This window comes from Lycium ferocissimum, chromosome 7 (genome assembly GCF_029784015.1).
Source record: "Lycium ferocissimum isolate CSIRO_LF1 chromosome 7, AGI_CSIRO_Lferr_CH_V1, whole genome shotgun sequence".
Taxonomy (NCBI): domain Eukaryota; kingdom Viridiplantae; phylum Streptophyta; class Magnoliopsida; order Solanales; family Solanaceae; genus Lycium; species Lycium ferocissimum.
The window spans coordinates 22964660-23097341 of NC_081348.1; the positions used below are offsets into that span (position 1 = coordinate 22964660).

Consider the following 132682-nt stretch of genomic DNA (forward strand, 5'->3'; position numbering starts at 1 on the left):
GCGTGCTAACAAAGTTTTCATTTCTAAAATGTTTACAGGGAAATGGAAAAATGAGCAGACACTCCATTAGATTCCCACCTGCTGCCAGGAGAATGGATACCCTTAATGATTTACTTGCTGCAAGTGACCTTATATCATTACACTGTGCTCTAACAAATGAAACAGTTCAAATTATCAATGCAGATTGCTTGCAGCACTTAAAGCCTGGTATCTTTTTCTACTGGATATTTATCTGAAGTAGTCCCCTGTTGCCCCAATCCCACATTTTCCCTCTCAAGGGGATGACTTGTTGATCATTTTATGCAGGGGCATTTCTTGTTAACACCGGTAGCTGCCAACTGTTAGATGATTGTGCTGTGAAACAACTTCTAATAGAGGGAAGCATTGCCGGCTGTGCTTTGGATGGTGCTGAAGGGCCACAATGGATGGAAGCATGGGTATGATGAATAGTCTTAGGGTATGATTGAATGATAGGAGTATATTTGGATAAACAGCTTTCTTTTAGATGAATTTCTCTCATTAATGGCATGCTTTCTAGTAAATAATGGTGGGACTGAGTTTTCCGTCTTTGAAATTTGAATTCTGCTGTTTCTTCAAAATGTCTTCCTTTTGTGGAAGAGACAGTGAGAGCAGGTAATAATTGAAGTTCTTATACAAATGATTTGCCCAGTTGAAATTCATATACCTATGAGGGATAGGGTACTGGTTTTGGAAATTATGGAGAAAGTTGGTGAATTGCCTTACTGTGAGAGCTTGCTTGTTTGATAGAGATTGTGCTGTAGTTTAGAGATTGAAAATTGGGTCGCACGTATTAAAATGAATTAATTTTGGAGCACGGAGAATGAGTTCTATTCCAAGGTGTTATAGCCCTAAGTCCAATGCATGCTAGTTATTCCAAGGTGTTATAGCCCTAAGTCCAATGCATGCTAGTGATTCTTATCCTTAGCTATTAGACCCAACTCCACCTGATGCATATACAATGAGGAACTAAAATATGTATGGTGTAGTCTAGCAGGCATCCTTAATCTCCTACCCTTGTCAAGGTGTTTGCCCTCCAGAACAATTGTTTTGGTTAGAGAAGGGATCCAGGATGCTTTTCAAATGCTTAGTTCTGAACTTTTCGTTACACCTTTCTCTTGTTATGCTCCATAAGTTTAGTTGGGGCAGAGAGCTGGCATGTCATCTTCTCTTATGGATGACTACGTTATGACCCAAGTCAAGCCCAACAACCTGGATGTTGTTGTTTTCGATTTTCGTTTCTTCTTTTGTTATTTCTTTTACTATTGCAATATTTTCTATTGTTGCCTTTAAAGTAGTTAGGGTTGTGCCTTATTGTGACTTTTTTGCAATGTCTGCTCTACTTTCTTGGAATCTACAACAACAAGAACATACCCAGAATAATACGGGGTCCGAGAATAGAGTGTCGCAGACGCCCTCTACTATCCCACAAAGCGGGGTCCGGAGAGGCTCAAAACATGTTGAGAGTGTCATCATCAAGGCTCTAAGACATACTTTTCTTTGCCAATGAGCCTCTCTGGAGAGGTGACACTAGAGGATTGATATTTCACTTTATCGTAATATTTTTACAATTTCTTTGTCCATATATTTGTTATTCATGCTTATTATTTTCAATCTTGGACTAAACATATATATATATTTGTATTTTTGCACCATTGCTTTTTTTTTCATTAAAACTATCAGTTCTGGGATAACACTGCCTACTATCTACTCGTCCAAACCTAATCACTGGTTCTGATAATTCACTGGACTTTTGTAAAAATCTATTTTTTCTTATAACTTTCTTACATTTTTCCTTTTACAAATTTAAGCTGATTGAAAGGAAAACTCTGGACAACTTATCATTGTAGAGCTGTCTTGATGATATCAAACCTTTTCCCTAGTAATCACTAACCAAAAGTAGTTTCGTCTAAATTTAGTATAGTCATGTAGGATAAATACTAATATATGGCATTTTTCTTGAGAAACTACTAGTATGTGGTATTTAATTATGTTGCTTGTAAGAAGCTGTCTCGACTATGAGACACAGTGAACTCATATATTTCTGATATTTGGGTGGGCCTGGTTAGACATGTGTGGAGTTCTTAGTAAGATTTATTTTTTTGTATTTTTTCTATACCCTTGGACTTTGAGGAGCGTGAAGTCCTTTTTTAATTTTGCACCACTTTGTTTCCAATTAAGGCAGAATTGGGGATTATTAGCTGGAGATTGCCAATGTTTGTTGGTGGTATCTATTTGTCACATTTGGATTCTTGGATTTATGTTAATTTGATATCAGCAATTTGCGATGTTAAAAATTGTATTTCATTAGTTTCTTTTAATTGACGGAGGTGGATGTATCTTTGGATTAGGTAAGGGAGATGCCCAATGTCCTGATACTGCCACGCAGCGCAGATTATAGTGAAGAAGTGTGGATGGAAATAAGGGAGAAAGCTATTTCTATGCTGCAGTCATTCTTCTTGGATGGTGTTGCTCCGAAGGATTCTGTGTCTGATGAAGAAGAGGAAAGCGAGATAGGGTATGAAAATGAAGTACACCAAATACAAGATGTTGAAAGCACGTTGCAGGGTTCTCTTATTCAGCAGCCCAATGAAGATGTTGCAGACAGCTCTCAGAAAAGATTAGTTAGTATTTCGAGGGAATCACCTAGTCAGCTCCAAGGCTCCGTGGTATCTCAAAATAGTTCTGGTAGATCTGAAGTAAAGAGAAGTCGATCAGGTAAAAAGGCTAAAAAGCGGCATGGACGCCAAAAATCACAACACAAAGTGGATGATCATTTGACCTTTGAAAAGGAGAGTACGTCACACCATGAAGATGGGGCTACAATGAGCGGAACAGATCAAGGTGTGAGTTCCAGTTCACGTTTTGCTTCTCCAGAAGATTTAAGAGGTAGGAAGACATCAATTGAATCAATACAGGAATCATCAGTGGAGAAGCTCTCAAAAAAAGGTGCGGATCTCAGCAGAAAATCTGCGGAACTGCTGAAGGATGGTTATGTAATAGCTTTACATGCTAGACATCATCCCGCTTTGCATGTCTCCAGACAAAGAGTTAAAGGGGGTGGTTGGTTCCTCGACACAATGTCAGATGTTACAAAGAGGGACCCAGCAGCACAGTTCCTTGTGGTTTCTAGAAGCAAGGTATTCTCATAAGAAATTTGCTTTTCCTGTTGCAGCGTGGCTGCCCTCCACCTTCAGTTAGTGGTTAACTATCAGCATAGTGTTTTGGGTTCTATTGAGGGTGTCGGTTAGGAGAATTAGGAGCCATTTGGACAACTTCTGGAAAATGTTTTAGAAAAAAAAGTTGTGCAAAAAGAAATCTGGATTTTGTAGCTTTTTTTTTTTGTGTGTATTCTGTGAGTAGAAGAACTCGTTTACAACTTCCTCAAGCGGTAAAGCCACTTAAGAAGTATAGATTTTCTTAAAAACTATTTGCAGAAACTTCTTGGAAAATTTTGAACATACATGTTTTTTGGAAAGAGTTATCTTAACATTGTCAAAAAAAAAAAAACATCTTTTTTGGAAAGAGTCTGTACAAGATTTCAACAAAGTTTCCTCAAACAAATGCCTTGTGAACACATATAATGACTCTGAGGTTCTCTTTCAGGATACAATTGGGTTGAGATCATTTACTGCTGGCGGGAAGTTATTACAGGTATGGTTTATCACTGTAATTTTTGTTATAAAACATCCTTGATCTACACTGCCTCTTGGTGCAGTATTTTGGGGTTTTATTGTGCTTTATGAACCATTAGGGAACTGCAAAAGCTTTGTTGCTTCTACACATGCTAGGAAGTAGGAACTTTTAGTTTGAGATACATTTATGTGTTAATTCACTTAGATAAACATAAAACTGTGGACGAGCCAGAGGTCTGGAGTTCGAGCCTGGGACATGGAAAAAATCCTGTTAGGGAGCGCTTCCCTATTAAATGGGCCTTACGCGGCGCGAATCCAGATTAATCGGGGCCCCAATTTGGGTATCTGACACCGGGTAGGAAACCCCAAAAAAAAATTCTTGTTTTATCTGTAGAAACTTTTGACCCCTCTCCTGGAAGATGCCGTAGCTTTTGAAGTGCTCTTTGTTCTACATCCTTAATTTTGGGAGTATATCAAATACTTTCTCCATGTTCAGTTAGCATCAATAGTTGAGATAATAGAAATTCATTTCCTTACGCCTAGACCTCGCTATTAAGAAGTTATTCCCTACAAAAGTTGAAGGAAGTTTATTTTGGGAAGGTTCTAATCGTCAATACAAGATGTTGACATATACATATATCAATGGGAATCAGAGATACTATTTTTGTTGTGCCATTCTTTTGTGGATTTCTACCTTGCTTGATTTTATTGGTATCATATAGAAGCTGTGATTTCACCCCCGACCCTGATATTGCAGATAAATAGGAGAATGGAATTTGTATTTGCAAGTCACAGTTTTGATGTTTGGGAGAGTTGGACATTTGAAGGTACTATGGAAGAATGTCGACTAGTAAATTGTAGGAATCCTCTGGTAAGTTCTTGTTCTGCTTCTGACATTTAAAACTCTAGGCCCCATCTCATGGTAGTTGCATACTGTAACCATTTTGTTAATATGTCCCAGAACATCTCTTTTCCCTTTTCCAAAACTCTCTCCAATTATCTCTACCTGACCCCCTTTCCATCCTTTGAACTGGGGAATTTGCTTGAGTGGATTACGTCCATTATGAGATCAGTTATTTAGGAAGGCGTATCTATCATCCACTTATAACCCACATTTTGATGTTGCCATCACTCGTACGTGCAGGCTGTTTTGGATGTACGCGTTGAAGTACTTGCAGCTGTTGGAGAAGATGGTATCACTCGATGGCTTGACTAGGCAGTGTCTTTGAACCATTGCGCATGATTTTTTAACATATGCCGTGCTGATTTGTTTGGAAAATTTACCACAAGTAGTTTTGTAAAGAATTGAGTCTCCCTCAAAGCAATAGTTGTAAGTTTTTTAATGTTAACTTTCATTATTGCCTCCTGTCAGGGTTCTTTCTTTCCACGACAATGGCTTATTGTATTTTGAGGATTCGAAGTAGCTTGCTTTTTGTTTTGACTGTTGCGTTTTAATGGAAGTTTACATGCTTTGCGAGTGAAGACTAATGCTTTATAGCTGCTAACTTAATAGCTTCAATCCCCTTAGCACCAAAGTCTATACTCACTTACTCAGCATAAGCAAAAGATTATTACTAGGTAATTTTTTGTTATTTGACTAATAGCCTGTTTGGTCAAGCTTCTAAAATTAGCTTATTTTAAAAAGTACTTTTGGCGAAAAATAATTTGTGTTTGGCCAATTAATTTAAAAATCATTTTTGAGCAGCAATTAGTGTTTGGCTAAGCTTTTAAAAGGTGCTTCTATGTGTATTTTTTTCAAAAGTACTTTTCAAAAAAGTCTTTTTGGGCAAAAGTTATTTTTTTACGAAAAATCGTCTAATCTCTCAGGAAGCATTTATTTTCTCTCAAAAGTTTTTAAACACCTAACTTTTTTTCAAATAAGCACTTATTGAATAAGCACTTATCGAAAAAATAAGTACTTTTGGGGGAAAAATAAGCTTGGCCAAACAGGCTATAAGCCTTGATGGATAATTCGTGTTTGAACATTGTGAACAGTCTGCTTTTACTAATAGCATCTACATGATTGTATTAGTATATGGTTTATTGAAAATACTAGAAAATTTAACAAAACTGTATTCGTTCTATATTACATTTTTTTCAAATGCGGAGTGCCTTCTTTTGGGACAAAGCCCAGTCTTTAAAACAAAATTATTTGTGATCTTTAAATTATCCTCATATTGCCGGTCTTTAATTTTGTTGCCCTTACCGTTAAGTCCTTCTTCTCTCTCTCTCCTCCCCAAACCTTAGAGCTTTAACCGCCATGGAAATCCTTCTCGAGTTCCCCAAAACCCTAGATCTAGTTCGTGGCGTTGGCCAAAATGCCTAAGAAAAAGATCTATTAAAAAAAGATCTATTCGCAAGATGTTGTGTTTGGTCCGTTGTCGTTTACCTGAGACGGGATAGCGGCGCGGCGCGTTGTGATTGTTGTATATGGATGTATAATATCGTATATGGGCGTACAATATTGTATATGTGTATAATGTTGTATAATATTATGGGTGTATAATATTGTATAACATTGTATAGGATTGTATATGGGTGTATATAGATATATGTTATAATATTGTATATGGTTGTATATGGATATATGTTATAATATTGTATATGGGTGTATATGGATATATTTTATAATATTATATATGGGTATATATGGATATATGTTATAATATTGTATATGGGTGTATATACGTGTATATGTATATAAGTGTGTGTGTTAAAACTTCGCATACTAAGTTTTTGACTATTTTTTTACAATATAAATCAAGCCGGTGCATATTTATGAAATTTCCCCTTCTTGATTTGCCTCCTAGTAGCTGGCAATGTTGGGTGACAACCATATCCTAATCTAAGTGGAACTTTAGCTTATCCAAAAGCGAGGAAACAGTATATACGTGAGTTTTTAATATATATAGTATTGAGATTAGACACTTCACACTTCAGCACCTAACTTTCCTAAATTGGATGACCAGAAATAACAAAAGTAGGCGTGTACTGCTTATAGCTGAAATTTAAACTTGCCTTGCGAATTTTTTTAAAAATTTCAAATCGGCCTTTTTTACGGGTGTTCACGAACAGTAGTAATTTTCCGTTAGGCAAGTACATTAAATTAGAAAACAAGTCAATTTTAAAATTTCAATAGTTATATAGACAATTGTAATAGAAACTAAAAATTTAAACTAACCAGAAATAATAATGGGCGTATACTGCTTATGAGCTGAAGGTTTTCTATATTATTCTTGATTGGTATAATTACACTCGAGGGTGTATCTGTTCAATAGTAATTTTCCGTTAGGCAAGAAATTACATTAAATAGAAAACAAGTCAATTTGAAAATTAAATTGCAATATTTAAATTTTGCTAGAAACTAAATATTGTACACACTATTATGCGTTGCAATTTGCAAATAAAACCATATATACTTGTCAAAAAATGTATGCGGTCTTCTCTCCCTTCTCCCTTTTTTTCTACATTAACTATTGCCACCCACCCGACCTGGAAAAAAAAAGAAGTTTTTTCTCTCGCTCTCTCTCTTCTAGATCTAGCTCGCGGCGGTGGCCACTACATTAAATCGCGCCAAATCATGGAAATCCTTCTCTCTCTCGCTTCTCTTTCCTCCCAGCTATAAAAACCCTAGATCTAGTTAGCGGCGGTGGCCAAAAATGCCGACGAAACCCTAGATCTAGTTCACCTCTCTCTCTGCCCCACCTCCTAAAATTTAACGAAATCCTAGATCTATTCTAGTAGCTGGCAATGTTGTGTTTGGTCCGAGTTGTTTGGTCGGAGATGGAGATTGAGATTGGACGGCGGCGTTGTGGTTGTTGTATATGGATGTATAATATTGTATATGGGCGTACAATATTGTATATGAGTGTATAATGTTGTATAATATTATGGGTGTATAATATTGTATAACATTGTATAGGATTGTATATGGGTGTATATAGATATATGTTATAATATTGTATATGGTTGTGATATATGTTATAATATTGTATATGGGTGTATATGGATATATTTTATAATATTATATATGGGTCAATATATGGATATATATTATAATATTGTATATGGGTGTATATACGTGTATATGTATATAAGTGTGGTTAAAGCTTTGCAATGTAAGTTTTGGACTATTTTTTTACAATGTAAGTGAGCAAATTATATATTTATGAAATTTCCCCTCCTTGAGTTGCCTCCTAGTAGCTGGCAATTTGGGTGACAACCATACCCTAATCTAAGTGGAACTTTAGCTTATCCAAAAGCGAGGAAACAGTATATACGTGAGTTTTTAATATATAGTATTGAGATTGGACACTTCACACTTCAGCCCCTAACATTCCTAAATTGGATGACCAGAAATAACAATAGGCGTATACTGCTTATGAGCTGAAGTTTTAGTAGCCAGGTAAATACAATTTTCAATTTAAAATTTCAAATCAGCCTTTTTTACGGGGTGTTCACTGTTCAGTAGTAATTTTCCGTTAGGCAAGATATTACATTAAATTAGAAAACAAGTCAATTTATGAAAATTAAATTGCAATAGTTATATAGACAATTGTAATAGAAACTAAATATTGTACACACTAACCAGAAATAATAATGGGCGTATACTGCTTATGAGCTGAAGGTTTGGTAGCAAGGTAAATAGAATTTTCGATTTAAAATTTCAAATAAGCCTTTTTTACGAGGGTGTTCACTGTTCAATAGTAATTTTCCGTTAGGCAAGAAATTACATTAAATTAGAAAACAAGTCAATTTATGAAAATTAAATTGCAATAGTTATGTAGAAAATTGTAATAGAAACTAAATATTGTACACACTATTATGCTGCAATTTGCAAATAAAAAGTTACCATATATAGTATTACTAAGTGAAATTTTATATTTGATTGTATGCGGTCAATCCGTGATCCCTTTGTTCTACCGACCTTTTTTTTCCGGACCTTAGTTCTAACTTCTACCGATTAACTATATGTTGAAAAATAGGAGGTTTCGGGTTCAAGCATTGTAATGGAAAAAAAAATATTGGGAGCATTGCATTAAAATGGATCCTGCGATGAAGCAATTTGCTAAAAAATCTTTCAAATATAAATATATATATATATATTTAGTTGAACTCACCCCAACTTACGAATGCGCAAAATATGATAAGGAGTCATTTGGACATGGTCTGAAACCATGATTTCAAATCATAGTTTGAAATCATATTTGGACATGTAATTTGGATATCTTAAATTGTGTTTAATCTTATAAACATAAAAACCCACAAGTTGTGAAAACTATCAAAACATTCTCAATTTTTGTATAATCTTACCAAATAAGTGATCATAGTTCATAATAAAATTAATGTCGTTCAAATTTTTAGAAGTTTTAAAGAATACAACATCAATTGGTCAAAATTTAGTTGAATAAAAACGAAAATTTAACATGAATAGTAATATAACTACTATAATTCTCTCACATGATAGATATAAATAAAGGTTGGTGGAGATTAATAAGGTTGGTAAATGACTGATGAGAGTAATTGTTAAAAATATTTATCAATTTATGAATATTTTTTTATAAAATATAAACTTATGAGTCAAATTTTATATTTAAAATTTTTAAAATCACAATTTAAAACTATGAAATGAAATATATGTCAAAACGCTGACTTTATTTCAAATTATCATTTCAAACTGCATGTCGAAACGCCTACCAAATAAAAAAAAAAAACATACGTGGAAAAGAAACAAAGGAATATGCCAATTCAAAGACAAACCACAAAAATTGAAAAAAAAAAAAAAAAAAAAAAGAAGAGAGAGAAATCCTTTCAACGGCCAAGGAGATTTCTGGAACCTGCCATTTGTCCAAAGGATGCTGACCCATTTCCACCTTCCAATTAATTACACGTGGACGTCCATGATCACAATTTGCAATAATGTCGGCCACATCACCTTCTCTCTCCTCTCTCTCTATATATACAGCTTTCACTGTATCTCCAATTTTCCATTTCAGAACGAAAAACAGATCAGTCATCACACAGCACACACAAAAAAGCTTAAGTTTTCCGTATACATGATATATACTACTCCTATATGGTGTCTGTATATCCAACACAACCACCGGGTCAAGATATCCACTACATGGGGGATCCGATGAAAACGGGTCTGATGGGTTTGCATTCGGGTACTAATGGAGCGGGTATACATGGGAATACGGGTTTAGTGGTACCCGATGATCATAACAAGAAGACAAGGAAGCCATATACAATTACAAAGTCTAGAGAGAGTTGGACTGAGCAAGAGCATGACAAGTTTCTTGAAGCTCTTCAACTGTTAGTTTATCTCCTTTTTTCTCTCACAATACTTGTTTGTGTTTGTTTTGTGTGTGTGTGTTTGGATAATACTTGTTCTTGGTGTTGTTGATAAAGTTGAGCAGGACTAGCTAGGTAAAATGGGAAGCTTTGCACTTTTTTTGGGTTATATATTGTGTTTGACTGTTTGTTGATGAAATGATGTCCAGGCAGCTTGTGCTACTGGTTAATCTACTACAATCCAACCACAGATGAAACGGAATTTTTGATTTTTGCTTTAATTTGAATGGTCTCCCATTGTGCATTCCAGCTTAATTGATCTTCTTAGTTGATGAGCACAAGCCTGAGATGATTTAAAATGCTTTCATTTTTAATTTTAGGAATTCATTATTGTAGAGTGGGAAATGGATTATTCGTCATTCTAATTGAAGGACTTTATGCAAGTATCATTGTCTCTGTAATTGGGAGGTGTAACAGGCTGGAGTCTAGAATTTTCATTGGAGTCTTAACATTGTTTTGATGTTTCTATGCAGAGAATTGGGATACTGACATATACAGTATTGCTCTCGATAATTTAAGAAAAATGTATAAAATCGACAATTTTTTTTAAAATCACTATCTTTTCTTGATTCTTTTCGGAATTAGTTCATGTAACCAGTTAAGCCCCAATGGACATAGAGGAACTACAAGAAAGTCGGATACTTCCTGGTATTGATATTTGATACGCTTTCCATAGTGGTCTAAATTCACTTTTTGAGTGATACTATAGCATATTGCATCCAGGAAAGAAGTCACAGGAAAATTTTGGGTAATCTGAAGCTTTATTGTCTAATGTAGTACTAGCACATGGATCGGTTTTGTGCTTAGTTCTAGTCCTCTAGAGCTTAGCATATAATAATTTTCGCTTAAATGGGCATATTGGAGGGGAGTCAGGTAGACAGAGCGATCTAAACGTAACAGAGAAGTTGAAATTCTGTTAAGGTTCTAGAAATAGGAGAGAACAGAGAGAGCAGATGAGCTATTTTCAAAGAGAAAGTAAAATTAATAGAATGTAAACAAGCAAATGAGATAATTTAGAAAGAAAGATGGAACCGCAGCTGCAAATCATCCGCGGATGACTTGGGACTCCTGACATTTGCATAGGAAATTAAGTCAGATGAAATCCACTTCGGAATAGACAAGGGGCGTATTTGGATGCAGGAGCCCTTAATTAGGGAACAAGGATCAAATTTTAAGTGATAATATCTGATGCAAAGTCGTCATGAGGCGTAACATGTTCAGTGAGGATTCATATAGCCGAACCAACCTACTTGATATTGAGGCGTGGTAGTTGTTGTTATATCTGATGTAAAGTTGTCCTGGAAGCACTGGTTGTAAGCAGGCTGGCTGGCAAAATCTACTCTTAACCATATACTAGATCAGAACCATCTCCTGACCAGCTTCAGTGGATGGAGAAGTAGGAACTAGGAAGCAAAAACCCAAAGAAGCGAGGCGCTGAACTATTGATTAACGTCCTTCAAAGAAAAGAGCGTATTGTATTCCTTGTATGAAGAGTTTGAACTCATTGCCCATTTTTTATAAAGCTCGCTCTCCCAAATTGTCATTGATGGTACGTGCTTATTAAAATCAAAGCTACATATTAGAGTCAAGGAGAAACATTGCTACAGAGATGAATATGGTTTTCAGCACAACCTATGTTCTGGTTTAGTCTATACTTACAACTGTTACCTTCTCAAAAAAAAAAAAAACAAGTTCTGAAATGGGGGACACGACTCCAATATGCGCGACATTATAAATGCAAAGTCTAGTCATGGTGCACTGACTTTAAGTAGGCTCTCAAAGCCTACCTACTATTAAAAAGAAAAACAAATTAGTCTATACTCGTTGAAACAATCTCTTGGCCAAGCTTCAATGGAGGGAAAAGTGGGAGCTGAGAAGAAAAGTTCCTCATATGTTATTGTCATTGGTATTATGCAACAACAACAACAACAACAACATACCCGGAGTAATCCCACAGGTGGGGTTTGGGGAGGGTAGAGTGCACGCAGACCTTACCCCTACCTCGTAGAGATAGTGTCATTGGTGTTATGAAGTTACTAAAATTAAACCTTAATATCAGATGTAAGGAAGAGTATTTCAAGTGATTATTCTGTCGTAGACTATATTCAATTTTGCTAGTCTTCCAGTGGCAGGTTAGATTTTAACATAATTTGAACAAGTTAGTAAGAAATCGGCGCTGGGATAGTTTTCAAAGTCTAGTTGTATGATCATGGAATAGTATCATTCTGAAATCTCAGTTCGATAGTCTTTGAGAATGCATATCCTAACAATTTTGTGCCTATTGTTCTTTCAGCTTTGACCGTGATTGGAAAAAGATTGAAGCATTTGTTGGGTCGAAGACTGTTATCCAGGTAAATTGTTAAGCTGCTGGTTTTTCTTTGTGTATTTATTTATTCATTTTTGGTGGACTGAGAGAATTCTGACATCTGATGTTTTCTTTAGAAAAGAAAGAAAGTTTATCTCAAGTATCTGGCTAAAATTTACCTTCAGATTGAGAGAATCGTTTGATTTCTAAGAGAAGTAGATCCTAGTTGTGCAACTTTTACTTTTCTAGAACTGACTGTGTTCTACTTAATTATGCAGTTGATGATTTAGGGTAGATTGTGCTTTTCCTTTCATCCCCTTACCTTTTCAATTTGTATCAACCTATGCACAAAGAAATGTGTACATAAGAAACAAAAAAACTACAAAGAAAAGTAAGGATGGGAGAGGGCATGGAGCGGGTGGTAGTCAGAGTGTTATGTAAAACAACGAAAGCAAGTAAAATCTAGGTACGAAAATGTTGTGAAGGAAGATACAAAATTTTGTATCTTTGGCGGTACTTTTTCTTGGATACTAAGTGGAGCGACCTTGGAGAGTTCCATTTTTGAATAATTTCTTTTTTAAAATCAGTCAGGGTGTCCCACGTAGTTTGTTGTTCTTCGATTTCTGTTACATATATTGTTTCTTGTACTTAGGTTTTCAAATTTTTGGCTGTTGTTACTGTTTCTTTCTTCCAGAATGCTGTGTTAGGTTTTTCATTTATTTGTCATGGTTTCTTCACTTTCGTATTTTCTGGGTCCAATACTGCTTTGAAATGCTTTCTTTTTCTTTATTTGAGCCAAGGGTCTATCAGAAACCCATTTGTGGGACTATACGGGGTATGTTGTTGTTGTTGTTGTTGAGGGTCTATAGAAACAACCTCTCTATCTCCACGAGGTAGGGGTAAGGTCTGCGTACACACTACCCTTCCCAGATCCCACTTGTGGGATTACACTGGGTTTGTTGTTGTTGTAGTCATGGTGTCCCAGAATGCGATTTTAATATCTCTCATGTGGACACAGATAGAATATCATATTTCTTCATCTCCTACCTCTCTGTTTAACACTTTAACTACTGAGGCATGCAGGAATAGGATATTTTATGTGGGAACGTCCGATAAATTTCTAATGTCAATAAAGATTTTTATTCGCCCAAATTTTTTTTTTTTTTAATACGTATGTGTGTGTAGACATACATATAAGCAAGTTTCTTATCACTGTTCGATAAAATATTCTCAAATTCTTTCTTGCTCATTGGCATTTGACATGATACTTGTGTTCGAGTCTGCTTTAGTTAAGAGAATCATCAAAGTATTTGCTCCTTATCTTTTGTTTATCTTATGCTGGCGCAAGACAATCTGCTTAGAAGTGTGCTTAGTTAAAAAGCTTGCCATTTTCTATAACTTATTACACATTTACAAAAGGTCTTGGTAGTTTATACAACATGTAATTGCTGAGGAGCAATACTTTCACATTATGCTTTATGTTTTTATATGTGTCAATATACTAAAGAGCAAGCTATACAGATACGGAGCCATGCACAGAAATACTTTCTGAAGGTCCAGAAGAGTGGAGCAAGTGAGCATTTACCTCCCCCACGCCCAAAGAGAAAGGCAGCTCATCCTTATCCACAAAAAGCTCCTAAAAAGGGTAGGGACAATGTCATCATCTGTTTTGTTTTTTACAAGATACTGGATGGAAACTAATTGTAGCTTACGTTGTTGCATCTGCCTGCAACAGTTATATCCCAAGTTGGCAGCATCCAATTTCAACCTCCAGGAGTTTTGCCTGAACCAGGATTTAGTATCGGGCCTGATTCTTTATCATTGCCTGGAAATACGATTAACTTTTCTCCCTGGACTTACGACAATGTGCCTGCTATCAGCACGACACAGATGAGAAAAGGTACGCGTCTGCTGATTAAGGAGATTTATTTATCTGAAAAGCATTTTTCAAGGAAAACTACAAGTTGAATTTTGTTATTATCAGATGATGCACAATTATCCAGTGGAGGAGTCATGCGAAATTGCAGCAGTAGTAGTAATGAGAGCATGCCTAGGATTTGTATGACTAAAGAGGGGAACGACCAAAAGGACTGCGGGAAGCAAATGAAAGGTGAGCATTCTCCTTGGGTTAAAAAAGATTCTCATTCTTGTTGCTCAGGATGCGCCGTGACCTGGCCCAGTGTAAGCTGATGAAATATTTGTAAAATAATGTACGTCTTAGGTCATATCAAAATATAAATCTGTACGGAACATGCATAGGCTTATTAAAGAAATTGTCAGTTTGTGCTAGCGCCCACTAACATGATGTGAAATGCTCGGTAGAACTGTATGTTATAGCAGAAGCAACCTCTTCTGCCCCTGTTGGTTTTAGTAATCATTTTCCCTTCTAATCTGAGTAGTGTATGGCATCCAGGGCCAAACTGTGTCTTAGTCAATTACTGGGTGCTTAAGATGGACTGTTGAATGCGTGTAGAGATGTCGAAGTAGTTGTTTTTGGATCGATGCTTGTTTCAGTCATTATTTAGAGCTACTTACTGGTGGAAAAAGATTATCTGACCAACTAGGGCAGAACTCCGAGGCACTTTGTAGGATGCACATGCAGAGGAAAGAATGTTTATTGGAAAACTGAAGTGCCACCTGAATGTTGTCTTCAAAAAAAAAAAAAAAAAAAAATGTGATCAGGTTGTTACTTCAGGTGCATTTAGTAATTAAAGAAAATATAGTTGAAAATGCTGGGGATCACATTATTGTGTTCAGAATGTCTCCTAGAAGTTGCCAAAGATTGATGTTTGAATGTCAGTTACACAGTCGAGTATTCTGGTTGACAAATGCAATTTATGAAAAGAGGTACCTAGACATGCATGCTCTGATGATTTGCAGTTTGTACCGAAAAATAAAAGTTATCATCAGTTTGTAAGCTATTTACTTTGTCATCAATTAAGCACATATAAGATCTAAAAAAAATCTTTATTAGCTTCTATATGGTGTCTTTTCATTATATGCTGTTATAGAGGTATCATCATCGTGCTATCTTTCTTAGTTCCTTTTTGCATGTTTTCCTACTCTTTCAAATGCATGATACCAACTTTCATTGTTAAAAGAGAGACCAAGTTGACTTCCCTACGGGTCTGTTCTTGATATGCTGGCTGTACTATAGGTATAATATCATGCTATTTTTTAGTTTCCTTTTCCCATCTCTTCCTACTTTTAACTTTTTAAGACACAAAGTTGCTATGCCTCTCTTTTCCTCGACTCAGCGGCCAGTGCTGCCTCTTTCCGGGGAAGTCTTTTATATTCTAGCTTTCTCATGCTGTGCCTTGTAGGTAACTCTAGGACTAGATGTGATTTTAGCACCTGTGATCTTAGCTTGAATCTACCTGATCAGATAACACATTAAAGCTGGTGACATTATGAAGAACCTGATACATTCCATGCTGATTTTTGTGGTAGTTTAGAGACAGCTTAGCTCTATGAAAATCTTCAGTGAACTTATCAGAGTAATCAGACAGAATATGTTGAACCAACATCCAACAAGATTTTTCTGTAGTGTTCTCAGTAACATTTCTTTTACGTAATAGTGGTATTTATGCAAAAGAATTGTTTATGGGATAAAAATCAGGGACTAGCAGGGAAACGGAAAAGAAAGTGGAAAGTATTAGGATCTAGGGGAAGCCAGGGAGATATTCCCGGTAAAGAGGGTTACTAGGACGAGATTGAGAAAATGTATTATCACATGACATTTGTATTGTGCATTGCACATGATCACTGTACTTTATGCAGCTGTAGGTACGCTTACAAAATCTAAGAGTAGTTGGGTAGCATTCACGAGTAAAGGGAGCAAATTTGAGTATCTTTGATGCTTTTATTTGTCCTATATGACATGTAAGCAGATGAAAAAAAGGCTACATTCTGTTTTCCCTATGCCCCCTTCATTTTATCCTCATTTAGTTCATGTAACTGAAAGGATATGGTGCAGTACCAAGGAAGAGGTTACTGCTACTTCTCTCTTTGCAGTTGTTTTTATCTGCACCAAGCTTTATTGATTCAACATATTGATTTATTCTCCTTTGCTTTGTCAATTGCAGTTATGCCAGACTTTTCTCAAGTTTACAGCTTCATTGGCAGTGTCTTTGACCCAAGTACGAGGGACCACTTGCAGAGGCTAAAAAAGATGGACCCCATAGACATTCAGACGGTATGTTGGAATAAATTTAGGACACACATATATTGATGTTAGTTCCAGTTTGCATTTCACTGATGTAAACTTGTGAACAAGGAGAGGTGTATAGACACTTATGTTGCTTGTTATAACTCTGTACATGAGGTGTATATCCTAGCTTGGGATTGGGGCGTATTTGTGTCCCTCGTATATGAGATGTAAATCTGACACTCATCTGATCCCAAATGGAATGACCTTCTTTGACTGCCATGGTGATAGAGAACTTGAATGGTTCGTTCTATAGGTTAACAGGTGAAACGTGTGACGCGGGGCAGGTTAAACAAAGATGAGATACCATTCAAAATTTTCAAAATGGACTTTTTATTTGGAATCGAGTCAGGGGGTTTAGATGTGCGTATTAGACATTACTATTGGCCAACAAATGAATGTTTCCGACTAGTATTAGATCCTTGGCCGTTATGTGCTTCATACTAGTGGCCTAGTGGGAGTGTATAAAACCTATCAAATTTTAGTTCAACATTGCACAAACTTGAAGAGAAAAAAAAAAGTATCCTTATCTATTTCTACTTTTGACATGCATGTTCTGGAACAAAAAGAATTCAACAGTTATGTAAGGCAATAATTGCACGCTTTTTAGGCTGCTAAAGTTCGGAAATTTGTGCTTGGGTATACAACTTAGTATGCTCAATTTCGTGAGTACCTAAGCGCCTCCCTTAGTGTTAGTAGAGTCGGTATCTGAAGTGTCAGAATTAGTCCTTGTACAGCTTCTTTGGATTTGACATTTAGACGGTCACAGTGTACTACTGACATGATCATTTTAAACTTTTCTTTTGGGGGTCTTCTTTTTTTTGCTTTCCCTTTTTTTTCTTATGGTAGCTAGGCCTGATAGCATGTTTGGTAGGCTGATAGGAATTGAGACTTTCAATGGTCCGGTCTTCTTTGCTTGTGATTGGTCAGGCTCCTTCCTATGTTCTTTTTGATATACACTAAACTGAGTCTTGTTTTAATGACTCCCCAAGCCATGACCTAATTCCTTAAATAAAATTGTCCATTTTCAAAATTCCTTCTTCTTACCCTAGAGCGGGCAAACAGATGTCTTACCCTAGATTCCCTTTTCAGATTGGTAAATCTTATCCTCTCCTATCATTATTTGCAACTCAGCCTGCAAATTAGACAACAGGAATTTTTCTCTCTTTTCATCTGCAAATTGTAAGTAAAGCCTTGGTTCCTGGAGTATTAGATTCTTCAGATGATTGTTGTGGGGTTTTGTTTTGGTGGTGGGGGGGGGGGGGGGGGGTGTGTGTGTTGGGGTTTACTTCCTTTAATCAGACCTCAGTTATCCATGCTGCATGTTGACATGTCAGTCTATGAATTGCTTCATCTCACTTGACTGAAAAATATTGTTTTGTTGGTTTACAGACACTGATGTTGATGAAGAATCTATCCTTCAATTTATCGAGCCCTGAATTCGAGGATCATGTAAGTCTCAATCTGTCAATTACAACTTATCTCAATTAGTAAAGGCCTATGTGTTGTGATCTAATTAGAACCTCAACGACTCTTAAATGGTGATAGAGTTGGAGGAGTTACACTTTGTCTTTTTGGGAGGGATTATTTTTCTGTTTTATTATGGTTTCTGATACTTGTTAAGTCTTATATTCTTTGTAGTATCTTCTTGTATCCGTGATTGCAATACTTTGTAGTGTTAAGAAACCAAGTCCAACTCTACAAAAGTTCTCTCTTAGGGATCCTCATAAGCTGACTCGGACGAGAGCTCAGGTTCAGTGTCTACCTTGCTGGGATCACAACGTAGACGTAAATAAGCGTTCTCAAATTGTTTAGTTGGAAGTTACACTTACGGCCAATTTGGATTTACTATACGAGCACTAAATATCTTTCCTTGATACATCTCATTTTTTCTCTCTTCGCGCAACTAGCCGCATGCCATCCTTTCGGTGGCTCTCTCTGTATTCACAACCAAGGACCCTTTGTTTGCAATGACAACCTTTGGTTATCATAGCATGCTCACAAATTCTATCTTCTTCTACATTTTACCATTCTTTTGTTTGGCCAACGGCATCACATCTTCTTACCACCCTATATATAAACTTGACTTTGGTTTAATTTCTGTTCTGAAAGGTCTATGGTGTACTTATAAAGCAAGTTTTGAGTTTGAAAATGAGTTTTGGGAAACATTTGTGTTAAATTTTTCTGTGAGAAGTTGCATCTCTGGATAGTTTTTGGCTTGTGAAGAACATCTTGGTTCAGCTTTTCCGAAATATCTGTTTTTAAAATAAGCTGCTCAATTTTTGTTTAAATCAGGTTCTTTCTAAAACAGACTGGTCCCCGTGAAAGCTCTAACGAATACGAGAAGCTTCACGTAATAGAAAAGAAAATATCATTTACCAATGGTAGCCGTTCGTGTTGGTCTAATGAGTTGCAAATCTCTATCCTTCTGTTGAGATTTAATGTTCTCCTCTCTTTCTTCTTGAAGTGGGAAGTTTTTTCAGCTCAAAAACTACTTTAGTGTGTTGTTGTTAATCAAGTTCAAAAGATAATAAATAGTGGTGGTAGATACAAATTGACGAAGTCTTTGTAGATGCGTGAGATGAATAATTACACGTGGTGTCCCCAGAATGTTCTTTGAAATTGCTTTTCAGAAGTTGTGGTTGGGTAATTTGGCTGAAGTTGTATGAGGTGAGAACTTGTTCTATATAAGAGGCCAGCTACTAGCAAGTGGAGGCAAGAAGCGGAAAGAGTCTATAAAGACGAGCATGATTAATTGAGGTTTGAATTTGACATGGGTTTTGCTCAGCTTTGCTCAGCGCATAGCGATCTGATTTTTCTCTCTTCTTTAAGCAAATTTAACGAATTAATGTTGAGAGAGAGAGAGTGTAATTTAACATGTATTGGGATCTGGAGTTCCACTCTTGTGAATCTTAACAACGTTCGGCCTATTTCAAGATCCTGTATCTTTCTACTAGGATAAACATTGCATAACATGAAAGCTAATTTAGTCAGTCAATTATCCATTGTTACCCATTGCTTATCTTATTCGTTTTCTCATGCTTGGTGCAGAAGAGGTTGCTTTCATCATATGGTTGGGGCACTGAAACAGATAAAATGGACCTTCCTATAAAAGCTGATATCCGAGAGAATGCAATCCAAGCTGTCTAGGAAGCTGGAGGAAGGTTCAGATGATCCATAGAGCTGGTGGAGACGACGGTAAAAAGAGAAAATGGGTAATGAAAAGATGCGCGGCTTGTGCATCTTAGTATGTTCATATGCTTTGAACTGGCAAGGTGCTCGTAGTGTTGCCATCTCCATGCTGTATATACTTTTGGGAGAGCAATGCGGGAGTAGTGTATGCTCTGAGATGTTGTATATACTTGTGGAGAGCAGATCGTGTAGGGCTTGTGCTGTACTATAGGTTAGATCATGCAGTGCTTGTGTTGTATATTGTGGAGGGTTGTGCCCTCATGGGTTTTGTCCTAAAAACGTGTAATAGGTCAAAGACACTTTGTAGCAGTGTGTTTGGCATACTGTTTGACATGTTGAGAAGAAACGAAACGAACTTTTGTGGTTTTGAGTAAATGGATCGGTGACCTGAATGATAAAAATTGTGAAGGTGGAAAGGAAGCAAGAGGCTTAAAAGCGTTATAATGGTTCAGTATATAGCCAACATATCCAAGTTAATATTGTAAATTGTAAGATATAAATGCATCTTTGTTTTACGACCATTCACTCTCTTTAGCTTGTAAGAATGAGGATATTACATTGTCATAATTGGAGAAAGTAATGCTTGCAGCAGTCAACTTGCTAAATCATTTGTATTTTAACGAGGAAATGAGGACTATTAACCTGAGAGTACATACCATGATGTATAGTTTATTCTGAAACACACTTGTGCCTCTGCTGGGGAATGTAGTGGCAGGGAAAAGGATGGATCGACTTTAATCTCTCTAAAGAAAAACTGTCGTCAATAAAACGAATATAAAATGGATTAGGGCCTAAACATTTGAAGAACAGGGGGAAAGGGACATGGAAAGCAGGGGGGCTAATGTTGGTCTGATGTTAGTCTGCTTAAAGATTGAGGAAAAAAAAAAAAAAACGAAAGACATTATTCTCGCTTGCCAAATTGCCATTACAATCGTGCAGTTGTTGCTAGGAAAAAAATACTACGTAGCATTGAAGTGTGTGATCTAATGGTTAACGGGGTGGGAGAAGAATCATAAAGTATCATATCGCATATCACGTAGTCTCATGCTTAAATTTCAGCCGAGGCAAAAAAATACTAGGTGACTTCTTTCACTTGTTTAAACCTCGGTAAATTAAGTTAACCTGAACTTTGTTTAAACCTCGGTAAATTAAGTTACCCTGAACTTGTATTGGTGGGAGGTAACACCTATTCAATAGAATAGTCGAGTTGCGCGCAAGCTGGTGAAAAATCACAATCATCATAGGCCATTTCATCGTGGTAATATGACCGAGTTAGTGTTGCCAAAAAACCCAGTGTAGCTCACACGGTGTAAGCCCCTCAATCCTTCACAATGAAATAACTGTGAACAAATTGGGCTGCCTACGCATAAATCTGGGTCCCAAACTTTAAGTTCAGCCAAACAAATAGCAGGAAATTAATCAATACATTTTTCAACTATCTGATCAAACTGGAAAATCTCCTTTAGATAACATTTTCTTGAACAACAAAACATCACATTCACGAATTTGTTTTCCTTTTTTTGTTTTCCATTTGCATAATACACCAGCAAAAATGATACCACAATTGCTCAGAAAGCTTCTTTTCTTTTTTTGAGGTAAAGGTAACTACAATTGCTCAGAAACTTCTTTTTTTTTTTTTGAGGTAAAAGTAACTACAATTGCTCAGAAACTTCCTTTTTTTTTTTTTTTAAGGTAAAGGTAACTACAATTGCTCAGAAACTTCACTTTGTAATTGTATCTTTCACCACTAAAAACTGCATCAATGGGGAGCTAATCAAACACTAATATCCCGACCCCTCTAAAGAGCAAAAAAGAATAAAAGACCTACTGCATCTTTTATCCAAGTGACTTCTTCTATATCAGTGAAGTATGAGAGTTAAAAGAATTCACTAATGTACCTAAGTATATTCAGTTCAAGGCTAAACCTATATTATGGCAATCCAAGATCTTCATCCTTTGAACTCGAAATAATCCCATTTATTCTATCAACCACTTTCTTCTTCATCTCCATCAATGCAACATTCAACTCCTCTACCTCCTCCATACTCATATCTTTAAGTTGCACCTCAAACGACCGCGTCTCTTCATCATCCTTTGTCTCAATGGCTGCATCTTTTCCTTTCTTCACCGTCTCTTCATGAACCGTGACTTCATCAATATCCGGTGCAGACGTGGCAGCAATATAACGGTTCACAACATCATCAACGGAAGGATGGCCAAAGGCAAAGATATTGCCAGCCAAAGAAAACGTGATCACAGCTGCTTGAGCATCACATCTTTTGGTCAACTCCTTGGCTTTCTTAAAAAGACCTTGTCTACGTTTTGTAAAAGTGGTATGCCTTTTAGCTTTATCCTCTATTCTCTTGATTTCAACCTTTGTACGTACCATCGTTGCAAATAGTAACCTGTAATATTGAAAGGGTTTAAATCTAGGGTTTAACTTTAAAGGTACGTAGTAACTACGTGTAAACTTGAACCCCTTGATATTCTGAATCTACTGGCCTAAATTGGTTACAATTTTTCTGGTACATACTGGTCCAAGAATGGTAGGGTTCTTGAATATTTAACCTTTTTTTTTCTTTATGAAATCAAATTTGCATATGCCAGAACTATATAGAAAGCTACTACTACTAGAGACCACAATTTTATAAAGTTAAAAGCAATTTTAAAAGAATCATAGACAGAAACTAGTATTAGAAACCTGATGATACAAGTCAAATGGATACACAAATTATTAAGACGAAAGTAAAATCAAGAAAGAGAGAGAGAATGACCAATGTGGCTTGCTATTCAACAGGGAGAACTTTGCTTTGCCGCCAAAGTAACAGACGCGCCCTTTTTGTTGATGCTAGAGGAGGCAGGGGATGAAGGTAATGTCTATTTATAGGGTAAATACATTTAGTAGGCGTTTGGCACATTTCAAATATTTTTCAAGTTAGTTAGTAGGCGTTTCCCCGCAAAAATCAGATATTTTTCACTTTATATGGAATTTTGAAGGAAGAGTTGAAGATGGAGTTGCGTTTGGTTATAGTTTTTATAAGTAATATTTGGTTGTTTGAATGTGTTGAAAGTGAAAAATGTGAAGAAAAGATTTCCGGAAAAAAATGAAAAATTCTCATGGCCAAACGGGTTTAGAATTTATGAAGCTGGATTGAAGATAGAGTTGTATTTGGTTATACTTTTTGCATAGGATAAAAAGGTTAATACTATGTGTCGCTTCATTTGTTTTGTATCTTGATTGTTTTTGTTGTCTTATTTTTCTTGCAATCCTGCATTGACTACGTTTCTTTCGAGCGGAGAGTTAAGATTTGCGTACATCCTATCCTCCCCGGACTCCACTTATGAGATTACAGTGGGTATATTGCCGTTTGTATAAAAGAGAACACTTCTTTTTGAAATTTACGAAGTTGGTTTTGAAAAACAGGTTTGGAGCCTTTTTTTCAAGTTGGATTTTGAATTTTTTAACCAAACACTAATTTTGAAATAAAGTAAAGATTATTCCGAATAAATAAATAATTTTCATGGTCAAATGGCTTTTAAATAATATTGCAATACGATTAGCATATCAAGAAAGCAAGTACATCACATTTTTCAACTTATTTATTTGTTTCAAAAACTCACTAGTTGTTCTTTCGCACTGTGTTACTGTTAGTGTTATACTGGAAATAGGAGTTGAATAGGATCCACCACTTAAGAATGTGATTATTGCACTAGATATTATACTCTTGGGTAATTAGTTGTATTTGCGAAACCAGGATAGTAAATCCCTTTCACATCCAGCCCACACCACAAAGTCTATTTTATTTTAAGTCTCAAATAGGAAAACAGGAATCCACATAGCGGCATGAGTGAGTTCAAGTAGGATTTTTCTTATGCATTACAAACGAGTTGAACTTGTAGGTAACAACACTTGAGATATAAGATGTAAGCCCCTCATAGACCAGCTAGTTTGGTAAATTGCACCGTCCTCCTTTCGTAGTATATTCCTTGCAACAACCATGTACATTCAAGAAACTCGAGTATTATATGCACTTGGAAACCAGAAAGCTTCTTTAGCACCATCGATGTCCATTTTGCTACTCTGCCTCCATATCTGAGATAGGAATAGCCTGAATCGTGGTGCTATACCACACAGTTCTTTCCAAAAAATAAAAGACATGTCCAAGAAAAGGGAAGGGGTAGGGGAGCGGCCTACAATCAGATAAGGAACATAAGGAAGATCAAGAAGAACTGACAAGAATTTGCACAACCATGTTTACACAATATAGTAAGAGATGTTGATACAGAGGACCTTTCCTGCCACTCCTCACTGGCGTATGTAAGATGACAGACAAGCAACCCTAAACCCCACCTAGTAGCAGAAAGTAGAATCTAAGGATTACGTCATTTCACCTGATACTAACCAAATACTTGCCCATAAGTGATGGTCTATCAGTACCACATGAAAAACGTTAACCTCACATGGCCAACTATCTATGTCGCAGTCCCATGTCAAGCTCGTGGCCATACATCCCCTGTCCACGCCCAGCAGGAAAAGGGTGAATCTGCTTAGAAGCCCTAAGCTCCATCTCAATAAGTCTTTGCAGAGCATCAGGATGATTGTTTCTGCTGTTGATATCTGGCCCTGAGGACAAAAAGAATATGATGTAAGCCCACATAGATAAACATCGATAGAGTATTCATCCTCAATCAGAAAGTGGCACCAATTAAGAACTAAGGGTGCAAGACCTTTTTTACAACACATGATATGTGCACAATATTCTACTTTGTTCTAGATTTTCAGGGTTCAATAATATTCAGCACGGCATATATCTCAACATATAGCATCCAGAAGTAGGCATTGGAATAGCAATTTACTAGTTCAAGCCTCAAAAGCCTACATGCTTTGCAAACAGAGCAGAATAGTAACACCAAGAACAGCTAATGTTTTTACTTGTAAGCAGCTAGAAAGCAACTGCGAAAAGGAAAGAAAAAAGAATGAGCAGTTTGATCAAAAAGGGAAAAGAATGAGCAGATACCTACTTCCTTTGAGGAGAAGGGATTTAGACCTAGAGGTTTTTAAAGGCAAACTAAGGCTGATGACAGAAAGCATACAACTTGGTCATGTGAATCCTCAATTTTGACTTACTAAAAACTCAAAGCCGAATAGGAAAGAGAGTCTTGGAAAGATGAATAAGTTCTGCGTAAATACAAGAGAGAATTTAACAATAAGGTGGATGGTGGCAGTAACCAATGGAGTAAAACTCCTAACAAACTGCAATTCAAGTGCATGTCTTTGCCATCAGTAAACAATGTGGGTAAGATGGTGCAGGCAGGAGATAGCAGGAAAGCAATATCAACATTTTTTTTTTTTTTTTTTGATGAAGCAAGGAAAAGGAATATCAACATTGCGACAGTAGAACTGAGAAATAAACAGAAGGTGTTGCAAAGATTAAGAAACTCTTTGCTTCAATTTTAGCAAGACCTGAGAAGAACAACTTAGTATTGAGGTGTAATCCAAAGAAGAACAAGAGACCGACGGAGTTGTAGAAACGGCACATCAAGGTTTTACCTGGCATTTGCATCCCAAGCCCATTAACATTGACTTGGTGAGGCTTAAAAGGGAACCCTTGCATCGGGTTAGCTTCATGCACAAAGCCAGCTGCCTGATTACTGGAATGTGAAGGAACTGGACCACCACTTAGACGGTCATGTAGCAGATGAGGGGGGTGAGGTCCAGACATTTGCATCTGCTGCTGCAGCATAGGATGATGAGCAGGAAGATCAAACCCCGTCACCCTAGCATTAGGGTGGTGAAAAGGAGGTCTCATCATATTTCCAGCAAATTGATGACCCGGAAGAGCATCGTGTTGAGTCATGCCCTCTGGACCAGAGAAAATCTGAGAGTTCAAATGAGCAGGACGAGAATCCAATGGATGAAGTAATGGCTTCCCTTGGTTCATTTGCAAAGGATGAAACTGAGAAGATGATGGTTGAGCATGACGATGGTGAAACAGCATCTCAGACTCTATCTGGTCATGAGAAACCCGTGGAAAGGGCAGTGCTCCTGGACCCACCAAAGACCTCTGATCACTGCCAACTGAATTAACAGTCACCAGGTCACCTTTACTCATATTTCCTGCTGGCATAAACGTTGAGACCTGAGGTACTGAATTATCACCAACACTAAATATGCTCTCACCAGCCCGATAATCACCATTTCTGGAGACCGCTTCAGTCTGGCTCTTTAAGGAGTTGACTTCAAACAGAGAATCATTGAATCCCAACCAGTTTTCTGCCTTATCCTGCTTTGTGTGATCTCTGCCATTTGAAGGTAAGACAATATTCTCCTTTGTTGCTCCTCTGAGTCCAATATCATCAATTATGGACGAAGAAAGGGTATCATCAGAACCAGGGAAGGATGACTTTTGAGCTTCCAGAAAAACATTCAGTCCAGATCCAACGGAAATCCTCTGAACTGAAACTGGAGCTTGTGCAGATTGTAATTCCGTCATAAAAGCAGTTCCAAAGAGCGATTCAAGTGTGAGTGTATCCTTGTTATCTTCCTTCTTAGAACTGTCTTGCACGGTAATATCACCATGTGCCTCCAAGGATTCAATGCCAGCAATGGACTTCTGTGTCACATTTCCATGATCTGGCCTCTTCTGTAATAACGAAAGGAGGTGTTGAGATGCCTGGCTATCCACAATTACAGGTTCTTTAGGCTTTGGGTGATTAGCACTCCAGCCTTGTGGCTGTGAATTAGACTTCTTTTCGCTGAACTCTGATAACATTGTATGCTCAAGGTCTTCACAAGTAAGAATGGTGGGTGCTGCCTCCTTTTCACTGGACTTGTATGCAGGGTCAGGCCCCCCAAGCGGCGAAGAAGGTAAATTCGAGACAAACTTACTTATAGGATCAGGACTATTATAGGAGAATTCTGATGGCAATTGATCTGAAGCATTAGCCTCAAAAGGTTGTGTTCTGTTTTTATCGCCACCAACAATTAACGCAAACAGATCACTAGGCCTATTTGATGAAGGATCAGCTTCCTGCTTCCTCTCTGCAATGACATAATTGAGATAAGACCTATACATAAGATTTCAAGAGATTTTGATAGAAATCAGTAAGAAACGCAGGGGGAAAACAAAAAAAGAAATGGATATACCTTCTTCAGAAAACCAATGAGCAAATTTCGATGATTGAACAGCTTTGGAATTTAATGTGTCACTGGGTTTACTACCTTCATTCTGGGAAACATGGTCGAGCCAAAAAAAAAAAAAATTAGCAGGGATGATAGAGAGCCATATGAGAAGTTTCAACTACTGTAAGTCCAGAATATTTCTTAATATTCTTGGATGATAAAGGAGGAAAAGGAACAGACAAGTTGATCCCTAGCATTTATGCAGATCATGGAATTAAAAATAAAAGAACATGTTTCCTATTTGATTGTATATGTCCTGCACCAATACCAGTCATAACAGATGGTCTTGTAAAATTGTTTTTCTATGTTAAGGATACTGTTGTAATCTTTGGTGTGGATCAAATAAAAGTGTTACCACACTCATGATTCATGAAAACAATCACAGATCCAACGATGAATTACTCATGAATCAATGTACAAGATTATGGTCATCCTAAATAATAAATCATTTCAATCTACGCGGATTGAAAAGTGTGAAGAAATTTGAGGTCAACCGCAAAAGGACTTCATAGGATCGCATTAGGAATCAAAAATTGAAATTCAAATAGCACAGAGGCTCATAAAGCGTGCATAACATTTACCATAACTGGAGCAACAGGGTCGGTGAGATTTGCAATGGCACTTCCAAAAATCTTATCCAGGATGGAAGTTGAATGGTTGATATTGAGCTCCTCAACAAATTTCCCCCCTGAATTCTGGGCACTGATTTCCACAATTGAAGGCTCCTTCAAAGCTTCATGTCCCTCTGGAATTGACGTCCGGCGTGAATGATCTCCCGTGATATGCTTCCTGTCGGAATCATCTGAACCCACTGACAAGTTCATAATTTGGTCATTCTTCTTCAGAACTGAAGTATGCAAACTCTTGTGTTCAAGTTGATCACTCAAACTAATTTCTCGGGAGCTTTTTCTTTCCAAGCTCTGAAGGATACCATTTTGGGTGTCGGCTTTGGCTTCCAATAGAATTTCTTCAGATTCATGCTTTCCTACCTGTGATATGAAAGAAAATATAAATGAGATTCATGAAGACCTATTGATATCAATTGTTTTTTTCGGACCAAGGCCTATTGATTTCAATTCTAAATGTACCATGTGATTGGATACAATTCAAACTCCATAAACATGGACCCAGTAACATGCGCACAATCACATGGCTATTGCTCCCTATGTTCAATCTTTCGGCTTTTATGCAGTTTTTAAAGTCATAACATCAACCTAGAGTAAATTACTGAGGTGGAATAATCAAGTAGGGAATTATGGGGTAGCCAATCAGTTTTTTTTGGACTATTCTGACATTGAGAATGTGAGACAATCCATCTCAAATGTGGTCACAATTCTTGCATGGCCTATCATAGAATCAATGAAATATTTGCAACAGAGAGATCTCGAGAGCTCTACATTCTTTAAGTAATATATCTTTGTGTATCAACGGGAATGGGAATATCCACCACAAGAATATAGAAAGGAAATCTCCACTTCCACATGCCATGCTCCTTTTTTGGAAAATCAAGCTGTGTAAAAGAACTTGAGAATACGAAACAGAAAAGAACACTTCTTCTTCTTTTATAAGGTAAAAGTTTCATTAATAAAGTACCAAGAAGGTAGAAAAAAGTACAACTAAGAAAAAGCCCCTATAATAGATTATGGAAAAAGACCCTTCTTTCCTGATCCTTTTATCTCATTCACTCTATTTTCCGTTTCATACTGTTTTCTTTCTTGGCATCACTCTCTAGTCCAGTTAAGTTCTTGTCAAAGATTCAGTGCCAAGTCCAGTTACACTTACACGAGCATGTGCAAACTGAAAACCATAAACCAAGCCAACACACATAAATTGTGCCAATTACTGGGTGTTTCGGTTTGCCTTCAGTCCCAAATTATTTAAATCAACAATTTCGGAAGCTGGAATCTCAGGAAGTGCATCCCATTTCACTACGCAAGATCCTGTTTCTTTGATAAAGGAATAAGATTTTATTGAAATATTTGGGCAAAAGTGCCTGTATACAAGTGGTATACCAAATTATAGAAAACCTACAAAGAAAATATGATTTTCTACCGAAGTCACCCAATTTTCTATACAAGCAAGATTAACAGTTCCTTTTCGAAGCATGCCAAGAATCTAAGCACCTCAGCCACTTATATAGTAAAACACACACATTCATACATATGTATGTGTGTGTGTGTGTGTGTGTGTGTGTGCGCGCGCGCGCGTGCTATGTGTGTATGTATGCGTGCTATGTGTGTATAGGAATCAGACTAAGCTACTAAACATTATTAAGGATCAGGCTGCTTAACAGCATTGTATCACCTTGCTGCTGAAGACAGCCCCAAATGGTAGAATTCCCTTGGATCCTTTTCCTAAAGCCCATCATTACGAAGGGAGGGAGGAAAAGAACACTAAAAACCAGGCCGGCCATAAATGCACAATGCAGAGTGGTTTACTCCCTCTAGAATAATGATGCACCTGTGGCGAGGTTCACGTGTAACTATATTCTACAGAAGATAAACTAAGAGAAAGTACAGGTAAGTACCTCTGTCAAATATGAATGGTTCAAAGTTGTTGAGCCAGAAGTCTTATCCGAAACAGTGGTTTTGAAGCCCGGGGGCACAAGCGGTCTAGATGGGAGATTCTGTGAAGAGGAAGATGATCTTCCGAAATCCTTGTTTGTGATAGGCTGGCTGGCCATTATATCTACTTCATTATTCTTGTCCAGAAGCCCCCGATCCTTTTTATCATCTTCCAGCAGTACCGAGATTTCTGAGTCATATTCAGTTGTATGCTTCTCTGCATATGGTTTCTTCTTCTCTTGAAGAGCCTTCTGCTGTTCCTTCCTCATCAACTCAAAAGAAGCTGTAAGAAATCCATTCAAAACTCAATCGTCCACAAACTCATCAAAATTGCATACATACATACATACATACATACATATATATATATATATATATTGCTTTAGTAGTGCACCCGTGGTGTTCTAGAAATCCTAGATTAGCCTCTACATGGGAACAAATTGTCCCAAAATTATAGTGACGAATTATAATACGAGAATTAAATAATAATAGATTATTTGTTTGAATTTATTTATTGATTTAATATTGATTTTTTGGACTAAAAATGAGATATATGGAGTATATGTAATATGCGTTTGATTTAAACTGGATAATTTGAGAGAAGCTTTTATTTCTAATTCTAAATTTTTTTTCTTGAAGACGTTTGGCAGAAAAGTTTTGAAAAACGACAAATATATCATTTTCTTATTTTTGGAATAAGTAATCCAACAATTATTATCCCATATAAAATGGTATAAAAATAATATCATAACTAAGATATAAATAGTTTCGAAATTACTAATCACAATATGTGTGTGTGTGTGCGCGCGTGCACGCGCAGCACCATAAGAACCATGCATGATACTGAAAGAGGTAATACCTCTTCTCCTCCTTTCCTCTTCCACTCTGTCCTCACTTGCACACTCACTTGAACCAAAGGTCTCATCATTGCATGCATCAGTTCTTGTACGAGAATGAGGTACTGCCTGAAGGTATTGCAAAAATAAAATTAATGTAAGTTAAATTCCCCTTAAAGATCTTCAAAGCATAATCTGAAATGATGGGACAAGTCATGCGGCAGACCAAGCAAGTAGTCACTATGTTGGACAACAATGATCAACTGAAAATTCACCTTATAGGGGCGAGGAGGATGGTATGGCTCATTGCTCCTGTTAAGTTGATAGTTATCACTTGCTCGGACCTTAGCTGCAGCTGTCCCAGATGCATACGCAGCTGGCCTGGGAAATGAGCCACTTCCAAGAAGCCCATCATGCTCAGTACTCTGCCAAGTGCGCCGAGCTTGGTTACCATAGCGTCTGCCAGGATCTGTATAAAATGTCGCTTAATAAATCTCTCTTAAGGAAAAATTACCATTTAGTACCCACATGCACATGCGCATAAGATGAAAGATAGTGGAAGAAGCATGGTAAGCAGGATCAAGGTCAAATGCCCTATAGTTCTTAAATGCAAGAGGAACACTATTTCTGCAAACCAGCCCATCTAATCATGAGAATTGCAAGAAGTTGGAGCTAAAAAACCTAATATACTGTACAAAGACTTTTTCAGAACTCAAGAGACTAACGACTTGACACAACTATAACCTGCATCCCAATTCTTGTTATGGAGATGAATTTAAATGCAACAAGACCTATAGTAAGCATTCCCCAGACACTATTTATAGAGAACACAGATGGAACGAGTATAGCACTCAAAGAAGGAATAAGCATATTAAAGGCACTTTCGCAGCAGTGACGAAAAACAACCAACAAAAAGGATATGAAAAACTTACCCCAAAATGTGATACTTGACAGGAGGAAATTACATTGATTTGAATTACCCAAATACATCTATCTGAGTTAGATTTTGAATGTTTTCAACACTTTCCAACCGACTACATTGGTTTTTCAGTTAAACAATCAAAAAACAAAAGAAGAAAAAAACTACATTGGTTTTTGAAGGAAAGAAGGTAAGGTTGCAAAGTTGATTGAGAATGATGTTTACTTAGAAGGAGCACACCGCCGCAGAATTACACAAGTTGCCTAACCGGCATCGGATAAATGAAGCACAAAAACGAAAAAGACAGCTGCTTCAGCATTGTGGATTAGCAGGTATATTTTTTTTTTTGATGACAAAAAAATATCGTAATTTTGCAGCTGTCTTTTTCGTTTTTTATCCGATGCCGGTTAGGCAACTTGTGTAATTCTGCGGCGGTTTATAATTGTCCAGATGCCCCAATAGTAGTATAAAAACCCAAATGCAAAGAAAAAGAAGATGGAAAAAGAAGTTAAACTCCATGAGAAGTCAGTCTCTTTGAGAGGAGAATTCTGAAAGGAAAAAGATTCATCTGGTAAAGTAGCAGGAGGTTATAAAGGGTAAGCAAGGTGGAGATTTGGGAGTAAAAGATTTGAAACTCCACAAAAAGTATTTGTAGTTCAAATGGTTGTGAAGATACAATGAAAATGGAAAGGAACCCTGGAAGAAGCTTATTTACACCAGAGAAGGCTTCTGGACACCCTGTATAGTATCTACGCCTTCAAAAACTGGATTACGGGAGCAGATAGGTAGATTATGGTCAGAATTTCAGAAATACATCTCATTGAAAGTTGGTGATGGGAGAAGAATCAGGAATTGGATAGATGTTTGGCTGGGAGAAGAAAAGCTGATGAACAAATATCCTACATTGCAGAGTTTAACCAGGAACAGTGTACAGCTGCAGAATGATATACAGGAGAGGAAAGTCAACTTCAGGAGAAATTTTAATGATTGAGAAGATGATGAAATTGGTCAATTTCTACATTTTTTGGAACCTAGAATCGATTCTTAGATTTGTATAGCTGAAAAGGACAGCAAGTTCTCAGTAGAAAGTTGTTATTGTCTTTTGCAGAAATAAGTAGGTCACTGGGATTCGACTTGGCTATGGAAGCTGTTGTGAAATCACAAGCACCTCTTAAAGCAGCTTGTTTTGGCTGGATTGCAGCTAGGAATGCATGCTTAACACCGGAGAAGAGTGCAGTAGATGTTTTTTTCCGTTAAAATTCTCAGGAATCTGCAGAGCATTTGTTTCTGCCTTTTAGTCACGCAAAGCAGCTATGGGATCTCTTCCTAAACATGAGTGGTGTGCAATGGGTGATGCAAAAGAATGTGAAAGACCTTTTGGTTCTGGCAGAATCAGCAAGTTAGGAAAAAACTGAAGAGACTCTGGAAGGTCATACCTCTTTGCATCTTTTGGACCATTTGGTTGGAAGAAATAGGAGATGTTTTTAGAATCAAGAGAATCACTAAGCATCGGTTTTGGTAAAGTCAATTAAAACATTATTCTTCGTTGATATATCTCTCAAGTCTTAACACTGTCTCATTTCCATTTCGAGTTTGCATACAAGATTTTAATTGTTCATAATAGTTTGTAGATCTTGATCTTTATACCTAAATCTATTTCTCAAATAACAAATATTGAAAGATTGTCTTGGTAGTATATATAGCATAATCCTCTTTCATTTCCTTCTTAAAATATCGTGTATATAATTTAATCCCCATACGACAGTTTCTCAACAATGTACTACTTGTCCGGTTAATGTGCGTGTTAAAATGTTCAGATCTCATCAATACTCCTGAAGTACTGTTACCCTCTAACAACTCATTCCACAGAACTATCCTGTATCAGCAAGCTCGGTAAATGCTCCCGTTGTAATGACCCCTCTAGTTACTCAGACTCACACCTTGTCCTGATTCGCTATCTTTTAATGCAAATCCATGTAACACGAAGATAATAGGACATCCATGTCAATAAGCTAAGATGCGATGTTAAGGGGCATTTAACTGTCTCAAGTTTTCCCCCGGAAAAAAAAAAAACGCATCTTAGCTTAAGACATTAGTTGGTTACGAAGATTAATCCCAGCTATTCACATTTGTGGCCTTTGTTGTTTCAATATTATTCAGGGAGAGCACCACTTACTTACATCAGCTTTACTTTATGAGCTCATCAATAGTTAAAGAACCCATTATTACTTACTTCACCAAAAAAAATTAGTTAAAGAACCCATTAATTGAAGGAAAAGGCCTCATCAATGGTTATAGCATCCAGAGAAGCACCAGCAAATCAAAAGGACAGAACCTCTGGTCATCTGCTTCCAACTGAACACAAATTTTGACTTTTCCAGATGTTTGCTAACTCAAAAATTGAGAAACTTGAAGAAAGATCTTTCCAAGTGGAATAAGGAGGTTTATGGCAGATTTGAAACAAGGAGATGCAAGGCTCTTGAAGAACTAGCTATCTTAGAGCAGGCAACAGAAACCAGGGTTCCATCTCAGCTAGAAAAACAAAAGTTTATTAGCCTGAAACTTGAGTTGGAAGTGATTGCCAAAGCTGAAGAAACCTGCTGGAGACAAAAATCAAGATGCCGGTTGAAAGATAGGGACAAAAATACCAAATATTTCCACTCTCTGGCCAACTCCCATAGGAGGTTCAATTCTATTGATAAGCTCAAAATTGGCGAGGTTATTACAGAGGACAAAGATTTGATCAAGGGGGAAATACTGAACTATTACCAAGAGCTATACAAAGAAACTGAAGAATGGAGGCCAACCACCAACTTTGAGGACGTTGCTAAACTTTCTGTGGAAGTCAGTGAGGGACTAGAAGTTGCCTTTGAGGAAGAAGAAGTTCATGCAGTCATTCAGTCTTTTGCACCAGATAAAGCCCCAGGGCCAGGTGGCTGCACAATGGCATTCTTTCAAAAATCCTAGGAGATAAAGCCAGAAATCATGGGTGCCATCAGTCACTTTCACGAACACAATTATATGGTGAGATCATGCAATGCCACATTCATCTCCTTGATCCCTAAAAAGACTGGTGCTATGGAAATGAGGGACTTTAGGCCAATAAGTCTCATTGGTAGTATTTATAAAATAGTAGCCAAACTTTTAGCAGAAAGGTTGAAGAAGGTAATTGGGAAGCTGGTTTCCAGTCACCAAAATGCCTTCATCAAGGGAAGACAGATAACTGATGCAGCCTTAATTGCTAATGGAGTTTTGGATTGGAGGATTAAAACATGAACCCCTGGGATCATATGCAAACTTGATTTACAGAAGGCTTTTGACAAGATTAATTGGTCTTACCTGACCTCTATTATGAAGAAAATGGAATTTGGGGCAAATGGCTTAAATGGATCAAATATTGCATCTCCACAGTCAAATATTCAATCCTGCTAAACCAAGGGCCTGTGGGTTTTTTCTCTCCACAGAAAAGAATCAGGCAAGGAGATCCACTCTCAACTTTCTTGTTCATCTTGGCTATGGAAGGACTAAGCAAGATGCTGGAAAAAGCTAGACAGCTGCAATGGATACAGGGATTTAGTGTGGCCACAAATACAGGAAACAAATGACTATCTCACATTTACTGTATACTGATGACACACTGATATTTTATGAAGCAGCGAATCTCAAATCCTTTATCTGAATCTTACACTGATGCTTTTTGAAGCATTATCAGGATTGCACATCAACATGTTGAAAAGTATAATTTATCCAGTTAATGATGTTCTTAACATAGAGGAGCTGGCAGGTATTTTGGGGTGTACTATAGGATCATTTCCTGGCACTTATTTGGGCCTACCTTTGGGTGCCAAATTCAAGTGTCGTGATATATGGAATGGGGTGGTGGAGAAATTTGAAAAAAGGTTATCCAGATGGCAAATTCAATATCTCTCATTGGGTGGAAGACTCACACTTATCAGTAGTGTGCTTGATAGTATACCAACCTACCTCATGTCCTTATTCCCCATTCCCAAGAAGGTGCTAGATAAGATGGACAAGATCAGGAGAAATTTTCTATGGGAAGGGAATAGCAGCACTCACAAATTTCATTTGGTAAAATGGGACAAAGTATTGCTCCCAAAGTGCAAAGGAGTTAAAGATCTGGCAATTCATAACAATTCTTTACTCATGAAATGGCTTTGGAGGTTTGGCTCAGATGATGAAAGTCTCTGGAAGAAGGTGATCATAGCTAAACATGGTAAAAAAGACAACCGGAGCTCTAATACTGTACTTTTACCATATGGAGTTGGACCATGGAAGTATATCAGTAAGCTGGGTTCTGAGTTTTCTCATGGAATCCACTTCAAACCTGGTGATGCTGTTCATATTAAGTTTTGGAAGGATAGATGGCTCAACAATACATCTCTCATGGAGGAATACCCTAGCCTCTTCAACATTGCCAGAGACAAGGATTCCTCAATTGCTCAAAACAGGAACAACAACAATTGGGATGTGCATTTCAGAAGGTTTGTACAGGATTGGGAACTTGGGAGTTTGATGGAAATGTTAGCAAAGGTGGAAGCTCACAACATTGATGAAAGTGCACCAGACAAGTTGAGATGGGGAAACAAAGGCACATTCACAATGAAAGAATGCTATAGGCAACTATGTTCTCATAATCAATTCCCTGATATATGGCCATGGAAGCTAGTATGGAAGACTAAACTGCCTATGAAGATTAAATGTTTCAGCTGGGTTATACTAAAGAATGCATGTCTTACTCTGGATAATCTGAATAGAAAATGCTTCCAGTTGGACAACATTTCTGCGAGAGCACCCAGGGAGACAGTTAACCACCTCTTTCTGCATTGCCCATTAGCTTATGACCTTTGGAACATGTTTCTATGTATTTTTCAGTTAAGCTGGGTGATGCCATAAAGTTTGAGAGAAGCCCACATGTCTTGCAGTTTATGGATAGTTGATAAGACCATCAGAAAGGTCTGGAATATGATTCCTGCTGCAATTTTTGGAGTATTTGGACTGAGAGGAACAAGAGATGTTTTGATGATACCTCAACTCCTATTCAACCTCTTAAAGCCAAATGCTTAGTTAACCAAATGCTTAGTTAATCTTTTTTGCTGGACAATGTTGTCCCCAGTATCCAATTCTGATCAGTTTTTAGATTTTATTAGTACTCTTAACTTTAGAAGGAATCAATGTATAGGGGCCTGCAATTCTCTTTTGTATTTTTACATATCTGTAATTACGCCCCTGTAATTAGGCATCTACTTGATGCTTTTCTAATGAAACATCTTACTTCATCAAAAAAATTAACCAATTAGAATATCTTCCAACCATTCAATACCTATTAAATAGCCAAAGGCGCTGAATATCTTAATATTAGCTCCATCACATGTCCCCCTCAAGACTCCGGGCTAATTGATCCATGCAGGTAACATAAGCATATAATTTGTCAGATTTCAACTTTCCAAGAGCTTCTGGATACATCAACGAAGAAGACAGAGTAGTCTTCTGGAAGTGGCAGTTCTTTCTCAGGGTGGTTTCTCCTATATAATTGTATCTCATAATATCATTAGATGTTATGGTTAGGCACGAAGTGTATTTGATCCCATAGTTCAGACAACCAGATCCCAGGTTAGTGTACTATGCCAGCCAAGGACCATGCAAAGGAGCAATTTTGCACAGGAAAAATCAAGTCTACTACAAAGTGGACAGGGCATGCTGTGAATCTCTAGCTCGTGGTCTCACGGCAGTAAATTGTACAAATCATGGACTACAAATATGTATTCAGAGTTGAAACAATCAAGCATAGCATAGACAACAGCTATAGATGAAAGAATATCAACTCAACCTGAATCTTTATCTGATTGTGAATCACTATCTCGATCACTACGCCCAGAGGAACGGCTTTCCCATCTTCCATAAATGCCTCTGGAATTGCCATCAGAATCCCCACGAGTAGGTGGAGACGAACTATAATCGTTGCGTCTTAAACCTTGAGAGGGCAAGCTTCCAGGTATTTTTTGCCGGTCTTGCATGCCACGTGAGGTGTCCTCAAGCTCACTGTTTAAATAATAAAAGCAAATCACTAATCCTTTCCATGATGTCCAAAACAAAACTGCCTAATAGAGAAATACCAATAAAAACTAATTGCTCCTAGATTTCAAGCAAATGGCAAGCTTTGCAAACATTCTTACCTCAGGATCAACTGATCAAACCCAGATGGCAGCTTCTTGCAAATCTCCAGTTCACTGAGTGACATAAGAAACTCTCTTGTATATGATACTTTTGGATGCCTGAGTCATTGCAAAGAGCACTCACATTAAAAAGCTTACTAAATAAAAATTATTACAATATCTGCAACTGGCCCTGTTACAAACTCAACAAGAAAGTTAAATCATTACTTTCGAACTTCATCACCAATTCCAGAAACGTCATTGGTGGCGATTCCATCTTCATTCTCCAAGCTCATTTTGCAATACCACGCAAAACAACTCGCGCAACCAGCTAAACTCACTCACGACGAATAAGTAACACCACTATCAAATCTTCTTCACCCACAAAAACTTGATACAACAAATCAACAACAACAATAAACAAGATTCAACTCATCTTCTACAAACTTCTTCCAAATCAACCGATCCAATAAGATTCCAACTATCCAAATTAATTTATAACATGATCAAAACATCCCAAAATCCCTAAAACGTCAATTTCCAAGGTCAACATAAATCTAAATTCCAGAAACTTCCATTCAGATGAATTATACACAGCTATCCAACAGTAATTCCAGCTTCGATCTATTCAAAAACAGCTCAACTATTTTCAATTCGCAAATGCAAATCCTAATATCGCCTACAACCTCTTCATTTCATTTCTCTCAGAACTTTATACAAACAGGTAATGCGCAATACGATTCACACAACTGCAGATATATTCGAGGGTTTCATTCGTAATTTTAGGTTGAGATTAAACTTTATTTTGAGAATCTAGGGTTTCGATGCTTGCAAAATCAAAGTCGTTCAATTGATTGGCGATAGATACATATATATATCTATACGTATCTGTTTGTATAGGTAGACATATGTATGTATATATGGATGTATATAGTCGTATATGTGGAAAGGAGGAGGAGATGCTTGTGGGTTCTCTGTTCGTTTATCAGAAACATAACAAAAGGAGATGATATTTTTTGGTTAAAGGAAAAAACTTTTAGGTGTTTTTGGTGTACTGTAAAATATTTTGTAGCCTTATGTAATAGTTTATCTTGAATTTTTTTTGTTTTGCAAATGCTTTTTTCAATTTATTTTGCCAACAAATTAGAAAGTTTTTTTTTTTTTAATTAAGGTAGATCTAGCCATATTTAACAATTTATTACTCTCTCTATTTTGGTCTAAAGGTAAATTTTACAGGGTGGTTAGACCGATCTTGTTGTATGGGGCAGAGGGTTGAGCAGTCGACAACGCCCACGTCCAGAAGATGAGTGTAACGGAGATGAGGATGCTCAGATGGATGTGTGGGCATATTAGAAGGGATATGATTAGGAACGAAGCTACATGGGGCAAGGTGGATGTTACACCCCGTATCTTCGAAGAGCACTTATCAAATTTAAAACATATAAGTACGTTGAGTTAGGGTTAAGTAAAACCACTTTGGAATATAAGGAGTAAACATTATTAAGTATATTTAATGAGTGAAGGATGTATATAAGGTATACCGGAAGGTTTTATAAGGAAATGAGTGGAAGAAATGAAGTAGTACGACTTTGGAGAAAGGATGGGTAATGTTTTGTGTGAAAATTTTGGTCCAACTTGGGGGACGAATATCTTTTAGCATATGAAGTGTTTTAAGGTGAAACAAAAGCTTAAAATGAAGTTCTTCGAGTCTAGTTTCCAACGCAATAAACCGCTCGTCGATAGGACATCGGAGTAGAGAATTATGGACGTTACAAGTTCAGTTGATAGAGGGTAATAACCCGACCCGTGAATCCGACCCGAATTTGACCCCTATATAAAGGGTAATAACCCCCTTTTTCCATCAGATTTTGCTAGAAAATTCCAGAAATTGAAGAGAGAGAGTGAGGAAAACAAAAAGTGAGCAATTTTCAAAATACGGAGTAGTAGTTTAGGTCCGGTAACACATGGTTGTGATTCTAGTGTTGTTTTGCGGTGGATTTTAGCGTGGATATTGAGGATATTGCTGTCTTAACAAGAAAGAAGGTATGAATCTTTCTCTTTTGGTATTATTTAAGACTTAATTACGGAGATAAAGTCGTTAAATGATTGTGTAGTAAGTTGGTTAGTTATGGAAGTTACGGAAGCCGGCGTGGTTACCGTTTTATGGTACATATTGGAGTTGGAAATGACGTTATTGATGCTGGTATTGTTGTTGTTGTTGTTGTTGGTTGCCGAATTGAGATTCCGACTAGGCATATAAACGGAGGCCGCCCGATTTTTAGCAAGATATAAAATAGTCGACTTGAGAGCTTAGCACGAATATACTACGATGATTCTAACGATGTGTGAATCCTCTTAAATAGACTTGCGAGCTCGAACGAATGTCAGAGATAATTGGAGGCCGAATTGTGTATGCTAAGGCTCGTCCCTTTCTTTCAAAGGCATGATTCCGATGTTATGACTTCATAAATGTTTCCATATCTTCCTGGTTTTCAAAAGTTAGATGTTTATGACTCCAAGACATAATTCCTTTCCTAATAATTCATAAATGTTTTTCAAAATGTTCGTATTTTCTAAATTAGAGATTTATGGCTCCGTGAGCTCTTATGATAACAACGATGAATCTGTTTTCACAATCATAATGATGATGTCAAAGAAGGGAATATTTTCCTACGATAATTATGATGATGATGATTCCGTGTTTAAAGGTTTCAAGTTTACGATTTCAATAACGATATGAGAATGTTGAGCTATTTCTTGATTTCTCAATTTTATTCATGGATGATGACTATTTTTAGAGATTCCAAAGTATATGAATTGATGCTTATGAGATTTATGATCCTATTCTATGTAGATGCTTATGAGATTTATGATCCTATTCTATGTTTTCTCTTGATGTTATTCTTCATTGATAGTCCCACCTTATAATAATTGTTCCTTCAAGGTGAGACAAAGCAACCATGATTATTCCATAATATAATCGGAGGTTACCGACCTTACGTCACTCCGATAGAGACATAACTTTTCTTGGGCTCTCCCCGTACGCCGCTTATATGATATATGCATATGATATATATATATATATATATATATATATATATATATATATGGGGAATATGGGAAAAAGGGCGAGGCGCTATAGACGCATGGCCACCTGATCAGCTGGTATAATATGACATGATATCATCCCGGACGCAGGACATATGTGGTTAAATGGATCGGAGTCGACGCCTCGGTAACATGATATGTTCTATTTTATGTATACATGAACAAGAAATGTTTTTCAAAGAAAGCTAAGCATGCATGGCATCCGCCCTAAGAGGCACTCATATGTATGGGTGTTACTCTTTTTATCTTACGATATGCTCTATATTTCCATTCTGTTATTATTCATACTTTACATCCCTTACTATGTTATTATTCATACCTTACATACTCGGTACATTACTCGTACTGACGTCCCTTCTTGTGGACGCTGCGTTCATGCCCGCAGGATCAGATAGCCAGCCCGACGATTCACAGCAGTAGGACCTCCCCTCAGCGGCAGTCAGTACGCTCCATTGATCCGGAGCTACAGCCCTTTTGGTATGCTATTCTGTTATGTACATATATGGGCGCGGGCGGGGCCTTGTCCCCGTCCTTCTACGCTTGTACTCTATAGAGGTCCGTACGTGATATGTAGTCGTGATGTTATGCGCCTTGTCGGCAGCGTTTATTTTGTTGTACAGTATATATGTGTCGGCCAAATCGGCTCGCGTCGTTACTCTCAGTGCTTATGTTTATATGTATGTGTTGGCCGTGAGTTCCGGTGCAGTGTCTCTTATGTTGATTGTTCGGGAAACGGACGGCTCGATTCAAATTGTGTATGGGCCGGGATAGTCAGTGAGCAGTAAATGCAAGTATAGGAGTGCTTGGCCAGTAGTGGTCGAGCACTTGTTACGGCCCATCAGTTTGAGTCGTGACAGTGGAAGTGGCTCCCGTGGCGGATAAGATGAGGGAAGCGAGACTTAGATGGTTCGGGCATGTGAAGAGAAGGTGTGTGGATGCGCCAGTAAGGAAGTTGAGAGGTTGACTATAAGAGGAGTTATGAGAGGTAGAGGTAGGCCGGGAAAAAAAACAACAGGGGAGGTGATTAGACAGGGCATGACACAGCTTTAGCTTACTGGGGACATAGCCCTAGATAGAAAGGTGTGGAAGTCGAGTATTAGGCTAGAAGGTTAGCAGGTCACCGAGCGTCTCCTTATTAGTATTATTAGTTAGTAATTGCGTATTTTCTCATCTTCGATGTGTATTATTATATGTTGCCTTGTTTGTTTTTTATCTTGCTATTTTGTTGTCATATTTTTTTTTTTGATACCATGCATCACATCCCATAAATAGGGTCTATTGGAAACAACCTCTCCACCCATAAAGATAGGAGTAAGATATGCGCACATCCTACCCTCCTCAGGCCCTATTTATGGGACTACACTGAATTTGTTGTTGTTGTTATTACTCTCTCAATTTTAATTTATGTGATAAAATTTGAATAACTACAAAATTTAAAATTGAAACATAACTTTTGAAATTTGTAATGTAACCCTTCAGTAACATTTGTATGGTAATAAAGTTTCTCATTAAATGTATAATAAGAAGTTTAAGTTAAATTATTTTAAATTTAGAAAGTTATCATTTGTCTAGCGAACTAAATAAATATCGGTACACAAAGTGGAACGAAGGGAGTAATTTGAAAAGGTTTAATAACGACCGAAGGATGGGATGGTGTAGAAAGAGAAATGAATAAGCTATACGGGGACAAGTTAGATAAGACTAAAATGAAAAATAGGATGAGGACATTGAAGAAAACATATGCTACTATGAAGAGAATGATACAACATAGTGGATTTGGGTGGAATGAGGAAACTCGAAAAGTTGATGCTGAAGATGATGTCTGGGAGCAAACATTTGCAGTGAGTCATATATTCTTTTTCTTTTTTTTTCAATAGATGAGTTTGAATTTAAGTTATTCGTTTTTCTGATTTAAGACTATTGATTATATAATAGGCTCACCCAAAAGATGCTCAATATAGAACGAAGAAGCTGCCAGATTATAGTACTTTGGCTTTGATTTTTGGAGATACCGTTCCGATGGTAGGAATGGGTGTGAAATTAATGATCTCGAGGATTTTCAAAATGAGTTTTCCGATGATGATATAGCTAGCTCGAAAAAGTTACTACACACTTCGAAGATGTACAATTTGTGGACAATGACCATGGATGTTTTGATCGAATATAAACTTTACGAGTAATGAAGTAACTCAATCATCTAGTCAAGATAAGAGAGCAGAAAACGACGTTTAGCCGAGCAACCAACTTTGACATCACGTCCAAAAAGAATTAGAAACTCTATTGGAAGACGGCTTGGCTAAATCATTGATAGATAGACATCAATAGCTGAGGAACAAATAAGGCTACAACATGAACCAAAAAACACGTCTGCGGAGAAATTAATGCCTTTGATATTGGAACTAGGCTTGTGTGATGAATGGAATATACAAATTATTGACCTCCTAACAAATGAGAGAAATCTTTGAATTCTTTCGCTATGGCTCCCTTAACTTCGGAAGAAATGGGCCATGAGCAAACTTGCTTTATTTGAGTGATGTCGTTAAAAGCATGTTTTGTTGTTTGAGCAATGTTATGGGCTAATATCTTGTTCTCTTTTGGATTATATATTCCTAAGTGTTTTGCTGGCAACTTATCATATGTTTTGTTAAAGTTTGACATGAAATTATTATGTTATCTCTTTTTTGTTTTGAATTTCTGCTACATTTTGTTCCAAGTTGACATTATAAGAGTATTATGCTTTTTCTTATGCCATTACAGTTGGAAAATTAATTCTTTTCTATGTCAAATAGGATGGCAATTGAAGATCAATTCATGATGTTTCTTGCAAAATGTGTACTTTTAGTTAGCATTATTGGAAAATATTTAGGTGTTGGACCAAAAGAAAGAGTGCACTGGTCAATTTTAACTGGAGCAGATTTTATTAAAGATTTGACTGAAGGACATCCTCGTGGATGCTATGACCTACTACGTATGAGTGTTGGATGTTTCTTACAACTTGTAGATGAGATGAAAACAAGAGGTCTATTAACTGATTCAAGAACAGTTAGAGTTGAGGAACAGTTGGCTATATTTCTATTTACGTTAGCTTATAATGAGAGGAATAGAGTTGTGCAAAATCGTTTTCAACATTCAGGAGAAACAATTAGTCGGTATTTTAACAAGTGCTTGAAAGCTTGTCTACGTTTAGGAAAACACTATGTCAAGCAGGTAGGAAGAAGTATCCCGCAAGAAATATCCTCTAATCCACTTTTCTATCCTTGGTTCAAGGTTAGTTTTTAGCATTACATTTTACTTTTACTAACTAAAAGTTATTAATTGTTCTGTCCTATATCTTAAAATCATTGTAAGCTTTTTGAAGGATTGTTTTGGAGCTATAGATGGAACTCACATTCCTGCATTAATTCGTGGAAGAGCAACCAAGATATAGAAATCGTAAAGGAGTTCTTTCTCAAAATGTCCTTGCTGTGGTAGATTTTGATATGAACTTTCAATACGTGCTTGTTGGTTGGGAAGGCTCTGCTTCAGATTCTAGAGTTTTAAGAAATGCTGTTTGGGAGAGATCAGAAAATAAGTTGAAAATTCAAAATGGTAATTTAGCGTTAATTCAGACATCCATTATTTATTTATTTACTTTTCTAAAATATTTAAGTTGGTGCCTGTAATTTTGTAGGAAGATATTACATAGTTGATGCAGGCTATGCAAATACAAAGGGATTTCTAGCACCTTATCGTGGTGTACGATATCATTTGAGAGAATGGAGCCAAACATAAGCACCACAAAATGCTCGTGAACTCTTTAACTTGAGACATTCAAAGCTTCGAAATGTCATGGAGAGGACATTTCTTCGTTTTGAAAAAAAGATTCCTATATTAACGACTCCTCCTCCATATTCCATCAAAAAACAAGGTTGGATTGTGCTATCATGTTGTATACTTCATAATTTTATTCGTAAGTGGAACCGGGGGACGATTCATATTTTGAAGAACACGTGGAAGAGGAAATAGAAGATTCCCACAATTTGGATGATATTGATTGATTCGGATGAAGAAGAACTTGGACGAGGACCGACGGAGGATGTTGACAAACAATATATGTGCAATCTAAGAGATGGGATAGCTCAACAGATATGGAATGCTAGAGCAATAAGGTAGAATAGCATATGTTGAAAGGGACAGAGTAGGTCATTGTCACTTGAAGCAAGGGTATAGCCACCAGTCTATTTTGTAAAATAGGTAGATGTAAGAGGTTGGCCAGAAAGAAATTTAGAATTGGAAACTAATTAGTGCTTAAAGGTAGAGTAATTAAAGGCTGCAAGGTTTATCGTGTAAAACTTCATTGTATATCCTTTTCTACGATCTTTGGTAACTCAGATATTAGTCTATCATAATTGAATATTAGGAACTTGGGGTTAGCTTGCTGTGAATCTTGCTGTAATTTTCTCTTCTTGCTTCTTTTTTGTTTTTTTTGTTGGTAAAAGTCGCTCTATATGGTTTGTGTGAATCACCTTGTTTTTCATGGACTTGAACTTTTACTCTTCATGGTCGCTTAAATTTTTCTGATAAAAGTTCTTTGGTGCATAAGTATCGTGATATTAATAGGAGGGTGGATTTGTAGTGAAATGGAAGTGGATTTCCATCTCTGTTTAGAAGTATCTTTACAGGTTTAAGTCATCTAAGAAGTGTCCAACAAGTGGTTCATTGACTTCATTACTGTAAAGTTTCTATTCATTTTGTAATAGATATTGTCAACCCAATGTTGTGGCATTTTAACTGCACGAGATGTTTTGATACATATAGTAACTTCCGTGGCTATAATGCAATATTGATTGATAGCTGAAAAAAATATTGGTTTTTTATTGGGTGTTAGATGCTTGCATTAGAGCCCGGCTAATTCGGCTAAGTAATAATATTATTTATAGTTATTTAATATAATTTTGCAGAAAAATATTTATTTTAAATACCTCACAATATTTATATATATACAAGAAAACTTATTTATATGTTAATCTGTTTTTTTTTTTAGCTTAGCCGTGTAATTATATTTGTTCAACCAAACAGGACAGAGGGAATTACACTGTAATTACGCTCTGAGCCTCTGACAAACAAACAAGTCATTGTAATTACTATGCTGTGTAATAACCAGGCTGTGTAATTACCACCCTAGTAATTACACCAATTCCAATTACCAGGTGGCTTTCCAAACAGACTCCTAATGATTGTGGATGTCTTTAGGAATTTATGAATGTCTTCTCTTCAATTATGAATGTTAATAGAGTTAGGTAACGCCCCTATTTATAGTTGTAGCGGTAGACAGTCCCGTTGCATATGAACTCTCTTGCTTGCTTTTGATTGGCTCATGTGAGTCATCAAGTCTATACTAAAACTATGTGATAAGGCATGTAATTGGCCAAGACACATCATTTTGGATACTTAGCGATTTTTAATTGGTTCTTGTTTAGACTAGAGTTGTCATGTCATTTGAACACGTGATGTCATCTCGCAGGCCTTGAATTTGACTAGACATGCCATGTCAATTGCCACACGACATGAGTTGGGCCTTCACATAAAGTGGACCTTAGGCTTATTAATAAATGAACTTATTTAATTTATACAGTCCAAATTAATTGTCTAACTCAATTGAATTTAAGCTAAAATTTGCATGAAAAACTCAATAAACTTTATGTATGTACAAGTTTTCCTACTTTAAGACTTGTCGCGATATAGACTTACTGAGTCGTAGTAACGAGGCTTGAAGTACAGTAGAGCAAGAATCTTGTATAAAAGAACCTTTGCTCGATTCTATTTTTCATTGAAATTAATTCGCACGTTTTATATACAAATAATTGACATTTTATGTTGTGTGTCTTTAAAAAATAATACTTAAATTTCACTCGTTTTGATTTTGGGCCAGATCATGCACATGACTACCGATTTGGTAGTCTTTTAATTCCCTGAAGTTTGTATCCTTGTTTATATAAGGACTAGTGAAATTGCCGCGCTTCGCGCTGTTTAAGAGACGTCAGACGATTTATGAAAAAATATTTAATCGAGATAAAAGATTTTTTTTTATATGTATATGCGTACAAAATATAATTTTATAAGTAAATTAAATCACAATTTCTTTTATCGGAATTATAGCTAAGAGTGTGAGTCCTGAAAGACAAAAAATAGTCTGAAATATTTCTTAAAATAGATTAAAAAAAATCAATTAAATATGCATTCCAATTAAAATTTCTAAGCAAAGATGTGGTTGAAGAGTAGATACGCATCAAACTTTTCTCTCTGTTTATGCAATATCATATTTCCAATTAAGATACCCCAAGCCTATTTGTTTCAATAACATAGAATAATCAATATTCATTTACCGTAATTGCAAAAAGTTTAGTTATCGTCATAAAATAATTAAAAAGAAAATCACGAATAAAGGAGGAGAGTGACAATACCATTTGTATACTTAGCCTCTATACAAAATTTTATTGTTTGTTAGTTCCGGTCAGTTGTTAATCCCTCATATATTGTATCCAATTGATAATTTACCTGGACTTGTTCCCGTTATTCACACTACTCAAATGCTTATCACCACTTGTAAATCAAAGAAAATGGAGAAATTTTTCACTTTCAAATATGTCAAGATTTGGAAAGAGAAAAATATCAAAGAGTATATATATACACACACATACCAAAAGCATTTTTGTATAAATTTAATTGATATCTTTATCCTTGCCTTTAGGCCTCTACTCAAATCTTCATTGATGCTAGCAATTGTTCACCAAACAACTCTTCAAAAAGACACCGAAAGGATAACTTTTTATAATACCAAAAACAAAAGGCAAATACACTAAAATAGAAGGAAAATAAGAAAAAATTGATAATACGAAAACAAAGACAAAAATTCAGAAATTAATTAGAGAAGCAATAACAATAATTGTCCATACATAAGAAAAACTTTGAGAAAAGATCATAAGATCCTCTAGAACTATGTATAACCATGAAGTACTCTTGAGTAAATCGAATTACTTTGATTCACGTACGAAAATTTGTCAATAAAACTATACACTAAAAAATTTAAAATTACCTGATAAAAAGTAATATGTGAGTTTTCACCAAGCTTAGTAAGTAAGTTGTTGGAGCCTTGTGTCTAAACCTATATCATTGAATTAAGTGCCAGAATTTGAAGAAGTCAGCAGGCGAGGAGGCCGTTTTAGGCTTCAAACTCTAAAATATAAAAGCATGACCACACAAATGCATAAAATAAGAAAGGGAAAATTGGGTGAAGAAAGTAGAAAGTACATACAGAGAAGGAGGAGTAAGTGGTTAAAGTTGAGAAAGGCATTGATGAAAAATAAAATGAACATACGTGTTCATGCTTTTTTCTTGAACAAAATGGTTATAAAAAGACCATACATGTAAACGGAGGGATTGAAATGAGAGCCCTAAATTAGGAGGACAACAATTCAACCAAAGTTGAACCATGCTCAATTATGAGCATTACCATTTTCTTGGCTCCATTTGTATAGTCACTGTTGAATTTGTATGTATTGACTATTCAATAGTCACGTCGCAAATGCAAGTAAGCTTTAGCTAAAAGTTAAAACGGTTGGTTCTTGTGTGAAGAGGTGCAATATTAATACCACAACATTAATAGCTATTAATAAATGTTAATTATGGCGAAGGGGAAGAGATAATTGAAATGAGTTTTTGGTAGGAAAAATTTCAAGTCGTACAACATCAATGTATATTAATGAAATATTAACATTAATTATAGGGAAAGGGGAGAGATAATGTAGTCTTTTAGCCCTTTTTAACATAAGTTGAAGGAAGATAATGAAGGAGAAATTGCCAAAAAAGGAGAAAAAAGATAAATAGGTTTCTTGGAGAGGTGTAATATGCTCCGTTTACTGCTCAACATGGATATAGATTTTAAGAATATTTTTTTTGGGAATTTAATTGCAATCAATGTTGTCTTTCATAACCTTCAGGCCCACGACTTGGTATTTGTGTTTAACTCGAGGATTAATTTACCTTTCATTTTCTTGGTCTAATTCTCTAACTCGGAGAATTCAATTCAATAACAAATTGTCGCGGTTTTCTTCTCTAAATTTGACTTGCATACCTTGAGTTCTCCATAATCTCATTAGCTATGACCTCTCTTTGAAGGGCAGCTACGAATACTTCTATGATTCCAAGAGACCGCATCAACACATGGTAAGATCTTTGACTTTTTTTTTTTTTTTTGATAATTATATTTACTTTTGATTTAAATCTAAAGGGAATTTATAGTTGAAAGCATCAACGTAGCTTGAGTGAAAAAGACCATTAAGAATGAATATCCACCATAACGACTTGAAGCGTAATTGACCCTCATGCTGACTTGAAGTGTCGTGGCATGTGCAGTCCATCATGCTGAAATGAAGTGTCGTGTTGTTGGCATCGATATCATTAGTTGGGTCATAGCATTTCATGCAAAAATGGCGTGTTGTCTAGCCTCCAAAATCGTTTCCCTTTTTAGGTTTTCAAGATAGCTCAAATGGGGAAAATTTTAAAATGTGCTTTATACAACTGACATGAGTTGTGCTAGGCTCTTTTTTGTGGACTCAAAATTTGTGGACCCAAAAATGTAAGATATGGGTCCACTTCTTTATCTCACAAAAAAGAGTCTCACACAACTAATATCAGTTGTGTGGGGCACATAGTAAAACTTTTCGCTCAAATGGTATCAATGTCACCAAGAAAATGCAAGTGTGTCCACATGGTTGGTGAGGAAACACTTGGTGCATTCCTCACTGTGGCTCGACAAGAAAGATATTAAAAGTACTTTTGTTTTTGCAGTCTTGACGAGAGTACCTTATAAAGCATTATCCTCTTGTTGTTTGAAGAGTAAAACACATGGAACATCCTGGTTTGTAGTTGCTCGAAAACATACATGGCGAATTCTCCATCCCAACTTTGGTGAAGAAGTAAATGAAACACTTCTTCTTGCAGTTTGACACAAAAGAACTAAGATGAAACGTCTCCTCCCCGCGGCTCAACTCAAAGGCTTGACCGCTATACAATATAAAAATTAGTACTAGATTTTATGTGTCGAATTTCATCTACATAAATCCAAAACCAAATGGCTCCTAAGCAAAGTAGAATATGCAGTCCGCTTCACTAGTTGCAATCTTGTCTGTTATTTTTTTTTAATGATTATTATTATGGTGTTCGGGATGAGTTTGTGTATACCTTGACTAATTTTATGGAGTACCTGCTACTAGATGGAAAAAATCACCAAATATTTTTTTCGCCTTTACTGAGAATTAAACTCAAGGCATCATTATTCTCCACCACTTCATTGACTAAGATAAATAGTATCTTGATTATTTAGATCACTAATCAACTAAATAGAAATTAAGCGATTAACCTATCAGACTAACGTAAACAAAAAAAACTGTTAACAAGATTACACATGTATTAAAGTAAGTTACAAAATAACTAAAAATTTAGTTTCAAATGAAATGAAGTGGGATATAAGGAGTATATATATGTGAGTGAAACATTTATAGGGAAGTAATTTTACAAAGAGTGATGTTATTGTTATAGGTAAATGATATTATAGAGAGGTAGAATACAATAAAAAATAAATTTCAATTTTTTAATCTATCATATTGAAATGCTATTGTATTATAATTTTTTTTAAAAAGAGTTTAAGTTATATGCACTTTCAGCGTAAGAAATTTGTGTATCATAAAGTTATCTTTGTATGTTATACCAAATAATATATCTTATTTTTAAGATTATAAATTTCGTATTTATAGAAGGCTTACATGTAGATTCTGATAGTGTAAAACAATCAAAATTGCCCCTGCTTACGGCAAGGAAATTTTTGAGCATGAAACATAACAGAGTAAAAAAATAATCCATTTCTAATAGTTTGTATATTTGACCCTGTTCCCTTTAAAATAACAAAAACAATACATATACTAGAGCTCGTTTGGATTGGCTTATAAGTTGCTGAAAACAGTTTATAAGTTGTTTTTAGCTTTTTTGAGTGTTTGGTTGGCCAGCTTATGCCTATTTTGTGCTTAGTAAGTCCAAAAAAATAATTGGACCTTTTAACTTAGCTTATCTAAAGTAGCTTATAAACTGAAAACAGCTTATAAGCCAAAAAAAAAAAAGTTGGCCAAATAAATTGAGCTACTCTAATTTTTTTTTTTTGATTTATAAGCTATTTTCAGCTTATAAGCTGCTTTTTTTAAGTTCATCCAAATAGGCTGTTAGTGCCAACAAAAACGCTCAATCTGAGCAACGGGTTGTAATTGTTATTGAGTAATGCCCAATGAGTCCAAAAGAGATCCCATCGGACAACCTTTTCCTATCATTGAAACATCACATTTCTTGTGAAATGCTCTTTCATTTGCCCAAAGGGAAAAACAAAACAAAATAAGTTTTGCCAACAAAAGGACGCAACACACAGGTACTGGATTAGGATTCAAAAAGTCCAATACTAGTACACATTATTCAAATACAAGTAATTACGCAACTCAACAAATAAGCCCCCTATTTTTATTTGTTCAACATTCAAAGCACTCCATTGATCACCTTTTTAATCTCACTTTCACTGCTTTATCCTTATCAAAAACATCCAAGCCCCACATAGAAAGGTGTGCCGTAATCAGTGTATAACTATATAAAAATTTATTAGCCGTAGAATGATTATATATCAAGGTGTAGTAGTAGGAGTTGCAATGGGGAGAAATCCATCATTAATCAGAGCAGAACAACAGCCTCCTATGCCATCAGATCTCACCACTATACTCCGCAGCGGCACCGCCTCCCTTCGCCGCCGTGACCTTGTCTTCGTCGTCAATCCCCGAGGTTTTGTTCCTTTTCCAATTTTTCTATTTTTTTTTTTTTGGATAAGGGAGAAATAATGAGTTTGTTCCCTCTTCTATTCTCCATTTAAATACTCTTTCCGTCCCAATTTAACTGTCTTAGTTTGACTGCGCACGGAGTTTAATAAACAAAAATAGACTTTTGAACGTTCTGGTCTTAAATAGAATAGGTGTGTAGTCCTTTAAATGTTGTGATCATAAACTTGCAAGTAGAATGTTGGAATTGGATAACTTACTCTTTTTAGGAAAGACCAAAAAGGAAAGTAATACACTTCAATTGGGACAGAGTAGTTGACAAGTCAGGTTTTCAACTTGTGACGTGTGCCTACTTACTACACAATTCGCATTGAATCCCCAAATCTCTTTTTCATAGTTAGATCATAAGTGGTCTCTTTATTTTATATTGGAATGAAATAGGCCGAGGTATTTGGGATTTAAGGTGTTGATTGACATATGCTTAATGAGCTTGAATAGAACTGAATTTGTTTAAAGGAATTGTTGATTGATATTTTTCTTGGTTTTATTGGAGCAGGAGCTAATGGAACTACGGGTCAGCAATGGAAGAAGCTACTTCCTTATGTTAGGTCTCGCTTGGGTAATGACTGTAACGTGAGTTTTCCCAACTTATGTTTTTCTTTGCTATTTCAATATTAAAGTTTCTAAATTTTGATAGAAACTTTGCAATGTTTATTTTATTGGTTTTATGAATGTATGGCATTTTCTTATGAATTTGATGTTTCATTGTTTTGTCCAATATGTTAAGGCAGATTTTCTGAAGTTATAACTTTGTAATTGCTCACAAGGCAGAGCTTTTCTTTATTGTCTACCCTTTTTGAAAGTGAATTCCCTCATTTCGTGTCATCCATGGTTGCTTTTGGCGGAATTTCATTGTTATGATGCTGAGAGATCCTTCCATTTAATCGATGAATTGAGAATGTTCATATGAAGTCAACTTTAACATACAGTAGTGGTCAATACTCACAAACGGACAAAAGTTTTTACCAAAAGTCAAGGCTTTAAAAATGAATACAATGGGGGAAGCACATTTGGTAACATCTCACATTTGCATGTACGAGCATCCAAAAGATCCTCAAATTCTCAGGAATTCCATTCTAGGTATCATAATATTTGTGCCATGATATTCTGCAACAGCTTCTTTAACTACTCCCTTATAATTTGCTGGAATCAAAATTTATTTTTGTCGTCTGGTAAGCTGATGAGTTTTGCCCATACTCAGCCAAACTAAATGCCGTTTGAATTTGTTTTTTTCTTTTGGTAAGTGTAGGTGCTGTTTGAAGTTATAATTGCGATAGTCTGTTATAAGAGCTACATGGGCCTTCTCCAGTATAGAGGACCATATAAACAAACCATAAGTTTTCTGATGAAATGTATGTAAATTTCTAGTCAAGTTTCATAAACAATGATACCCATCTTTTCTATTAAGTTGTTAGGATCAGAAAGTGAAAATAGCTAGTGGGTGCAAATTACTGCCTTCCACCCCAAAGATATTATGTTATTGCCCTTTTCGCTGTCCCAAAATTGTGTTCGCTATCTGTATCAACATAAGACTGTGTATTCTCCCAGTAAATAACCTAACATTTGTCAGCCTGTACTTATTCTCAATGCTGAATTGAATATGGTGGGAGTATTGTATAAGTTGATTTCTGCAAAAAAATTCAACTGGTAGGATAATATACCCATCCTACATGGAATAGATCCACGTGCTGTAACTTGAATTGGAAAAATGTCTAATGCGATGACGCTGCTCTTGTAGATGTTACTGTAGTTCTTTGTTAATGATTGTTTAGGTGAAAAGTTCTCTCTATTTTTGACCAGATATGCGAATCTTTAACTTCAGGTCCTTCTCATGCCATTGACATAACAAGAGAGGTAAACACCTAAACATCTCTGATTTAAGCTAGTATCAGGTGGAATGCAGAAACTTTTATCTCAATTGTACTGTCAGGCTATCCGTGAAGGAGCTGATGCTGTAATTGCAGTTGGTGGGGATGGAACTCTTCATGAGGTGCATCCTGTTTCTTTCTTGAAATCTTAAATCTCTTCTTTCTGCTTTCACACATCTCCATAAGTACATGTAGGTAGCACAAAAAAGGAAAAGGAGTGGGCGGGGCTCGTGTTTGGATATCGGTTAAATTTCTATATTTGTTTTTCCTTATTTGCCTCTGAGCCTCTCTAGGGCTTTGTACAAAGGTTGAGCCAACCTAAAGACACTCAGATAAGAAGAAAAATTAATAACTCGCATTTCTTCTAGTAGCCTTGAACTGCTACCTAGTTAAAATATGCTAAGATAACAATTAAAGAGCAAGTGAAATAGTGCTCATGTAAGGTTTTCTCTGTTTAAAGGTAGACTCATCTGCCATTATGGGTGGCTGGTCGTAAATCATCATTTTGGCATAGTCATAAAATTTCCTTAGTACTTTTTCCTTGAAATTGATCTTACTGTTGGCTTTTCCTTGTTGCAACTTCCGTGGCAACCAGCAGATACTATAGCTCAAACAGGATTCATGTTTTCTTTTCTGTTGGCACATGATATCCATGCTTGCTGTTAAGTTTTGGCTCAATTGATTAACACTCGTGATTTTCAGGTTGTTAATGGCTTCTTCTGCAGTGGAAAACCTGTTTGTAATCATGATATGGACTCCAGCCATTCAACTGCTCTTGGCGTGAGTCATCATTGTTTACATCAAATTGAAAACATTGTCTTGAGATATTGTGAAGTTCATTTTGTGTGTTAATTGCATTGCAAACTGCCTGGTATCAATTACCACGTGAAGATACCTTAATGGTGTCCTTTCTTAACAGATAATCCCCTTAGGTACCGGATCTGACTTTGCCAGGACGCTTGGCTGGTAACTGGAACTTCTGCTGTTTTTGTAGCTTCATTTTTTGTCATTCCTTACATAGATTATCAATATTTATAGACGGTCTTGCTTTTCATCAGGAAAAATGATCCTCATGACGCCATAGAACGCATTGCTAAAGGTACTTGGCACAAGGACTCCATCTCTTGTTGCAAAAAAGTCTGATTTGAAACATTCCTTCTTAACCCAAAAAAGCGGATAAAAGGAGATATCCTACTCTATAATAACGGCTTCAGTATTTCTATCCTTCGTCCTTCTCCTTCCTTTGCTGAAGAAAGTCTGATTTAGGTGTTTTGTAGGGCTGAAATCCAAAATTGATGCTGGATGCATAGCTGGAGAAATTGGAGAACCCCATTATTTCATCAATGTTGCTGATATTCATCTGTAAGGACAGTTTCTGGAAATTCCTAAGTCTAAGGTTATGTTTGACATTTGGTGATGGGATGGGAAGGGAATCCGCAATCCTGGCTCCGTTCCCGCTCCACTATTATTAGGATTGGTAATTCCTAATTCCATTGCTCCCAAACCCTCATAAAATCGCGATTCTTGTTAAGGTGCAAGTGAGGTGCTAATTCCTAGGAAAATTATACAGGTTAGTCGTGTCCCTATTTTCCCCTTGTGTTTACCCCTTCAAAGCATTGAGTCTTCACCAAAATTAGGCATTGAATGAAAAGATTAGACAGGCTCGTCACGTCCTCTACGTTCTCTGAATCTAGTCCGTTCTGTCCCCTTGTATTTACCCCTTCAAGGCATTGAGTCTTCACCAGAATTAGGCATTGTATGAAAGGGGAACTGATTCTAGCATCTAGCAAATTATAGGGAAGAAACTAAAATTACTCACTTTGTTGCCTTCATTCCATTCTCATTGAGTAGTCTTATTCTTGTTTGCCGCTTCTGATCAGGAAATACATTTGATTGAACCTCATAATTCACTTAATGTTTTGCAGAAGTGCAAAAGCAGGTTATTATGCATCAAGGTACAAGAAATTTGGAAACTTATGTTATGTTATTGGTGCTTTGCAAGCTTTCTTTCGGCACCATAACCAAGATCTAAGGATCAAGGTGAGTTTGGTTTACCTACTGGGATTGGGTATCTCCCAACTATTCTAAGGATAACGAGGGGGCGGTTCATTTTGCTATGCATAGTCGATATATTAGTCAGTCTTTCTGCTTTGTTTGTCCTTACTTACAGTAGAAAAACATGATGGTCATCTAGGTTGATGAGGGTGAATGGGAAGTATGTTCCCAAGTAACTGCTCTTTGCATTGGGAATGCAAAATATTTTGGTGGCGGAATGAAGATTACACCAAATGCCAATCCCTCAAGCGGGGATTATGAGGTGGAATAAAATTTCACTTTCCCTGTTCTTGGTCATTATTTTCAACATCACTGTTTTCCAGGAACTGCTTAGGTATGACTTACTATGACTCATTACTCTATGTGCAGGTCGTCATTCTGCAGGACTTCAAGTGGTATGATTTCGTTCTCAAAGGGCATAAGCTGTACAAAGGGACACACTTATCAGTGAAAAATGTATCTTCACGAAGGTATACCACCATTGCTTCAGAAAGAAAAAAAATCAGTTTTCATCTCTTCAAATTCATATTGTAAATTCCAAGTTGCCCCATTTCCGAAACTACATTAGTGCAACGATGCATGTTGTATCTTCAAAAGAAGTCAGTTTAGACATAGTTGCTGATTTTTGTTTCAGCTATTCAAAAAGTAATGCATTTATGATCTTTGTTTTTCTAATAATACCTCTAGTGTTGGAGGTTTCCCAGGTCGATCATACTGCAATATCCATTAGAACCTCAAAGATCTCACTTTAAGGGTTATGTGTGTGTTTGGACTTGTATCACGACTCTCATCTGTGACTGGGCTGCTTTTTCTTCTCTTCATCTATGTTTTCCTGTGAAGCACTCCATGCAAAAAAAATTCTTTGTCAAAGCATAAAAGCCAAGGAGTATAAATTCGGCCTCTTTTCTTAATTTGTACATGATTCGTTTGACATGTGAGACACTTGAAATGAACTGCTTATAATCTACTTAGCTTAGTTTTTGTTTATGAGATTCCTCATCAGTTTTTATTTGTCGTTGCAGGGCGCGTTCAATTGAAATTGAAGAGATTGGCAGCAGTGGCTCCATATATGTGCAGTCTGATGGAGAATTCTTAGGATTCCTACCTAGGAAGTTTTCCATACTACCTGGTGTTATTGAATTGATTTGTTAATCCCTAGTCTTTTTTCTTTTTAGACATGATTTTGGAAATTCTTATATTAATTGGTTTCTGTACTTCATTTTGGAGGCAAAGTGGTAATTTTCATTTTCTAAGCCCATAGTTGCGCAAGATTGAACCCACTGGAAATGCTAGATTTGAACTTGCCTTGTTAGTACTTCATTGTCCTTTTCTGCACGACTTCAAGTTATAACAATTCGGGCCGCAAATTGTAGAAGAACTTCAAATTAGAGCTTTAAATTTTGGGCATGATATTGTATGTCTAAAACGTAAATCAAGATTTTATGAACTCTTCTGACATGCTCTTAGGGGTCGTTCGGTTACCCGAATTATTACAAATCGTTTTGGTATTAAATTTTGCATTATTGTGAAGTTTTTATGGCTTTTTATTGCTTTCGTATATTAATAATACTCCGTATACATATTTGTCCTACGAACTTAGTATTATTTTTCATAAACTTTAATGTGGAATGACAATACACATCAGTAATACCTGCTTAACACAAATGAAAAGGGGAGTCCTTTATATGGTAACTTGTTTTTTTTTTTTTTTTAAAAGGTCACTAGGCTTTTTGTCACCTAGTGACTATTTTATTAATAATCAAAAAGGAACTAAACAAAACCAGATAGTGTCTGCAAATAAGAAAGAGAAAAGCAAAATAAGAAAGACAAAAGCAAAATAAGAAAGCTAGCTAAATCTACTATTTTTTTGAGTGCAAACGTCGAGATGACCCATTGTTTCCGTTTGTGATTATCACGCTAGGTGATTCGAGACGTGGATCCGTAACGCCTTGCGGTGAATCAATCAAGGTTTGTTTCTTGTTCTTCACTTTTGCTATTGTTGATTGCACTTTTCTTCCGCATTTGTTTGATTGACAATGTGTAGCTTCAAAAATCGCTTTATCCATCCGCTTATTGCTTTGTATTTTCGGTATTGACCATCATCCGTGTTCTTCATTTGAATCGCTTGTGAATTGTTGACATTTATTCCAAAGTACCCTTTGTGAGATACTTGCAATTTGCGATATTTGTATTTCGGGTTTCTAAATATGCAATGTTGAGAGTCTTGTTCGCCCTTTCTTTATTCCTTGAAAATGTGTTGTGAGGTTTTTCCATCATTTTCTCGTCCAACGTAATGAACACCCTGTGTGCCGATACCACACAATGAACAAACAATAGGGGAAAAACCATAGAGATGAAACCCGCAAAACGAACACACATATTAGATTAAAATGGACCTCCATTCCCTTATTCATTTTGAGAACTTTGATCCCGTTTCTGTTCTCCTCCCTTTATCCTTCCTCTTGAAACTTTGTATTCTCGTCCGTACATTATCTCTTTTCGATAGGTAAGGAATACTACTCTTTAGCTTCTTCCCAAGCCCATCTCATGAAGTTATTTCAGCAATGTACTTCCTCTATCCGCAGCCAAGTTAGCTCGCAAGTTTGTTATGAGTGATCACAATTGTTCTTCTTTACGATTCTCCATATTTCCTCCATTATACTAATGATTTAGGACAATTCCATTATATTCTTCATCTGTAGAGTCGGCCTCCACAACCATTTGAGGAATATCCATCCTATCCATACACTTAAGAGCTTGACGGAATAAATGCCATCCTTCATTCTAAGCTTGAGCATCAGTTTCCCTCGAATTTCTTATACAATAACTCCATGAACTTTTGCACGGATTTCCTCTAGATGCCCATCAATGTTGCACTTTATCCACCCTGTGTCTGGAGGTTTCCATTGAATTTGAATCATCTTTATATGTGGGGAATATGCATGCAAGGCCTTAATCAGATCAAACCAGCTATAAGGAGAATACCTAAAGTTTTTCCTTGTAGTTTTCATGAACAAGGTTAAAGTATGCATAATCCGGTATTTCGTACTTATAAAAAGACACTTTTCCTCCTTATTTTGTTCCTCCTCTTCCATAATTCCCACACTATAATTCACGGGTACAATTTGGTATATTTTCCGATATGTTGATTCGCTCTTGCATGGATATCACTTGAGATAATTGTACCCGTTATATTGAAACTAGCGAGGACCAGTAAAAGTATTTAGATTGCTTGAGCCATATTCGAATTTAAGAATATGTGCTATAGTCTCTCTGGGCTATCTCACAACAACCGCATCCGGACGCAAATTGGAAACCCCACTTTTTCAAAGTATCATGTGGCAACTTGGATTTAGAGCTTCCATAAAAGAAACCTATCTTTATAGGTAACCTTTGATCCACATATAATCATATAGTTTATTAGATCTCTTCTTTGTCTTACCACTTGATACGCAACTACAGAAAGTACCTCTTGTGTCCCATGCTTTATCTACTTGCTCCTCTAGGGTGGTCGTTCGTAAAATGTGAGTTTCATTAGGTACCAATTCCCTTAGCTTCTCCTCCTTCCATCTTCCTCCCTCCGTACTTCTTTAACTAATACTACAAAGAAAATCACAAGGGTAATTAGGAGGCATATTATGAACTAAGGCTCCTTTTATTAAAAAGAAATAGAATTGCCACCAAATATCCGATCAATAGCATCCCTACACTGTAGCATTTTTTTCCACACATATGTTCCTCCTTTCCATGGTGCTAAGACTGCATTATTCGTCTTCAAGTATTTGTTACTCATGTAAGTTCTCCATAGAGATTGCTTTGTTCTAAAGTTCCACCATAGCTTGGCAAACAAAGCTTTAGACAAATCCTGTAAGCACTTAAATCCCATTCCACCCTGTCTTACATATTTGTTTGCTTCGAACTTCCCACAGAATTACTCCGTGTTAAAGCAAATAGCCTATGTATTTGAGCAAAAACCCCTGAAGGAGGATCACAATGATAGTAAGTCGAAGAACGTGATTAATAAGAGTAGTTCTTCCCCAATTGACAATAGTTTCCCGGTCCAAGAATTTAACCTATTCGGATCTTTCAATTATCTCCTTAAATCAATTCTCCTCCTCCCATGATAAATAGGTACTCCAAGATAAATAAAAGGGAACTCGTACAAAATGATGCAAATACACAACACTCTTTTCTTTGTTAATCTTTTTTTCACTAATCTTTTCATATTCTGCCAAGGTGTGACAAGCTTCAAAGTTTGGGGTTGTGTAGAAGTGAAAATAATAGTATCATTTATGCCAAATGATTAAGATATGGACTCCATTTTGGCATTCCATATCCTACATACCCTTCCTTCAAGACTATTTAATGCTCTTGTCATCGCTAAGATGAATAAAGTAGAGATAGTAGGATCCCCCTTGCTTCCTCTCGAGGATTTAAAGAAACCCCGGGCTCGTCCATTGATCAAAATTGAGTACCAATTATTTGAGAGAATCGTATACCATGTCTATCAACATTTCTCCAAACCCCATTTTCCTAAGCACTTTTGTTAGAAAAAGCGGGACACTTATCATATGCCTTTGCCATATCCGGTTTAATACCGTATTTGTTTACCTTTATTCTTATCTCATGAACTATTTCTTGTACAAGAATGGTCGAGGTGAAATTAGTTGTGGAAGTAATTTCACCAATCTCTCATGAATAATTTACCCGAGAACACTTTATTGATAAAATTACTAAGGCTAATTGGTCTTAGATCGGAACAAAAAAAGAATACCGGTGTTAGTGCTAGTAACATATTTGGAAGCTCATGCCTACAGAAGAATGAATGCATTGATATCCTTAGCAATAATATTCCATGTCGCCCGAAAGAATTTTCCGGTATACCCGTCCGGACCCCCCGCACCGTTAGCATTTAAACCAAATACCGCATTTTTTATCTCATTCTCTCCAGAAACTCATGAATCTCTTTTGGTCTTCGTTATCATTTTTGGAATATCTTCGAAGTTTTTATTGAACCGATTCTCGAAAGAAATTAATAGCTTATATCTCTTCTCTATCCAACCACACTCCATTCTGGTTTTGAATTCTAGTAATTTGCAATTTCTTATCTTTCCTTACGCTCGTCTCCATCCATAAACAAGATTTTGTTTATTTTAATGAGATTTGTCCTTTTAACCTTTCCCTAGTAGGACTCTCTTCAAACTCTTGTTCATAAACTTTAACCCACTTTTCCAACGTAGCTATCCATTTAAAAATATCCCCAAATGTATCTCTACTCCATTTAGACAATACTTTACTCAATTTTTTTTGCTATGAAAAATATAGAAAGGATCGTAACCATGATACCCTGTCCAATTATTTCTCACAACATCTAGGAAAGAAGGATGCTCAGTCCAGAAATTTAAAAATCTGAAAGATTTCTTAATTACTCTACTATCCTCCTTACAAGTGATTAGTAAAGGAGAATGGTCAGATCCTTGCTCGATAAGGTGTTCAACTTCACAATTAGGATATAACTCCCGAAAACCCTTGAGTAAACAAGTATAAACGAAAAGTGACATATATTAATACATTGATTGAAGTCTTTACTTCCACAATGGGACTTCAAGCCCTCCAAATTTCTCACATTCATCTACTATCACATTAAAATCCTCTCCAACAAGCCAAGGCGATTAATGTTACAAGATATATGGTATAAATCATTCCACAATGTCATCCTTGTTGCTCTGTCTGTGCTAGATGGTTATAGTGACGGATCATCTAACCTCCTGTATCCTCTTCTACAAATAACCATATCTTTCCATTAATATTATGCCATACCATTGCCATTCCCACCCATAATTTGTACATCTCAATATGCTCGATATGCGAAAAGGTTCCGTTAATGCAATAAAAATTGAACTTTCTGCATGTAACATCACCACTCTTTCAAAAGAGTGTTACCGTATCTAATATTCCATACGAGTGCACTATTCATTGAGAACATTTACGATTTTCCTTGTTTTGTACACCCCATATTTGTTGAGGGCACACTTTTTCCTTGTCCGTTTTTGTTTGCCTCTTTTTTGTTTTTTAATAGGTGCCTTGGTGATATGTTCTCAATTGTTCCGACATGATCTTCTACCTCATCATCATCACCAATGTCAATGTTGTTGTTGCAAGCGAAGTTTACGGGATTTTTGGATATTACCAGTTGATTTATCTCCTTTGTACCTTCCACTTTGCCTAATTGTTCCTCGTTGTTGTTGTGTTCAGTGGCAGTCTGCAGTAAGTTCTCCACCATTTCTTCATTTGATGACAACCTTTCTGTTTTCTTTTCAGGTGGTGCATGATTATTTTCACTTATATTTTCAACACCCTTTTCGCCCATCACAACTATCATCAGGGGGTTTGTCCGGAACTTTATTCAGATCAACATCGTGTATTACTTTCTCCTTCTCGTGGTTATTTTCTACTATCATTGTTTCCATTGCATCTTTAGGTGGAGCACTGATCCTTTCTTTCTGAATATGTTGTGTCTGAGAATTATCCTTGTCATTGTTCTTCCTCTTATCATCATTTTGGAATTTACGCCCATATTCTCCACCCCGTTGTATCTTAAAACGCTAATTTCCTCATTGATTTCTTTGTTCGATTGTCTCATTGGTGCCTCTGCCTTCCTCGTTGTCCTCTTTGCTACCCTTTTTACTATTTGAACTAGATCGATCAATCGGCATTCTTGGGTCTTACCAAACGAGGCTTCCACCCATTGTTTCTAGCTCGTCCTCTTTTCTTCTTGTCAGAACTATTTCAATGGATTGAATAGGTGATGATTGTTTTGTTGATTATTAAAGACCTCCTCCTTATTCAAGATTTTCTTCTTCTTGTTTTGTACCACATTCCATTCCATCTAGCATTGTTTGAATATGGAACAATCTTAACAGTTTTATCATGCTCCTTTTTGTGCTCCTTATTTTGCTTATGATTAGTCTCCTTATGCTCATTGTTTTGCTTTTGAAACACCGAGAACATTTGTAGTATGCCTTTGGATCTTCTTTTTTGGGCCTAAATGCTGGATGAACAACCCTGAACAACCATTCACATCATGTCCTTGTAATTTACAATTTTGTAATATTTGGGAAGATAATCGTATTGTATTCTTTGCCATTTCGACTTTATCTCCCCGGTTCCTCATCTACACAACTTATATGTATTCTCTTTGGCAACTCCTTTAATAAATTAACTTCTCCACTTTCACACGAGCACAACTTGGTCTAGTTTGGTTTTTGGTAGCTTTATCAACCACCAATGGTGTGCCCTTTTGCCCGAGCCATTGAGAACATCGATTCTTTATCAAAGAGATTGGTAGGTAATCCAGGAAAGAGATCCATAGCAATTGTTGTTTCCTCCTCCATTAAACCATGGATCCTATATAAGAAACCGTAATGTGGATATACTATTCCTCTGAGTTGTAATTCAAAAGCACCTGATGTAAGTGCTGCATAGTCCTCCATTAATGATAACCGAACCAATATGTGCCTCTCTTCTAATAATCCAATAGTGCATCGACCTTTTATCCCTCAATTGAATTGGAAGGATATTTTGCAATTCGTGTAAATTAGGACGACCATATGAGAATTTGCTATTATATTTTAAATTTTGACGTCGCGCGAATTCATCAAACTCCTTCTTTGTCCACGCAATCGTAGGTTAATGCAAATACGTGATTGGTTTAAGATTGAAATCTTCTACTATTTTAGAAGGTTGTATATGATCTGGTGTAGTGTTTGGTAAAGTAAAGGGCAAACCGACCATAGGTGGAGGTGTTTGGCTGTGATGGCCATGAATCGTTTAGTTTTTGTGGTTTTTATTTGATTGTTTTGGAAGAGAGAGAAAGAGAGCCCCTTTTGAGGTGTTATTAGAACTTCCTTTATTCACTTTTGGTAACTTGTTTAGGGAAGTATCTTAGGGAAGTATCTTATTGTTATATCTCATATATTTCTAGCAACATTTGTAGTATAGATTTAAAAGTTATATTGTAGTGCTTTAGAATATTTTTTTTAATCCAATATGTATTTGTATATCTCATACTCTCGCATGTCTCATTTCAAATTCTCTTAAATTTTTTATTTGAGATAATTAAAAAAAAAAATGATATAATTGATTTATTTTGATTACTGATTAGGGATAATTCTTTTCTAGTCGCATAATAAGATTGCATCATAAAAGTAATAAATAATCCATCAACGTAAAATGAACAGCAATTTTTTTTTCTAAAGTCCATTCATTTTGTGGCCTCCTTTAATTTTTTTGGCCAAACCCATCGACAACCTCTTGTGGTCGTCAAGATTTTTCACTTAGACACTTCAACTAAATCTTGTTCCATTAAGTAGGGTTCGACTTAATCATTTAGATACTTTTTGACTCGACAACTTGGGTGAATTGCACACTAAACAGGCGCATGAAGACCTTAAATTTTACGATTTTTTATTTTTTTAATCTTTTCTTCTTCCTTCTCTCCTTACAACAAGTTTTATTTTAGATTTTTTAAATTACTTTTCTTTTCTTCTTCTTTTTCATTTTTTTTCAAATAATTTTTATTTCTCTATCATAGATATCACCATTTTGTTAGAGTAAAAAACCTATTTCCCTATTTTCAATGGAGTCAAACAAGATGGTGAATCAAATTCTTTGCTACACGAAAGAGGTGATGAAGAAGAAAGAATCATGGCTGTATTGAAGAAGTTCTTAGAATTTGTTCTTTGGATCCTGTTGGAAATAATAATTCAAAATTATATGAAATCAAAATTAGTTAGGATTTGATATTTTAATTCATATCTAGTTAGGATTTATACTCAAATTAATATAGGAATACGTAGGTTTCTTACTATTATAAATAGGGATGCTACTAGCTATTTTCATAACGAAAGATATAATAAGAGAAAACAAGAGAGACTGTGGAGATTGCAGAGAGCGTTTAGACATTCATAAAGTTTATCAATAAAATATTCTCCTTCAGACCCAAATATGAAAGAACTTTGTAAAGTATTAATTGTAACCAAAGAAATCTTCATGATTCATAAAGTTATGCTCTCTTTTATAATTATTTTTGGTATATATGCCACATGTCTTCATTAAATTTACCGTTTGATACGTTATAGGCGGATGTGTTACACTCACTCCATATATTTGACTAATCATATAAAAAGTATCTCCATCATATAGTTTAAGGTTGTCTAAATGGAACAAGATTTAATAGAGCGTTCACGTGAATTATCTTGACCATGGGTTTGGCCAAATTTTTTTTTCTGAGGTCAGTATTTAGTGAGAACAGAGATATTTTCTAAGGCAAACCGTGAGACGAACAATTTTTTAATTTCAAGTTCCAGCTACCAACTTTTCTTTGCTATGGCGACTTTTACTTCTTTTGCTTCCATTAGAATTCCCAATCTCCAACCCGGCAACCAACATTCAATTTTCGGGCCAAATGGTAGTAAGAAAATACATAGTAAATTGTTACGATGCAATGTTGAAAACTCAACAAGTAACTCATCCAACAATACTAGTACTAGCACTAGCAGCCAAGATTCTGAGTCTGAAAATTTGCTGCTCAAAATGGCTTGGTATAGTTCTGAGTTCCTTGGTATTGCTGCATCATTTTTCCGTTCTCCGAAGGGTACTGAAGCTTCTTCAGAGGGGAATTTGGAACTAGAAGCTGATGGGTGTGGACTTGTTGATCGTGCCCTTGTGGTTGATACCATTAAAGATGACTTCCAAAGATCCTACTTTGTTACAGGTATTTTCTTGAAGATAATTAACTAACATTTTCAACGAATCAGTCAGACTTAATTCGGGATTAGTTGGGATTGGCTATATTAATCTTTTATATATCTAAAGAATTCTCATTTCTTGTAGTGCTCATACTATTTGGATCAAGTTGGTTTGTTCAGTATTATTAGGGATTAAGAACTTTTGAAGATTTTGTCGGTAGCTGCTGGGAAGGAAGAAAATCTTGAAATAAGTTCCACGCTCTATCTACTGAGAAGAATAATCAGTGATAGTGAAATTGCTAATTGATCCAAGTTTTGAAGGCCATTACAGATAAGCAGCAAGAATAACAGTCAGTATAGTGAAAAAATGCGTATTTTATATATATATATATGAAAAAATGCTTATTTTAGAGAGTTGAGGTGTTTTGATCAAAGCTTATAGGAAAAAATAAGTGTTCTTGAGTAGTAATAGAAGCTGTTTTTCAGGAGCTGAAAAAAAACTTTTTCCCATAAGCACTTTTGGAACCTTCGACGAGTACAAATTGTTGTAATATAGGCAAAAGTGCTTTCAAATTGATTAGCCAAACACAAATTGCTAATCTCCAAAAGTAATTTTCGGAAAACACATTTGACAAAATAAGCAGATTCTGGAAAACTTGGCCAAACATGCTATAAGCCTAATGCTAAAGCAGAAATAATGCTTACAAAGGTGGCATACACAGAGCTCCATCCATAGTTAAGTTGCAAAAAATTGTAACAGAACTTGATAATTTCCTGTTTATAAGATTCACATTTAAGTATTGACACTTGGAAATCCAATTAGCTGAAAGTCTTTTTCTATCTTATTCTTCAGGAAACCTGACCCTTAATGCATATGAAGAGAACTGTGAATTTGCGGATCCAGCAGGTTCCTTCAAAGGGCTTAGTCGGTTTAAAAGGAACTGTACTAATTTTGGTTACCTTGTTGAAACATCAAATATGAAACTCATGAAGTGGGAGGACTTTGAGGTTAGCTCCCAATTGATTCGGCTAGCAATAAAAAATTATTTCTTCTGATGAGATGAATTTCTTGCTTAATTTTGATGTTTACCTGTGCACGTGTTTGTAAATATAGGAGAAGGCGATTGGTCATTGGCGTTTCAGTTGCATACTGTCATTTCCATGGAAGCCCATTCTTTCAGGTTTGTGAAATCATGTCACTGCTTCTACATCTATTGAATTGTTTGGTTCTAGTCGTTGCCCTTAACTCTGCATTATATTTTATTGCAGCAACCGGTTATACAGAATACTATTTCGATGAGAAATCTGGTAAAGTATGCAGGCATATAGAGCATTGGAATGTACCAAAAATGGCTCTTCTGAAGCAAATCCTAAGGCCTGGTAAGGGAAAAAAACCCAGCGGATGAAGTAACAGCTAATGACCCTGTGAACTACAAGCCTCAAACTGGCTCAAAAACACGACTTGAACACAAATATAAACAGTACCAATACACTAGATTTATACTTTTAAGGGGAGAAAGGTCAGTTATGTGAGTGGTGTCAAAAAAGAAGGAAGGATGAGAAGAAAAGACTCCTGGAACATGTGCTCTAGCGCATTAAAAGGTCAATACAAAATGTTGGAGAAGTGGGGATAAATTTTTCTTGCAGCATCTCACATCCAATATAAGCTTTGGCATTGAGAGAACTCTGGAGTCTCCCTTTCTGTGTTAAGTTGGTCACATATATCATCACATATGTTGAATGAACTAGGCATTTGGTACATGTTAAAAACAAGTGTTAAGTATCTGAAACAAATGTGTAGCGTTTTAAGTGTATGTATATATTGTTTAAGTCAGTTCAACAGATTTTCACATAAGACTATGCTGGTTCATGAGGAAAATAGAGAGAATTAGACGTGTTCTCCCGTATATTCTGAATCTCGGCATTCTCTTTAGAATAGAAGGAGGTTCTATTAATATGTTCAGGTGATAGAACAGTGAAGTTTTCATTGAAAAACTTCTTTCAGTGTAAGTTTATGTGAAATCAGATCTTGCATTCTTTCTTGTATTCTTTCTTTTGAAGTACATCAAAATTAGGAGCTCACCTGAAGCATTGTGTTAGATTGTTTTATACAAAGCAATATATGTAATCTGGAGCTCCTTTCTGTATTCAGACAAAAAAGAAAAAGATAAAAAAGACTCGACTGGAAAGATGGGGGAGACTACAAATAATGACATGAATGGATCACTAGGAAGAGAGTGAAGAATCCTCTTTAGTCTGTTTCACTACAATTAGATGGTTTCACCATCTTTGCATTCACCCACATCTACTAATAGAGTGTCATTCCTGCTTGTTGGCAAAACTCTGCAACAATTTCTTCTTGGAGACTGCTTGAAAACATCCACAAAAACAAATGTATCAGCACATATCATAATGACAATCTATGTTGCTTGGACTCTACGAAAAATTGTCGGGCGTGTGTCGGATCCTTTAGAAGTAATACATTTTTGCAGGCTTCGACACGGATGTAACGACATTTTTGAAGAGTTCGAACAATACAGGTGACAATATAGCTATTCAACAAGATCAGAGCTGAAACATTTACCTTGTCCCATAAATTTGGATCAGGCTTCTTGTACACTTCCATGCGGCGTATCTCGGATGGATCAGCTATACTCCACTTGCACTTCCGTCCGGGGGCCCCGTCGTACACGTATACGCTTGTGGTGTGATTGGTTGTCGCATATGCATTGGACAACAAGTAGAAAAATGGTCTTTGGCAGCCATTGTTATGATATGGCCTTACGTTGAATGTGAAGGAATATTCATCACCAGTACCATACCAATCGTTGAAAGTTGTAATGGGCCTTTCTATTTCACGGGCTGGTAAGATGCCCCTATTTATCTGGACCAAATAGCCCCATGAGACAGAAATGGTCCATCTCCTGGGCCTATCATAACATATGGACTGTTGCATGAGCCCAGCTGAGTCCAGTTTTATGGGTTTGTTGAGGCGTCTCAGGGCTTCAACTCGGCTTAGTTTGGGGAAGATGGGCTGGATTTTATCAAGATGATGAAGTGAAATCAGTGGTGCAACTGGATGGGCTGAGAGCAGGCCCATAACACTACCATGTAGATCAAACTGTTCCAGATAAACAGCGTCATACAGTTAAATTATCAAATAAAAATCTGAATTATATTAAAAAGAAAAATATAATTACTACTGCAAAATAATTGGAAATATTTTTCTTGAATTGTACTAAAAAGCTAATAAAACAATCAAGATACTATACAAGAGACATGTCTAACAAAGAGAAGCATGGACATGCCTTTTCTTTTGGTACTACATGACATGCTAAACTCTATGTGCCAAAAAGGTTGAACATGCTTAAACTCTAGGCCGTGGATTCATAAGCACAAGAACATATTAAACTTTAAGCAAATAAAGTTATAAATTGATTATGCATGTAAAGTAAATCATAGTGAAATTGATACCACGAGATCAAACAAAGAAATATTAAATTTTAAAATTTCATTCTCTTAGGTGTGTGGTTTAGCTTAACTTCTTACCTAATCATATCTCTATTAATTACTTAAGTGATGCTTAACTTTTTGGTCTATTTGTTTTTTTTTTCCATGACTAACACCCTTCTTTAAATTCTTTTTTGTTATTGTTGAACTTATATTGGCTAAGTCCTTCCTAGCTAAGTACTTTCGGATTATAAAAGTATAAGTAGGTTAATAAGAGAGCAAAGCTGATATAAAATACGTTTACAGAAAAGTGTTTAGTTGAACTACCAGTATGTCTAGTCCAAATTATTATAACTATGGAAAATAATTTCAGAAATGAGAAGGGACATGTCCTTGAAAAGTAGATAATTGTAGGCCACCCACCCCAGTTGGGGAAGTGGTTTAGTATTGAGGATTGGATATCATAAGGGTCCTAGCCCTCTCTCAAGCGGCCAAGACAACCTACCAATTCTAATTCACTTTAACAATTAAAGATAAGATTAGATAATTCTTACTTTTATATGACTTTTGCAGCACATTCTTTGACTAATGATATGCAGTCTGAACATTATTATATGTTAGTTATACGGAAGACACCCTTTTACAAAATCTGGCTTAATTAATGCTATGCACAATAGCTGAAATGGTCTCGAATGACTAACAAAAAGGTATAATCATATGTGAATTCAAGATTTAAAGTTATTTAGTTTGTGAGGCTATTTTTTTTCTTTCATGCACATACACACGCGCACACACTAAATCATATATAATTTGAGCTGAAAATAATAATGAATTAAGTTGAGCCTACATAATCCGTTCTAAATTTTTAGTTCTGAAATTCACTTTTACTCCAATAGATTTTTTCTTAATTCTTGCCGTGTTTTATGTAGATAGTAGGTCACCCTTATTATACATGAGTTTAGCCTGATTGTATTTCGATAACACCACTGATTTATTTTTATGCCACATCTTCGGTAAACATCAAACCTATCTTACCGGAAAACCACCATAAATTGACTATGATTAGTTACTTCCTTTTTTCTACGAAATTGATTCTACATGTGCTAAAAACTAGCCAGTGTATTTTCTCACTTTTGATCTCTAAAAAACTGTAGTGTCCCATTTTCCATTTTTTACTTTCTTTTTCGTTTTCCTTTAATTATACTAAATGGTATTAGACAATTTTGTGTTCTAGCCTTTGGCATTTTTTTTCTTTTCTTTTTGTCCTTTATCCAATTATAAAATATTTACAAGTAATTTCTATTATAAGCGTTAATATTAACCTGCTTAGGTCAAACACTATACTAATAGTAGTATAAAAAAATCTTTTTACATCACAATGTCACATCAGTGTTACATGTCTTAAACTATATTTATTTGTTATTTCAGGAAATAAATATGCTGTCCGCTAATTAAGGGTTTATATAATACCGCTTGTTTGATTCTATTTACTAAATTAAACAAAGGTCATGGTACTAAATTACCTAATTAAGAAGCAGGACCAAAAATCGATTTAAGATAAACTAACATGCACAGAACTCATTAAAAAAAAAAAAAAAAAGAAGAAGAAGAAGAAAGAACAAACCTGGTGAAATCCAACTTCTTTAGTGAGAGGAACTCCAAGTTCAGCCATACAAGCTTGAATCCTATCATCTGATCCATACAAATGTGGATACTTTTGTAAACATTTATCTTGCATTTTCTCAATAGCCTTTGCCAATGGATAACTAATAGCAAAACCTCCACCTCCATAAGCCATATTATAAGAAAACTCATGATTTTGCCAATGTGTTTCCGATACACTCCCTATGTAATAAAATTGGTTATGATCATATTTCCTCAATACCCTAACCAAATTTTCAGGCACGAAAAACGTATCGTCGTCCCCCATCACGAACCACCTCACCTTCTCCGAATCCGCTCTTAATGTTTCCGATACGATTCGGGATATACGAATCCCCGATCGATCGCCTTTTTTATTCGTGTACCTAAATCTTGACGTGTCACTTGAAATCTTGATTTGTGGGAGAGAAGTACTTGTAATATTAGTAGAATTATTACTCGTGCTTTGATTCTTCGACATGATCATAGGCTTGTCTAACCATACAAATCCTCGCATTTTATCCGGCTTCCACCATAATTTTACGTACTCGTTTCGATATTTCCATGTGGCTCGTGATGATCCAATGCCAAAAACAATATGGTGGAGCTGAGTTTTTTCTGGGGCTTTTTGGATAGTGTTTGAGTGTTTTTCTTCGTTAATTCTAATAAAAGTATCTAAAGGTAAAAGGGTGGACTTGAATGACGGGTTTAAACAAATTAGGGAGTAAAAAACGTATAGAAGACAAAAGAAGAAGATGAAAGTGATCGTGATTCTTGGAAGAACTCTTCTGAAAGAGTTCCTCACATTATTGGTTTCTGCCCAAATAAAGGTAACCACGTGATCTTGTGGTCTGATTTTCATTGTTTGTCCTTTTTGAGATGTAACAAAATCAAAGACCGAAAAAAAAAGTATTTGTTCCTAGTAAAGAACAAAGTGACACTTCCTCTGCAAAAGCTCAAAATTTCCCCCAATGCTATATATTTGGAGTTTCTTTTTTCTGTGGGGGGGGTGGCGGTGGAGTAGAAGAAAAGAGGATGGAAAATATTGGAGAAATTAGGACTATCTGATAGTTTCAATCTGATACAGACTCTTAAGTCTTAACACGGACTCTTAAGTCTTAACACCTTTTTGAAGACTTATAGAAGCTTGATACAAGTAAACAACCTTTTTTTGGTTGGTTTAATCATTGATTCGAGTGTGCATAAAAAATAGGTTTTCTTTTCAAGATAATAATCTTGCAAAATAAGGTAAACTAATTGTGGTAGATATCTGTGTTGATATATATAGAAGGGACAAGATTAGTTGATATAGAAGGAAAAAGAATATAATGTTATTATTAGACCTTATAGATATATCTTAACGTATGTCTCTTTTCAGATTTACACCCTATCTTATTTTATTTAAAGAATCTGTATTTTTGCAAAATGATGTTTTTTTTTCATTTTTTTCTTTAAAATAGGAAAGATTATTAGTGCAAATCATTATATCCCTAAGGTCTTGTTCAATATAACAAATTATCAATAATAAGTAGATATTACAAAGAGGATATACTATTAATTTATTGGAGTTACTTCTTTGGGTAGTGGATTTGGTTTGTTAATTTGGAAATTCTTTCACTTTTTTTTTTTTTTTTTTTGTATATAATAATTTTTTTTGATCCTGTGAATGGTAAGCGGGAATTCAAGAAGCTAAAATGAGTAATCAATAGAATCTTGAAAGCATTTTAGGAATAAAATATACACTTGCCCAATAAATGCATAGCTCTTTACTTTCTTTGTGGATGGAATATGCTGAATAAAGTAATTCTGACGATGTATTAGCCTTCAAGAATCTTTTCTTTTATATATTTCTTTTATATATAACCAATCTCTTGCTAATCGAATAGGGTTTTTACCTTAAACATAATCATCTCATAATTGAAAATCTTTAATAAGTATTAGTTAATTGGGGAGATTTTCATTGCATCATTCTTGCTCCGTTTTCGACTTCTTACGGTTTACAACATGTTTCACCCTATCTCTCTTTTGTCGCACAACTCCGTTATGTTAGTTTTTTTCTTCCTATTTTGATTGAATTAAAATATTTCTTTCCCTTTAATCTTGTTCTAAACTGCTATGATATGGTAAACTTCCCTTAATTTTCTTTTATCAAATCAAATATTTCAACCATTTCCCCTGCAAGGACATATGTTGTTACCTATTGTATAGTATTATGTTATCACTTTAGATATGATATTTATTTTAAGGCTTATTTTAATTGTTACTTAAATTTTATTATATCATATTGTTTTATCCATTATTAGGTAAAGATAAAAAGTGTTATTTTACATAATCACCGATTTAGTGTTTATTGTTACCTTATTTTTTTCTATTCTTGCCCTTATTATTTAGTAATTCTAATTTACTCTTTACTTTTTTTTTTTTTTCCATCATATTCAATACCGTATCCTATTCTTCTTTACGATATTATAAGGTTATTCTTTAATTGTTGGTGTGGCAGTATGAAACGAAGAAAAACGATTCAATCATGGGTGACTCATCAAGGCCAAAGCCACTAAAGCATCTGTTGTTTTAGGTCCTCATGAGTGAAAGGTCCCCAAAACATTATTATTATTATTATATAACAGTTATTTGTATGTATTTATAGTTTATATCTTTGTAGGTAAAAAAAATCAGTATCGTTTATCTTATTATATAACTTAGGAAAGGATATTTCAGGTTAATAAAATGTCAACCATTTGTTGAAATACAATACCGTTATTCTTGTTGTCTAAATCTTTTTGGTAGATATTAAGTAGTTTAATTCAAAGTTCAAAAATACAAACCAAATTCTATTGTCATTTCATTAAAATTTAAAAAATTAAAAAGAAAATTTACTATATTCCTAATGTCATGACTATATAAGGAAATAATGAACTTTTCTAAATATTAATTGTAATTTTGTAATATATATATAGTAATTTTCTAGTAGTTATAAGCAGACTTTTGTTGAAAAAATAAAATTAATTGTGACTTGAGATATTGAAATAAAACCTTGATAATATAGAAGAAGATTCAATTCATTCCTATGTCAGTGTACGAGAAAATTATAATTTTTATATTAAACTTGAAAATTATATTTAATTCTATATAATATAGAATTTTTCTAATTATCATAAATAAAATATTTTTCCTTTAAAAAAAAATTTAGTTTGGGCTATTGAAATGAGTGAGCAAATTAGATTTTCTATCTCTCATTAAGTAGTATATATACGTACCCTGTTGGATATGATTTTCCATCTTCTCATGTACTCGTTCTCGTTTTTTATTTTTTATTTTTTTATGCCAATTTTATATTCTATTTTAAACTCAATTTTCCATAATCAATTATTTTTATTTGTCTTAAAAAGCAATAGTCGAATGAATTAATCCTTAAAAGGATAACTTTAGAGCTTTGCGTCTAAAAAGGTTAAAATGGTGAATTTTGAAAAAAATACATGAACTTTATTAAAAATATTTATGATATCTTATTAAATTTTGACTTTAGGCCACTGATCGTATTGAGCCGTCCCTGGATTAAATCTATTCAAATATTATATTTATGAAAATAATACAATATAATATACTAACACAATATTGAAAAGATATGTAGTCATTCAAACGAGCCGTAGAGTTTCTCATGCATTGTCCTTGTCCCATTGTGATCCCATAATTATGGGAAAATTTCAATAATGTACAATCTAGCATATAAAATTACATCCACGTAGTCATAATTTACATTCGCATAGCCATTTTTTCAAGGTATACAACAATATACAACTTTATTCACCTACCGTAGATATTGTATCTACCTTGTATAAAAATATATAATAATGTATAAGAAGTGTTTATACACACTTTTACACTGATATACAATATTATGCAAACTTATATAAGAGGTGTTTATACACACTTCTACATTGCGTAAAACTGTATAATAATGTGTATGGATAGCAAGATTCGCCGACCTCTCTAGCGGATCTAGATAGCAAGATCCGCAACCTCTCTCATAGGATTTGGATATAAGAGGATGAAGGAGACGACCTCTTCGACGGATAACGTGGGTAAAAAATAAAAAAAATGATTAAATTGGGTAAAAAATAAAAAAATGATTAAATTGGATAATTACTTTTCCCAAATCAACATAGAGTGTAAAAGTCCCTAATTATATACCACTTCATCTGTCTCAAATTGTTTGTTTGAGATCATCTTTTTTGTAGCCAGAAAATGAAAAAAGTTAGAAAATGGCCAAACTCAAATTTCCAGAAACATCTCTTTTTTGGTTGTTGCAAAAATAGCTCAAGTACCATACGCTGAAAACTGTTGGGTTTGAGTCGTGGGAATAAAAAAAAATTCTATTTCCTCTAGTTTAAAGCGTTTATCTGATTTTAATTTGGTACGAACTTTAACAAAGTAAAAAAAACTTTTGAATCATGTTATTTAAAATTAAAGATGTGTAGAATGTATAAAAATGTTATATAATCTTTTGGTCTTAAATATGTTAAGTGAAAAGTTAAAATTAAAGAATTGTCAAAAACAAAAAATATTCTTTTTGAAAAGGATTAAAAAAAAAGTAATACAAACATTTTGAATCGCAGGGAGTGATAAGTATGTGATAAAAAATACAAAAAATCTAAAAATGAAGAAGAAAGAAACAGAATACAAAGTGATTATGCTACTATAGTATTAGTTTTTTTTTTTTTTTTTTTCCTTCTCATTTAATTTTTTCTCCCTCACTATTTTCAAGAATTCCTCATCCACCCTTCTGGAAAATTCAACTCTGCCGAGAACAAGAGAGAGTAATTTTCATTGCTTCATCGTTTTTGTCGAACTTCAATCTTTGGCGCTAAATTCATCTTACCTCTCTATAAAGCCCTTCAAACCCAAAAGAAAATTAAAGGTCCTAGCGAAAAATCACAAAAAAAAGGTAACTGTGGGTGGAACTCCTTATATATCGAAGGATGTAGTTGTGAACTCCATTTCTACGACTTGCTCCTCTAGTGATCCATTAATATATTTATAAACTTGCTGGATCACTGGGTGGTAAGTCGTAAAAGTGGGTCTCGTGCTGAAAAATGCCCTGTTATTGCCCCCCAATTCATTATTTTTCTGTCAGGTATGACATTTTCTTTTATTTAAGAGTTAATGGTAAAAAGTATAGCCGAACTATTATTTCTTTGGTGAGTTTCACATTCCAACAATTTGATGTTCTCTTTTGGCCAAAGTCATATTTTCATGTTGACACTTGAACTAAGACTAGTTCTTATTGAACACAATTTTGATAATATTAAATCAGGCTTGGTGAGTGTATCTCACTTGCTATGACATGGCAAACAAGACCAAATGGCAATAAGACATGTCAACAAAACAAAAAGCCAAAATCTGAAGGAAAAAAAAAGAACTTGTCACTGTCGTCGTCACTCCCAACATGCCGCCATTGCCAACACGTCTCCGGTCAAACCCCCTCCTGCATCCATTAAGTTGAAAGAAAGATAAACATCTTGTACAGCTGATTCAACTCCTCTGTTTTCTAATTGATTGTGTTCTTCTTTGCTTAACAAATAAATGGCTAATTCAAGCAATACCCATTTTAGTTCCCAAGTCAACAGGCCCAAAAAGAATCCAAGATATAGGCAATGTCAAGATTTCAAGAATCGGAAGACTGCTAAGAAAGCTTCTTTTTTCTTTCTTTCCCTCTAATGGGGGGCTTTTGGCGAATTTTGTTGCGAAAATGGTGTCATTGGAATCGGGATCGCTGGCTGGATTTTGGGAGCTGAATTTGGAGAATTTTGTTTCGATTTTTTGTGTGCAAAATTTGGATTGGAAAAAGTGGTAATGGGCGGTGGGAATCCGATAAGGAGTGATGAAGATGAGCAGGCCTGGAATGTAGACTTTGCTGGATTTTTTTTTGAAAAAGAATAAAACTGATCTCTCACTCTCTTAAAAAAAGGGTGTAATACACGCATCATGCACCTGACCAAATTGTGTTTAATATTACAGTTTATCTCGAGTTCAGGTGTTCAATAGAAATTAATCTTAGTTTAATTGTCAAAATGAAAATATCAGACAAATTGAAGGGGCTACTTATGACTTTGGCCTTCTCTTGCTGAGTAGATGATGATCCTTTAGATAGGAAAAAGGGAACAACTTATAGTTGGCCTGTTAGCTACAGATAGAATTTGAACGGGCTTTTGTTGATTCACTGATTGAACATCAGAGGTATTGGTGATATTTGAGGTGGTGATATTTGAGGTGGTAATAATCCCATCCGGACTTACATGATTGGATTATATACCACATCCAAGCACTTCCAAACATCACCATTATAAGGAAACATCAAATTCTTTGGAATTACCTAGAGTCATAGTTCAACATGCACCACATATTTTGGCTGCACATTGATAAATACATCCAAAGCTTCTCCTAGGAAAGATGAGGGAGGGATTCTCTAAAGCTTTGTCACTACGGTATGGGAAAAAAATTGATTTGCAAAAAAAGTGTTTGATGGGTTCTTCAGGAACTCATCAAACACTTCACTAAAAATCAATTATTGTATCTTTGATTTGCAATGAAGTGTTTGATGGGTTCTTGAAGGAGATCTTAAGCTACCTTCAAGTAATTTTATGAGGGGATGCTAAGTTAAGAGGAAGTCTGAGGATATTACGGATATGCTTGAGAGATATAGATGAGACATAAACTCCTCCTATTTTGCCATGGCTATATATCGATAGATTGAATATGGAATAAGAATTATGCTTTTTTTATTGTGTTCTTTTTTTGCTTTCTTACTCTCTCATTTCCTCCATTTGTGTGCATAAGAAAGACAAAAAGTTTGCGCAGCGAGGTTGGATCACGCACTCATGAATGTAGGAATAGATGACCTTTCACATAGGATCTTGTTTGCTAGCATAGTAGCATGTGACAGGCTAGATATCATTTGCTTGCAGATTCAACCACTTCATTTTAAATTAATGTTTATGTTTGCAGATTCTTTGGCTGCAACTTGAGATTTTCAGTATGCTTTCTGAGTTTTGTTTGTTCTGCCATCAGGATGAGATTTGCTTGATGCAAAATTCTGTACTGTACCTTAACTAGATTTCTGCTTAAAGAACTAGCCCAACACTTCTGAAATTAATCAATTCATCTGCGTTTGGATGTTTGAGATTAAATATTAGTATTGGAATTATTTCCTGACAATATTCCAAGATTACATAAACCTTGTCCCTATTAGTTTAATTGGTATTCAGATAGATCCCTGACTTTCCTTGCGTGTCTTCATCACATTTTGGTTGCAGTGTATTCAATTATGTGGATATCTGCCAAAACTTAGCATATGAATGGAACAACCTCCAAACCCTCTCTCAAGAAAACTTTAAAATTACAAGTAGAGTTAAAATTGAATGAAATTTAATGGATGAACAAGTTGAAAGTGGGGGGAGAAGTAGTGTTTTCAGGTCAGATAAACATCTAGTTTTATTCATTCCATTTAAAATTTCCAGTACATTTAAACTAGAAGAAAATTCAGACAGAACAGAGGTCTATTCCCCATTATTTCTCAAATACGCAACAAAGCTAGCAATGTAGGAATCATGAAGCTTCCGATCTCCAAAAATGGCAGCAGCTTTTGTTGTCGCTCTGAGCTCTTCACCTTCCTCAGAAACCATAGCATATGTCAATGCTTTCGCTATCTCATTTCTAGTAAATGACCCATCTTCTTCATTTCTCTCTACTTCAATTCCCAATCTTTTTTCCACTAACAATCTTGCATTCAACCCTTGATCATACACAAATGGTAGAACGACAAGAACATGTCCATGCTGTAGAATTTCTATAATAGAACCCCAACCCCCTTGACTTAGAGTACCCCCAATAGAAGGATGTGCTAGAATTTCCTTTTGAGGTGCCCATCCAATGTGCACCACTCCTTTCTCTGCAGTCCTCAACCCAAATCCTGTTGGCAAAGGATCCACATCATCTGAACTCCAGCTAGGCTTTTGTAATATCCACAAAAATGGTAGCCTAGATAGCTCAATTCCATAAGCTATTTCATATACTTGATCTTTATTCGGTTTGCACTCACTCCCAAGTCCCACAAATAAAACTGACCCAGGCTTCTGTTGATTGAGCCATTTTAAGATTTTATCATCATTGAGGTTTTTTTCTGGTGGTGATGTTTCAGGTAGTAGTAATCCAACTGGAATTGTAGGCTTGGAGATGAGTTTATGCACCGCATCCAAGTAATCACCTTCGAATTCTTTGCAACTCCGTAATACCATAGCTCGACATGCACCCAATACCTTGGCTGAACGTTGAGCGTATGATAACCCTGAGGCGTCTTCTTGGAAAGATGAGGAGAAAAGCTCTGCTGCTTCATAACTCCTGTAAGCCAATGTGGATGGAAAATGCAGCTTCTCAGAAACAGGTGATGTGAGACTTTCAGGCATGGGGCCCGAAGCTCTTGCAGCAATCAAGAAAGCTCTTGAAGCAGCTGGGAAAATACTGAAGTGAATCATAGGAATATCATAAGCTTCAGCAATCTCAACTATCCAATATTGGAAGAAGTCAACGATAATCCATTCAGGTTTTTGATCAGCAATGAACTGTTCGATGGGTTCTCGGAGGAGATCATAAGCTGCTTTCAAGTACTGGATTTTTTCTAAAGGAAGATCAACAGAAGCTTCAGCATCTGCAGGCAAAAGATTCTTGTCGTCAAGATTTGGCAATGGAAATTCCACTAGTTTTACAAGGTGTGTTAAGTTTGGAGGAACTTTAGGGAGTCTTTGGATATTTTTGGGAGTGGATATGAATGAAACATGAATTCCTCCTACTTCAGCTAAGGCTAAGGAGAGATTGAAAAATGGCATAAGGTGACCAAATGCAGACCATGGTAGCAGTACTACATGAATATTATCATGCGTTCTCATTTTTGTTCTCTGTTTTGCCTAATTCTTAGTTCTACTATTTGTGTGAATGAGAAAGAGAAGTAGATAGCGCACTTATATAAGCAGAATTTCCTTAAAAGTTTGTTGTACGAGGTTGGATCATGCATCTCATGACTGTGCATGGGAATACTAAGAAGTACAAGCCCCCACCTAGGATCTTGTTTGCCATCATATGGCAAGATTAGGACAAAGTTTGCTTGCAGATTCAACCACTAAGTTTTGAATCAACTTTTTGTTTGGGAGATTCAAGTCAAGCAGTATTATTGTACTAATAAAATGGAATTTTATGTGGTAGACCTACTGCTCAATCAGATTATGTGGGTGCTTTTGGGAGCAAGAAAATCTATAGAACCAAGGAATAATTAGAAGAATATTGATAAATCAAAAAGAAGAACGAATGTCAGTATACTTAAGCAACTGATCAAGAATAGTACGAAATTTATTTTATATAGGTCCTTAGACAATGATGTCTCTATTTATTTCAATCTCAGTTTTACTTATTCTATTTGATTCATTTTTTAAATTTGAAATGATTACAAAGATAAAGTTGCATTATTTAGAGTAAATATCTCTTCTCATAAGTTGGCCAAGGATTAACAAAAAGAGAAACCATGCAGTACAAAGCTCATCCATGCAGTACAAAGCTCATTCATGTCCTTTTAAATAATTACCAGTATTATGTAGATAATTAGATTTTATTTGTTTTTAGTTTTTAGTTTTTTCTTAAATCTCTTTTCATGGGAGGCTTAGGATAGGAAAAACATAATTAATGACTAAAGGTCAAACAACAATAGAACCTTCAACGTTGCCCCTCTAAGGAGGATACATTTCTGGATATGTTTCAAGCAAAATAGTCTTATGAGTACTGATCAGTGTACGCCCTTAACTAGTCCATTAGTATAAGTTGAATATCACTCCACTTCAGACAATAAACCAAACAAAACTAGCGGGTTGCTTCTTTTATGTAATTTTTGTCTTTCATTAACTACTTATGTTAACATGTGGAACCAAAGCATCATGCTTTGAAGAATTAATGGGATAGACGTGCTTTCTTTTGATACCATATTGACCAAAATTATGATTTAATCACATGAAGAATGAAAGTGATACTCTAAAAATATGGATAACAAAAGAGAAACTTGAGTAGCATGACGACATTTTTTACCACCTCTCTAACATGTAAAAAAATTGATTTAAGTTGCATACAATTTCTTGCTCATTAGCGTAATTTAACCTGTTACGAAACGTGACTTATCATTTATTCTAGATAATAGATTAATTCTAGAGTATTAAATAGAGTATTACTTACAATTCTCTTTTAGGTTAAAGTCATAGTGACCCACTAAATTTGTCCACATCTTTCACTTTGACATTTAAACAAATCCTTTTTTCTATTAGACACTTCAATCTTAACAAATGAAACTTTAGAGCAGCTTAAATTTCTTTGTCGGTGTATATAAGTTAAAGTTTAAAACAAAGTAATCAGATATCAAACTTGTAAATACCATGTAACGCTTTTGCAAACTTCCTAACCAATTCACAGAGAGGAAAAGAGTAAATTTTCTCGAAAAATACCCTTACTATAAGAAGTTCCAACTACATTGAAAGTGGAAGAATTAAGATCAACAGTACTGAATATGAGTACTCTAATGGTTACAGATTTCTTTCCTGTTATTCTTCAAATACTCAACGAACTTAGCAACATACGAATCGTGAAGCTTTTGATCTCCAAAAATGGGAGCTACTTCTTTTGCTCGATCTCTAAGCTCTGCACCTCCCTCCGAAACCATAGCATATGTCAATGTTTTCGCTATATCATTTCTAGTAAACGATCCATCTTCTTCGTTTCTCTCCACTTCAATTCCCAATCCTTTTTCCATCAGAAATCTTGCATTAAAACCTTGATCATACACAAATGACAGAAAAACAACAACATGACCATGCTGCAAACTTTCTGTTACTGAACCCCACCTCCCTTGAACCAGGGTACCCCCTATTGATGGATGGGCCAGAATCTCCTTCTGTGGAGCCCATCCAATGTGGACCACCCCTTTCTCTGCTGTCCTCGGCCCAAATCCTTCCGGTAAAAGATCCACGTCATTTGAACTCCAATTAGGCTTTTGTAGTATCCATATAAATGGTAGACCAGAGAGTTCAAGCCCATAAGCTATTTCATCTACTTGCTCTTTACTTAGTTTGCATTCACTTCCAAATCCTACAAATAAAACTGATTTTCCCTTCTGTTGATCCAGCCATTTGAAAATGTTCGTCGAGGATGGATCATTGTTGAAGTTTGTTGATGGCGACGACGATGTTGGTGCTAATAATCCAACTGGAATTACAGGTTTGTCGACGATTTTATGTAACGCCTCTATGTACAAATCTTCGAATTCTTTGAAACTACGTACAGCTATAGCTCGACATGCAACAAGTATTTCAGATACTCGTTGAGCATATGACGCACCCGAGGCTTCATCGACATAACATGTCTCCATAAGCTCTAATGACCCATACTTTTTATAAGCCAAAGTTGACGGGACATCCAGCAACTGAAATACCGGTATGGTCAAAATTTCAGGCGTGTCCCCGAAGCATGTTGCAGCGATGGAGAAACCCGTCGCTGCAGCACCAAAGATGCAGTAGTAAATTATGGGGATGTCATAAGTTTCAGCAATATCGACTATCCAATGTTGCGTGAAATCAGAGATAATCCAATCAGGTTTTTCATCAGCGATGAAGTGTTTGATGGGTTCTTGGAGGAGATCATAAGCTGCTTTCAAGTACTGGATTTTTTCAAAAGGAAGATCAACTGAAGCTTCAGCCTCTTCCGGCAAGAGACTTGTCATCAAGAGTTGGTAATGGAAATTCGACAAGTTTAAGGAGGTGTGTTAAGTTAGGAGGAACTTTAGGGAGTCTTTTGATATTTTTGGGTGTGGAAATGAATGAGACATGGATTCCTCCAATTTTGGCTAAGGCTATGGAGAGACTGAAAAATGGAATAAGGTGACCAAATGCAGACCATGGTAGCATTACTACATGAATATTATCATCCTTTCTCATTTTTAATTGTTCTATCTTTGCTAGTAATTCTTACTCTCTTAGTTTCACGATAATGTGAATACGAAAGAGAAGAAGATAGCTCTTATATTAACCAAAGAAGTTAGCAGTTTGATCAAGCATGCATTCAATAGTGTGTGGGAATACCAAGAGATATTGACGTACGTAACCTCCCATATATCGCAAAATAGATTGCGTTGCTTGCACATTCAATCAGTTGATTTTTTAAATCAAAGTTTTGTTTGCGAGATTCAAACCAACTTAAAATAAAATTAGTTTAGGTGGTGGACCGGACCAATTAGTCAATCAGATACTGTGAGATCTCTTTGGGAGCAACAAAACTTGCCAATTGCAGCAGTGGACGGGGAACAAAAGCAATCTCTATCCCTCTTTTTATTTATTTTATTGTCCTCTATGGCCTTTGCTAGTAACTCTTATTCGTTAGAATCAAGAATCTATATGTCTATATAAAAGCACGACAAAGGCCCGCTGACGTTCTAAAAGAAAGTATCCCTATTTATCTTTTTCCTTTTTCATACAGAAGCAGTATGAAGCAGACAATTCATACTACTGATCTGTATAACATTTCGACAAGGCTTATTGTAAAGCCGACATCATAAACCAACCTATAAGGCCAGAGATCTGTAAAGGCACCCATACTTCTTTTTTACAGTAGTTTTTTTCCTAGGGTTTTATTTATAGATTACATATTTCAACAATCTGTTCTACCTTTGCGCAGAGATTAGTGTATTAAGTTACATAGCGAATATGTCATAAATGTGTTCTGTTTCTGAATAAGTTGAACTCTTTACAACCCCTGTCTCAGTCATGTATCTAATAATTTACTTATTTAGGTAAAATCTTAAGTTCTAGGAATTAGCCTATTACGTTTAAATCAAAAGGTTATTTTGACATTGCCAAATCATACACCTAAGTCGAATTCATCTTGAAGTAAGTTTGACTTATTGATTTCAAAGTCTCTGTATGTTTAATTAGTGACATATATATTGCTTAAAAATGTTACATACCGGATTTTCGCACGTTAAAGTCGCATCATGAGTTAGTCAACGCAAGTTCAAAAGAAATTATCTTGAGGATTAAAGGGATTGTGCTTACTAATATAAATGGTTACAAGAGTCTATAAATAAGATTAGTAAGTGGCGGAAGATTTGGAGGGTGAATGAATCAAAGAAGCATGTAGTTTCGTCAAAAGTCATATAAGTTGGAATACGATAACTTGTACTTTTGGGTGAGATTAGGAGTGCTTCACATGCTAAGAAAGTAATAATATGAAGTATTTTAATCGTATAATGGTCGTTTGTTAACTTTGAAAGTCAAACGAGTTGTAATCCGAAAGTCGACAAAGGGCGTCGCAAGTTAAGTTCGTAAATTTCACTGAAATTTGGGTCAGATGTCGAGGAGCTTTTCTCTCAATATACTTGGAGTTACGGGTGATCCACCTATCAAATTAAAGGTCTACGAGTCTAGTTTCCAGTTATTTTATCGTTCGTCGATATGACATCTGAGCAGAGAGATATTTCATTTCCAGGTGGACGTAAACCGGCGGAACATTGTGCAAGGTCGGTGGCAGCTTATTCCCTTTTGTATAAAAGACCCACAAATCATCTTGGACCTTCATTTTCTCTAAGATACAAACCCTAAGCACTCTCAATACTCTCTCAAACATTTCTCCATCAATCATAAGCAAATCTAAAGGCTAATCAAGTAACTTTAACATAAGGAATCACGTGGTAATCGTAGAATCTTCGTTTCTTCGTTGTTTCGCTTTTCAGAAGAAATCTTCAACTTGAAGAAATCTCTGTTTTGGAGTGATTCTTGAAGTTTAAGGTATGTTCTACCCTTCTCATGGTCCTCTTAAGCTTCTACAAGTATTTAACCTAGAGATTGGAGGAGAAATCCCATAGGACAAGTCTTTATTAACTCTAAGGGGTCGTTTGGTTCAAAAACAAATTACGCTGGGATAAGTTATGTTGGGATTAATTACGTTGGGATAAGTTATGCTGAGATTAGTTATTCTGAAGTTATTTTTTATTGATTGTTTGGTATGTTGGACTAAAAGTATTATACATTGGATAATTTCTAAAAAGAAGAGGTTTCTTCCTTATCCCGGGATAACTTATCCGGGGATAACTTATTCCACCCTATGGCAGGTATAAGTTATCCCAGCACTATTTTTACTCCTGGGATAACTTATCCCATGATTACTAACCAAACAAGGGATAAGAAATTGCTAAATTCTTATCGCAGGACTATTTATGTTTATCCTTCGTACCAAACGACCCCTAAGGAACTCTTATGGAGGAATTTGATTGTTTCGATTGTTTCTTGTGGTTTAAATGTATTATTTGGAGCTATGAAGTTATGGATGGATTGATAAGGAAGAGTAGGAGTAAAAGAGAAGAAAAATGGTAGTCTTGAATGAAGAAATCAAACTACAAATGACCCTACGAACTTACGCCCGCAAGTTGTTCGATGAAATGCCTCAATGAACATTTCCATAAGCTATGAACTTGGAATTGATCCCATATTGGTCGTTTGATATAGGTGATCGTTCATAAGGTATTTGAGGACTCATGGAACATGGAAAACTTCGTCGTTAAGGTATTTAGGGCTTTCTATTCTCTTTGTGGCATGACTAGAATTCAAATAACCTTTTATTGAAAAGTTGTTGTGTTAACTTGGATCGATCACGTTCCATGATAATTGAGCCGACACATACTTCATCTATGACTTGTACCAAATTATGTTCCACATCTCCTTTTGGCTATCGATTAAAAGACTTTCCGTTCAACTTGTGTCAATTATGTTCCAAAATGGTTAAGCTTACCCTTTCTTGGGCGAATAGCTTGTATTCAAGTACCTTTCACATTTCGTATCCCTCTTGTTTATCGAATGAAGAATGATATTAGTTATGGTACTCTTCACATCAAAGTTGAGTGATTGTACTTCCTTTAATTGAGTTGATCCTTATTTTTTTTGTCTATTGCTCCAAGGTAGCGATCCTCTCATTGGCATGCTCTTTCTGATAAAAGTTGTGTCGATCATATTTCATGAGAGTTTGGCTAACTTTGGCTTCGTGAATAATTCATAACAAGATGTTTCCTTGTACTTTTACTTCTTTGGCCTAATGATTAAAAAATGATAAACGTAGCGACAATAATGATAGTCGGGGGATAACGACGATAGGTCACTTTCTTTTGAGGTCAGTCTTGCATTGCACTTATATATATGTATTTATTTTTATTACCGCGCCGCGCTATAGTTGACCGGGTAGGCACGTAGATGTGCACCTAGATGGATTTCTTTCATTACCGCGCTGTGTCATAGACGGCCCAAGTAGCTGTGCATACCACCGATCAGTTGGGCAGAGATGATGATATGATGATGAGCCCACCCCATAGAAGGATATATATTATTATATGATATGATATGTTATAAGTTAGCGGTTATGGCGGCAAAGACAACAGCTTTTGAACTCCTGTATGCAGAACTAGAGGACAAAGGCGGGGATAAAAAGTTGTACCGACTAGCCAAGGCAAGGGAGAGGAGTGTCACGACCCAACCCCGTAGGCCGTGACTAGTGCCCGATCTGGGCACCCAAACACATCTATCAAACGCTATCTCAAATATATCGAACGCACCCGAGTACATAACGAAGCCGACAAGGCCGTATTCCAAATTTAGATAATTTCAGTAAAAATTTCTAGCAGAGTTTCCTTTGTTTTACCGACTATCCAAAATAACCCGCGCACGTAAAATACCAACAAGGCCACACAGGCCACCAACACAACATATATACATATGCGGACGCCGCCGCGACGAATGAGATCGCCCAAACACAACATATACAAACACACACCGTACGAAAGTAGGCACAACCCACAAACATGTCCACAGACCTCAAACGACAGACATAATCATATAACGGGACGTGGCCCCGCCGTACCCATGACCATATATACACAATGCGACAGAGACGAGTATATACCAAAAATATAAGCTCGTAACGAGAGGAGCGCTCCAAATAGCAAGAAGGTGTCCTAAACCGGTGGATCACCAAACTGTGCGTCTGTACCTGCGGGCATGAAACGCAGCCCCCGAAGAAAGGGGGTTAGTACGGAATATGTACTGAGCATGTAAAGCAGGAAATACAATAGGCAGAGTCTTTCCTTAAATAAGGAGGTGAGCCGTAGGATACAAGAACCGAGTAAATCACAAAACTTACCTTCGTAACAAAATTCATACATGTTCATATCATATACCAATCGGACAATCATTCCGCACATGCGTATACATATAGCGTGTCCCGCCCTCTAGCGAGAGACTCGGTAAGTAAGATCATATCATCATCCCATATATATACATACATATAGCGTGTCCCGCCCCTACAGCGAGGGACTCGGTGTATAGCGTGTCCCGCCCTCTAGTGAGGGTCTCGGTGTATAGAATCATGTCATCATCATAACATCATATACATAGCGTGTCCCGCCCTCTACAGTGAGGGTCTCGGTGTATAGAATCATCATATCATCCTATTATCACATATCACACGAGACTTGAACCCATGGTTACGTACCAAAATCATATGCATAGAAATCCTCATTTCAAACTCGACAACGCTTAAGTAATCATGCTCGAGGGTTAAAATCATAGCCACATCAAGTTTTCCTCCGAACGTCGCTCGGGAACAAATCAAATAGAATTTTGAAATCATAGTTACGTATAAAAATCATATGCATAAAATCATGGTCATAATCCAAAAGATAAGTAAAATAGTCATATTTGAAATCGGAATAATAATTACAACATTTCCTTTCAAAAGTTATCGAAATTACATAAAAGGGCGTCGCGGGACCACACAGACGGGTATAGACCCAAGCCGGGCCCGCCTATGAAAAACATACTCATTATATATCATACAAACTCCTACGAAAGTTTCAAAGCATTCCGAGCTTTTCGAGAAAGTTATGAGCGTTTGTAGTTTTTGAATCGCTAATGAATAAGTCCTTTCAAAAGAAAAATCAGCTTTTAAGTAGCCTTTGCAAATTATTAATTCCAAGGATATAAGGATCAACGTTATGGCATATTAGCACAAGGATACCAAGGAAACAAGTGCGAATCATAGACAAGCCTTCGGATTTCGAGAGTAGAATTTCTGCAGGCTTGTATCATAGCCAACTTTAACTAAGGCATGCCAAAAAGAAAGGTTACTTTACATACCTCCAACGCTCTCCAAAATGACCCAAACTCAAGCTAATCCAACCTATGATTCGGGCTGCCCGCGATCTATACACAAGCCATAAAATGCCAAACATTAGCTAAGGGCACTTAAGCCATTCATTCCAACTATTCTTTAAATTCTACAGAATTCGGCTGAAGATTTCCCCCAAATAGGCTACCCCGAGAATTCAACTCGGCCAAAACAATCAACAACAACAACAACAACCAACCTAACAACATCAACAACCAATCCAAAAGACAAAACAACAATAATAGCTTTCTTTTCCATTATTCAACAACTTACATAAATTCAATTCGACGACTTCAAGCCAAAATCGACGCTTATACATTCACATACTAACCCAAACCCCTAACAACAATATTTAAGGACCTTCTAAGCAATTCATACAACATTTCCAATAATCCAATTTTTTTCTCCAAGTTGGCCGAAACAAATTTCAACCGAGACAACCCTTTAATTTTTCTCTTCATTTTCAAATCATGATTTGTATCCACAATTTATATTCTAACAATGCTATCTCATCAATATACCAATTACATTAAACGTACAATAAGCCTTAAATCAGCCCCTACCATTCCAACATCATTCTTGAGTCATTAAATACTCAATTCCAACTAAAATTCATAACGACGACAATTAAAACGCCAAGCGATAGTAATGCGATCTTCGACATACTATAGGACTCACATTCGTCACACTACACATATACATATGTGGATGGTTCCCAATTGTTCTTCACCTTACAATGATCATAATCAGCTAACTAAACATTAATTCATAATTTCAATCACAACACAACAACACCCATCACACGCCCAACCCTCATACATATGGCCTCCACTTCAACATACTTTATTTCATGATTTTCAACCATTATAAGATACTACAACATGAATATAACCTTCATAACACAAAAACAAGATCAAACCCACTTTTTCTCTTCAACTTCCAATAGCCTATGGTTTCCAAAAGATGAAAAATAATAGGTTGATCGCTCCAACGATGCTTCCACGCTACTTGTGGACCTCAAAATAGTGGGTTTACATCAATGGAATAATTTTGGAAGAGCTAAAAAATGGGGTGAAATTTATACGGTCGCCGAGACAAATTTTGCGGGTGTTCTTCAATCTTTTTTTTTTTTTCTTTTCTCTAAGTGTTGTGGATGAAAATGAAGTGAAGTGGTCATCTTTTAAGTGAAGCAAGACTTGGTCAATGGTCCCGGGGCCCACATTAATGTGTTGTTCCAATTAAAATTCAACACCCTTTGTGTGGGCCAACCATGGAAATTGTGGATGATTTTCATCTTCCAATCTTTATCACTTTTGGTCCCAAATTTTCCTAATTGTCCCATACCAATAAATTCGCGCACGACTTATATCTCAAAATAAAAATCAAAGGTCAAAATCCCGACTTTGTATCCCGAAATAGTTTTGTCCTCGACTTATCATAATTAGTTCGGATTGTTCCAATGTACAAAAATACGGGTTCTAACATCCTTCCCCCTTAAGAACATTCGTCCTCGAATGTTAGATTAACCTTACTGTCATACAAACCATTTGGGAGTTTCCTTTTCAACTATCACAACCATACATTCATTTATCAAACAATTTATCAAACAACATAGTCAAGTAAAGAATTTGGATTACCGTAGGCTAACGAAAAATAAGTGAGAATACTTTTTCATCCGTTCCTCCTCTCCCCCTTTAGGGGGTGTTTATATCATTACCCGATCATTTGCCTTAGTCCACATTTCTCATTCCAAGTAAAGGTACATTTTGATCCCCGACGTTCCGATTCCCCGACCTTCCATTTACTCACTTCCTTCCCTTTTTCCACATATCATTGCATTCGAACCGCCCAAACTTAACTTGTAATAACCACAACATTAGCTTGCCTTATAATATTTGTGCATCAATAATCGTTGCCCAGCTTGAGTCATTACCGTCCAATTTTGTCTTCCCTATACCGCCACGTTGGTTGCAGAATACACATGTCTGGCTTAATAAAACCAGGTATGAGACATTACACACATACACGGATATACAATGCGTTATTGTCTCACTTACAAAATATCTCCAAACACTGTTCAAACTACTTTAATTCCAAAATCGTGTTACATCTTCTTCCTTTTATCGGCCTAATCTGCTCGTTCTACGTAAAACACTTAAGGTTCCGATCCACTCCGCACACTCTAACTTCCTTTGGATTATTCTCTAGCTTCTCATTGCCTCTTTTCATTTGAATTTGTGAGATTTTCGAAAACTTCCCCGGGGTCACCCGTCCCAATATTTCTCTCACTCTAGACGCTTTAACCCTAATCGATGAAATACGTGCTTTAATATTAGTACGATAGCGTTGTCACCGTGACCTTCGACCCACTATCCGTGAGTAAATTGAAGTCTTAACGAGTTTTCGACGTTCTCACAATACATTACCGTTTTACCCTTCTCGATCCCCCCACGTTCACCTTTCACTTACGAATACGATTACCTTCCGTCCTCGACTTCCCGTATTCACTATAATGGTAAACATAACTTAGTCGTCTTAGTTTATGAATACTCGATTATCGATTCTCAAATTTCGTTTACGGCTATTAAATATCAACCATACAAAGATACATACATAACAACATACATCTTAGTAAGGATTCATATACACCGTAGCCGCGTACGGTGACGGCTCGCTGCTCTCGTCTGTCGGCCAACGCATATGGGGCGGTTCGGCGACCGGCGGAAGCCTAGAGGCTCTCGCCACGGCCCACCACGCCCCTCGCCGGTGCGGGTATACCCCGCCCCGTAGGGCGCATAGCTACCGAAGAGGATGAACCAGCAACCGACCCGTGAGGGCCGGGCTGCCTTGCCCCGAGTTGCCGAACGGACAGCTCGCCTGCGTGATATGACGCCCAGCGAGCGCGAGCAAAACAAGCACCGTCGCGTAACGGCACTCCCGGCGGATGGCGCCTACCGCGGCGGGGACAACGCGAGGCATGAGCCGGCCTGCGTCGGCTGCGAGCCTCGGGTCTGTTGCGGGCTCGTAGCCTAGGCTACGACCGTACGAGACGCTGCGCTCCCACCGGCCTGTCGATGAAGCGTGGAGGTGTGCTCATGTTGAAGCTGAGAGGATATGCGCTCGCCTCGCTGTGGGGGTGCTGCCTCGAAAATCCGGAATACCCGGATGATGCAGCCTCGCCGGGGCGACCCCTGTCGTCGGCTGTCGGTGGCGCCCTTGCGTGTCTCCGTACCCCAGGCGTGGGCACATATACGGCGATATCCACTCTCGGGCCCCGAGGCACTAACACAGCCGGTATACGACGAAATGCGATCCGACCCGTGCTGTCTCGTGCATCCCGATCGGTCGTGCGGGGGTACGTATGCGGGCGCGCCGGCCGGTGAATCAAACTCGCACGCACTCCCGGCCGCGCCGCCGTGCAGCAACCGGCGAGAAATCGGTCTACTGACTGCGCCTCGCCTCGGGAGCGAGAAAATGGGCGAGAAAAGCCTCTCGTAAACTCGCCCCGTGGGTACAGAGGGCACACTGTCTCTGGACGGCATCCGACTCATACCCGGTTGGAGAGCAACTACGACCGATGCTGACGGGGTATGGCCTTGCGTCTCGGCCCCGGCTACGTCTCGCGATGCTGCACTAATCAAACGCGAGGTCTTGTTGTGTACGTCGGATGACGAACTCGCACGGGGTCCTGCGGGCTTGGACCGAAAAACTACGGTGGGCCACGAGGTCGAAAATCCCGCCGGGCCCTCGGGCGCGCGCACCGTCGCACGATCGTCGTATCGCGGGCACCTGTTGCGATCGGGTCGGCAATACATCTTCTTTTCTCGTAGGGTCCCGTCGTACGCCTGGGCGGGCGGGTACGGTGCGGCGGAGGGCGCGGTCGACCGCCCGGTCTTCTGTTCTTCCGACCCTTAAAATGCGGCGTGGCAGGAGCAGCCGTCGGAGGCACGATGTCGGCTGTACGAGCACGAGCCTGGTAGTCATCGGGCCTCGGTGGTCGCGCTGCCGTGGAGACTTGCCCTTGAGCGGTGGCGCCATCGGAGGCATCGCCGAAAATGAACATTTCACAAAAAGAGTCATCCCGATAACACGGCTAACGCACGATCTAAGATCGAAGAAAGAGCCAACATCCTAAATGCCCCGTGTTCCTTCCTCGTTTATAGATGTGGTACAACGACCGATAAACAAGACTGCTAGACACGATATGTGGACACTCCGAGACAAACCGCTTCGATGCTCACTTCGTCAGCCACGACCCCGTAGGCCGTGACTAGTGCTCGTACGATCCAAACACATCTAATAAAACGTATCTCAAATATATCGAACGCGGGGTACATAAATGTGTTTCACAAGGTCGTATTCCCACCAGATAATTTCCGGAAAAATTTTATAGTTTCCTTTTGTTTTGCGACCATCGAAAATAACCCTTGCGCACGGAAAATAACAACAAGGCCACGCGGGGCCACCCGGAACACACATATATACATATGCGGACGGGGGGCGCGCGCGGGGTGGACGCTTCAAACATAACATATACAAACACCGCGTGCGGCAGTACAACCCACAAACATGTCCACGGACACTTAAAACGAAAGAACGGAATCATATGACGGGACGGTCCCGCCGTACCCATGACCATATATACACAATGCGACGTACGAGTATATACCAAAAATATAAGCTCCGAATGAGAGGAGCGCTCCAAATAAAGAAGAAGCGTGTCTAAACCGATGGATCACCAACCGCGTAACGTCCGTACCTGCTGGCATGAAACGCGACCTAAGAGTGGGGTCGGTACGGAATATACCGAGTATGTAAAGCAGAAATACAATAGGCGGTAGGTCGTTTTTTAAATAGGAGGTAGGAGCCGTGGATACGGTAACCGGAAATCACAAAACTTACCTTGAGAACAAAATTCATACATGTTCATATCATATACCAATCGTACAATCATTACGCACGTGCGTATACATATAGCGTGTCCCGACCCTACAGCGAGAACTCGGTAAGTAAGATCATATCATCATCCCGTATATCATTACATATAAGCAAGTGTCCCGCCTCTAGTGGGGGACTCGGTGTATAGCGTGTCCCGCCCTCTAGCCGAGGGTCTCGGTGTATAGAATCATGTCATCATCATAACATCATATACATAGCGTGTCCCGGCCCTCTAGTGAGGGTCTCGGTGTATAGAATCATCATATCCTATTATCACATATCACATCGTACTTCGGAACCCGTGGTTACAAAAATCATATGCATGTAAATCCTCATTTCAAACTCGACAACGCTTAAGTAATCATGCTCGAGGGTTAAAATCAGAAACGCGTCAAGTTTTCTCCGAACGTCGCTCGGGGAACAAATCAAATAGAATTTTGAAATCATAGTTACGTATAAAAATCATATGCATAAAATCATGGTCATAATCCAAAAGATAAGTAAAATAGTCGTATTTGAAATCGGAATAATAATTACAACATTTCCGCTTTTCAAAAGTTATCGAAATTACATAAAAGGGCGTCGCGGGACCCACGGACGGGTATAGACCCAAGTCGGTTCTACCGCCTATGAAAAACATACTCATTATATATCATACAAACTCCTACGAAAGTTTCAAAGCATTCCGAGCTTTTCCGAGAAAGTTATGAGCGTTTGTAGTTTTTGAATCGCTAATGAATAAGTCCTTTCAAAAGAAAAATCGAACTTTTAAGTAGCCTTGCAAATTATTAATTCCAAGGATATAAGGATCAACGTTATGGCATATTAGCACAAGGATACCAAGGAAACAAGTGCGAATCATATACAAGCCTCGGATTTCGAGAGTAGAATTTACTGGGGGCTTGTACGTGCTCCTCATTTAACTAAGGCATGCGCTAAAAAGAAAAGCGTTACTTTACATACCTCCGGCCCTCCAAAATGACCCAAACTCAAGCTTAATCCAACTATGATTCGGGCTGCACGCGATCTATACACAAGCCATAAAATGCCAAACATTAGCTAAGGGCACTTAAGTCATTCATTCCAACTATTCTTTAAATTCTACAAAAAATTATAAAGCCCCATTCCCCAGAATAGGCTGAGAATTCAACTCGCCAAAACAATCAACAACAACAACAACAACCAACCCTAACAACATCAACAACCAATCCAAAAGACAAAACAACAATAATAGCTTTCTTTTCCATTATTCGACAACTTACATAAATTCGACTTAAACTTCAAGCCAAAATCGACGCTTATACATTCACATACTAACCCAAACCCCTACCAACAATATTTAAGGACCTTCTTAAGCAATTCATACAACATTTCAATAATCCAATTTTTTTTTTCTCCAAGCTGGCCGGCAGCTTCAACCGAGACAACCCTTTAATTTTTCTCTTCATTTTCAAATCATGATTTGTATCCACAATTTATATTCTAACAATGCTATATCATCAATATACCAATTACATTAAACGTACAATAAGCCTTAAATCATCCCCTACCATTCCAACATCATTCTTTGAGTCATTAAATACTCAATTCCAACTAAAATTCATAACGACGACAATTAAAACGCCAAGCGATAGTAATGCGATCTTCGATATACTATAGGACTCACATTCGTCCACACTACACATATACATATGTGGATGGTTCCCAATTGTTCTTCACCTTACAATGATCATAATCGACTAACTAAACATTAATTCATAATTTCAATCCTGGCAAAACAACACCCATCACACGCCCAACCCTCATACATATGGCCTCCATTTCAACATACTTTATTTCATGATTTTCAACCATTATAAGATACTACAACATGAATATAACCTTCATAACACAAAAAAACAGGGTGAAATCTTTACCTTTTTCTCTTCAACTTCCAATAGCCTAGTGGTTTCCAAAAGATGAAAAATAATAGGTTGATCGCTCCAACGATGCTTCCACGCTACTTAGGGACCTCAAAATAGTGGGTTTACATCAATGGAATAATTTTGGAAGAGCTAAAAATGGGGGCTGAAATTCCCCATAGCTGGCCGAAACGACCCCTCGCGGGTGTTCTTCAATCTTTTTTTTCTTCTTTTCTCTAAGTGTTGTGGATGAAAATGAAGTGAAGTGGTCATCTTTTAAGTGAAAGACTGGTCAAGGGTCCCTTGGCCCACATTAATGTGTTGTTCCGACTAAAATTGAACACCCTTTGTGTGGGCCAACATGGAAATTGTGGATGATTTTAAGTAACTTCTGATCTTTATCACTTTTGTCCCAGAATTTTCCTAATTGTCCCATACCAATAAATTCGTACCCCGACTTATATCTCAAAATAAAATCAAAGGTCAAAAATCCCGACTTTGTAGCCCGAAATAGTTTTGTCCTTGACTTATCATAATTAGTTCGGATTGTTCCAATGTACAAAAATACGGGTTCTAACAAGGAGGGCGCGTGACTTGGATGTGTGAAGTGCATCAAGGACGAGGATGGCAAGGTGCGGTGGAAGACTCTCGTTAGACGGAGATGGCGGTCGCCATACTTTCACAAACTCTCGAACGACGAAGGGGACGGAGATATTGTGTTGGGGAGATTTGAGTACTTTCTGAGAGGGTGTCGCGATTTTGGATATTGTAGGAGTATAAAGGTTGAGGAAGTTAAGGGTGCTGTTCGTAGGATGAGTAGGGGAAAGCGATCAAAGACTCGATGAGATTCTGAGAGTTTTGAAAGACTACGAGCGAGGGCGAGGTTTGGAGTGGTTGACTCGATTATTTAACGTCATCTTTAAGACGCCTAAGATGCCCGACGAATGGCGATGCAGTACAATGATTCCATTGTACAAGAACAAGGGCGACATTCAAAGTTGCAACAACTACAGAGGGATCGAGTTGCTAAGCCACATTATGAAAGTGTAGGAAAGGGTGGTGGAGATGAGGGTGAGAAGAGGCGTGTCTATCTCAGGAAATCAGTTTGGATTCATGCCGGGGCGCTCAACTACAGAAGCTATTCATCGTGTACGGAGACTGGTGGGCAAGTATCGGGAGGAAGAGAGAACTTGCACGTGGCATTCGTCGACCTAGAAAAGGCATACGACAAAGTGCCGAGAGAGGTTCTATGGATGGAGATAGCCGGGAGTGAGGTGTACCTGACCGGCGTACATTAGGGCGATCGAGGACATGTGATGGGCCAAGACCGAGGTAAGGACTATGGGAGGAAACTCGCGGAGTACCGGTGGTGATGGGGGTTGCACCGGGGATCAACTCTTGGTTCTTTTTATTTTCCTTGGTGATGGATGGATTGACGCGGCAAATTCAAGGTGAGGTGCCATGGTGTATGTTATTTGCGGATGACATAGTCCTGATTGACGAGTCTCGCAGTGGAGTTAACGCTAAGCTGGAGGTTTGGAGACAAACTTTGGAGTCTAAAGGGTTCAAGTTGAGTAAGACCAAGACAGAGTATTTAGAGTGCAAGTTCAGTGATATAGTGCATGAGGCGGACGTGAAAGTGAAGCTTGGCACCCAGGTTATTCAAAAGAAAGATAGTTTCAAGTATCTTGGGTCTATTATACAAGAAAATGGGGAGATTGATGATGACGTCACACACCGTATTGGTGCAGGGTGGATGAAATGGAGGCTTGCCTCCGGAGTGTTGTGTGACAAGAAGGTGTCACCAAAACTTAAAGGCAAGTTCGGTTAAAGGCAAGTTCTACAAAGTGGTGGTTAGACCAACTATGTTGTATGGGGCGGAGGCGGAGTGTTGGCCAGTCAAGAAATCTCATGTTCAGAAGATGAAAGTGGTGGAAATGAGAATGTTGTGATGGATGTGTGGGCACACTAGGAGCAATAGGATTAGGAATAAAGTCACCCGAGACGAGGTTGGAGTAGCCTCAGTGGAAGACAAGATGCGGGAAGCGAGGATGAGATAGTTTGGGCATGTGATGCGGAGAGATGCAAATGCCCTAGTGCGGAGGTGCGAGAGGCTGACTAGCGACGGTTTCAGAAGAGGTAGAGGTAGATCGAAGAAGTATTGGGGAGAGGTGATTAGACAGGACATGGCGCATTTCCTGCTTACCGAGGACATGACCTTAGATAGGAGGGTATGGAGGACTCATATTAGGGTAGAAGGTTCGTAGGTAGTCGCGTTTATCCTTTCTTTAGTAGTTATATTGCTCTATAGTTTCTTGTCTCTTGATTTGCGAGTATGTTGGTTTATAATGGCTTATTTACTTTCATTGTTTTCATTTTCATAATTGCTTTGATTTGTTTGCCCGTATCGACCTTTCGTATGCTTTTCTTGGTAAGGGTCTTGGAAAACCTCACCTACCTAAGGTAGGGGTAAGGTCTGCGTACACTCTACTCTCCCCAGACCCCACGTTGTGGGATTCACTGGGTATGTTGTTGTTGTTGTTGTTGTATGATATGTTTTAAGACTCCACCGTGAGGAATGATTTTACGAGTGTGCATTTACATTTATGTCATGGTTATGATTGCCCTCAGTGGCCTCGTTCAGAGTTTCAAGTTGCCTCTATATCTCCCCTCCTGTTATTTATATCTTTTATGCTTATGTTATGTTTATGCTTATCGCCTTACATACTCGATACATCTTTCGTACTACGCATCTTGTGTCGTGATCATCTTACAAGTATGGTAGGCAAGTTGGTGTACCTTTTTCGATAGGATACCGAGTTCGACAAGGATGTTCGCACTCCATTCTAAAGGAATTCTAGTCGAGTTATTAAATAGGATGCATGCGTGTATATGTATATATATATATATATATATATATATATATATATATATATATATATATATATATATATATATATATATTATGAGTATGGCTATGGGTAAATCGGGGCCTTGTTGGTTGATGCATATTAGTGCTCTTAGACGCTTACGGACTATCGGTCAATGTACGGTATTGTGTTTGGCCTTGTCGGCCTTCTGACTAGTTGTCTTTTTTGGTTGTGGCCTTTTCGTCCCTAGTTATGCATATATGTTTCGTTAGGCCTTTTCTGCTTGCAGGTTGTCATGATATACTTCTTACAATTGTTATTCAGCGGCCTTGTCGGCCTATGATCCACGTTACAGAGTTCAGATATCATAGTTGATTCGCTCGGCCCTTCGGGTGCCGGGTGCCGGCCACACCCCCAAGGTTGGGGCGTGACAAAAAACTTCTATTACGCAGTCTTACTACCTTTGAGAATCTTTGGCATATATGTTTGAAATCTGTCTGTTTAACGGCCTTAATAATGGTGCCCTACAATGCTTCACATAAAATTAGAAGGGTATAGAAGAGTGGTTCGCTTTTATAGAACCTTTTTGATGTTGGGGTTTCAGGAGATCGTTACTGTGCTGCTTAGATAGTACCAAATTTTGGTCTCTTTGTCTACCGGTTTCTCATTTAAAATCCTTTTTCCTCATGTTTCCTTAGTATCCTTGCTGCTATTTTTGTTGAATCCATTGACAAATTAGAATTAGAAATTTTGTTATTTCCTTTATATAGGTGTAGTTTCGATTCCAAAGTCAAATGAGAACTTCCGACTTCTTTATGCCGCTTCCGTCTCCACTCAATCACGGATGAGGAAGCCAAGGTTGGATTTTTATGCTCTTCATTTTGCATTGATGAATCTGAGTAGATAATTGTAAACGTTTAGAACATCTGAACCTGTTTCCTGCTTTTTTTGTTGTCTTCTTTGGGATGCTGCGTTGTTAGAGTAGTCACATTAGTTTCTGCTCTTTGCAGAAACTAATTTGTAAAGTTTGATTGGTGCAGTTCGGACAGAAGGAGATCCCGTATCTTACTACTTATGATGAAGAACAATCGGCTAACCTGATCCCCTCATCAAGGCCAATGACACCATCAAGCTGGACCTACTTCAAACACTATGTGTTAACTGTAAATTGCAATAAGAGGTGTCGAACAGTGGCGTCAAAGAGGGAATAAATCTGAAGTAACTATGAAGTCGGAAGACAGAGCAAAAGCCATGGCTTTTGCCGAATTATATTGCAATGCAGGTACTATGAATTAGAGAAAAATCCACGTGTTGATGGCTGACTTAAGAGGTTTTAATTAGCAAAAATATAACATTTCTTGCTTAGGACTTATTGCTCGAGTCCATATGGCAAGTAAATTGTCATGTGTTTGCATTAAATCAGTAACCAACAAATATTACATTTGTCAATGGTTGCAGAAAAAAAATGAACTACTGATGACATGTAATAAGGGCGGTCACAGCATGCTTTGATGCATTTGAGCAGGTAAAATGGCATGAAATGACACAATTGAACTAACGTCTGTTAAACTAAACTCTATTCTTGCTTAGGGTATTTGGGTCTATAGTCAACTTTGGTATTGTCTGTTTCAATTAGCTTATCAGTTTTCTATAATAAATGAGGATTTATATAATTTTCTGAGATTAGCTTATCAGATGTTTGGCCCATTGGTTCATGAGTTTTTGGTATATCATTTACATGCATTTAAGTAGCAGAATAGAGTTTTTATGGGCATGGGCAGACAGAATGGTACATTGGTACCTTTGCTATATGTTTCTCAAAGCTATCTGCATTCTGCACGTATGGTAAACTTTTAAATACTACCTTGCTGTGAAATTGTTACGATTATATTTTCCTAATACATAAGAACAATCACCTCAAGTTAACTTGCTAACTTAATTATAGAGTTTGATGTCTATAAGTTTTTATTATATCTGCCTTTTCATCAAAAAGGATTGCCAGCAGAAGTGGTCGGATTCAAGAGAATATTTCTTCTTATGGCATCTTTGTCATCTTCACTACCAACAAATACTACTGGTAGATGTGAAAGACAGACTCTTTGTCCTATATTTTAAGAGTTCAACTCAAACGTGTTACTTACCATATATCTTGGAATTTATGGTAGGATCTATCTTATAATTAACATTATTTGGATCCTGAAATAGTATAGACCAGTGCATATATGCATTTTTTCCCATATTTTCTTTATCATTTTTGTCGCCAATCTGTTAAATATTTTCTCGAAGTTACCATGTATGCAGCAGTTCTTGCACAAGCACATATCAATTCTATTGCCATTAAATAGTTTCTCCGACCTTATATTTTCTATATTTTCCTTTTTCATGTATGCCATATCTCAGCTTCGTACAATCTATAAATGTTTTAAGCAAGCAGAAGAGGAATAATATCAGGTATGCAAATATTCTCTTGCATCAAAGCGGGTTGAAGGTTCTATTTTTTTTATTTTTTTTTTGTTGCTTGAAAGGTCTTGATTCATTTCATATTTTATTTTTGATTTGCCTCTTTTGGTTGTGATGGTTTAAGCCTAAGTTCTACGTTAGGAACTCTTACAACAGTTAGTTGACTGGATGAATGTCTGCATTTGATCTCTTACTTTCTTCTATTGTTTCTTGGTCCTTTTGACTAATAGAGGAACGTCTGAACTTGAATCAAGATTAACTGCAGCAATGCTTGGACTTCAATAAAGTTAAATTTGAATCTTTCTATGAAATTGGGTGATTATGGAATAAAACCAAAATTTGCTAGAAAAAGTTAACGATCTGCTAAAAGTATAATTTACAATGTCCTCTCTTTGATATTATCGTTTTTGATGAATAAAAGAAAAACGTATCATCTTCCCATAACTTCCCATAACATTATTATCACTTTTCAATGATCATCTTGATTTTGAAGAAGGGATGCTGGAGTAGAGCTTGAAATGATATACATGTTCGGCATACAATAGTTAGTGTATTAGATGAGCTATTTAGAAACCTCTCGCTTGATTTCGATATGACATTAGTCATTCTTTCAGTGACAAACATGAAATATTAACTATTCTCTATTTGTCCCGGTCATTTCGACCATCACCTACTGTAGATCCACAGGCTGCAACTCAATCTATGGATCATTCTTTGCCTAATCTTATACTTGGTATGTGGTAACTGCTTAGCTACTTCAAAATGCATGCAAGTCACATTGCGTGTATTTTTTAAAATCAAGCATGTCTTGCAGAGTAGGGGAAAAGCAGAGGAAAAGCCTGAGCGAAATAAGTGAGGGACAAGGATTAAGTATGTTCAAACTGCTGCTAAGGAGTTCCTTGAGAAAGCTTTCCGTGAGTTTCTGGGCGAAAACTTTAGTGGTTTTAAGGGGCCTTTATGACTGCTTGGGGGTGATAATGAAGATATACCTATGAGATGATTTGTATGGTAGATTTTGAGCTCATCTATTCCAATTTAGAGTCTTTTTTTCATGGATTTCATATCTGCTATGCCTTCTATATTGATTTATCTTCTCATAAGATTTTCGTGATCTTTTTCTTTTAGTTCCAAGTGGAATATATATATATATAGATGGGGATAGAATACTGTTATATTTGAATAAATCCCTTATTTTTAAATGTTTGGTATACAGATAGAAGTTTTAGTTTTCCAACATTAATTGAAACATAATGTTTGACCATCTTTTAGATTTTGGGTCAAATGTTGCGGAGAGTTTCTTTAACTGATTAACTATCGCTGTGAAATTAGCAAAACAATGTTGCTTATTTAAAGAAACAAAAAGTGGTTCACCAAGCCCCTACAAGGTTATTGATTTAAAGGCAAAAGTTTTTACTATTACTCTTTTGATGGCAAAATTTTAATTGAAAGTTTTAGTTTTCCAACATTAATTGAAACATAATGTTTGACCATCGTTTAGCTTTTGGGTCAAATGTTGCCGAGAGTTTCTTTAACTGATTAACTATCGCTGTGAACTTAGCTAAACAATGTTACTTATTTAAAGAAACAAAAAGTGGTTCACCAAGCCCCTACAAGGCTATTGATTTAAAGGCAAAAGTTTTTACTGTTACACCCTTGATGGCAAAATTTTAATCCAAAGCATATCAATATTCTTCTTTTTGACAGAATAGATAATAAAAATAAGGTGCCATCCCAAACTGCAGAAGGACATGGCGTAATTAAGATTTCTTTGAATGAATATTGCAAGGCCAACATTTGAATTTTCTTCTACATTCAAATTTAAATAACATGTTATGTTAAGAAATTCAAGACAAGTCCTCATTTATACATGAGATTTACGTATAAAGTATTCAAATTATAAGTCTATTTCAACAAAAGATATCGATCATCAAATAACTTTTTACAATGATAGAAGTAATTCTAGCATTATGTATAGTTGAATGTCGTTGTTAAGTTAGTCTTTGATATCCACGTTTCCTGTTTAAACTAAATCATACAAATTGATTATGGTTAGGTTATAAAATGAGGAAATAGCAATTAATTACTGTTTAGTGATAAGAATGTATATGAAGACATGTATATATATATATATTAGTTCAGTGTGAATTGTTATCATCTTTGATTTCATAATTTTTTTTCCTGAGATATATTGCATAGGAAGCAAAATTACACTTGCAATTTTTATATAAATTATTAGATTTAATGTAGTCAAACAGACAAGATAATGATTTTACATAATCAATTTCTTCTATATAAATCGTGCATCGCACGGGTACGTATACTAGTCTATATATAATATAAAGTTAGGCATAAATAAGGTGATGTGTGCTCTATGGTCATCATTCCTATTTATCTTTTCTCCTTTTTTTATTTTTTATTTTTTTTATACACAATCTATTAGCTAAATGACTTAAAAAAGCCTCACAAAAATATATTAAAGAAATAATCTAATAAATGCATTAAAGGGGGAGACTTAAGTACACCGAGCCGTTTTGAAGACCTTCCATTTTACACAGAACGGTTCATTTTTTAGCAGTTCTTATATAGTAGTAGTTTGTTTCCTTGGTTTTGTGAAAGTGGTGCACAAAACATATAGACCTCACATTGTAACCATGGAAGAGGATGGAAGAGAAGTAGATAAATGCTGACTTGTCTTCGATAATTTTGTGTTTTTTCTCGTTTTAGCTTCTCATTATTCACTTCTCTCTTTATATTTGTGTGTTTTCTCATAACGGAAAAGGTAAAATCGCAGGCTTTGAAAAATAGTTTATACTATCTTGTGGCCGTTATCTTTGAAATTTATTAATACCGCCTTCTTACGGTTTGGAACAAATATACTTTTTCATTTACGGAGTGCCACGTGTCGAAAGTGACGACAGCTAACCCATTAAATCCCTATATTTCATCTGAATTGTTAAAAGCCGGATCCGTGGCCCCCCCCCAACTAAATTAAATAACAAACACGTTAATAATATCTCTCTCTCTACCCAAAGAACCCTAAATCAGATCTACACTCTCTCTCTCTAAAATATACAGCCGACCTCTTTCTACCCAAAATCGTCACCCACCTCTCTCTCTAGAGTAAAACTAACTTCATCTATGTCGTGATTTCTGTGAGTTGAAGGTCCTATTTTCATCATCGTCCCTTTTATTCTTTAAAGTTCTTTTATTGGTTTTTTATGAGTTACATTTTCGTTGAATAATGGGTTTTGATTTCAACTTTTTCCTTAGATTCTCTGTTTTGTTAGTTATTTTTTCGTGTTTAATGTTGTTTGCATACGCTTTTTAATGTGGTCCCGAAATGGGTTGATATGGTTAAATTGTCGGGTTTGCTTTTGGAGTTATGTTTTAGTGTTGGTTTCAGGTTCGTAGGCTTGTGGACGCAATTGTTCTTTAGGTATGTATCTTTCTTTTGCCTTTCTCACTCATTTCTTTTGTTTTCATTTGACTTAATGGTTTGGGCGAAAGTATTTAAGTAGGGCCAAATGGGTTCGGATGGGATCAAATATGAAGATCTGAACTGAAATGGCTTGAAGTAAGTGTTATTATTGAATTATTTGTCCGTTTTGGTTTGATGTTTCAATTCAAGTGTTGATAATTTTTACGTGTTTTTATTGGTTTGAATTTAAGCGTGGTTTTAGGAGTGGCTAGATAATTTTCCGGACAATGCTTTGTTGGAAATAAGTGATTTGAAGGGTAAATTGGAAGTGGCTACGGTGAAAATGGACAATTTAAGAGAGTCGTTGAATCTTTGTTAAGCTTGAAAGAGACAACTTGAAGAAAAAGGTCGATACCTTGGAGGCTGTAAACAACTCTCAAGTGAACAAATCAAGGGAATTGGAAGAGAAGATGTTAAAGTTGAAGATGTTGTTTATGATTTCATTGGCCGTATTAGTTGGATTTTTTGTCGCTAATTTGGGATGAATTATGCTTGTTCTAGTAGTAGAAGTGAAAACTTGTTTAGGTAGATAATGATGTTTAGGAGTAGAAGTGTTGGTTTGTAAGGTAGTTTGAATTGTGATATATGTTTAAGTAATTCTTGCAGCAGACTTATGTTATAGAGGAAGCTTTCTCATTTTACTCCTTTCTTACCTTTATGACTGAGAACAGTGAAGAATTTGTTGAATTAGCACTGATAACATTTTTCTAGGGAACTAATGTCAGTGAGAAGAAATATATGTAATGAAAGGAAAAGAAAAAAATATACTCTTTACAGTAAAACTTACCAATAAACTACGAACAGTTCAATTCACAATTCATTACTGTAAAGAGTATTTTTTTTTCTTTTCCTTTCATTACATATATTTCTTCTCACTGACATTAGTTCCCTAGAAAATGTTACTGCTAATTCAACAAATTCTTCACTGTTCTCAAATATAAAGAAAGGAGTAAAATGAGAAAGCTTCCTCTATAACATAAGTCCGCCGCAAGAATTACTTAAACATATATCACAATTCAAACTACCTTACAAACCAACACTTCTACTCCTAAACATCATTATCTACCTAAACAAGCCTTTCACTTCTACTACTAGAACAAGCATAATTCATCCCAAATTAGCGACAAAAAATCCAACTAATACGGCCAATGAAATCATAAACAACATCTTCAACTTTAACATCTTCTCTTCCAATTCCCTTGATTTGTTCACTTGAGAGTTGTTTATCCCTCCAAGGTATCGACCTTTTCTTCAAGTTGCTCTTTTTTACCAAAGATTCAACACTCTCTTAAATTGTCCATTTTCACCGTAGCCACTTCCAATTTACCCTTCAAATCACTTATTTCCAACAAAGCATTGTCCGGAAAAATTATCTAGCCACTCCTAAAACCACAAGCAAATTTCGTCCAAACCAATAAAAATACGAAAAAATTATCAACACTTGAATTGAAACATCAAACCAAAATTCTGGACAAATAATTCAATAATAACACTTACTTCAAGCCATTTCAGTTCAGATCTTCTTCATATTTGTATCCCATCTGAACCCATTTGGCCCTACTTAAATACTTTCTTGCCCAAAACCATTAAGTCAAATGAAAACAAAAGAAATGAGTGAGAAAGGCAAAAGAAAGATACATACCTAAAGAACAATTGCGTCCACAAGCCTACGAACCTGAAACCAACACTAAAACATAACTCCAAAAGCAAAAACTCACAATTTAACCATATCAACCCATTTCTAGACCACATTAAAAAAAGCGCATGCAAACAACATTAAACACGAAAAAATAACTAACAAAAATGAGAATCTAAGGAAAAGTTGAAATCAAAACCCATTATTCAACGCAAATGTAACTCATAAAAAACCAATAAAAGAACTTTAAAGAATAAAAGGGACGATGATGAAAAAAAAGGATCCTTCAACTCACAAGAATCACGACATAGATGGTTAGTTTTACTCTAGAGAGAGAGGTGGGTGACGATTTTACTGCAGAAAAGAGTCTACAGAGGATATTTTAGAGAGAGAGAGGTAGATCTGATTTAGGGTTCTTTGGGTAGAGAGAGAGATATTATTAACGTGTTTGTTCATTTAATTTAGTTGGGTCGGATCCGGTTTTAACTGACCCAGATGAAATATAGGGATTTAATGGGTTAGCCACTGTCAGCTTGACACGTGGCACTCCGTTAATAACAGGGGTATATTTGTTCCAAACTGTAACGGTAAGGGTATTAATAGCCCCAAAGTATAACGAAGGGCATAGATAAACTATTTTTCAAAGTTCAGGGTAATTTTGGCCCTTTTCCGTTCTCATAATATAGGTAACTTGTTTCTTCTCTAGGTATTGAATTTGACTTCCGCTTCTAATAGATATGCATTTATTCTTTTATGATCTATATATCTTCTCCATTTTGTTTTCTCCTAACTATACTGCACATTTTTTAGAAATGCAGGGTAAGACTGCGTACTATAAACTCTTATGGTCCGGTTTTTTCCCAGACCCCGCGCATAGCGGCCTTAGATTCATTGGTGATTCCGCAGCACATCTACGATATAGATGCCTCGCTAGCAGAAAGAAATGCAGAGTCCCTATCACCCACCCAATGCAGCCTCTCGAGATTGGTTCTTCCAAAATTTCCGAATTCGCTTTAGAGATTGCTTAGTGCACCGGACTGCTATTTTTTTTTCCGTTATCTAACTTTTCTGAACTTCTCGAATGGGCTGATGGATCCTTCTTAATTCTTACAAGGGCAGCAACCAGCAGTTGAGAGTAGAAGTATAAAAGTGTTTTGTTATTTGTAGCCTCTTTCTTTCTGAGCTAGAACATTCAAAATAGAAGCAATGTTAGTTGTTATTTGCATCAAATTCTTTAAACTAATGAATACGTTGGGACTAAGAGATCCTATTAACTTCTGTAATTAATAATAATAATAATATAAATAATAATAATAATAATAATAATAATAATAATTGTGGATTACCATTATGGTAGGCAAAAAATCACAAACAATTAAAAACTGATTTTGATTACCATTTTTTGTTTTACGTGGACAAATTAGTGACTCTATTTGCTTCCTTGTAATTATTAGCAAAAGAAACTTTTTACAGTATTAAAGTTTAGCGTTTGTACTAAGTCAATTTTTTATTCCTTTAACATTTCTTTTGTATGAGAATGCTTATGCTTATACATAATCAAGATCTGATCGATTGACATGTCTAGATACAAAATACAAAACAATAAAAAGCTTATTGCAATTAACTAGAATAAAAGATTGACAAAAATAGGCTCATTCTAAGCTGATAATTGTGTGGCAGGATTAAAGATATTATCTAGACTTATAAACTATTCTTGATGCGCGAGAGTTGAAAGACCGAAAGTCATAACAAAAATGTAATTCCTTTTAATTTGCATTTTGTATGTTATAAATTTCTTTACCTTTTATTTTATCTTTTCATGTTATTTAAATCGAAGAAAATTATAGAGAAACAAAAGTTCTACTATTATCTAACAAAATACTTAAACACAAGTAAAGACCTATAATTTAATCAAATATATACAATTAATTATCATATGCATATAGAAAAAATCCATTCTCTTTCTAATAATTTGCAACAATATTTACTACAGTAGTATAAATTTATTAATCTTTTGTTAATAACCGCGGGAAGCGCGGCCTTTGTCACTAGTTTTCACATACACAAAAGAAGTAATGCCCCATATTGGCATCATGATTAAACTATATGAAATATAATTTAATTAAATAAACTCCTAGTTCAGATTCAAGTGGGAAAAGTAACTATTACTAGCATTTAAGTGTATTTGATAACATTTATTTTGTGAGTTTAAGTTACTACATCATTTATGTATTTTTTTCAGATCTCTTGTGTGTGAAAAATAAAAATCTCTTGTAAAATTGCCATATAATTAATTTTTTTTTATAAAGGGCGAAATAACTATTTCTCCCTATAATTGCTATCATAGGGATTTTGCATTAGCGATGTCAATCTTTTGTCATAACTCAGACTTGTGAGTAGATTTTAGTTCGAGGCTACAGAAGTACTTCTAAAACATTAATTGGCGCCTTAGGAAAACTGATAGTAATATACTGCTAAGAATTGAAGGATTAAGATTTACGGTTTTGGACCATGTTGGTTGTAAGTGGATTGTACTTCTTTTGGGGCGGTCTTTAATTTTTTCCTCAAATTGTTGGTCTTTAATTTTTGCCCCTTCGCTAAAAGGTGGCTTTAAAAATATCCCGTAATCCTAATTAAATCCCGGTCAAAAAAAAAAAAAAAAAAAAAAGACTTTTGCAAAAGTCTTCTTATGCAAAAAGTCTGCTTTTCATTTCTTAAGGCATAACTAAAAGTTTGTCTCACAAGCAAAGTTTGTCATCTCCGACATAGGTTCTATATAACTTCGCACAAATAGGCATAGGTTTAAACCTATACCTTGGGAAATTATTATTATTTTCGACTTTGTTGGGTTTCGAACCCAAAATCTAGGAATATTTTCGGCCACCTTTTTAAGCGAAGGGAAAAAATTAAAGACCAGCGAATTGAGGGACAAAAATTAAAGACCACTGCGTATGAAGGACAATAGTGCAAATTGCCCGGTTTTAATCACTTCACTTATATGGACAACAATAAGTGATCAAAATAATAAAATTATTCTACAAACCTTAGTTAGGCAGCCAAAAAAAAAGTTACAATACAGTAAACACATAATACAGTTATAGGGAGTAGTACATAATACACATCTTGGTAAGCAAAAGTAAGGAAGTAAACTTATCGAATATAGTATACCACCCTTTTCATGTAAAAGCTTCCACTTACACACTCTTCCAAAACAATTCACTGATCAGAGGAATTAGGAAACAAGGTAATTTTGTCCATCAATTGCCTTGCAAGTTCCAACAAAGCTAAACATTATTTTTCGAGTACTCAACAAAGCTAGCAGCCTAGCAATACAGGAATAGTGAAGATTCTGATCTCCAAAAATGGCAGCAGCTTTTGTTGTTCTTTCTCTGAAACAAGGATATAGACAATTGGCGTGATAGTTCAACTACATAGTTGAATTTGTGAGATAGGTCAACTACTTGCTGGCAATATTCTTCTACATTAGGAAGAATTAGTAAAGCTTGATTAAACAATGTATCACCCTATATTAGAGCTTGATTAAACAATGTGTCACCCTATATTAGAAGTAACATATCTATTAAAATCTTCAGTCGAAATGTACGTAGAAGACCTTTGAGATTAACCCAATGTGTGATATCTCGACTTTCTTATGTTGATTTTCTTGTAACCCCGTGTTGTGGAAAAAGCATACACAACGGATGGAGATTTAATACATTTCTCAGATTTGAAAGGTGTAGTACACATGCTGAAGAAAAATATGAAGGCTACCTAGGACGTGGATGCAGCTTGTGAAGATATTTGGAACTCTCGTACTTAGATCAAGTTGATTTTGTACATATTCCTAGGACTTTTAATATCGTCATACATACCTTAGCTAAATTTTTTGATCTCTTTGGTAAATGATTTTTCTTGGGAAATTATGTTCCTGAGATGGGTAGTAAATGATGTTGTATGTTCCTTTAGAGATATCACGTTCTTAAAGAATAATAAATGACTGCTTCCGTTGATATATTTTTGCAACATAGGTTATTTAGGGGTGACAAAATCAACTCCAATCCACCCAACCCGTCTGGTGTTTTTGCGGTTGGTCATGGCATAAGTAGTTTGTTGATTGATCTAACAGATTGAACCATTAAAACAATCAGATCCGGCGAGTCAAAATGTAACCCACCCAAACAAGTAAAGAATACTAGGAGAAAAAAAAAGTTGTTCGTTTGAAATTCAATTCATTTCCCAAGCTTTGTTCATTTTTCAACGCTATTAAGTTAACTTGATTTAGAATAACGAATTAAGTACGATAGGCGATATATTTAAAAACTGATTTTACGGGGGTCAACTAAGATCAAATTAAGGTGTCTAGGTATATATTAACCTTAAACCACATAGTTCCTAGTTGGCTTATAATGTATCCCGTTAACTCTTGCGAGGTTAAAAAAAAATTTAAAAAAATGAGCACAATTCTTTTGGGTAGTTGGAGTGGCAATTAGGCCTGTATATATTGAGAATTTTCTTTTATGTGAAGCCCACAAGACAGATTTAGGCGGGTATATCTTTCAACAAACAAAAGTTGAATATATGTGGGACCCTCACAAACTATTTCCCAACAGAACTGACCATTCTTTTTGACTTTCTCCCCTCAATTTTAGCCGCTTAAAAATGCTAAATTTATGCTTAGCTTCCGGTGCTTCCGTTCACTTTTACTTGTCCATTATTATTTTTCTGACATCTCTTAAAAAATAATAATAAATAAAAAATATGTTTTATTATAATACTCATATTAATTGATGTATATTTTAATAAATTAAAAAATGATTTAAAAATGAGTAATTAATGTTAAGATATAAAACAAGAAAAAGAAATTTGTCTTTATCTTGAAATGCTAAAGTGAATAAAGAAAAAAAAATTGAATAATGCACAAGTAAAAGTAGTCGAGGGAGCATTATCCATCTAACGTTTTCTCCAACATGAAAAATGTAAACAGTATATACCTGATATGATGATAAATATATGCACCTAACATGGCGGACAATCCTATGTTATATTTTCGATCTTGTGTCGTATCATGATTCATCATGTTGAAGTTGATATATTAAATCTAATGGACCAGTCCGTTACCAAAAAAAAGATACACTGTACCTTTTTTGACTGGGAGTCAGTTCATGTCTGGTAACTTTAGAGACTCATTCAGAATGCTTCATCAATCCAAATTTGAAAATCCGAAAGAGAGTTTTGCTTACAAGTGAAAATACGTTGACACTACAAAAAGTAGACATAAATACTAAAACTAATACAGAATTAAGCTTATAAAACACTTGTGGAAATTATTAAACCTTAACTAGAGGCGTCTGGTTCGAGTCCTCCTTGGTACGGAGTTACTTTTGTTAAGGAGCACTTTATCCCCCAAAGTGGGTTTTCTGATGCAAATCCCGATTTAGTCGGACTCAATGCGAGTTCCGAACTGGGAAACCAAAAAAATGATATGAATTCATACCTAAAAATTATATGTAGAAAAAAAAAGTGACAATGAATTTGTCATTGCCTTAGGAGTTTTGTTTCGTGTGTAGATCAAAAGGCAAATAAGACGAAGAAAAAAGAAGTCTATAATCAGGAAAAACTGTATGTTCAGAAAAAAATTGCAATTTTACCTAGGAGTGTCATAGTTTCAAACTTTGCTTTGCCTATATATACCACTTGTTTGTATTTGTAATTAAACAACAAATCAACTCCATACACCATAGTCCAACTGAATAATAAAGTGGTTGTACAGAGCTCAAGTGGACTACCAAAACTTTTACTTCACAACTGTCTTCTATGGTAAAATGCAGAGTTATAATGCATTTACTCTTTTCTATCAGATTTTATTCTCTAAAAAAGCAATTCAAACTGTTGTTCTCTTGTGGGACTGTCCTAAACAATGTTCACGCAAAGAGTCCAGTCTCTAGAAATTGCCTTTTACTTTGTTGGTTTTTCCTTAATTCGTTACTGTTATGCGGTTATGATTAAAAAATGTGAAAAATCATATTTTGCTTTTTTTTTTTTTGCTTTATAAACAATAGTGGTGCCTATTGCAGCTTATGCACACCTCGACTAATCCACTGAATATCTGCTAACTAGTGTTTTCTCTTTGTGTCGCTACGATTTGAAACCATATCTTGCTTTATCATATTCCTGCAGATGGTGAAGACAGATTGGTTGTTATTAGTCCTTCTAGGACTGGTGTTTTCAACTCTAGAAGGAGCAGAGGGAAGAAAAGGAAGAAGTCTTGAAGGGTCCTCCTATGAGTTGACATACTCAGCAATAAGCTGCAGAAGGCACAGTGCATCCATAAAAGATTTTGGAGGGGTTGGAGATGGAAAAACACTCAACACAAAGGCATTTCAGAAAGCAGTAAATCAACTGAGTAAATATGCATCAGATGGTGGAGCTCAATTAGTTATCCCTGCTGGTCACTGGCTCACTGGTAGTTTCAATATTACTAGCCATTTCACTCTTTTTCTTCACAAGGATGCTGTTCTTCTCGCTTCTCAGGTACTAGCTTTTTTTCCAATTCAACTTCAACATATCAATTTTGATTTACTTGTTGCTTTGGTAATTCAAAGTTCTCAGCTAAACAAGGAACTTTAATGTGAAAAAGAATAATTATATGTTGAAGAGCCTCAGGGCCGTACACTCTACTTTCTCTCAACCCCATCACTAACAAAAGGGGAACTTCCATAAATACATGATATATAAGAGTTAATTATAGGCCAAATCTATCGACAGACACCCGTGGTCGTCCACTTCTTTCACTTGAACACCTCAAGTACCTCTTGTTCCATTTAGACACCCGAGATAGAGCTAGACCGGGTCATTTAGACACTTTTTGTACAATCAATCAAATATATAGAATGAGTTTAACACACTCGCCGATGACGTGTCAAAACGGCGAATTAAATGAAGATATGTGACATATATACCAAAAACAATTATTAAAAAATAAAATATGAGTAGAAAAATTATTTTAAAACTATTTAGTTAAATAAAAAAAGCAGCAAAGAAAAAAAAAACTATTTTCTAAGCCCCTCTCACCCACCCTCCTCCTCCTCTTCTTTTTCTTCCCGATAAATTTCCCACCCAGCCCCTTCGACTCTTCCTCATATCCATTGTTGAACCGAATTTGGCTAATTTGTTCTCCATCTCCTTCCTTTAATAATTTTTTTCCTAAAAATGATGGGAATAAATAACGAGATTAGTGAAAAGTTGGTCAAAATTAGTAGATGTACACAAGAATCTTTTGTTTTTTGTTCTCTTGTTAATGGAGATTTCAAAGATTCAAGTAAAGGGGAAAAGTTGGGATAAGGGCGAGACAAAGCGGGTCCCAAAGAACTAAAAAAAAAAAAATAGGATCAAAGGATCTTATGTTCTTCTTTTTTTGTTAATGGAGATTTCTTCTAGAAGGTGGTGGTTTAAGGTGGATGAAAGATTGGAAGGAGAGAGAAGGAAGAAGAAAAGATTAAAAAAATAAAAAAATTGTAAAATTTAAGGTCTTCACGCGCTTGTTTGCTGTGAAATTCACCCAAGTTGTCAGGTGTATAAAAAGTGTCTAAATGACATAGTCTAGCCCTACCTTAGGTGTCTAAATGGAAGAAGGCTGACAGGGTGTTCGGTTGGAAAAAAAAGTGACAAAAACGCGTTGTCGAATGATAGGTTTGGCCTTAATTATACAATATACAACTAGTTTAGATATTACAAATTATGCAACTTATAGCTAAAAACAAGGAGATTATTGTTATGAATAAAAAGCTAAAAATAAGGAGATACCCTATATTAATGATAACATAATTAAATGCATATAAAAACACAATAATTTCTTACCTAAAAAAGTTCCAACACAATCTACTAGCAAGCTAATTCATAAATTTTAACCAAAAAAAAAAAAAAAAGTTAATTCATGAACAAGTATATATATTATTCCATCTATATATATTCTTGAATTGGTTCACATATATATAATCTTTTGAACAAGTATATATATTATTCCATCTATATATATATTGTATATATGTTATTGTAGTGTAGAATTGATTGGCACATATAGTAATATATTCAAATATTAGGTATATTGTAATATTATATACTATATACACAAAAGGTATCATTATATTATATACATACAAACTTAAATATACTAATTTTTATTATTATATCCACAAATATTTTGTTATCATCTTTTCAATATATTAGGTATATTGTAATATTATATACTATATACACAAAAGGTATCATTATATTATATACTATATATAATATACAAACTTAAATATACTAATTTCTACTATTATATCCACAAATATTTTGTTATCATCTTTTCAGTTAAATTTGCCAATTTGAATATACCATATACTTTTTTAGGTATATGTTCGTGTACTTTTATTATACCATATCTTTTCATGTGCTTTTCTTAATATTAATATATTCAAATAATTTCTTTTAGTCACAAAAGGATAATTGCATCATTCATCAAGTGAAAATAAAAAAAGAAGAATAAAGAGAAGGAAACGAAAGAAAAAAAATCTTTTTAAAACGGTAGATGGAATATGGAATTTGAAGTTGATTTTGTTTTGTTTATTTGGAACTCTCTCATGCCCTTTTCATTGGGTGTTTGGGGGGGGGGGGGGGAGGGGTGTGGGAAGAGAAAGTACAAAGTGGATATGCATTAATGATAGTAACTCCTAAAATTAAATATTATTGATATTTTAGGAATGTAAAAAGTTGTATATTTGTAATTAAAAAGTTAAAATTTTGAATTAGTTGTATACTTGTATTTATGTAATTTTTAGAAAATAGTTGTAATCTTTTTAATTACCATTTCAAAAAGTTGTATTTGTATAACTTTCCCCTGCAAGAAAACAAAGCCCAAGATATAGGTTGCCAAATTAGGACTTAGAGTTTCGCCCGTTGAATCACCAGTCGTGTAAGGCGACCGGGCCAACCCAACCCAAAAAAAACTTTTGAGGACTAAAGGTTCATATTATAAGGGGCAGCCGTCGACCCGATCATTCACTTCACTCCAAGAGACATGCATGGTTTTGTAGTAATAGCAATTCATAATTGTACTTGCTAGTTGCTATTAATGAGTGTAATTGCATTGGTTCAGGAAATAAACCAGTGGCCTTTGATAGACCCCTTACCATCCTATGGTCGTGGGAGGGATGCACCAGGAGGCAGGTATATCAGTCTCATTTTTGGTACTAACCTCACAGATGTCATCATCACAGGTAACTAACTAGTCTTACTATAGACCAAACACCTATATCCACCTTGACTATGATGAAGTTTTGTTCTATTTTTCAACAGTTTAAACAGAGACTTGTCTTTCCTGCATGATTAGGTGAGAATGGGACGATAGATGGGCAGGGTGCCCTGTGGTGGCAACAATTTCACAAGGAAAAGCTAAAATACACAAGACCTTACTTGATTGAACTCATGCATTCTAATAAGATTCAGATATCAAATCTAACCCTTGTTAACTCTCCTTCTTGGAATATCCATCCTGTTTATAGCAGGTGAATTTATCAGCTAAATCAACATTATTTAATATACCATTTACTTTTTTCTAGTTTATCACAATCTTCATGCATCTGAATTTTCAGCAATATCATTATCCAAGGCATCACTATTTTAGCACCTGTGACATCTCCAAATACTGATGGAATTGACCCAGGTCTGTTTTTTCTTGTTACCTTTTCTAGAAGCATTTAATATAAGAAGTCAAAGAAGCCGGTTCATCTAGTCAATTCTTCTTGTTCTCCAAATTTTCAGATTCTTGCACAAATATAAGACTGCAGGACAACTACATTGTATCTGGAGATGACTGTGTAGCAGTTAAAAGTGGCTGGGATGAGTATGGTATAAAATATGGAATGCCAACGAGTCATCTGATCATCAGACGTCTTACTTGCATTTCACCTTCCAGTGCAGCAATAGCATTAGGAAGTGAAATGTCAGGTGGAATTCAAGATGTGAGAATTCAAGACATTACAGCCATCCACACGGAATCAGGGATAAGGATCAAGACTGCCATAGGAAGAGGCGGCTTTGTCAAAGATGTATATGTCAAGGGGATGAAACTGCACACTATGAAATGGGTATTTTGGATGACAGGCAACTATGGTTCACATGCTGACACTCACTGGGATCCTAAAGCTTTACCAGAGATAAAAGGGATCAATTACCGGGATGTGGTGGCTGGGAACGTGTCAATGGCCGGGCAGTTAGATGGGATATCCGGGCATCCTTTCACTGGAATCTGCATGTCCAATGTGACAATTGGTTTAGCAAAGAAGTCCGAGAAATATCCATGGAATTGCACTAATATTGAAGGAATTAGCGCTAGCGTGCAACCTCCACCTTGTAAGTTGCTGGCAGATCAGGGCCTAAAGAAGAGTGGGATGTGTCATTTTCCTATAGAAAGTTTACCCATAGATAACATACGGATGCAAAGATGTTCTTATAGATTGAATTACTGATAAGCTTTCCTTACGTGTAATAGTTCTATTACTGAAGTATCGGTACTCTTCATAGCTACTTCAGAATACCCTCAATAGCATGCTACAAATATAATTAAGGATTTCATGTCTTTTTATGGAGGATTTTATGTCTTTTTATGGAGGATTTTATGTTATACTATAAGAAGCAAAACTATGGTTTTACCTTCACTATGATTATTAACACATCTAAGAAAGACAAATCTTAAGATCATGCACCAGGGAGGAATTGTGATCAACACGTGCAAGATAGCAAATTCTCACTTCTGGATATCACCTTGTAGGCGAGAAAGAACGAAGAGCAATTCAAGAAAACTAAGAAGACCATGCACCAGGGAGGAATTGTGATCAACACGTGCAAGATAGCAAATTCTCACTTCTGGATATCACCTTGTAGGTGAGAAAGAACAAAGAGCAATTCAAGAAAACTGACTGTTTATAGGCATACAGATCTACAATCACATAGGTCATCCAGACTGAAAAATACATACAATTACTGTCAAACCACTTGAAAGCAAAGATAGTTCAAATTTTCAGGATAACAAGCTGTAATCACTCAGCATTTCCTAATTCTACCAGCCAGAGAGAATCTGGTAACAAGAAGGAATTGGTACATGGAACGTACTGATCAGGGACTACCATTCAAGTTTGGTTTTAGCTTTCCTTGCACAGCATTGATCACCTTGAAAGATCAATAGGACAAATCTAACATAAGCTACTAATAGAGCCATGAACTCACCTCCACTGCATTTGATCTATTTTTACTAAGATCGTTACAAATTTTGACACAGTATCCTACAAAGTTATGTCACCGAACCCTTAACAGCAGAAATAAAACAGAATCTCTCTCAGTGAGTTGGATCTGGATTAAAGTTCACGGATTCCCTCCAGATGAGTTCCTTGATATTTTCTTCAGTAAAAGATGGCTGCTCAAAGTCAAAACTGAAAGGCCTAGGACAAACAGGCTCCTCATTGATATCATGAAGAGGTGCCAAGTAGGGGTGGCAGAGAGCTTCATCAACTGCAAAAGATCAATAATGAGGATTAGCAATGAAAAAATTATTTTCAGGTTAAACATATATTTTTTCGTTATATGAATGTTTTCCAGAAACATAAAAGTATCTCACCACCTTATAAGTTAGAATTGACTCAAAGAGAAGTTCTCATGAATCATCTTTACCTGTAACACGCCTGCTTGGATCAAAGACGAGCATTTTTTCAAGCAAATCAACAGCTCCAGGAGATGAATTGGGGAATCTAGCAGCAAATTGTTGCCTTGGGTACTGAGGGAGCTGTCTAACATATCTCCGAGCATTATCACTCCGGAGAAATCCAAGACTGGCATCGTCAGGTGATCCTATGAGCTATTTTAAACAAGTAAAGGGGTCATATGAGGATTGAACTGACTGAATTAACAAAAGTGAACCTCTTTTTGGGCAAATTAACAACTAAATAAACACGTACATGAAGAAAATTCTAAACAAAATACACTTGGATAGGCTATATATCACACGATCCATGTTAAAGCATTGAAGACAGCAGTCCGTATTCATCGTTACTTTTTCATTATAACTTGTGCAATTTGTCAGGATAGAGTTTGGAGGTAGACAAACACACGTAATGCATATATACCTCTGTGATAAGTCTCAACTGGTGAACGTAATCCTTGCCGGGAAAGAGAGGTTGTCTTGTCATCATCTCACCCAGTATGCAACCTACTGACCAGATATCAATTGCTGCTGTATATTCTGAACAATTAAGGAGCAACTCCGGTGCACGATACCAGCGTGTTACGACATATTCCGTCATGAAATCTGTCTCAGATGTGGTCCTTGCAAGCCCGAAATCTGCAACTTTTAGGTCACAATTCGCATTGAGAAGCAAATTGCTGGGTTTTAGATCACGATGAAGGACATTGGCAGAGTGAATGTACTTGAGTCCTCGTAATATTTGGTATAGGAAATACTACAAAAAGCACCAAGAAGAAGACCACTCATGCACAGGAAGTACGCGATACGGAAAATGTAGATAAATCCCAAACAAATAGACTTCTTTAAGGAAACATCAATATGAACAACTGTAGCTTAAATAGTCGTAAAACAGATACCAGATTATAGATCTGGACAAGCATAGTTATCCAGATAGCTAAGATGATTGTTCATCCTGTCATGCTTAGGGAAAATAACCTTCTAACCTATTTTTTTAATCATTTAATAACAGGGAGAAAAAAAAAAAAACTTTGGACTTTTGAACACTCAATTCTGAATAATCATAAAACTAGTTTAACCTTTTCCTCACAATTTGGCCTCACAGTGGATCTTTTTGTAATATCATATAAAGCAGTGTTTTATAAGCATTCTCTGCAAACAAGTGTGGTTTGTGGTATGAGCGAGCTTCACACTGAGCGTCATGTGGATGCAGTGAATATCACTACCTCAATGGAGTCCATATACTATTAGTTAAGTGTTGGAGGGCTGTCCAAGTACAAAACATAATATGACACGGAGAGAAAGGGTAAGTCATATGCTTTGTACCAAGGGAAGTATGAGATAAAGCATCGATGATTTACATACTGCAAGGGGAAAAAACATGGATGATTGCGTTATAAGTGGAAAGTTTTGGCAAAAATGACAAATAATCTCCCTCTTACATATCCAGAACCAGCTTGCTGCTAGAGCAAGGGTAAGATAGATGGAATGGGCAACACATATCTGATTGCCTAGTTCTGGCGACATAAAATGGAGTCTTCAGTACACATGAGAAAGTCTAGCTTACCCGACAGTGATCATCAGTCAATTGTTGGTTGGAACGAATTATCTGATGAAGATCAGTGTCCATCAGTTCATAAACAATGTATACATCATTGAAATTCTCAGTTTGTGGAGGCCTTATAATATCTTTAATGGCTACCACCTGTGGTAATTATAAAAGGTAAATGTTATGGTTCTAACAGAAGTACAAAACTGATATGTAGAATAAATATTCCAAGACCAGAAAAGAATACGTATACCAATAATACAAGAATAACTCCATCTAATAAAATTCTCTTGAAGAACGCATTGAACAAAAATATTGAACACGTGACAAATGGACTGGAAAGTAAACTTTTCAATAATTACTTATTCTAAAAGAAACAAGGAAGAGATTATGAAAGAAAGCATTCTCGAATATTTAAGGAGGAAAGGCTATTTGACCACCTAAAGAGCATGGAATTAGTTAACCATATATGCACAAGCTTCCAATTTCTTTACAGCAGATACTAACTGTAGGAGTAAGCAGATCATCTTACTCTTAAGTCATAGGTTAATCGTTATTCGTTACTACAAAATACTGAAAGTATTCACATTAAACTTACTCTTAGGCATGCTTCACTATTATCGCCTACATTGCCAGGACTCATGGAAAAAATCCCTCTAAACAATCAATTTCTATCATCAAGAAAATCTCTACTATTTGAAAATCTGATCTCCATTGTGCTCATCTTTCTAGCAATTTCTTTTCTCAAATTATACAGGCACGATATCCAACAGTTCATTTTTTTTTATTTTTTTTTTCAAAGGCGGGGGTGTTTCTAAAAGGTGAATACAACTAGTGTCACCACCTTTTGGAAATTTTTGTGGTGTAAATAATTATTTCAGTAAAGCAAGATAGTAGCTCTGAAGGCCTCAAATCTCGCTCAGATCAACCATCTCTGGTCCATAACCCTGTCTTCAGCCTACTCTAGTTATTTGTCAAGCAGTTCACAACCCCGAACACCCACCTCATCCCCAAAGAAAGAGAAAGGAAAGGGAAACAACAGCTCATTACATCTTGTACGAACCAACGAGCAAAGAAGGAATCAAAAACAAAAAGAAATATACAAGGATTGCTCCTTGCAAGTGGCTAGGGAACAATAATGCTGCCACCTATAAACTGCAACGCATACCTAACTTATATGTAATGATACTGAACAGAAAACAGAAAACAGAAAATGACCAGCACAAAGGTAACAGATAAGTCGGTTTCTTGCAAGTAAATGCACAAGCTAACACGACAAAGTGATGGATCAATCTAAGGAGTAGGGCCAATCTTCGAATTTGTGAAGCAATATCATACTCACATTGTCATGATCCATGTGACGAAGAAGCTTTATCTCTCGTAGTGTCCTTTTCGCATCAATTCTATTGTCAAATGCATTGCCAATCTTCTTAATAGCTACTTCCTCACGTGTTTCCGAATTCATAGCGGCACTGAAGGAAATTAAAAAAATCACATTTTTCCTTCAGGAAAGACATTAAATAGAGAACAAAGGACAACATTGAGCTCCTCGGAAAAGCAAAAACCAAAACTTTGAGTTCTCTTGCTAAGACTCCACCCAATAAAACAAGATAGGCAGTTAAGAGTAAAGTGATTAGAGAGAACTTCTAAAATTTTAATCAAATTGGTAAGAGAAAGATGCAAGCCAAACTAATTTGAGCAGATAATTTCATGCGAACAGAAGCAGCAATACATCCCATGAAGTCACTCGAACGCATGACAATTGGAAATAGTTGTGCTCCATGGGACATATTGAAACTAAGAATGAAAGTTACATAGATACATGAAATCCATTTCTCTGTATAACAGTACAGCACATGGGTAAGTATACTTGCCAGTCTTCAGCAGCAAAAAGTTCTAAGTTTAACGCCACCAGATTCATCATAAGATACCTAGTGGCTGTCTTGCATCAGGAAATGATCAATATAAGAAAAATTCATCAGGATTCAGAATAACTCTGCCACTCTTCTTAACAAATCACTTAGTAGCTTTCCAAGCAAAGACCAAATTCAACTAGTCAAACCTTTCTTCACATCAAGGAGGTCATTTCCATTTTTTTCTCAGGTTCACACCACTCTTGCTTTAATACCATTAGACTTTTTTTATTCTTCCAAGTCTTCTATCCTAATACAATTCAATTTGAGACCTTTGGACTTCTAAGATATTAAAATCATATTTAATCACGTAATTTTTAGTTCACTCGGGTAACTATCACCTAGTTAGTTTTTTTCAAATATCCGAACTAGCATTTTCACAAGATACCTAGCTGGCTAAAATTGCCAAGTTTCACAAAATAGTTCGCTTATTCCATTAATACCATATTAGCCTAGTTATGAGCTAAATTTGCACCAAAGTAAGTGGACTGATTAGAGAGGCCATTGATAGCATAACGAATCAAAGATGCAACTGCTCGTCCTATAAACTTGTGCAAACCCTTCTGTCATGAAGTAGTAAGTGTTGTACTCCTAGTTTCCTGAAATTAACTTCTATTTAGACCTAAAGAAACTACACCAGTTGACTAGATATCAGATTTCACAGTGCCACAGCTATTCAGTTTAGGATATACTTATAGGATTTGCACTCATAGTTATTGTTGAGAAAACACAGAACTAAGAATGATGTGAACCCACATTTACTTACTTACCAAACACAACCTAGGAAACTCATAATCCACTTTAATTTTTTGATGGTTCGCAAAAGTTCCACATTATACCAAATGAAAGCAAATTGAAACCAAAACAACAACAACAACAATAAACAACAACATGCCCAGTATAGTCCCTTCTCTCACTTTGGAAAGATTTTTCAGTATTTTCTTATGATGACCTAGTCGGTGGGTCTGGAAAGGGTAGGATGTACGCAGACCTTATCCCTACCTTTATGGGGTAGAGAGGCTGTTTCCAATAGACCCTCAGCCCAAAAAGGGTACCCAGAAAACACAATCAATTTTCAATCAAGATGGTGTCTTGGCCAGCTAGCCAGCATATCAACTAATTCACTATGACCTAAACCAGGTGGTAATACACTTAAACACACATAAACTTCCACACCCATAAACTATTACAAAAAGAAATAAAGAAGTAATTCAAATTTAAAGTTCTTGAACCCAAGAACAGTTCAAAAGGGGATAAATTCTTGAAATTTTCTTACCAAACGATGCCATAAGCTCCACGACCAACAGGTCTAAGAGGAACATACTTTTTGGAAACTTCAAAAAGATTACCATACACATTATACTGTACATAACGACCACCATGTGATGGAACTCCTTTGAAATTACTTTGCACACCATGATCACCTGAACTTGGCTCCATAAAGAATCAACCCAAGAACTTAGAAAAAACTATTTTTTTTTTTTTAAAGAAAATGAAATCTTGGCCAAAAGCCAGTTCAAATACAGTGTTGTGTCCAAGTTGTAGTGAATTTATGTCGGTAGCCTTTCAAGAAGAAGATGTGAAGAGCTCTTTTGACATTTCTTTATGTTGTGACATTCTTCTTTTCTTTTTTCTTTTTCTTTTTTACTTTCTTTTGTTTTCTTTTTCCTTTTTCTTTCCTATATTATATTTTATATGTAACAACTTTTCCAGAGAAAAAATTGGGGAAGAAATTTACTTTTCGTCAACTGATGGATTTTTTTGCTTTCCTTTTTCCTGTCCTTTCTTTTCTCTTTGGAATAGTCTTCTTAAATTCTTCACCGTACAAGTGTTTTTACATTTGATTTTTCTAACACTTTAAACTTTTCGTAATACCATGCAAAGTATTTTTTTTTTAATTTCTTTAGGTGGTGACAATTGTTTTTTGCTGGGAATATATGATGACTTATTTTATTTTGCTATTCATTTGGAAAAGAAATTATATGGTGAGTGCAAACCAGGAAAATGGATTTGGTGGTTTTTTTTTGTCATTAGGTTTAATTTATTAGCTAGTTATTTCAAATTGAAATCAGTTAGTGATGTTTCACTCGAGTTAGTTGAAAATAATATAAGTAGACGGTTGCTTGCTAGGAATATTCCCTAATATGTTCTGCACATTAATATTACTTTCATATTCTTTTAACGCTCTTTGTAACTTCAAGTGGAAGATATAAGTATACTTTTAATTTTTTTTTTCTGACAAATTAAAGTAAGTATGTTCTACAAATATTTTATCAACGAAAATTGTTAATAGCGTAGGAAAATTATGGTCTAGCTTTTTACCTACAATCGTGTTGATTTTTTAATGCATCACATTGGTCATTCCTCTCCAATAATATATTTAAATCGTGGCAGCTTGGAATTGTAATCATTTGACTAATTTACGTACATATGGTTGGCTGCTCTACAGATTTTCTATGAAGACTCTGATGTATTATTCTTGGAAAACTATGAGCAGTTGGAGAAATTTTGGTTTTTTATTTTGATTCTTTTTAATCCAGTCAAGTTGGTCATCCTAACCTCGTTTTGTTTGACTAGTGCAAGATTTTTTTTTCTTTTTCTTTTTTTGGTCTACCCACAGAGTAGAAAGTAGAACAATTCACATGCTCCATTCATGTTTCTCTTAACTATTGAGCAAATATTTTGTTCACAAACTTTTGCATTTTATTTTAGTTTATATTATTTGTACCATTTCTTCAAAGATTCACTAATAATAATAACGCATGAAATGGGCTAAAAAATTAGTTAGTCTCGAGGCATACCAGTGAGTAATAGCTAATTCAGGATCTCGTATTTCACATCCGGGATGTAAGATTCCATTTCCACTCTAACCATTTTCCCATTAATGAGTAATTTTTTTGTTTGGGAACATCAGCAATAAGAAGATGGCAACCTAATATGAGAATGATAATATTACTACCATTTATCAAATGTAAGTTCGTTACCGAAGTTCACAGAACCTTTCCGTGGTAATACCAGAGGCTCTTCTGTTTCCTTTATATATAGTGGTAAAACAGTGGATGCTAAAAAAAGAAGAAGAAAAAAACATTTTTAAGTGACTTCTTCATATCTTCTAAGTTTTAATTGATAAAAAGTTATCCACGCGTATTGGTGAAAGATGATATATTACTCGATGGATTAGTTGAGGTGCACAAAATGAACCGAACATGTACCATCCAAAAAAAATATTTGGAATTAGAAGTTCTAACAAATATTTTCAAGACTTTGTTTATGACATGTAGCTTGAGGCGAGTCATTGTTGTACACTAGCGAGTCAGTGTGAGCGTAGGAGAGAATTCTGTTGGTGTTCTCGATCTCATTGCGATCTTGCATGATCAACAAATGGATTAAAGTAAACAAGTATTGAATATTTGGCTTATGTGAGATTTTGATCATTGTCCTCTGATCAAAAGATAGATTTGGCTTCAGTATTTCACAATTTGAAAGACGACAGAACATATTATCGACATAGAATTGAATACTATTTTAAAGTACATGCCTGGGGCGAATAAAGTCTTTTAAGGCTACAAAATCATTGGACGACACTCAAAACTATAACATGTTGTGAAAAAAGTATAATGGACTAGTGTTCCTTGAGTGTATTCTTGGGACACAATTGAATGCAAATATTAAATGTGAAGTTCAGGACATCAAGTCGAGAAACTTGGGCTACCATTCACTTATGTGTCAATCGCTAGCACACCTACAACCTTAACGTGTGGAACGGTCGTTATGAATAAATGAATTAAAAACGGGGAACATCTTGTCAGTATACACACAATTAAGTCCGAGAGGGATGCCACCAACTTGAGTCCGCGACTTTTATTGCGCAAAAAAAAAAAAAAAAAGTTGAATCAATAAGACAAAAAAAAAAAAAAACATTATTAGTTTTTAGACTACTTTAAATTGAGGAAAGGACCAAACCGCAAAAATGAAAAGTTGGCCTTTGGCACGCCCTAATTTCGCGTGAAGGAGGCCTTTTTTTTTTTTTTTTTTTTTTTTGGTGTTACCTTTCAAATCATGTTTTTTCCATACTTTAGAAAATATTAGTCATGTTTCAAAACCCCAAAATATCAATATTTTATATAAAACTTAATATCTTTTTTCGCGTACAATAATGTGGCCTTTCATTATCATTACATCAAGTCCACCTAAACGTTTTTGGATGATTGCCAGGGTTCTAAAGTGCCCTAAGTAAGTTTTGAAACTTGTCATTATTTATAGTGGTTTTGATTTAAGTGTTTTATTATATTTGAATGTACAAATATAAATATTTGATTTAATAATAATTCATCTAATACGAGAGGTTTATACTAATTAAAAATAATTCATTCCATTTAATTACAAAAATACTAATTCAAAGCAACACAATAATAAATTACAATAACAATACAATCTTCAAGTTCTAGAGGCTCTATTACTTCGAGACGTGCTTGTACTACCACGCCTTGTTGCCCACACGAACGTCATTACGGCCATATTGCTTATACTGGAGCAGACTACGAGAGTAAGTTCTTTCACTAACATCCATTTGACGGCCTCACGACTCCGTGAGTTAATGCCCAACCCCCCCGAGGTAACCTTGTTAGCAACCATCGAAACGGTTCGTCAATAATGCCTATTACCAAGTCAGTGGAATTGGCCTTAATATGCTCTAAGGTAATTCCGTGGGACCTTGTATTCCCCCGCCACATAACTTGTTACCGTTTTTCTCATTCTCTCGAAGATACCCCGACGCACGAGAACACCAGTATTTATAGGTACGTTTTTGCCACTTACCATGTCGGCATGTTCTGGTTGTTAGTTCATAAACGGTATGCACGTTTCCCCACCCTTACCGTTGTAATAACCACCCCAACTTCATACACATGTCGAATTGGGTCATACTGTCATTCGCAGCGCTCACATTTTTTTCTATAATGCTCCATATTTTTTAATTCGGCATCCATGTCCCGCCGTCGCTGAATATCGCTCCGGCTCCGCTCTGTCCTAACCACAAATCGTCTCACAACCCGTTTGAAAGTCATTCTCTACCTATTGCGGTGACGTAGTCTCGCAGCGCATTTCTTAGCCATTATTGAAAGATTGAAATGCATTGTCATGAAGATGCCCCATCTTTTCGTCTTCCATCGCACGATTGTTGTCCATTTTTCAACTTCGAGCTTCATCAACCAAACGTACGCGGTTTACTCATCGCTCTCGATCGTATCTATTTTCGTTTCATTTTCGTTGTCACGTTTCTCCATCTGTAGCCCCCCCCACATCAATTTGTCACAAGTAGTGCCATCATGGAACCTTGATTGTAAATTTGCCCTCGTTGCCTTAAACAATAACGATGGTAAACAGCGCAGGTCGCCAACCCCGGTAAATTATCCATATCAGTGCAATATGCCTTTATGACGTTCGCACGCGCACGCATACGCCGATACGATCCTTAATAACACGAGTTTTCGTGGTCAAAACATCCCTGGCATGTGTCGTTGCTCGTTAGCGGCAATTCGAAAGCAAAGAGAAATATTGACCGTTGGCATCCATTCTGTGCAATTAGAGTTTGATGTCGTAGGCACCATATACATACACTATCTATGGATATCACTGGTACAGCCGATGAGCAAAACCATCAATGACCGATTTGAATGTCCAAAATACGAAGTCAAGATTTTACCCTCTATAAGCCGCCACTCTACAACGGTGCACATGATTAAACGTTGTAGAGTCGACATACCTCGGGCCGATTGAAATAAGTATGCCAATTTCCAAAGACCATCTCGAAAAGCGCGTCTACGCTCGAGAAATCCTTTCTATTGCTAGTTTTACTATATACGTTTGAACATTTTAATACAATCTTTGATGGGGGAACTCGCACAAGTTTAAACAAACAACATTTAGTAATGATCTTTCAATTGATATAAGACATATAATATATACATGAGGATAAGTTACATGGCGTTTGACAATGTCTTTGTAACACTTCGAGCAATCATGTTTGTATCTAAATTATAATGATCTACACTCGATTTTCTTCCATATCACAAGTGTGTCTTTTGCGTGAATTTTATGATAGCCTATATACCATCAAAGCTTAACATTCCTCAAGCAACCACTCACAGCTTATGATACGTCGTCTACAAACTAGCCTCCATATCTTTGTGTTTTGATCGTATTTCCCAACCTTAAACTCCCTCATGTCCTTAAAACAATATTTTGGATGTACCGTTAACGCCTTTTTTTGACGAAACAACATTCCCTTTCGCAAGGTAGCATCGATCTTTGCCGAGATCCTTGGTCCAATCCAGTTTTTAGGCGACTATCATCATCTCTTGTGAAGACAAATACATCATCACGACCCAGGGGCTGTACAAGATAGTGGATACAGCAGAATGCCACCGAGTCTGGGCCGAAGTTTCGGGTTTTCAGCCATCGGTGCACGGTGCGTACGTGGCATTGGTTAACTCGTTGGTTTTGGCTTTGAGTGAATATTGTTGGTCATACCAACTTGAACATCATCATCATCTTCATCATCGGTTTACTGCATTATTATCTATTTCATCGTCATCATCGACACGACCCATAATAATTAGGAAAATCTTCATTATCAAGTGCATTCATCCTCCTACATGAAAAGTAATATCATATATATATATATATATATATATATATATATATATATATATATATATATATATATATATATATATATATATATATATATATATATATATATAAAACAGATAATTTAATATCAAGGTAATGAACTTACTATTGTCATAAATCGTCATGGCGCTGAGAATGATCAACTCCACCGAACCGAGGATTGGATTGACCAATATCCATATTTGGTACCACCAAGCAGTTTCGAGAATAGTTCTATAAAGATTTGAAAACCGGTTATTTACCAATTCATACAACAAACACGTGCTACTACACATAATAATAATAATATGAAAAATCCATATTTACCAATTTTCATTATAAGCTTGATTAAATTGTTGTTTAGATTTTTCAAAGGGCACTTGACCACTCAAAATGTCTCCATAAGAACTAAAGTCCCCATGTTGTTGGCCTTCGAATGTGTGACTGAGGGACTTCTTCTCGAGGTATCTTTTCAACATACATCTCAAGAACATTAATGAATACTAAATCACGATATTCTTCCGGCGATCCCAAATAATCACTCAAAGATTCATCATCGTTGATATCATTGTATGCCATAACGCACTACACCATTTGATATCATGTCAGGATATCCGCCGCTAGTGAGATTCCAAACTCAAATGTGGTGTAGTTTTCATTCTTTGTGCATGTAATCGACTAGTGTTTCATAATTTAAAGTTGTTGGAAATTTAACATTGGCTTCTTTGGTTTGATACCATAATGAATTTATAATTGTCCTCGACGATATCTCCATCCCAAAATAATAAAACCTAATGCTTCAAGCATTTTGGAGACATTTTTTCTATGAAGCTTGATTTTTTTTTTTGAATGACTTGTAAGACTTAGATTCTATGAAATTGATGAGTTTTTCAATCATCAAGCCTTCAAGTTAAATAGATTCCCGAAATTGTCACGCGTGGGCGTGTTGTCAAATCAACACTTACATATCGCGCATTAAAATGGGCGTACAATACAAGTCGTATTAAAACGGTCAAATAAAGCAAAGAATGTATTGTCAAATCAAGCTTTATGTGTCATAGATTCCTAAAATTGTCACGCTGGTGTGTTGTCAAATCAACACTTACATCGCGCATTAAATGGCGCGTAATACAAGTCGTATTAAACGGTCAAATAACGCAGCAATGTATTGTCAAATCAAGCCTTTATGTGTCATAGATTCCTCGAAATTAACATGCTATGGGCGCGTTGTCAAATCAATACTTACAAAGGCGCATTAAATGGGCGCGCAATACAAGTCGTATTAAAACGGTCAAATAACGCAAAGAATGTATTGTCAAATCAAGCCTTTATGTGTCATAGATTCCCTCGAAATCGTGATTAGGGGAAGGAGACCTTTTCACGCACGAAAGTAGTGCATGAAAGAAGAAAAACTCTTCACGCATACGCTTTTTTGCGCGAAAGGTTAAGTTTTTAAAACGCGGCGTGAAAGGTTGTTTTTTTGCACTTTCACGCATTTATTTTGTGCGCGGAAAGAGTGTATTTTTGTTTAATTCTCCTTCCCCTTACACTTTTATTTCATTTGTAATTAATATTGGTTTTTTTTTTTTAACCTATTAAAATCACGTTTTTTTCCATACGTCGCACGAGTTATTATTAAGATAACTAATTATCATTAAGAAAATAATAACATAAAATGTACACTTTATTTACAACTTTCACATTCTCGTGTCCCATGTTCGGGAGCCTTTAGAGTTCTGGCTAGGCCTAAGGCTAACCCCACCACCACCACCATCATCTCCATCCCCCTTCCTCCTCTTAACTGTACATGTTCTATGGCATGATTATCCTTGTTTCCTTCCTTCCCTTTTTTCGACCCGAATCCTTGCCCACAACACGCTTTCGGCGGAAATGACGCGGGCGCGGGGCCGGCTCACAACATGACTCCTCGTCAATCTCACCGTGAGACCCGTCCATGTGCCCAAGAGGAATGAACCCGAAATAACATATAAACAATTTAATTTAGATTTATTCTAAACTAAACAAGAAATAAACAACTAATTAATAAAAAAAAATATTTTATTGTAAAAATCAAATCTGTATGTCGACACGGCCTCCTAAGATGCTCAAAGTGAGAGCGGCTCCGAGCCGGCTCCTCAACGGTCTCTTGAGTGGGCCCCGGCAAGGTGCAGAGACGGGTCCACAGCATAAAAGAATGAACATGAAATAATATATAAACAAGATTAGATTTATTCTAAAATGAACCTGAAATAAACAAATAATTAATAAATTATTTTATTTTTATTGTAAAAAATCAAACCCTCGGTGTCGACGACCTCTCGAGATGTCGGGTGCAGGAGAGGGCCCCGAGCTAATGCTCCTCAACGGCCTTCACGAGTGGGCCCTTGCGGAGATGGGTCCACAGGCGTAGAAGAATGAACCTGAAATAATATATAAACAATTTAGATTAGATTTATTCTAAAATGAACCTGAAATAAACAAATAATTAATAAATTATTTTACTTTATTGTTAAAGTCAAACCCGCGTGTCGACTCGCCCGAGATGTCAGCGAGAGGCTCCCGAGGGCCCCGAGCAGAGATGCAAATGGTGCCGTATCAAACACGAAGTCCTCGAACATGAGTCGTCGAAGCGCGTGGACATAAAGCACCAGAGATCACGAACCGACCGCTCACCCCGTGGATCACGAATCGGTGACGTGGAAATGAAGGCCGTGGCACATAACCGGAAGGGTCCGGCCAGACGCGCAGGTGTCCGTGAAGTCGACGGGCCGGAACGATGGTCGACGGGATATTCCGTAGTCGCCACCAGAAGAACCCTACGGACCGAAGTCGACTCGAGCTCTCATCACCCTCCGCCACCCCGTACCACTCGCGATCCCGCCACCGCCTTGCCGACTACTCGCTCACCGTCGCCCCTGTGCGGGGGCACGGAACACGCTCACGGGAGACGCTCAAAGTCACGGTCGTCGTTCATACCGCTCCTTGCAAGCTCAATCATCCGCGGCCGCATACCTCCGCCGTCGAGTGCTTCCAGTAGGCAACCGTCTCATAGCGTCACATCGTCCCCGAACGGTCCGTACCGCATATGTTTGCAAATATTAACAATTGAATAAATTTCAGGTAAGTAGTACATAGACGACGGTTTAAGTTTAAGACCAATAAAACTTACCAACGCCTCGTACGCCCTCGCAGCCACATATCCCGGCTCACCGGACGACGCCCGCAGGGTTGTCATAACGACGCGAGTCGGACCGTACGTACCACCCACGTACACACAGATCGTAGTGTAACGTCCGACACACCGCTAGGCTCGTCATCCTCACATCCCAACTCGGGACCGCCGCCGCATACGGAGTCGCCATGCATCATCGACGCCCGCACGCTCGTCCCTCGCATGCTCGGTCATGCTCCCAAACCGTAGCCGCGGGTATATTCTCCGTACATATCCAAACCGCCGTAACACGCGGCCGGCGCGTGATACCAACGATATCCATATGTATCAATGGACACCGCGACATCCACACGTGTCGATGGCCCCACACAAAACGACCGGCACTCATCCAAAACATGATCATACGGCGTCCTATATAAAAGCCTCGTAAAAAGAATTGAACTAGTTAACAATAAAAGACCAAAATAAGAGTTTATGGTTCACATGTTGATTCAAAATACGAACACACCGTCCGCGTCGGCCACGCGGATCAGCCGATCCCCAAACGGGAGCAAGGTCAGGCGCCTCCGCGCGTTCTCCGCACATCGGCGCACGCCTTTCGCGACCATCTCCGCGCGTACGGCATCGGCACGAAAGAAGATAGTAGGCGAGTTGGGCGGGCCGAAAAGGTCTCAACCTAGTCCACACCCATATTCGATATAGTCATTTAAAAATATTTTTATCAACCGTCGTTTTAAAAATATATATTTTGTGTTTAATTACACACACTTAAATATATTACCTCGAAAAGCTTGCAGCAAAATGTGGACCTCACCCTCGTGCTCATAGAACCTGCACCCAGTAATATACGTAGCTCAAAGACAAAGTAGCTTCAACTATAACATCCTATTCCCCGAGAGATCGTCGACATACCGAAGATACCTCAAGCTCATACGCGTCCTCGAAGTGTTCGGGAATGGGGATGGCCCCGAATACGACGAGTAGGTACAGACGCGCACGTCGGTCAACACGCGACCGAGGCGTGTCTCCTCCAATCGGACGTCGTATGTCCGGTGAGGTGCGGGCGAACAGAGGCGGTCGACAACAAAAGCGACCGCGGAACATGATCATCCGAGTCGCGAAACCGGCCGAGCCTAGTCAACTCATCAGTAGGCGCAAGAAAGACAAGAGGCTCCTCAACATACAACGGCGACCATCAACCCGTAATGCCCATAAACGACCCTCCACATTCCGGCGGTGGCCGGTAGCCCCCACCCTGGGCATGAGATGAAATGGGTGCTGCCTCCGTCGCCACCTCTCAATCAATGCCGTCACTAGCGACCATCGCGGCCGCACCCGACCAACTTCGATTTAAGACCGCAGAGCACCGACGTAAGATATCCAGACACGAGGACGTAGTGGGCGCAGCGCCAAGATCCTATGCCGAGCCCTTAACCGCACGATCGAGACCAGGCCGCAGTCGGGATAACTATATATGTCGCGACCCATGCCCGGCCGAAGAGGCGGCATCCCTTTGTCGGGGCGGCCCTGGACGGGGTGCGGTGGATCCATCCGTTTTTACGCATTTTTTAAATCAATCATTAACAAGTAGTATTAGTTATGTAATCTTTTATCGAAAATTTTATTAAGGATCAGGCGACCTATCCGTTTTACGTATTTTAAATCAATCATTAACAAGTAATATTAGTTATGTAATCTTTTATCGAAAATTTTATTAAGTATCAGGTGACCCTCCGTTTTACGTATTTAAATAAATCATTAACAAGTAATATTAGCTATGTAATCTTTTATCGAAAATTTTATTAAGGATGGAAAATCTATCCGTTTTACGTATTTTAAATAAATCATTAACAAGTAATATTAGTTATGTAATCTTTTATCGAAAATTATATTAAGGGTTTTCAATCCTAAGCCAATAAGTTATGAATCCTAAACAAGGGTTTTCAATCCAAAAATATAAAGATTAAAAATTAATAAGTCAAATAATTAACAATTAGTTAGCATACAATTAGTATAAATAATTAATAAATAAACAATTAACTAACTAATCAAATAATTAACAAGTTATTATCATATATTTAATAAATAAACAATTAAGTAACTAATCAAAAAATTAATAAATTATTATCGTATATTTAACAAATAAACAATTAATTAACTAATGAAACAATTAAGAAATTATTAACGAATAAACAATTGGCTTAACAAAAACTAAATAAATAATTAGCCAGTCTGACAATTGAAATAGCTAGTTTAACAATTAATAAATACTTAAGTCGCTAATCGAACAATTAACAAATACTAAATAAACAAGCAATAAATAATTAACTAATTAACAATAGATAAACAAATTAAAAAAAAAAAATTTAAAGGGAGCAAATGCGAACAAGTGCGGGACGCCCAAAAACGCACAAAAAAAAATGCGCAATCCACCACAGATCCCTCCCACCATACCTAAGGTAATAATATATTTAGCAATGTAATAAAAAATTTGTAGTAAAATACGTAGAATGAAGTGTGTTTTTTGAGTTTTCAAAATGATATTCGCGCCGCTCTATTCCAAAATCTAACCTTAAAATGCTCCTACACTTCAATATACCAAGAATATCAGCCAATTTCAAAAAATAACACGAAATGTTGCTGGGTCTTGGATCACCGAAATGGCGTTAACTGGCGTGTTACGGGGAAGTGAAAATAAAGAGGCTGTCTGTGTGGAAAGGGGCGACTTTTTGTGTTTCTTCACGCACGAAATTCGCGTTGAAAGCGCCAATCAGAAATTACATGCGAGCGCGGCCCAATCAGATTTTCGTTAGCTCCTTTCACGCACTAATTTAGTGCATGAAAACTAGTAACGGTTTTTTTTTTTTTTTTTTTTTGGTGCTACAAAAGTCGCGTACTCCACC

At 36.4% G+C, this 132682-nt stretch overlaps 13 protein-coding genes, 1 long non-coding RNA gene and 1 pseudogene across 20 annotated transcripts in view; 8 read left to right on the forward strand and 7 right to left on the reverse strand.

The window, feature by feature from the left end:
- Nucleotides 1–5135, forward strand: part of LOC132063870 (C-terminal binding protein AN) — a 6961-nt gene extending 1826 nt beyond the window's left edge. The window contains exons 2-7 of the mRNA XM_059456602.1: nucleotides 39–207; nucleotides 307–437; nucleotides 2370–3158; nucleotides 3625–3672; nucleotides 4411–4524; nucleotides 4798–5135. Coding sequence (XP_059312585.1) covers nucleotides 39–207; nucleotides 307–437; nucleotides 2370–3158; nucleotides 3625–3672; nucleotides 4411–4524; nucleotides 4798–4869 — 1323 coding nt within the window. The 3' untranslated portion in view covers nucleotides 4870–5135. The remainder of the gene's footprint in view (nucleotides 1–38; nucleotides 208–306; nucleotides 438–2369; nucleotides 3159–3624; nucleotides 3673–4410; nucleotides 4525–4797) is intronic.
- A 4526-nt stretch (nucleotides 5136–9661) lies between these two features.
- LOC132063862 (protein REVEILLE 3) lies at nucleotides 9662–20131 on the forward strand. Its single transcript, XM_059456593.1, has 8 exons — nucleotides 9662–9968; nucleotides 12301–12358; nucleotides 13834–13957; nucleotides 14048–14212; nucleotides 14297–14422; nucleotides 16398–16507; nucleotides 17912–17971; nucleotides 19571–20131. The coding sequence occupies exons 1-8, from the start codon at nucleotides 9730–9732 to the stop codon at nucleotides 19667–19669; spliced, it is 981 nt and encodes a 326-aa protein (XP_059312576.1). The 5' UTR covers nucleotides 9662–9729; the 3' UTR covers nucleotides 19670–20131.
- Nucleotides 9841–10295, reverse strand: LOC132063863 (uncharacterized). The gene is made up of 2 exons (XR_009416461.1): nucleotides 10186–10295; nucleotides 9841–9988 (listed from the first exon to the last, which is right to left on the reverse strand). It is a non-coding gene; the product is annotated as an uncharacterized LOC132063863 (long non-coding RNA).
- A 1162-nt stretch (nucleotides 20132–21293) lies between the features above and the next one.
- Nucleotides 21294–22622, reverse strand: LOC132062602 (MADS-box transcription factor 47-like). Its single transcript, XM_059455140.1, has 2 exons — nucleotides 22486–22622; nucleotides 21294–22116 (listed from the first exon to the last, which is right to left on the reverse strand). Exon 2 carries the CDS (start codon nucleotides 22098–22100, stop codon nucleotides 21642–21644), a length of 459 nt encoding a protein of 152 aa, XP_059311123.1. The 5' UTR covers nucleotides 22101–22116; nucleotides 22486–22622; the 3' UTR covers nucleotides 21294–21641.
- Nucleotides 22623–23931: 1309 nt separating this feature from the next.
- Nucleotides 23932–38420, reverse strand: LOC132063864 (uncharacterized). Its single transcript, XM_059456594.1, has 10 exons — nucleotides 37615–38420; nucleotides 37408–37506; nucleotides 37062–37273; nucleotides 30570–30763; nucleotides 30318–30423; nucleotides 29422–29741; nucleotides 27476–27883; nucleotides 26859–26940; nucleotides 25263–26753; nucleotides 23932–24335 (listed from the first exon to the last, which is right to left on the reverse strand). Exons 1-10 carry the CDS (start codon nucleotides 37680–37682, stop codon nucleotides 24181–24183), a joined length of 3135 nt encoding a protein of 1044 aa, XP_059312577.1. The 5' UTR covers nucleotides 37683–38420; the 3' UTR covers nucleotides 23932–24180.
- Nucleotides 38421–42098: 3678 nt separating this feature from the next.
- Nucleotides 42099–42582, forward strand: LOC132062029 (uncharacterized protein At2g29880-like). The gene is made up of 2 exons (XM_059454686.1): nucleotides 42099–42335; nucleotides 42430–42582. Exons 1-2 carry the CDS (start codon nucleotides 42162–42164, stop codon nucleotides 42580–42582), a joined length of 327 nt encoding a protein of 108 aa, XP_059310669.1. The 5' UTR covers nucleotides 42099–42161.
- Nucleotides 42583–42793: 211 nt separating this feature from the next.
- On the forward strand, nucleotides 42794–44495 carry LOC132063865 (uncharacterized). 2 transcript variants are annotated; one of them, XR_009416462.1, is made up of 3 exons: nucleotides 42794–43761; nucleotides 43853–44082; nucleotides 44165–44489. XR_009416462.1 is itself a non-coding variant. In XM_059456596.1 (2 exons), exons 1-2 carry the CDS (start codon nucleotides 43273–43275, stop codon nucleotides 43919–43921), a joined length of 558 nt encoding a protein of 185 aa, XP_059312579.1. In that variant the 5' UTR covers nucleotides 42794–43272; the 3' UTR covers nucleotides 43922–44495. The 2 variants fall into 2 exon arrangements, 1 of the variants encoding a protein (XP_059312579.1); XM_059456596.1 differs by having other exon boundaries at nucleotides 43853–44495.
- A 6569-nt stretch (nucleotides 44496–51064) lies between these two features.
- Nucleotides 51065–56639, forward strand: LOC132063866 (sphingoid long-chain bases kinase 2, mitochondrial). 2 transcript variants are annotated; one of them, XM_059456597.1, is made up of 12 exons: nucleotides 51065–51348; nucleotides 51898–51974; nucleotides 53202–53255; nucleotides 53332–53391; nucleotides 53972–54049; nucleotides 54189–54235; nucleotides 54328–54368; nucleotides 54547–54631; nucleotides 55195–55309; nucleotides 55464–55586; nucleotides 55694–55794; nucleotides 56347–56639. In XM_059456597.1, the coding sequence occupies exons 1-12, from the start codon at nucleotides 51183–51185 to the stop codon at nucleotides 56474–56476; spliced, it is 1077 nt and encodes a 358-aa protein (XP_059312580.1). In that variant the 5' UTR covers nucleotides 51065–51182; the 3' UTR covers nucleotides 56477–56639. The 2 variants fall into 2 exon arrangements, with proteins under 2 accessions (XP_059312580.1, XP_059312581.1); XM_059456598.1 differs by lacking the exons at nucleotides 51065–51348; nucleotides 51898–51974 and adding an exon at nucleotides 52681–52753 and having other exon boundaries at nucleotides 53224–53255.
- A 7960-nt stretch (nucleotides 56640–64599) lies between these two features.
- LOC132063868 (uncharacterized) lies at nucleotides 64600–67117 on the forward strand. Its single transcript, XM_059456600.1, has 4 exons — nucleotides 64600–65099; nucleotides 65927–66081; nucleotides 66188–66254; nucleotides 66343–67117. The coding sequence occupies exons 1-4, from the start codon at nucleotides 64712–64714 to the stop codon at nucleotides 66477–66479; spliced, it is 747 nt and encodes a 248-aa protein (XP_059312583.1). The 5' UTR covers nucleotides 64600–64711; the 3' UTR covers nucleotides 66480–67117.
- LOC132063867 (uncharacterized) lies at nucleotides 67003–71393 on the reverse strand. Its single transcript, XM_059456599.1, has 3 exons — nucleotides 70148–71393; nucleotides 67658–68194; nucleotides 67003–67439 (listed from the first exon to the last, which is right to left on the reverse strand). The coding sequence occupies exons 1-3, from the start codon at nucleotides 71024–71026 to the stop codon at nucleotides 67344–67346; spliced, it is 1512 nt and encodes a 503-aa protein (XP_059312582.1). The 5' UTR covers nucleotides 71027–71393; the 3' UTR covers nucleotides 67003–67343.
- A 5974-nt stretch (nucleotides 71394–77367) lies between these two features.
- Nucleotides 77368–79106, reverse strand: LOC132063869 (putative UDP-rhamnose:rhamnosyltransferase 1). The gene has a single exon (XM_059456601.1). It carries the CDS (start codon nucleotides 79104–79106, stop codon nucleotides 77721–77723), a length of 1386 nt encoding a protein of 461 aa, XP_059312584.1. The 3' UTR covers nucleotides 77368–77720.
- Nucleotides 79107–80696: 1590 nt separating this feature from the next.
- LOC132062603 (putative UDP-rhamnose:rhamnosyltransferase 1) lies at nucleotides 80697–82359 on the reverse strand (annotated as a pseudogene).
- Nucleotides 82360–97349: 14990 nt separating this feature from the next.
- Nucleotides 97350–100821, forward strand: LOC132063876 (uncharacterized). Of its 5 annotated transcripts, XR_009416466.1 has the most exons (5): nucleotides 97350–98020; nucleotides 98173–98444; nucleotides 98621–98687; nucleotides 99563–99613; nucleotides 100437–100821. XR_009416466.1 is itself a non-coding variant. In XM_059456607.1 (3 exons), the coding sequence occupies exons 1-3, from the start codon at nucleotides 98007–98009 to the stop codon at nucleotides 100615–100617; spliced, it is 246 nt and encodes an 81-aa protein (XP_059312590.1). In that variant the 5' UTR covers nucleotides 97350–98006; the 3' UTR covers nucleotides 100618–100821. The 5 variants fall into 5 exon arrangements, 2 of the variants coding, with proteins under 2 accessions (XP_059312590.1, XP_059312589.1); XR_009416465.1 differs by lacking the exon at nucleotides 98621–98687; XM_059456607.1 differs by lacking the exons at nucleotides 98173–98444; nucleotides 98621–98687.
- A 9563-nt stretch (nucleotides 100822–110384) lies between these two features.
- LOC132063877 (probable polygalacturonase) lies at nucleotides 110385–115363 on the forward strand. Its single transcript, XM_059456608.1, has 6 exons — nucleotides 110385–110553; nucleotides 110914–111267; nucleotides 113876–113996; nucleotides 114110–114284; nucleotides 114372–114442; nucleotides 114541–115363. Exons 1-6 carry the CDS (start codon nucleotides 110551–110553, stop codon nucleotides 115245–115247), a joined length of 1431 nt encoding a protein of 476 aa, XP_059312591.1. The 5' UTR covers nucleotides 110385–110550; the 3' UTR covers nucleotides 115248–115363.
- Nucleotides 115364–115683: 320 nt separating this feature from the next.
- On the reverse strand, nucleotides 115684–121558 carry LOC132063878 (mitogen-activated protein kinase homolog MMK2). The gene is made up of 6 exons (XM_059456609.1): nucleotides 121212–121558; nucleotides 119365–119494; nucleotides 118041–118178; nucleotides 116898–117230; nucleotides 116446–116629; nucleotides 115684–116286 (listed from the first exon to the last, which is right to left on the reverse strand). The coding sequence occupies exons 1-6, from the start codon at nucleotides 121373–121375 to the stop codon at nucleotides 116114–116116; spliced, it is 1122 nt and encodes a 373-aa protein (XP_059312592.1). The 5' UTR covers nucleotides 121376–121558; the 3' UTR covers nucleotides 115684–116113.
- Between the last annotated feature and the right edge of the window lie 11124 nt (nucleotides 121559–132682).

Bases quoted from the DNA above. Each gene is read 5' to 3' on its own strand.
- LOC132063862 (XM_059456593.1), top strand. From the start codon at position 9,730: ATGGTGTCTGTATATCCAACACAACCACCGGGTCAAGATATCCACTAC. The intron at 12,359-13,833 runs GTAAATTGTTAA...CAAGCTATACAG, and splicing joins GGTCGAAGACTGTTATCCAG to ATACGGAGCCATGCACAGAA. The intron at 17,972-19,570 runs GTAAGTCTCAAT...TGCTTGGTGCAG, and splicing joins GCCCTGAATTCGAGGATCAT to AAGAGGTTGCTTTCATCATA.
- LOC132062602 (XM_059455140.1), bottom strand. From the start codon at position 22,100: ATGGTACGTACAAAGGTTGAAATCAAGAGAATAGAGGATAAAGCTAAA.
- LOC132063864 (XM_059456594.1), bottom strand. From the start codon at position 37,682: ATGAGCTTGGAGAATGAAGATGGAATCGCCACCAATGACGTTTCTGGA. The intron at 29,742-30,317 runs GTATTACCTCTT...GATTTCTTACAG, and splicing joins AGAGGAAAGGAGGAGAAGAG to CTTCTTTTGAGTTGATGAGG. The intron at 24,336-25,262 runs GTAAAACCTTGA...TTTTGTCCTCAG, and splicing joins GCTTGGGATGCAAATGCCAG to GGCCAGATATCAACAGCAGA.
- LOC132062029 (XM_059454686.1), top strand. From the start codon at position 42,162: ATGAATAAGCTATACGGGGACAAGTTAGATAAGACTAAAATGAAAAAT. The intron at 42,336-42,429 runs GTGAGTCATATA...ATTATATAATAG, and splicing joins TCTGGGAGCAAACATTTGCA to GCTCACCCAAAAGATGCTCA.
- LOC132063865 (XM_059456596.1), top strand. From the start codon at position 43,273: ATGTCAAATAGGATGGCAATTGAAGATCAATTCATGATGTTTCTTGCA. The intron at 43,762-43,852 runs GTTAGTTTTTAG...AGCTTTTTGAAG, and splicing joins TTTTCTATCCTTGGTTCAAG to GATTGTTTTGGAGCTATAGA.
- LOC132063866 (XM_059456597.1), top strand. From the start codon at position 51,183: ATGATTATATATCAAGGTGTAGTAGTAGGAGTTGCAATGGGGAGAAAT. The intron at 54,632-55,194 runs GTAAGGACAGTT...AATGTTTTGCAG, and splicing joins AATGTTGCTGATATTCATCT to AAGTGCAAAAGCAGGTTATT. The intron at 55,310-55,463 runs GTGAGTTTGGTT...ATGGTCATCTAG, and splicing joins ACCAAGATCTAAGGATCAAG to GTTGATGAGGGTGAATGGGA.
- LOC132063868 (XM_059456600.1), top strand. From the start codon at position 64,712: ATGGCGACTTTTACTTCTTTTGCTTCCATTAGAATTCCCAATCTCCAA. The intron at 66,082-66,187 runs GTTAGCTCCCAA...TTGTAAATATAG, and splicing joins TGAAGTGGGAGGACTTTGAG to GAGAAGGCGATTGGTCATTG. The intron at 66,255-66,342 runs GTTTGTGAAATC...ATTTTATTGCAG, and splicing joins ATGGAAGCCCATTCTTTCAG to CAACCGGTTATACAGAATAC.
- LOC132063867 (XM_059456599.1), bottom strand. From the start codon at position 71,026: ATGAAAATCAGACCACAAGATCACGTGGTTACCTTTATTTGGGCAGAA. The intron at 68,195-70,147 runs GTTTGTTCTTTC...TATCTGGAACAG, and splicing joins AAGAAGTTGGATTTCACCAG to TTTGATCTACATGGTAGTGT. The intron at 67,440-67,657 runs GTAAATGTTTCA...GTTTTCAAGCAG, and splicing joins ATCCAAATTTATGGGACAAG to TCTCCAAGAAGAAATTGTTG.
- LOC132063869 (XM_059456601.1), bottom strand. From the start codon at position 79,106: ATGAGAACGCATGATAATATTCATGTAGTACTGCTACCATGGTCTGCA.
- LOC132063876 (XM_059456607.1), top strand. The intron at 99,614-100,436 runs GTATGCAAATAT...CATGTCTTGCAG, and splicing joins CAGAAGAGGAATAATATCAG to AGTAGGGGAAAAGCAGAGGA.
- LOC132063877 (XM_059456608.1), top strand. The intron at 111,268-113,875 runs GTACTAGCTTTT...GCATTGGTTCAG, and splicing joins CTGTTCTTCTCGCTTCTCAG to GAAATAAACCAGTGGCCTTT. The intron at 113,997-114,109 runs GTAACTAACTAG...CTGCATGATTAG, and splicing joins CACAGATGTCATCATCACAG to GTGAGAATGGGACGATAGAT.
- LOC132063878 (XM_059456609.1), bottom strand. From the start codon at position 121,375: ATGGAGCCAAGTTCAGGTGATCATGGTGTGCAAAGTAATTTCAAAGGA. The intron at 118,179-119,364 runs GTGAGTATGATA...TAATTACCACAG, and splicing joins GTCACATGGATCATGACAAT to GTGGTAGCCATTAAAGATAT. The intron at 116,630-116,897 runs GTATATATGCAT...TGTTTAAAATAG, and splicing joins AGTTGAGACTTATCACAGAG to CTCATAGGATCACCTGACGA.